The 144179-nt window shown below is 39.5% G+C and overlaps 8 protein-coding genes, 2 long non-coding RNA genes and 1 other non-coding gene across 18 annotated transcripts; 4 read left to right on the top strand and 7 right to left on the bottom strand.

The window, feature by feature from the left end:
- Positions 1-4559: 4559 nt before the first annotated feature.
- On the top strand, positions 4560-36468 carry erc2 (ELKS/RAB6-interacting/CAST family member 2). The gene is given in 19 exon segments (XM_053315520.1): positions 4560-5234; positions 14537-14971; positions 15298-15372; positions 18622-18777; positions 19693-19860; positions 20451-20618; positions 21624-21761; positions 22492-22632; positions 22931-23071; positions 26367-26584; positions 30107-30229; positions 32035-32046; positions 32444-32561; positions 32644-32804; positions 34016-34163; positions 35075-35190; positions 35249-35540; positions 35585-35722; positions 36442-36468. Coding segments are annotated over 19 exon segments (3450 nt in total).
- A 6050-nt stretch (positions 36469-42518) lies between these two features.
- LOC128355989 (protein disulfide isomerase Creld1) lies at positions 42519-45397 on the bottom strand. Its single transcript, XM_053316401.1, has 6 exons — positions 45200-45397; positions 44132-44312; positions 43958-44041; positions 43335-43430; positions 43065-43205; positions 42519-42968 (listed from the first exon to the last, which is right to left on the bottom strand). The coding sequence occupies exons 1-6, from the start codon at positions 45206-45208 to the stop codon at positions 42748-42750; spliced, it is 732 nt and encodes a 243-aa protein (XP_053172376.1). The 5' UTR covers positions 45209-45397; the 3' UTR covers positions 42519-42747.
- A 129-nt stretch (positions 45398-45526) lies between these two features.
- On the bottom strand, positions 45527-52522 carry il17rc (interleukin 17 receptor C). Its single transcript, XM_053316400.1, has 16 exons — positions 52377-52522; positions 52187-52342; positions 51547-51865; positions 51034-51256; positions 50256-50359; positions 50060-50165; positions 49913-49954; positions 49698-49816; positions 48508-48564; positions 48351-48399; positions 48011-48243; positions 47633-47686; positions 47488-47539; positions 47266-47361; positions 46934-46972; positions 45527-46838 (listed from the first exon to the last, which is right to left on the bottom strand). The coding sequence occupies exons 3-16, from the start codon at positions 51652-51654 to the stop codon at positions 46291-46293; spliced, it is 1830 nt and encodes a 609-aa protein (XP_053172375.1). The 5' UTR covers positions 51655-51865; positions 52187-52342; positions 52377-52522; the 3' UTR covers positions 45527-46290.
- Positions 52523-53721: 1199 nt separating this feature from the next.
- On the bottom strand, positions 53722-69155 carry LOC128355985 (inter-alpha-trypsin inhibitor heavy chain H3-like). 6 transcript variants are annotated; one of them, XM_053316391.1, is made up of 27 exons: positions 68996-69155; positions 67622-67782; positions 67359-67463; positions 66829-66991; positions 66609-66719; positions 65949-66077; positions 65711-65827; positions 65328-65496; positions 65131-65241; positions 64815-64996; positions 64504-64683; positions 64281-64402; positions 62606-62820; positions 61003-61026; positions 60433-60459; positions 59865-59885; positions 58082-58105; positions 57513-57539; positions 57211-57231; positions 56503-56538; positions 56317-56352; positions 56092-56211; positions 55251-55358; positions 54884-55049; positions 54327-54475; positions 54087-54171; positions 53722-53939 (listed from the first exon to the last, which is right to left on the bottom strand). In XM_053316391.1, exons 1-27 carry the CDS (start codon positions 69065-69067, stop codon positions 53825-53827), a joined length of 2796 nt encoding a protein of 931 aa, XP_053172366.1. In that variant the 5' UTR covers positions 69068-69155; the 3' UTR covers positions 53722-53824. The 6 variants fall into 6 exon arrangements, with proteins under 6 accessions (XP_053172366.1, XP_053172370.1, XP_053172367.1 ...); XM_053316395.1 differs by lacking the exon at positions 56092-56211; XM_053316392.1 differs by lacking the exons at positions 58082-58105; positions 59865-59885.
- On the top strand, positions 67789-82788 carry LOC128355990 (uncharacterized). Its single transcript, XR_008321149.1, has 2 exons — positions 67789-68843; positions 82173-82788. It is a non-coding gene; the product is annotated as an uncharacterized LOC128355990 (long non-coding RNA).
- Positions 82789-85102: 2314 nt separating this feature from the next.
- wnk2 (WNK lysine deficient protein kinase 2) lies at positions 85103-107356 on the bottom strand. The gene is made up of 29 exons (XM_053315423.1): positions 106673-107356; positions 102324-102496; positions 101691-101911; positions 100503-100660; positions 99634-99722; positions 99196-99415; positions 98117-98384; positions 97495-97797; positions 95890-95993; positions 94976-95019; positions 94675-94792; positions 94074-94496; positions 93277-93906; positions 92885-92934; positions 92618-92780; positions 92420-92536; positions 92149-92319; positions 91950-91992; positions 91686-91847; positions 90661-91535; positions 90075-90132; positions 89883-89947; positions 89181-89770; positions 88843-89075; positions 88501-88725; positions 88248-88346; positions 87397-87441; positions 86929-87251; positions 85103-85761 (listed from the first exon to the last, which is right to left on the bottom strand). Exons 1-29 carry the CDS (start codon positions 107342-107344, stop codon positions 85465-85467), a joined length of 6939 nt encoding a protein of 2312 aa, XP_053171398.1. The 5' UTR covers positions 107345-107356; the 3' UTR covers positions 85103-85464.
- Positions 107357-113246: 5890 nt separating this feature from the next.
- ninj1 (ninjurin 1) lies at positions 113247-121939 on the top strand. Of its 3 annotated transcripts, none has more exons than XM_053315327.1 (3): positions 113247-113540; positions 119893-120130; positions 120987-121939. In XM_053315327.1, the coding sequence occupies exons 1-3, from the start codon at positions 113484-113486 to the stop codon at positions 121043-121045; spliced, it is 354 nt and encodes a 117-aa protein (XP_053171302.1). In that variant the 5' UTR covers positions 113247-113483; the 3' UTR covers positions 121046-121939. The 3 variants fall into 3 exon arrangements, with proteins under 3 accessions (XP_053171302.1, XP_053171301.1, XP_053171303.1); XM_053315326.1 differs by having other exon boundaries at positions 120903-121939; XM_053315328.1 differs by lacking the exon at positions 113247-113540 and adding an exon at positions 114018-114090 and having other exon boundaries at positions 120903-121939.
- Positions 121940-122695: 756 nt separating this feature from the next.
- Positions 122696-122823, bottom strand: LOC128356334 (U6atac minor spliceosomal RNA). The gene has a single exon (XR_008321183.1). It is a non-coding gene; the product is annotated as a U6atac minor spliceosomal RNA (small nuclear RNA).
- Positions 122824-123507: 684 nt separating this feature from the next.
- Positions 123508-128017, bottom strand: card19 (caspase recruitment domain family, member 19). The gene is made up of 6 exons (XM_053315325.1): positions 127984-128017; positions 127410-127549; positions 126588-126744; positions 126391-126453; positions 125919-125984; positions 123508-124104 (listed from the first exon to the last, which is right to left on the bottom strand). The coding sequence occupies exons 1-6, from the start codon at positions 127988-127990 to the stop codon at positions 123995-123997; spliced, it is 543 nt and encodes a 180-aa protein (XP_053171300.1). The 5' UTR covers positions 127991-128017; the 3' UTR covers positions 123508-123994.
- Positions 128018-129860: 1843 nt separating this feature from the next.
- bicd2 (bicaudal D homolog 2 (Drosophila)) lies at positions 129861-141675 on the bottom strand. Its single transcript, XM_053315324.1, has 8 exons — positions 141196-141675; positions 136771-136983; positions 135959-136111; positions 135102-135566; positions 133514-134518; positions 133203-133354; positions 132405-132636; positions 129861-131206 (listed from the first exon to the last, which is right to left on the bottom strand). Exons 1-8 carry the CDS (start codon positions 141433-141435, stop codon positions 131204-131206), a joined length of 2463 nt encoding a protein of 820 aa, XP_053171299.1. The 5' UTR covers positions 141436-141675; the 3' UTR covers positions 129861-131203.
- A 1383-nt stretch (positions 141676-143058) lies between these two features.
- Positions 143059-143823, top strand: LOC128356152 (uncharacterized). Its single transcript, XR_008321156.1, has 4 exons — positions 143059-143137; positions 143283-143351; positions 143500-143550; positions 143798-143823. It is a non-coding gene; the product is annotated as an uncharacterized LOC128356152 (long non-coding RNA).
- Positions 143824-144179: the final 356 nt, after the last annotated feature.

The following is a 144179-nucleotide window of genomic DNA, read 5'->3' as shown; positions in this document are numbered from 1 at the left end:
CCAATGAGATCTCAATTGCACGGTCGTGCTTCCTGTGCTGCATCAAAATGTAATTCAGCCTATTACACCATTAGGACACTTATTTTAATGGGCCCCAGAGGTTTATTTGATAAAAGATAAACATCTGTCCAGACACTTTTCATTCAGAAGCCATTTCTAATAGCTGTGAGCAGGACTGTCGTTGAACATTGGTATTTGGTGGACGGGTGAACAGGCCACTTGGAGTAACATTAACATTTTCTCATTTAATCAGCCAACCATTGAAGTCAGTGGGAAGCATGGGGGGCGTTTAGGCTCTGTAGTAGAATACGTGATGAGGAGGTTGCATGTGTTGCTCAAGTGGCACTGCTGCACTGTACTGAAAGGGTTGGTGCTTCTTATCTTTTCATGTGAAATGTCTCTATTGTCAACCCATATTGAAGGCTATTTATAGAAAATTGTCCTCTTTTGTCTGCCTTAGACATGGCTCTGACCTCAAAAGCACATTATCACAAGCAAAAAGCCCTGGTTCAAACTGGTTGTCTCCTTCACGACAGTTAAGAATAAAATGCCTGCATGTTGGCTTTCAAAATGTCATGATCGCCTTATAGAAAACAGTCTCCCTGACCCCACAGTTACTCAGCCCTGCCTGTGGTGAAAAACGTTGTTTCAGAACATCTGTATCCTCTTCGCTGTTTCCGCACCACTGCTCAGTGAATTACCAGTGATAATTTCTCCCGTGGCCCTGTACTTGTATTTTACAAGAGGTTTTCTGGTCCTGATAACATTGATTGTTGTTGTGCTGTTGAGAAATGAATGGAAGGGACAGCAAGACCAGAAGGTGCAAAAATCTCTACGCAAAAGCCAGTATTTGATTTTAAAGTAAACTATTATATCTTACAGAAGAATTCTGGTTGGACTGATTATAGAATGTGGTAAAAACAAGTTCTATAAGACATTTTATGTCTCTTCCTGCAGGTTTGTTGCAGATCTTTTTGTAAAGTCAACAGCAGACTGTGAGGGTGGGTGGTGGGTTATTTCTCAGTTGGCATGCCTCGTGGTACAATATTATCACTGTTTCTGCAATAATATGATATTCTCTTATTGCATTTGGATCGTTTTCCTGTGCCTGTCACCCTCAGCAATGTGCTCTGGCACTGAGTAGATCTTGCTGATGTGGGGATGAAATCAGCTAGTCAATACCACTAAGACATCGGAAGTAATGAACAGTTAGAAGAAGAATGAAAGGATTGGAGTAATGACATTTTGAGACATAAAATGACTTTCAAAGCTTTCCAGATTTCATATTCAACTTTGGTGATTAATCCACAAGACATTTTAAAAATTGCTCACACTGTACACTTCAACTTCTTAAATCAATGCTCCACAGTACCAGGCAATCAATCTGTAAAATATGAGACTGTGTTCATGTGATCAGAGTGTGAACCAGTGGGGGTGACAGAAAAACAGAGGGACCTTATCACACAATAGAGAATTGCAGTTAAGATATTATTTAGGACTGTTAGAGGAGCAGGTTCTGTGTGTCATATGTGTGGTCATAGTCTGTAGTGTTAAACAAACATCATGTATCCTTTCTGGCAGTGCAGTTTTCCTCTGTTATTGCTTTGATTCTTTTTTTTTTCTTTTAAAAAGAAAATATTTCTGGTATATGTGCATTTGTTAGATACAGCACCAGTCAAATGTTTGGACACACTTTCTCATTCAAGGGAATGGGAAGGTGTGTCGAAACGTTCGACTGGTACTGTAGCTGACAGTAAAGATTAGCAGGAAACATGGGCAGCAAGGGGAAATTATGTGCTACAGACGTCTTTAGCCACAATTTAAGCAGGGATATCATGGTCACATGGACCTACAGCACAGCACAGTTGGCATAATTATGTCACATCACAGTAGTGGTACCAGCAATTTCAAGTTAAAGCTTGTATTTCACAATAACAAGTGAGTCATACAAAGTTTAATACCAGTCAGCAGGTGATAGCAGTCGCACAGTTTACACATTTTCAAAGTAACATAAAGCAACTTAAAGTGATACAAAAAGACACATCATGACACTGTACGCCACACACAGAGAAACTGCATTATCAGAGAGGAAGTAACTGAAAGATGCTTCAGGATATTTCGATTGACACTGCAAATCACAATCTGGCCTCGAAAATGACCACTGCGTTGAATCATCGACAAAAAACAAATATTATGAGCCACAAAAAACTAGATGTACTGCAGGGTTGTTATACTTTATAATAAGGTGCTCTAGTTGTTTTGTCTGCTCACCACATTAACTAACCAGACTTGACAGACCTGCTGTAGCAAGCTGACCACTATAGATAAGAGCAGATGTGTTCGTTGTTCATGAGTTTCTCTGCATTTGTAAAATTTGTATTTAATTTTCCTCTGTCTCTCAAATGAACAGAAGAAAATAAGGGTATGAATGCAAAATCTTTAGACTGTCCAAGCCTTTAAATAGATCCTGGTTGATTTGTTCTGCCGTTTTATAGTTACACATTGCCATCCCATTCCTAGACACCTGTTACTTGATATAACTAACAGAGATGACAGTGTCCTTTCTGACCTCCTCTGGCAGGCTGCAGAGATTGTCTCTGGCTCAGTGTTTCCTCACAGATAATGTCTGAGAGTTCCTGTCATCCCAAATCTTACTGAATTTCATACACAGAAGAGACCTGCTCTGTGTCATGAGTTGTCATTTTATCTGTCCCTCAAGGAAAAAAAATAAAAGCATATGCATCTAGTTAAAAATAAAAAACAAACAAACTTGGGAGTGGTTGCAAAGATAGCTCCTATAAACGTTTTGTCAGTATCTACATTTGGCATTTCACCTTGCAGAAACTTATGCCACCGTTTATGTCAGACGACCGAGGTGCTTTATCTCTGTTAGCCCAGGCACTGTCACCATGGCAACTGGGTCTGAGCAGCAAGTGTCAACGAAGGAGAGAAAGTACCATAGTTCACTTTGATGGCAGTCTTCTTTTTTCTTCTCACAGACAGTCCAATATTATTCATCACCAGACAACTTGTGACACAAACAACTTCAACATCAGTGTCTCCGCCTTCAACATTTATAGTTTTCTCTCTTTTTTACATGAAAAATTGATCTACCATGGTTTAATAATGGTACTGTCATTACCTGTGATATATTGAATATATTTCCTAGTCAGTGAGCAGGATGTGCAGTATTTTAAAATGTCTGAATTTCCCATTTTTATTAAAATTGACTCACAAATTTTGCTTAAATGTTCATTCTGTTATGTGTTTATCTGTTATGTTTAACTCATTAAGCTTATCAATTTTTTGGAATTGTATATAATATAATTGTTTGACTTGGTGCACACTAAACAACTATATATTTGGAACAAAAAAAAACAGTATAATTAAAACAGTACAAACATCTGCTCAAACCAGAACTCTGCACAGTTATAATGTGAATAACATAACATCAGTGGTTGTAAAGTCACAACAAGTCCCTGGTTTATTTTGATTTGTATGTTTCATGCAGAGGATTACTTTATGCTGTGTGCCGGTCTTAATGTGTTAGCTGTATTTCATAACTGATTTTTATTGCAATAAGTTGAAGATATTGTATTGATTGTTTTGCCTGCTGCAACACAGTGTCTATAGTACACTTCGAGTACTATAGCAGCAGCGCACACACTGTTGTGTTTCTGCGTATTTGTGACATGTTCTAATCTTTCACTTTGTTCCTAACACTTTTCAATAAACCCTGTATCCAAACATTAGTGTGTTTGCCACAGAATATAAAAGAAGAGGTAGTTAACATGACACTTACATGAACTGAACTTTGAACTAAATGCTACTGCAAAAACTAGTGTTTGAATGGTAAAACCTCAGCCTGCATGTTTTTCACAGGATTTTTGTTTTTGTTTAGCATTTTGTTCTGCGTTTCAGTATTACTCAATGGATATCATTATTTACTCTGATATACAGCACAATCTATCAGAAAAGACTAATGTGAAATAAGATATATTCTATCCAGTCTTTTAATTAGTCTGTTATTTAGCTGATGCACTTCGTGGTTGTAAGGCTGAACAGTCTGTCCTGACTGTATCAGCAGCATTAATGGGATTTAGATAAATATTGGCCAGTGGGAAATCTGGGATGATGCTGGGAATTCATTGATGCTGTGGGCTGTTTGAAATACTAGCCACATAAAATGTGACAGTTTGTTGCTGATGTTGACTCCTACAGTCTTCAAGTGAACAGATCTATTTGCTTCTTCATCCAAACGGTAACAACACGCAGGGAAAATCTGTTTGTTTTACACAGCTCAATTTCTCAAGGGTGTGTACTGTACTATTTTATAAAGTTTGAAGTGTTTTTCTGTGCCTTTCATCTGACACATACAACCTGTTGTTATTCATCTAACAGGTGCTTCTCTCCTGTTTTCCCAGATCTGACTTTGATGTGGTCCATCTATTAAGGCATGAAATAAGTCACCCATGTGTGGTTCAGAGAGTCAGTGCAGTCTCATTTCTGTGTGCCCCCGTTAAGGACCCTCTGGTGGCTACACCGCCGATTCACAGGACATGTACGGCAGTGCCAGAGCTGTAGGCCATATAGAGAGCAGCCCCGCACGGTCCCCGCGCCTGCCAAGGTCCCCCAGACTGGGCCATCGGAGGGCCAACAGTGGGGGCGGGGGTGGTGCGGGGGGCAAGACGCTCTCCATGGAGAACATCCAGTCCCTCAACGCTGCCTATGCCACCTCGGGGCCCATGTACCTGAGTGACCATGAGGGCGTGGGCTCAACTGCCACCTACCCAAAAGGCACTATGACTCTGGGTCGTGCCACCAGCCGGGCCATGTACGGGGGCCGCGTCACAGCTATGGGCAGCAGTCCCAACATTGCTTCAGTGGGGCTGCCCCATGCTGACCTTCTGTCTTACAGTGACCTGGGCTCCCTCTCCATGCTGCACCACCACCACCACCACCAGGGGGTGCCCTCCGCTCTGCTGAGGCAGGCAGTGCGGGGCAGTGGGGGGGAGCTGCTGGAGATGCAGGCCCAGCTCAGGGATATGCAGAGGGAGAATGAGCTGCTGCGCAGGGAGCTTGACCTGAAAGACAGTAAGTTGGGATCTTCCACCAACAGCATAAAGAGCTTCTGGAGTCCTGAGCTGAAGAAGGAGAGGATAATGAGGAAGGAAGAGGCAGCACGCACATCAATCCTTAAAGAGCAGATGAGAGTCACTCATGAGGAGAACCAGGTGAGAGTGGTCCTTTCAGCTTTCATAATCCAGTCATTACTGCAGTAAATTGTAGTTGCAGTTGCTGCTAGTCTGTTGTCTTTCTATTTTTTCCAAGTATTGTCTTTTTTATGCGTCTGTCTCCGCTTTTACCATTCTCTTTTCTGCAAAAGACCATTGTCATCCTCAGTCTGAGATCTCAAAGAAATATTGCATTCAGTCATGTTTTTCAGTCGCTGTGGAAACCTTTCTGGAAAGAGTTCTTTGTGTACATAAATATTTAACACGGACATGGAGTACTCCTTAAAATCAATGTCAGAGAGACCACTTGACCCACAGGAAATACAATACCGTATAATCTAGTTTTCAACAATCTAGTTTTTGACATCTGAACTGATCTACTGAAGTAATTTGTTCAGCATACTGTATGTTTTAAATTCTCAGCTGTAAACATTATGTGCCTTGTAGTGTATGAAACCATTGAATACAGAAGCTTTTTAACACAAAGCAGGCCAAAGCACCGATTTATTTTATTTTCAAAGCTTATTATCAGATCAGTCCCGGAGTATGAGATGTCATGAGGTTTTTCTGCTTGCTTCAATGTAGAGGTGTAGTCATGGCCCAGTTAAATCAGTTTGTGACAAGAGTAGGCACAAAGCCCAGAGACAAATGCCAAGGACACTTAAACACTCTCTGTTTGTCTTTGTCTCTCTCTCTGTCTCTCTTCTTTCCGACCATCTATCCTGTACTCACTCTGACTTTGATCATCTCTCTCTGTCTACCTCTATTCATCTAGCTTTCACTGTCTTCAAATATGGTGTAGATGCTCATATGTTTATTTTCTCTTTGACTAAATCCAGAAAAATACCAAACCACAGCTTCTTTATTCCTCACTACACCATGTGCATATTTTCTTATTTATTAATTTAATGTTATACACTCTTGAGATACTGTAGATGTCAGTTGAACATAATTTACTACACTTGCAAGCCTTAAGTGATTTTGCAGTCAATATGGTAAAATGCTGTGTCACCCTAATTTAGGCAATATTTATGTTTTCCTTGCTAAAGGATTACATTCTCCTCTAGAGGAGATTGGAAGGAAATCGCTACCTGAAATGCAGCACAGTTTAATTTTTCAGCTTGCAAGTAAAAGTGCATGACATATCGAGGTCTTGTGGAATAGTTCAGCGTATTGCTTGGCTGGTCAGATTGAGCTCTACAGTGGTTTTCTTTTCTTTCTTTTTGAGGCAGGCATGATGCAGCAAATTGAACGACCCCTCAAGCAATGTAAAAGCTGAATTTTGCCAGCTGGTTGTGGTCTTTGTGCCAGTCTGTCTACATTTCTGTCTCTCTGCTTGAGTGATGTTCAGTGATGTCAGACATCGAGCAGCCAGTAGACCGCTCATTACTCAGAGAGGCGGACACTGTCACTCCACCCTTCAAGGTCATAGCAGGATACCATTAGTGTGACCCTCATATTAGACCTGTCTGTGTGCATGTCTGCTTGCATTTGTGCAAAGGAATATCCCCTTTTAGAACAAATAGTATCTAGCTCAACTGCTTTCACTGGAGTTTAAAGAGACTACTGTGAGTGTTGAGCTCTCTGCCTGACAATCGTATGGTTTTACCTGCTGGCGATCCCCAATGGGGAGCCAGAGGGACTTTGATTATTTCATATCTTTATGATTGATGAAAATGTATAGGAACAATGTTTTGGAAGAGAATGTGCCTGTTCAAGCTAAACCAGCACTGTCACTTATTGGTCTGTGCTATTAGATACTCGGTGTGGATCCTTGTACATATTTTTAGCTTGCCTTCATACACTGTAGGAGTTGAACTTGTCCAGCAGAATATGAAAGTTGTACAGTGTGGGCTTTCAGGCCTTTGTGCTCCATACAAAGAGCCTACTTTTTTTATCCTCAGCCTTGTCCATCAGTGTTAGCCCTGACTCTGCACCGAATGATATTTATATCTCTCCTGGTAGGGTTAATTAATGAAGAATGCTGGCTAATAAAAGGCAGATGCGCCTTGTTACTATAATTGGCCTTTTCTATCTTGATTTCTGGCCTGTGAGGCGTCCTTACATAAGTGTGTACTTACGGTGCAGTGGTTTGGTCACACCCATCGGGCTTGTTGAGAGGTTGACTGAGGAGCAAATTGTCTAATTAATAATGGAGTAATTTCAGGCCAATCATTACATCTGTCTTGTGGCAGCCTTTACAATTCTACCAGGTGCCTCAGGCTTCTATTAGCTTGAGCAAATACCATGTATTATTTATTTTGTGAAAAATAAGATATGGGAATATTGAAAATAAGAAAACTGTTCAAGCATTAGAGTTAATCTTTCATCTGTTTTGTATAGCAGATTCCACATTAAGTGAAATACCAAACACAGCCTGAAGAGCTTTAATCAAGACAGTCAATGGCCATGGCTAGAGGTATGATTAGCCCAGGACCTTTTTTTAGACACTTTGTAATGTACTATGCAACTGGCACAGGCTGTTATCATTTTGAAATTTTGAAGAATTTTTTGTTGTGTTGAAGCTGGACAAGGGCTGCTGGAGGCAAGTGTGTGAGCTAGAGCGTACCATATCAGACTGAGTCATGACCACTGCTGCTAAGCCACCCAGTCAGCCCTCATCAAGGCAATCGCCAAAATGGAGGCTGAGTCTACCATATCACACTGCTCTGTCTGTGCATGGATTTCATCCCTCAGACATGACATGCTTTTTTATTCTTTACTCTAAGCTGCCGATTGTTACATGTGGCTGAGCAGTCCAAGGAATGAACATGTGAGCAGAGTGGGAGTGAGTTAATTGTATGTCAGGAACGGTGATGAAATAGATAATGCGCTAAGTAGTGTGTGTGTGTGTGTGTGTGTGTGTGAAATGTGTGCATTTTCAATTAGAGGTCACTTTTTTGTAGTTGTGCCAACTACTAATGTATGTGCAGATGCTTGTCATCACCTCCAGTCTGTATAGTGTGTGGGAGAGGTATAGTCACACTTCATTTGCACATATGATTCATAGATGATGATGCCGCAGGTGTGCACTGTTCACAATGAGCATTAGGCAGTTGAGTTGACATTTAGCTCTGTTCAGTGGGTGGCAAACAAGTTCACAGCAGTCAAATATATGTGATCAACAAAGGTATTGATGTTTTCAGCTATGTCACGACACAGTGAGCTATGTGGACACAGGAAATATCATGTGAATAATCACAACCATGGATTTTTCCTTGGGAAGCCACCTCCCATCTGAGCACATAAGATGGCTGCTACCTCCTCCAGAGGAAAAATGAGAAATGAAAAGTCTCCCTCCTGATTTCATCTCAACAAGATGACAAGAAATGCAGAGAAGCAGGGAGACATTTACAGAGCACAAGGCTGGTAAGATTGAGATGAATATGCAGGAATGATGGAGGAAAGAATTTTGAGGAAAACACATTTTGCTTATTGTTTGCAGTACTAAATTCCACATAAATGTATGTGTGAGCTCAGTTAGGATCATCGTCCCTATTGTTCCTCTGCTTCTCATGTTGTAAAGCTCCTAGTGACAATCCGTCTCAGCTTTAGGAAGCTCACAGTCAATGTGGATAGAATGTAGCTTGAACCAAATGCTGTTTACCCCGAACATTGCTTTGACTCATCACCCACATGAGAATAGTTTTGTCATTTGAAAGGCTTTAATTTGGTGGCATTTCTGTAGATGGAACTAAGCCATTATATTTATTTGAATGGTTTATTGATTGCCTGCACTACCAGTGCAGGCACTACCAGTGCAGGCAATGCACTGACTGTTTTCATGCATAGAGAAATTATACATCTTCACCTCATCATTAGCCAGATGATGTGTATCACTTTAGAGTATGTAGCTTCTTCAAGGAAGATAAAAATTCAATTCTTAATAAACAAGAGGTGCTGTAAGTTGTTGTGGATATGTCAGTGCCTAATGGTTGTTACAGTAGTATACTATGTTATATAGGTTGAAATCCCAGTGCAGCAATTAAAAATATTAAAGAAAAAATGTCTTGGTTACTGGTGGGTCTAGGAAAAAATATAATGGACTTTAATCTGGCCGGGGACTTTTGCAGGTAGTTTTTTTTAATTGGCTTATTTATATAGCACTTCAAACAGTGCTTTCAATAAAAGAAAATCAATAAAATAAACTAAAATAAGATTTTAAAAATAAAATACAAATAGACAAAAATAATAATAGACCAGACATACATGTAGTAAGTACAAGTTGTATATTGCGGGCGTGCAGATGGTCGGGTGGTTAGAGCACATGCGACATATGCAACTGACCCTGGTTCAAATCCCAGCCAGAGGTCCTTTGCTGCATGTCACACTCCCATGTTTCCTGTCTGTCTACTGTTGAATAAAGGTATCTATGCTGAAAAGAATCTTTTTTTTAAAAAGTTGTATATTGTTGTATAATACAAATACAACAAGGATACATATCAGGAATACAGGAATAATAGAGACCCAAGAATTTAACCCAGAGGAACTCTGGACAGCTCTTCACTGTGACACACCCAGTTAATTAAAGGAAGACTAAGGACTGGCACCAGCTTTATCATACTGAATAATAATCTGAGGTGTTGCAGCTGCTCCTAATATCTGCTCAGTCATGTCATCTTTTCTTCAGAAATAAAAGATATTATAAATGATGTTCTGGATACTTGGTGAGCACTTAAAAGTACCGTGAAGTATTCAGATTCAGTACAATATTACTCTTGTGGGCTGCCCTGAATCTCTCAGCTTTCTGCATTCTGCATTCACATCCTTCTCTAACTTTCTTTAGCTGAGGGGAGATGAAGAAATGCAGTGTTTTCTGGCATGACTGTGGGTGTAATTGTGTATTGTCAGCCATCACGACATACAACATACAGATTAGGAATGTAGTGAGCAGTAGGCTGCTCTGACTCAGTACTTCGGAGCTTTCCATCTGTCGATTGCAAACACCCACTCTTATTAACACACACTCACATGTACAGTAAACCACACATATAGCCTATCTGCTTGTGCCAGTGCCAACTGGTAAAAGAGCTGAATGTTGCCAGCTTTGATCATCAATTGTAGTACAGAGTAGCAGAGTTATTATGCTAACAGTGTTAATTTCTGATTAACAACAATTAGATGGATTTCCATGAAATTTTGTAAAGATGATTATTGTTTTGAGACGATATATCCTAATGACTCTTTTATTTAAAGTGAAATATCTCTATTGACCAGATTCGTGTGAAATTTAGAACATACATTAATGCAGGAAAAATTTAACAAGTTTGGTGATCTCCTGACTTTTCATCTACAATAACGTAACCATCAAGTCAACATTGTAATTTGTCCAATATTTTAATTAATGATATTAAGTTAACTTAATATTAAGTTCGGTTTTTCTGATGTTTTATGATAAAATGTGAATTAATTACTTAAAAATCATACAATGTGATTTTCTGGATTTTGTTTTAGATTCCGTCACTCACAGTTGAAGAGTACCTATTAAAAACCTACCTAAAAATTACAGACTTCTACATGCTTTGTAAGTGGGAAAACCTGCAAAATCAGCAGTGTATCAAATACTTGTCCTTCCCACTGTATATGTGCAAATATCCTGCGTGCAAGCAGACATAGCTTTTGGTATTTCTAAGCTTTTTAGAGTTGGTGGAGGATAGTAGAATCCTTCTCCTTCTTGTCTTTCTATATTGTAGCTCTCAGAAGGATTTTGTGTTTCTGCACAAAAGGATTTATGACACCTAGTTACCCTAGGCTGCCCCAGGTGTCAGTTATGGAGGAAGTACTGTAGCTCAACATCTCTCTCCTCTGTAAAAAAACCCAAAAAACCTCCGGTCGCTCGTTTTCAGGATATCCAGCGAAAGAGAAGTCTTCTCTTGGGGCAGGGTGACCACAATGCCAATATCCGCTGAGTCATGACTGACTGACAGGAACTAGTACAGCTCTGCTATTAATGAGTGGAAGTTCCAAGAAAGCGCATTATTGATCAGGGCAGAGAAAGAGAGTACCTAGGAGAACAGGAGGGGGAGCAGTGTCAGCTGAGATAGCCGAGAGGGAAGATGTGAGGAGAGAAAATCAGGGTGAAAAAAAGTTTTGGTTTAACCTGTTAAATGTTGCTCTGGGCCATATTAATTGGATCTTGTACAAGCACGGAGCAGCAGCCAATATTTGCAGTTTACACTGCATGGTCATAACTCATAAAGGACACAATTTTTTCCACAATAATCTAGCAGTATAGAACACAGCTTTTTATGATTAAGAAGGAGCATTTGAGGCAAATTTGTTTACATTGTGGAAAATAATTATTTTATGAAGAATTATTCCACAGCTATGGGGATGAAGGGTGTTCTTGTTGGATTGAAACGTTATTTGTTTGTCCATAAAATGTTCAATCCTTTCTTTATTGTAAAATCTCTTTGCATTTCAAGTGCTGACAGTGAGCATGTGAATTAGTTGACATCTTGTGTACATAAATGAATGGACAATCAGTCTGTCAGTGTGAAATAGAAAATGGGAAAAGCACATGGTGGTTTCTGTTGCTGGACCACATGGCAATGAGTCGTATAAGTGTGACCAAAACTGTTGAAGATGGCAGCAGGCCTGCTGTCAACAGAAAATGCATCAGATCCTTATGCTAACAGAAACACTGCCCCCTGGTGGTTGGAAGAACACATGCTCCACTGTTCTGTACTTAGGAAGTGGAAGGAAGGAAAGTGGATTTAGTTTTCTGCTTTTGTAATTGCCTTTTAGTCATGTCTGAGCCTGCTAACAGCATTAATACAATGTTTTTTATCATGCTGTGTCAATAGTGTTAATAAATTAGAACTGCAGCTAATGATTATTTTCATTAATTTGGTCTACAGTACAAAAGGCCTATCACAGTGTCCTAAAGCCCAAGTGACATCTAAGACAGCAGCAAATATTAACATTTGAGCTGTAACCAGATAATGTTTTGCATGTTTGTTTAAGAAGTTATGTACATGATCAATCAGTTACAAAAATGGCTGCTGATTCATTTTCTGTAAAATTCAACAAATTTGTCAGATCCATAATATAACTGATTTATAACTGATAAATTAAACATCACTACAGTGACATTAATACTGTATCTCATCTCATCGCATCATTATCTAATTACTACCACTGCTACTATTATTATTTGTACTACCGCAATTACTATCAATGCTACTACAACTAATGATAATAATAATAAGAACAATAATAATTTTTAGACCATCTACTCTAATATCAGTTCATGTAAACCATGGCAGCTAATTGGAGTCATTTTTGAAGCCATTTCAAATCTTTTCTTCATGTCTTTCCAGAAAGGTCAACTCAATAAAGCCATATTTTGTCTGTAGGAATATTGTGAATATGATATACTGACAGCTGGACGGACTGATGGGTGGCTGTCATTTTAAACCCTGGCTGGTTCGTGTTGATCATCCGTCTCTGTTGCATCATGCTCTGACGCTCTGTTTTTACCATACATCTGTTTTTCTGTTCATTCTGCCCATGCTCTGCAGCTGCTGGATGCCAGGAGAACCAAGGTTTGTCCCTATGTTTGCACCACCTGTCGCGTGCACAACATAGAGTCACCTTTCAGTGTGGCGTGTATTTTCAGACACCTGACAAACCCTTTGCACTGTACAACCTCCTCTCTCCTATGAATCTCCTCTGAAAGTGAAATATTTCCAGCTGTTCATCCTGCCTCCTTGTCCTGTGAACCCTCATATCTCTAGTTTTATATTTATGTGTTCCCCTATAAGCATTGTTAAGTTATAGAGAGTGATTAATTTGTTTAAATATGTCACTAAAAATGTGTGTGGTGTTCCATCCCTCTGTAGTATCACAAACCCTACAATGTCAGAGTGCCTGTAAATGATTTTGATTTCAATCTAAGAATCTGTTCCCACCCCTCTAAACACTGTTTGGGCCATTTCCTGGAAAAAAATTTTTTATCGGAAGATATCAGCTGGGAAAAAAATGTAATAGGTGAGACAAAGCCTGAGTCAGTTTGTGACGAAAAACTCAGCCATAACATTGATCCCCCAAAACCCAGAACCAACACACCTATACATATCACATACAGTATACAGCTTAATAGTGTGTATTTTTATTCTTTTTTTGGCAGTGGTGGAGTGTAATAAAGTACATTTATTCATTTAAGTACTGTACTTGAGTACAATTTTCGAGGTGCTTGTACTTTACTTTAGTATTTCTGTTTTAGGCTACTTTGCACTTTTACTCCTCCACATTTCAGCGGGAAATAATTTACTTTTTTCACCACTTCATTTATTCAAAGCTAGTTACAAGCTGCTTTTCTGATTATTTTGCTGCCAACACTCCTGTATTTTTACTTAAGTAAGATTTTCATGCGATTTCACTTGTAATGGAGTATTTTTTCATTGTGGTATTGCTACTTTTATGTAAAATATCTCAGTGCTTCTTGCACCAATGCGTTTTGGACACACACAGATGCACAAAAACACACACAACCATATGGCAATATGCTGAACTTAAAGTATGGATACTATAGGTTCTGTCATAGTATCTAACTGTCCATGTCTACCAATGGATAATGCTTATTCAAATAATCATGAGCAAATAGTATTTTCCTATATTGTATTCGATTAGCTTGCAGACCACTTTTCCTTGTAACTGGAAGCCACCTCTGAGGTTTGAAATCCAATATCTGTTCCTCTCAGGCTGAGTCAGAGAGTGTCGACCTCTGCAGCACTGCAGGAAATCATCGGGGTTGTTGTCTGCTTTAATTAGAAAATTAATAACTTCCATTAGTTATGCTCATGTCTATAAAAACTGAGCAACCTTTTACACAATAATAAATTAAGCAGGTTTGTGTATATATTCTCTGGTTAATGTGATTCCAAATGAATCTAACTCAACTCCTGTCCCAGAGCACAGTTGTTGTTTTTTTTTTAAATCAGAATGAACAGAAAAAAATCTTGCACACTTTCTTTTGACATCAGTTGCTTACAGCGTGTTTACTTCTAAAGATATCTGAAGGTAAGTCACTTGTTCTCTATGTTTGACTTACTGCAAGTGCTACACTGTTAAAGCATTCTCCACAGAACCGTCTACAACAGCATTTCAGGAATGTATATTTTTTTCTGTGCTTACCCTCAGTTGTATTATTATCATGACACACTTTGCATTGTGTATTTATTCCAAAGCAAAATTCCAACAATTTCTTTGTCTTTGTGTTTGTTTGTGTGTGTGTGTGTGTGTGTGTGTGTGTGTGTGTGTGTGTGTGTGTGTGTGTGTTTACATCTGAACTTCATCAGCATCTCCAGATGACCATCCAGGCTCTCCAGGATGAGCTGCGTACACAGCGAGACCTAAACCACCTGCTGCAGCAGGAGAGTGGCAACCGCTCTGGTTCAGATCACTTCACCACCATTGAGCTGACAGAGGAGAACTTCCGTCGACTGCAGGCCGAACATGACAGGCAGGCCAAGGAGCTTTTCTTGTTGAGAAAAACCTTGGAGGAGATGGAGCTGAGAATCGAGACCCAGAAACAGACATTGGGTGCCAGAGATGAGTCCATTAAGAAGCTGCTGGAGATGCTGCAGAGCAAAGGGCTGCCCCCAGGGCCTGGCAGGGTGTCTGAGGAGGAGGAGCAGGAGAGAAACAGGCGCATTGCCGAGGCAGAGGCCCAGCTTGGACACCTGGAGGTCATTCTGGATCAAAAGGAGAAGGAAAACATCCATCTGCGAGAGGTATGCTATCACTACGATTAATATTAATATATGTGATTCACTCTGAGTTAAAACTGTTTTTTTATCTTGTCATCACTAGAGGGCACTGAACGTCACATAATCAATATTGTCTAGTCTGCTGCTGCTGAAAGTTTCACACATGTATTGTAACATGTAAACAGCTGAGTTGTGGGAAAGACAAACTTTTTAGATGCAGTAAAACTTTGCTCTTTTTTTAAGATTGTTTTTGTTTTTTCTATAGTCTGTTTTAATCTAAATGCTCTGCTTTAGGTAGAGAATACATATTATTGTATTTGGTCCACATAATGTTATGTAATTTCTGTAAGGAGCTGCACAGGAGAAATCAGCTGCATCAGGATCCAAGCAAAACCAAGGCCCTCCAGACCATCATAGAGATGAAAGTAAGAACCTGACTCATAATATGCAACCTGACTGTAACTTCATGCATCAGTTGCCACCAGATACAATATCTTCAAATTATTATTCTTCTCCTCTAACTGTGACTGGTTCAAACAATGGTGGAAGTTATGTATAAATGTTGGCTACCATTTAATGCAGGTGGATTCACAAGATTTTGACATCACAAGATCAAGTTATGTGCTTGTGTCCAAACCACCGGCATCAGCATCCTATAATGATTGTTGTGTGATCTTGTGATCTTGCAAATCCAGCTGCCTCTAAAGGTAAGACAGTGATAGATGCTGAAAGACAGATAAGACAGATGGTTTATCCAATCACCTGCCAAGTATTTTTTGAAAGCACCTGCTTTTCCAAACAGTTTCCAAGGGCGCAGAGCGCCCCTCCCTGTGTCAAGCTGTGAGAACACTGAACAGGCTGCTGGTTAAACAGCTGCATATTTCACTGCCAAGTATGCTGGGGAAATAACCAGTGTCACATTACAATATGGAAATTGTGATATATATCCTGTTTTTATCTAAAAGTGGGAACAGAACAATTATAATATATTAATATTTTCATTACATTTATGGTGATGATTTATGTATTACAACATTTTACCTAATAATGTTATAATTAGTTAATTCATAGTGTATTATTAGCGTTTTCACACTTTTAAAGTACATTCATTTTTTAAATAATTGTTGTTTTAATATACTTTCTATATTGAATAATAACATTATCACTTTAGGACCTTTATGAAATGTGCATATGCATGGTCTAAGGCAGTTCACAGAATAAGAACAAATTCTGGTAAGAAGACATTGATGAATCCCCAGATTTGTAAAACTATTACACAAACTTTTTAAGCACAGATTTTTGTGTTTGTGAATGAGGCCCATTGACATTTACAGGCCTTGTATTATTTTGACTGCTGCTTGTCTAAACCGAGGCCTACGCTGATGTGTATTCTCCTCAATCTATTGTTGCTATTGTGATCCTCGGCAGCTGAGTCAATAGTCAACACTCTGACACATCTATCTACCCTTCTCTCTCGCACAGACATGCAGACACACAGTGTATCTGCTCACAAAGCAGTTGTGTAAACATTCACAAGAATCAATAGTACTGTTCAACTTTTAAGCTAAAGCTTAAGCTAAACTGAAGAGGCATCCAAACTGTAACACACTGATTTCATGACAAGCATTATATGTATATATATATATATATATATATATATATATATATATATTTATATATATATATATATATATATATATATATAATCTCAATCACTTTTGTGCAGATGAGCATTGCTTAAACATGCCAAGCTACATTTTATGTTTTGTTATTATTCTAAAAACACTGATTATGCCAGTCTGAATTACAGAGAAATGTGTGAAATGATGCATAAGATGTCTAGAATTTTGTATTTGATGTAGTATGATTGTGCATTGCTATAAAATGGCATCTTGGATTTGAATAATTCAGTTCAAAGTTCAGTGAAGTACTAGAACAAGCCAAAAAAGAATATGTTTGCAATGTTTTTTGTAACTTGAATTAAATAGACATTTCAATATTTGAGCAAACATACATAAAACATTAGAAAATATTTAAGAAGACAGACATGCAGTTTTAGAGACCCCACCCAACACTATCAGATGAACTCAGTTCAAATTAACATTTTACATACATCCATATTCAAGACCAATGCAGCTGTATAATGCAGATGCAAAAAAAATGTAAAATGCAAATAGGCTCATATTCCTTTTCTGTGGGTAAAAAATGTCAGTGTAGATAAACACTTGTTGTATGGCAGCTGGATCTGGCAGTAGAGAAATCAAGGCCATCCAGCAACTGAACCACTGTAGACACCACCAGCCTCACTGCAGAGGCTTGACATCACTTCCTCAAAATAAATCATGACATCATTGCTGAGCTGACACAGCCCCTCTCACTCGGCTAGATCGGTTCTGTGCAGGCCCCAGCCTCCCCCCAGTGCAGTCATGTGACATCTGGGCTCTGGGATCCTGTTGATTTACATACAGAGAGAGTGAGGGAAGACTCGCCTCTTATTGTGCTGTGCAGGAAGACCCTGCATCTCTCCCCTCTTCTCTCTCCCTGCTTGTGCTGTATTGATGCTGATGGAAGCACGAATAATGTTCCCTCCCTTCCTCCCCTACATCCCTACCGCCCTCTCCTCCTCACTCACCAGAGACAGTTCACAGCGTATAGCCTGCCTGCTGCTACCATGGAAACAGGTGTGGTTGTTTATGACAGTGAGAGGCCAGTATGCAGGAAGATAGAGCGAAAGAGAGGCACACAGTGGCAGGAAAGAGAGATAAAGAGCAAGATTTACTGACCAAGTCGATGTACCAGATTACATGTGGATGGAATAAAATCTCTCTCTTTTGAAGGTATGATGTCTTGTATCTATTGCAGATAACGTTAGTTTCATTGATGTTCGTCTCGTAACATGGAGACGGAGGTGAGATGCAGAGGCAGGGCGAAGTGCATGTACATGTGCAGTGCTCATGCATCTATGTTAACCCCACCAGATCCATCTCGGGCAGTCTGTCATTCCTCATTACAAAACGTTACCCATGTTCCTCTGCAGTGGGCTAAGACTGACCCTGCTAACGGCCAGAAGTTCATAAGTTCAGAGCCACTAGGAGGAACAAGGGAGAGACACAAAAAGAGAGAAAGACAGGAAGGAACAAGGTTGCTCTATGCTCTGCTGGAGAGGGAGATGGACCATGGCTAATCTTAAAGACGTTGTATTATTTATTTAAAAAGCCGTGAAGCTAAAGCTGCACTCACAGTCGCAGTCCTGACACTGGATTCTGCATTGATCTGCAAGCAACTACGGCAAAAGCTACAGCTTGTTACTTTTTGTTCCTTTTTACTCTACACGTTTCTCTCCGGTGCAGACTGATCTCTGCATGCTGGATGTGTGCTCAATATTTCCCAATGGTGATTAATCCTCTGAGCCACTGCAAGGAGCTGGGTAGAAAGCTTCTGATTTCACCGACAGATACTGCAGTTGCTCTCAGCCACACGAAAGAGCTTCTTCCAGTCTCTCTTTATCTCGCAATATCTCTCTCTTTTTCTTTTTTTCCTCACTCTCTCTGTCTTATAGTCTTTCTAAATCTCCTCTGTCTTTCCTGGACTCTGTCTCCAGTTTAGGTTTATTTAACTTGTGGACATGCTAGTCTGGGTTTTGAGGTGTGTCTCCTCTGCATGTTTTTGTGCAGGACACCAAAATTGCCTCTCTGGAACGCAACATTCGAGATCTGGAGGATGAGATCCAAATGCTCAAGGCAAACGGCTTATTGAACACAGAGGACCGAGAGGAGGAGATCAAACAGATGGAGGTCTACAAGAACCACTCTAAGTTTATGAAGACCAAGGTAGATACCGTCTCCACTATGCATGCACTTGTAGAAATACAGATCCTGTGAGACTACAGCCAAAAAACAGACAGAATTGAGTTGTTCGCAGTAAAGACAGACCTGTGCTGAGAGCAGAATACTGAATGAAGTTGGTGTGTTGTTTAATTAAGCTTCTTTAGCATTTAGTGTCATCAGCAAAGTGTCTCGCTGACAGTTATCTGAGAGTGTGCTGTTTTTTAAGAGGAGCACATCCTCAAGAATACCAAAAAGCTAAATCAGCAAATGCATTCTGTACGCATTTGAAAGTACTCAACGTTTCTTACTTAATTACATATAAAAGCTGATGACTTCAGAATTCTGCTGCCAACAGTCAACTATGAAGTACATTATGTTCAAAGAGTGTATGCCTACCTAGAATGTCAGAGTGACCGCTGTGTTTTCAACAAGCTGAATTCACCTGCTTTAGATGTTAGAGCTCTCCATGATGACATAACTTATTTTTGGTAGCTGTTACAGCCTCACTGTCAACCCTCCAGCATACATAGCTACATTAAATCTGCGTCAAGGTGTATGCACCCCCTTCTCTCTGTGGGGCTCAAATCTCTCTCTGAAGCTTTGACTCTGTGTTTACATAGTGCTCCTCGTATTAGTTAACCAAGCGCAGACCAGCCACAGTTTTGTTATTCTATTTTTAGACCTCTTTTCATCAATCATGAATAGAGATGATGTATAATATATGAAGAATGCAGGGGAGTCAGTCCCAAATGCATTTTTAATGAGAGAAAAGCGTGTTGATGAAAAGAGTGTAAAAGCTGCACTGACTAGCCCACTGTTCAGTTGAAAGAGGTTTCACATGCAGACATACAGTTATGGTTAAATGTTACACTGCTCATTTAAGGAGTTGGATGTCTCTTCTGTGTCATGTTACTGCAGATTGACCAGCTGAAGCAGGAGTTATCAAAGAAGGAGTCAGAGTTGCTGGCTCTGCAGACAAAACTAGAGACCCTCAACAACCAGAACTCAGACTGCAAACAGCATATCGAGGTGCTCAAAGAGTCTCTCACTGCCAAGGAGCAACGTGCTGCCATCCTGCAAACAGAGGTAATGAAAAGCCGTTAACTAGTGTGTACACACACAGTAAATCAACCTAACAATGCACCGCTTCTCAAACATTTTCATCCTTCTCGCCAAATTGAGCAAATAATAGGCTTGCCCTGGGCCCAAGTCTATTGCTGCAAATCATCTCAGCACTTTATTTGCTTTGGGACCTCAAACTAACTGAACTGTGACTCAGTTCCCTACCAAAGAAACAGTATGCAGTGTACTTTCAGAGTACATCTAATAAATATCAAAAACAATAAAAGATTTTATCTAACACTGTAAATAAGTAACTGTGGCAGCATTGCGGTTACATATTACCGTAATGCACTAACTGTGGATCACCAGCTCAGTAATAAATACTTTTTTTGTATTGCATGTTGATTAAGTTAAAATGAATAAATACTCAAGCACTTTCAATGAATACTGATTTCTTGCAGAAAATTTTCAAATAAGCCACTTTTGTGGTATCCCTATCAGTTTTTGCTAATGTAGTTGTGTCTATAGAGCTTTTTGCTAAAATCCTTTAATTTTCAGAGTAGGTTGACTAAGTGGATATTCTCTAAGATGTTTTTGGCTGTTTCATGCTTCAGGTGGATGCTCTACGTCTGCGTCTAGAAGAGAAAGAGTCCTTCCTTAACAAGAAAACCAAGCAGCTGCAGGACTTGACGGAGGAGAAGGGTACTCTTGCTGGAGAAATCAGGGACATGAAGGACATGTTGGAGGTCAAAGAAAGAAAGATCAATGTCCTGCAGAAAAAGGTAAGAATCACAATTGAAGAAAATCGGACCATTTGAAAGGCGCATGAAGGAAGGAAAATGTCCAAACCATTCACAAACTACGATTGTTATTGTGCATTTTGTATGTATGTATGTGTGTATGTATGTATGTATGTATGTGTATACCCAACTATGTTGAGTCAGTGGAGGTCTATGTAGGTGTACTCCAGATGTAGTATGAAAATGATGAGGAGAACGAGATGTTCTGTCTGAGTCTTGTGTCCCAGACTAAACCAGTCGCTCTCTGAAAATACAAAGCAGAGTGGTTACTCTCTCCATTAAGAGTGAGAGAGTCTCTGTTGCTCTCAGGGGGAAAGTTTCCATAGAAAGACAAGCAAGAAGATATTTCTGCCTCACTGGCTTTAGTGTGTGTGTGCTATAAATACTTACAGAGTGTTACTCTCTCTCTCACCCTGACCTGCTCGCCCATTCCCTTTCCTTTTTTTCTCCTCTTTTGTTTTGTCACACCTCCTCTCCCTCATCTTTCCACTTTCATCTCCCTCTTTGTCATCTCTCTTGATTTAAAAATACGTATGTTTCCCCTGATGCGTTTTTTTTTGTTTGTTTGTTTTGTCTCTCTGTTGTGTCAATCATTTGCTGAACATACGCTAAATTAAAATCACTGCACATATTATACTGTCTCTAAATAGTTTGTTCATGTTCTTCTGCAAATTCTTATTTACATTTATATTCCATTGTACTCTTCACTCTTCTTCTCCAACCTCTTAATAGTCAAACCGTTTTTCATGCATTCCTACCTGCAGAAGCAATAAAAAATGCTCCCCAGTACATTTAAAACTATGAAAACGATGTTTTTTTTATGTAGCGGGTAATAATCTTCAAAGACTTTTGTAATCTCCAAGGTTTGCTGTTACACCAACTTTAAATGCTGTTGTGGTTTTTGAGATCACGCTACTTACCAGTTTTTCTCTGCTTTTTCTCTCCCCTGTGCCACCACCATCCTCCTGGTCTCTTCCTCGCTCGCAGATTGAGAACCTGCAAGAACAGCTGCGGGACAAAGACAAGCAGCTGGGGAACCTGAAAGACAGGGTCAAGTCTCTGCAGACCGACTCCAGTAACACAGACACTGCCCTGGCCACACTGGAGGAGGCACTGTCGGAGAAGGTACAGGACTGCAGACAGCTGAAGAGTGTCATGTAGACAGCTGCTGCAGGATTTGATCAGTTTTACTCTTTGGGAATCAAATCCGTATGAGCAAAGCTTTCTGCTCCACTGACACAAATTAAGTTTAATTTAGGAATGCAAACTATTCATGACATTTCTTATGGCTAAAAAATATGAGCATGTACCATATTTCGGTAAATAATTCATAAGCTAAAGCAAAAGTTGCATTTGATGTGATCATTTTGGTTCCTGCTCCAGTTCATTTTTCCATGTCAGTCATCTTTAATTCCTGTTGTTAATCTCACATGTGGTTTGTTACTTTATATGTTAAGATTTTCACAGAAATAGAATTACCTTTTTTGTTTTCTAATTATGACGAAATAAAGTGTAAGGATTTTTTTTTTAAGAGCAATATGCAAAACATACACCTGGGGATATTCCTGCTTTGTGTGTACATGTGATGTGTTGTAATGATCCAAGTAATCATGTAAATACCTAAGAGTTGCTTTTAAAATTTAAAGTTACACTTCAGTGCAAGTACAAGTAAGATGCTTGATAAATGTGCGTTATAGTTAAACTTGGCAAGTTTTTGACTCCTAAACTTGCTCTATAGAGCTTTTTATGTGTAATTCTCTGAGGTTTGCTAAATATGGGCCCTGATTATTCAGTCATTCAAGACACTTTTAACTGTGTGTGTGTGTGTGTGTGTGTGTGTGTGTGTGTGTGTTAGGAGAGGATTATAGAACGTTTAAAGGACCAAAGGGAGAGGGAAGACAGAGAACGCCTGGAAGAAGTGGAGTCCTATAAGAAGGAGAACAAGGATCTCAAGGAGAAAGTCAACAGCCTGCAGATAGAGTTAACAGATAAAGAGGTCAGTGAGTGTGTATGGAACAAAGAGATTTTTTTGTGTGTGTAAGGGTGTCCACATGATTGCATATCGTACATATGATGTTCCTTGATGTTTCTCTGCTGTGTTGTACTGAGCATGCCCAGAACTTCTTTGTTTGTACTGAACAGATTATATTGTATCTGCTCCTTTCAGTAGGTCTTTATGTGACCTTTAAGCTGCCATATGTGGCACTGTGCGCCTAGATAGACCTCCTGCCACTGTGTTTGGCTTGTCTGCTTTGAACCTGTGCCCACTGTCTGTGCCGTCTGTCCACCTGCAGTCCAGTCTCATCGATCTCAAGGAGCATGCTTCATCCCTGGCGTCTTCTGGCCTTAAGAAAGATTCAAAGCTCAAGTCACTGGAGATTGCCATCGAGCAGAAAAAAGAGGAGTGTAGTAAGTTGGAGACGCAGTTGCAGAAGGTAGGTGTTCGTCACAGTGCAGAAACACTCATACAGTATAAGCCCCATTCAATGTGCTGCTTTGATTTAGAGTCTATGAAACAGGTCATTACTAATTTAACTCAATTTAATATTTAGATGTACAGTTGTAAGTGTCAACTGTAACATCAGGAAGAGTTCAGAAAGCCATTCATTAACAAATAATTGACAAGATTATATATAACAATCAGCTGTTAGTTACGATGGACGATTTCTGTTTGTAGCTTTTACCCTTTGTCATACTAGACATCCTTTTTATTAACAGTGGTGTTGCAGTTTCTCTAGGACAAATCTGAAGTCCTTTGTCAGGGCAAAAAATAAAAAAGTTCAGCCAAAGCTAACAGGATGCCACAGTAGTCTGTCACAAATACATATTCATACATATTTACATTTATTGAAAGAATTTTGCCACAACAAGGTCCAGGTCTGTTCTGGAGCATTTGATATCACACAGTCTACATCTAAATAAAACTAACCCTAAACTGGGCAATCCAGAAAGCTGGATGAACACAGACGTGACGTACACAGATGATGAATTTCCACAGATGATTTCAAGAAGTTCATAAAATGGCCTATTTCCAATTAAATTTTCTCTAATGTAGATTCAGTTTTGGCCAGACTGTGGAGCACTTTTCTGCTCTGTATGAGATCTGAAGAATTGTTCCTCATCATTTGCACTGAACAGTAGATAAGAAGTCAGAGCCGTGTGTCCACTGTGAAGAATTAGCTCACTGTGAGTCCAGGGACCACTGGAATGGAGACTACTAAGTTGTTATAGACGGTGAAAAAAATGTGAATTATCCCTCATGTTCTAAAACTAAAAAGAGTTTGATACTGTTTGAGTGTGTTTTTGCCACTCATATATTCCTACTTCTCAGTCCTTGTACTTGTGTTATTTTCATGGAGGTTAAAAATGAATAGTTCTGAATAATAAATAGTCACTTCCTCAACAGAACACTCTGTGCCATTCAACACATATACAATATACACCAAGGTGAAAACCTGTGATCCCTCATTAATCTAATTCCATGTTTGAAAAAAAGCAGGAATTCTGTTAATATCACTGTAACCCAAATTGAACCAGGAATGTGAAGCTGCCTTATATAAGGACAGTTAATTAGGATAATGGCTACCATCATGCTTCCTTTCCTATAACAGGCTGCACTGCTTTGTTAGGCCGCTGCAGGGAGCAGGCAGTCCATTAAACCCTCCCTCTGCCTCCTCCCTTTCCATAATCCACAGACTATCCCTGTGTCTGTCCCTCTGCATTTGTCTGTGTTTTGTCACCGTTAACCTGTAACAACATGTGAGACTATGTTACTGCTCTGTCAAACATGCATTGTAACATGTCTGAACCTGCTGTTCTTTCTGACTCAAACTAAATCCTAACAGTTTACTCTCCTGGGTTTCCAACCCTTCCCCTCCCACCTCCTCCTCCTCCTCCTCCTCCTCCTCCTCAACCCCTCTGTTTGCAATATAGCAAGCTGAGCAGCTTTTCAGTCAGATGAACAATCCTGTAAGTTCTTTTCTTGAGCTCTCTGAAGCACATATTGAAAGCATGAGGACACTGATAACTCTTTGACCTATGCTATACTGTACTGACATAATGAGCTTTATACTGCACTCAGTGCTGTGCTACATACTCATTCTGCAGCTGTTCTCTTTGTGTTTGTGACACCAGCAGTGAAACTAGAGCTACAGATACAATATTTATCAGTTGGACTTGAAATATGCTCAATATACAACATGTCTTTTTATTAACAATTTAAGGAGGCTGTATAGTTGGTTTATCTATCATAAGTTTGTTTAACTACAGTATGATATAGATGATCCACATTTGAGAAAAGGGACAACTGGACATCCTTGAGATTATAGAGCATGTGATGCAAGTATACATGGGAAATGCAATTTTAGATTGTAGTTTCTATGGTCCAAATCCTAAGAAAAATCAGCAAATACAGTATGTTGCTTAAACTGATGATAGATCAATATAAAAAGAAATCAGGAAAACAAAATAATGGAAATACATACAAAAGCCATCATAAAATGGAGCTCCTTCCACTTCCAAATGCATTGATAAACTCCATTAATAGTATAACGTAATTATGAAAATATTTTAACCCACAGGGTCCAGTAAAATTCTCTTTTTTAATTCTTCCACATTCATTAGTAAATCTAAAATTATCTTATTCTATAATCTAATAATTGAAAATAACCTTCTACAAGGTCAACCCTAACCTTGCTCCTCATGCTTAAAATATGAAGCTGGTAGCCGACAGATTGACTCCATTCTTTCGACTGACAATTGCAAAGACTGTGCAGCTTCACTGGGTTTGCATGATATGGTCCGAACTTGTTGCATGTTGTCACTGTCAGTGTTGCCACGCTTCTCTTCTGTCTCCGTGTGGTGCAGTTAGCTGAGGTATCGGCCGTGGTTGGAGATCACTGCAGTGTTTTGGTGGATGCTCTTCCTTGGCTCTGTACAACTCTTGCACTCTTGCGACCTGTGTTGACTTGTGTGGCTGTATATTGTCTTGAGGGTGATGTGTAACGCTGATGTAATTCATGGAGAGTTACAAACTATTGCAGTAATAGTGAGATGAGTCCATATTGACTGAGCTGTTAGCACCCTGATTAGTTTGTGACAGATAACCAATGAGACAAAATCATGAGTTAGCATCTTATGGTCACTGATTTGTTACTATTGTTTGCCTTACAAACACTAGACACACAAAAACAGACAAACACAGTACATTTTATTCTGTATACACACCAAGTGTGCAAAGTGACTGGGAGTCTCTGAGAGCCCTTAAATGGAGCTAAATAATAGCTTTGTTAAACCTAATGAGCCAGCAGCAGTAATGATGCCCTTGTCCACAACTTTTTAAGTCAAGTCAAATCAATTTTATTTGTAAAGCCAAATATCACACATCAAACATTTGCCTCAGGGGGCTTTACAGTCTGTACATCCCCCATCCTTAGACCCTTGATTCAAATAAGGAAAAGCCCTTAAAAAACCCTTAAATGAAGAAAAATGTACACTGCTTTATTCATTTGGGAAAAGAACGAGTAAGCAAGGGGAGTAATTAACATAAGACACTGATGGACTGCAATGTACTGTATGTGTCTCTTTCATGAGCAGTAAAACACTCTGTGCTGCACTGCATGGTTATGTTGACATGACGTTAACTGAGTGTATCTCCGGGTGTGTGCACATGTGCATGTCTGCGTGTGTTTGCTTGTGTGTGCTTTTTTTACCCTGGCGTGGATGCAGAAGGCCCACGAAGTGGAGCAGCAGTCAGGCTCCAGAGGGAACCCGGAGTATGTGGACCGAGTGAAGCTGCTCGAGAAGGAGGTGAATTACTATAAGGACGAGACCAACAAGGCTCAGACAGAGGTGGAGAGACTCCTGGACATCCTGCGAGAGGTGGAGACCGAAAAGAATGACAAAGACAAGAAGATTGCTGAGTTGGAAAGGTAACTAACTCTGACTGTGTAGAGAAGCGATATTAGCAGACTTATTCAAAGACATCTTACCTTCAGTTTATCCTCTGCTTATATATTGTCTACCACTGATAAAGTCATATAGAAATAGCAATTATATCTTCATGCTCTTTCAGCAAAATTGTTAAATTATTTCATGTATTCATCTGTTATGTGTATGTCTGTTTTGTCCAAAGCAACTTACAATATATACACTCAAACTCCATGGGAAGAAGAGCTAGATGTCATCAAAATGTGCAAGTTGTTTAGGCGTTGGTTCACCAAAATGACCACAAAAAGCCTCTATTTTTTCAATTACCACTAGTGTGTAAGATTTGTCTTTTTAACAAAACTCCACTCACTTCCATGCAGAATGTAATTTGGAATTTGGGTGAACTGACCCTTTAATGTCATTGTCTGAAACAGTACAGTACGTTACTGTTCGTCTAGTGAGGCTATGAGCTTTATATTCTCACCTGTTACACCCTGTCAACTAGGGGTGTGACAATACACTCAGCTCACGAGACGAGACACGATATTGAATTCACGAGATTTTAACTATATTTTTAAGAAAACTTCAATGAGGAATAATATGACTGTTCTTTTATTTGAAATTCACAAAATGGAAATAATGCAGATGCATTTTGAAATGTTTTAACTAATCATCTTGTAATCAATCACTTCAGTTCTACTTTCTAAATATATAATTATCATATGCGGTATGCAGCACTGTAAAAGGTTTCCCCATGTAGATAGATATTTTATAGATAGATAATTTTGGTATTTATGGAAATAACAACCATAAATACAAAAGTTAGATACAATCACAAATACCAAAAAAGTAAATGATAAAGAGTAGAAACAATTCTTATATATAAATTAAATAAAGAATCCAATTATCACAAATTATAACATATTGCTTATAAAAAAACCGAAATTAAAGTAAATTGCACAAATCCTGAATCACACACATACACAAGTAGAACAACATGTAAATTGTGTTATAATTTGGTAGTGTGACTCATTTTATTTTTCTGCATCATTCGGCTTCCATAGCTCAGCTAGATTCCCTGCTCCTCCTACCTCAGGCTCTCAGTGTAGAGACCTGAGGCCAACTTACTGCTGCTCCTCTCCTCATCTCATACTTCTGACTGAGATTTTCTCAGCAGGTAGAAGCTGCAACAAGGTTAATGATCCACACGTGACATTATAAAAAGAAGACATGACCTGCAAATGAGGGATAGAAAACCATTTTGTTTGTTTTTTGGTGCACCCCTTAATTATAGTTTTGAGAGACAAAATTCACTTTGACAAGAAATATCGTCACATTTTAGTCTTGCAAGATCTCGTCACATCCCTACTGTCAACATTAAAGATCCCTATGGTGTGTGCTGCATATTTTAAGTGAGCTTTCATTTGCCTTCGTATATACAGTATGTACAGTATGTAACAGAACTGAGTACACCTCTGTGCAATATCACTAAAATGGTCAATGATTCAAAATTGTATCATCTTACAATATCTGTAGTATTTTTAGTTTGAAGTGTAGGGTATTTTATCTTATTTATAATTTAAAAACAAGATAGACTGAAAATACAGTCTTCAAAATACAACCTCAATGCAATAAAAGTGAGTACACCTGTGAACACGGAAGCAAAAATGATTATTGTGACTTCTAATTCAGACCAGTTGCCTAAACAAGGTTATAAAGGAACTTGTGAACACCACACATTTCTCACTTTGGGCCTGTGGGTGTCTCATATAACATGGCTACACACAATAAGAAATTGCCTGAACAAGTAAGAAACCAGATTGTGAGATATCATGAAGATGGGAGAGAGTAAAAGATCATAAACAGGCTACTGAACAGAAGCCAAAACACAGCTGCAGCAGTGATTAGGAGGCACAGGAGGACCCATACTAGCTATAACAGTAAACAAAGCGACCATCATTGAAAAATTACAGCATGCACACTTTACTATCTACAAAACTTTGCATTGAAAAACTGACAGGCAAGTGCTTCTGACGTGGCACAAGGATTATTTGTGAAAATTGGTGTTTCAGTGACTGCTCAGACAGTGCAAAGAACATTGTATGAAGTCAAAAAACAACTCATAAAATGGCACAAAATATCAAGAAAGCTTTGCCAAAGAACATGATAAGAAGCCTGATGAATACTGGCAGCACATTCTTTGGTCAGATGAAACCAAAATAAATTTCTTAAGATCAGATGGAGTCCAGCATGTTTGTCTTGGACTTGGCCAGGACTACCACAGTGACTCCATAGTGACAGCTGCGAAACATGGAGGTGGGAGTGTGTTGATCTGTGGCCATATGAGTGTAAAATGTGTTAAAGAGATGACATTTACAGATGGCACAATGACTATAAGTTTATATCACAAAATACGGAATGAAAAGATGTCTCAAGAAGGCTGGCAGGAGAGACATTTTCCAACATGACAATGATCCCAAACACACAAATCCCTCCAGCGAAGAGCAGTTTAAAATAAGTATCTATGAAGAAAAGCATAACATCTCTCCATGCCCAGGAGGATGAAATCTGCCATCAAAAATAGAAGCTAGATGCAAAATATAAAAAAATTAAAAAAGAAGTCTCACTGAGTCTCACTGATGAAGGGTGTTCTGACTTTTGTTGCAGGTCATTCTTAAATATGAACCTTTCATTACAGTTTGTTTAGCATTAATAATAACAATACAACAACAATTGTAATTATGTAACATTTTAGTGATATTGACCAGGGGTGTACTCACTTTTGCTATATCATATACTCATTTTCATGTTTTTATGTACGTGTGTGTTATGTAAGTGTGTCATCATAAAGGTCTTTCAGCACCTTCTTCTGCACTGGATCCAGTCATGGCCTTGTGTCATGAACTCAGAAACACACCTTTCAGTGGACGTTAGTCAGAGCTGCATGTTGAGATACACCAGAAGCCTCTCTGTAAGTTGTGATATTAGAGCACAGAGGTCCTCTCAGTCACCCCCTTAATGTAAGAGGCCAAAATGATATCAGTTAATGGATCACATTAATATGGCTGGTGGCCTCATCAGCTCTTGGCCCACCTCACTGCAAGCAGCTTTTTGCTTTAGTTCAACTGATGTCTTTCTGGAGGAGACTGTTGTTGCCCACCTGGACAGGATTTAAACTGATGAGACAAAGTTTGGTTGGACATTTATAGAGACTTAGTGTTCAAACCAGCAATATTTTCCGTTCCTAAGCTGTGATAAGGCCAATTTAGTTTAAGTGTCACGCTAATTTGTTAGTGGTGTTTGATTAATTGAGTGTTCTTGTCCTTCTTTGCCACTGTTTCTGTCCTGTTCCTCTTTCTATATTCCGTCTCATGCCCACCTGTCCCTTTCTTTACCCTCTGCAATTCATCACTTTCAACCTCGGTCTTGAACCTCCTTCATTTCCTTTCTCGAATCCGATTCTGTGTTTTCAATCTCTTCTCCGTCCTCCTTGCAACTCTTTCTCTGTTATGCCCCCCCCCCCCCCCACCTCCTCACATCAGCCCCCCCTCCTCTGCCCCTCGCCCCACCCCTCGTCCCGGCGGCAGAGCTCCCCCTGACCCGCTCCCTTCTGTGTCCGCTGCCCCCCAACAGATAGGGGGCATGGTGTGGGATTTCCTGGGAAAGTGAGTGCTCTGCCCTGGCACTTCAGCTCGGCTGCGTGGTTAAAGTCTCCGACTGCGACTGCTGCAACAGCATCTGGTTTCACCTGTGTGCCTGGGTCTGCCCGCTGTTTATAAAGGATTCACAGATCCTTGTATCAGAGTGACGGGCTCTGTTTATTCATTTCTGTACCCGTCAACATGATACGAAGATCCCTGGATTCATGTTTGCTTTTATTTCTTTTAGCATGTGTTTGCTTTGTGGTTAATTGTATGCATAGCTGCCATGAGTTTTGATCAAGCTGTGTGAGTATGTGACTGTGTGATTGTGAGTTTGTGCTGCATGTTTATTTAGTCAAACAGCATGTGGCAAGCCTCATTAATATCTTTCTATCTCTACATTGACTTTTTATGTATGACTCTCAATATTAAAATTCTATATGAAGTACAAACCTTAAACTTTAAGGTTTGTACTTCTGCCAGCTTGTGAGTACAAAATAATTTTTGCAATATATGTCCAGACAGGCATATATGCTTTGGTGTTACTTTAATCCCCTGAAGATTAGATGTTACTTTAGACTGTGTTTCCTATTGTGGCCTGTTTCTATAACAATGCATGGTAAAGTCACAAAATAAGACCAATCACACCAAGGACCAACCAAATTTCACAGTTTTCATGGAGCACATATTTGCATACATCTCAAATTTGCACTTGTATAAATATTAATAATTTTGTGAATGTTAAACTTGGTGTGATTTAACCTACAGCTCTTGCTTCTTTCATCCAGTTTAGTTGACTGTACTGTACCTGCTATCCTTCCATGGTGTCTTTTTTTTAAAGTATCTTAGTGCACATATGCACACTTGCACACATGCAGACACACACAGATACACCTTTTTGTGTAATTTTGTGATGTCGGCTGTTTTTTTGTTATGTAATATGTATACGTCTGTAGAGCTGAGGCCTCTTCCTGCCATGAGCATGCTTCCCTGCTCATTCCAGCCACCCATCTGCTCGCCTCACCCTACGACCCCCTCTCCGCTCCTCTGTAACTCTCTGTCGTCTTTCATCCCAGTAACATCAACTGACAACCCCTCTCTTCTCAAGCGGTCTCTCCCGGTGCCCACCTCCCTGCTCTTCCTCCTGACCTAAACCTGTCCCACCCCACCTTGCCTAGCTTGCTCTAACAGGTACTAAGGGAAATGATCAGCTTAGTGGCCTGCATGAATAGAGCTGCTGTGCTCCAGGTCTACACGCGCTCAGTGAGTGAGGTGCTGTAGTAGGTAGGGTCAGGACTGAAACTTTGGTCCTGAAGTGTGTCAAGTTCAGTCGGGTCTCTTCTGTCTGACCAACCCTGCATCCATAACTGATTATCTCACTAGCTCACTCCCTCTTCTTGCCCTACTTGGTCAAACCACTGTTGGCTTCCCCTCTTTTGCTCGGCATTCACACCTTTCTTCCTTGTTCCTTCTTCTTTTGCACCGGCTGATTTTTGCCTGTCTGACTGCATGTCTGCCTCTCCCAGGCTTGGCAGTGGATGCACATGGTTCCATGTTTTTTAGAGGAGGTGCATCCTGCATTAGCAGATCAGCTGCTGTCACAGGCACCTTTGTAAACTCCCATGTTGTTTGACAATGAACACACTGATCTCCTCTGGGTCCTCTGTATTGTTTTCTTGTGGTTGTTTATTTAAGTTCTGGTTCTAATGTCTCTCTTTTTTTTTTTTTTTTTACTTTTTCCTGTGTGTCCTCTCGTCTCCTGCTTCCAATGTGTCTCCCACTTGTCCTGTCATCCCTTTTCTTCTACCTTTTCCTTTCCCTATCTGCAGTCTAGCTCCCAGGTAAGTAGTGCCCCTGCCCCCCATCACGCCCCCATCTCTACCTATCCCCATGCCTACTCTGGTGCATAAACTTGTGAGTCATTTCATCTCTTCCTAACATGAAGCTATCAATTCATCTGTGATGCTCATAACATGTTGCTCTCATGATTGGTAACATTTTGAAACTAGATGAATTCAAAATGCACCTGACATGATTGTCCATTACACTGTGTTTGTTCTATTTGTTTATGTTTCATGTTTTTTGTGTTGTGGTACATGAGTATATCATGTACACTCTGGTCATGTCTATTAACCTTTTTATATGACATTGTTACTGTAAGTTTCTTGATAGATAAAGGGTATGGTAATTAGAGAAGTGGGATTTAAAATGATAACTTCAATACTTGTGGTTTTACAGACAAGGAGGAAAAGACCAGATTAAAAAGGGTACAAACATCAAACTGGGACCCCAGGGGGACAAGAAGGGCTTAGGACAGGACCTTCGTAAGGACGGCTCCATGGAGAGTGGCCACCACGTAAAGGTGTGGTTTTATTCCTGTGAAACTATATCGTCTGATATAGTTAAATACTTTTATTAATGAAACTTGTGCCTTTCAGTTGGAGGAGCTGATGAATACACTGGAGAGGACGAGACAAGAACTAGATGCCACCAAGCAGCGTCTCTCCTCCACACAGCAGTCTCTGCAGGAGAGGGACACCCACCTCACTAACATGAGACAAGAGCGCCGGAAACAGCTGGAGGAGATATTGGAGATGAAGTTAGTGTTATGATATTTGATGTTAAAAGTACATTTTCACTTCTCTTAATGTGTCTCTAGTAAGGATTCATTTGTTGTCTAGAAGCAGTGATACTGTATTTCGCCTTAATCAAATCCACCAAAAGCTTTGAAATGAATGAGATGAGAAATAGAGCACGCTTCATTTCATACCAAAACAGCTTGTCTGAATTGAAGTTGCATCGTCAATTACACTTTCATAGTTTGCTTGTTAGTACATGTATCTGATCAGGTATACTCATTTCTCAGAGGATGTGTTACCAACTAAGGAAATAGTTTGACATTTTGGTACATGAGCTTTTTTGGCAGTAACTTCCTGGAGTCTTGTCATCACCGTGGGGTTGTCAGGCAACCAGCAGAGAGTCCAGAAAGTCACTGTGCCTGGCCAAGAAATAGTCCAGCACATAAAAAAACACAACTAATCATTTTCTCTTTGGTTTTTGCTTAAACCTTTGCCTTTGCTTTGAGTCTGTCAGGCTAAGATGGCTGCTAGTCTAACAATACCAGACAATCAAAGATGTCTGCAGTCTAAAACAAACCATTAACAAACCCACGCCATACTGGACACAATGCTCTCCCCCCATTCCCCTCCTAGTGCATGTCATCGCTTTAATATGGGACGCCCTAAAGCCTTTGGATTGGTTCTGCAATGCAGGTTTTTTTTCTAATCCCTTATTGTTTCCACCTAGTTTTAACAACAAAACCTCAGAGATTGCTCTCACCATCTATGAGCAAAACATTTAGAGACTGACCTGTGAGTCTAACAGGCTGCAGGCTGTGCTGTATCATCATATTAAATGTATAGACGTGAGAGTGTTATCAGTCTTCTTAATGATCTAACTTTCAGCAAGAGCACAAATAAGACGAGCGTCAAACTATTTCTTTAAGTCTCAGTGAGAACTGAGCATTAGTGATGTAGTCTGAGTTGTGAAGCTAATTTCCTTTAGAGGAGAACAAAGCAGTCTTATTTTTGAGTGACTTGATTTGAGTCTTTGATCATCATCTGACTCCTTTGAAGCTGGATTCTGGCCATCAGTAGTTTTAGTTGCACTCAGACAACGTTTGACATTGATGCAGTTAAATTGAACTGATGCTGTTTGATTTTCAGTTCTTTAGTAAAAAACCTTTTTATTTAATGTTCTTTCTATTTTATAGAATACATTAGCTGATGCCATAATGTTCTTCTTTTTCAGACAACAAGCTCTGCTGGCAGCCATCAGTGAGAAAGATGCTAATATTGCATTGCTGGAACTGTCTGCCTCCAATAAAAAGAAGACCCAAGAGGAAGTGCTGTCCCTCAGGAGGGAGCGGGACAAACTGCTGCACCAGCTCAGTCAACACGTTAGTACAGTGAAATGCCAAGGGAAATTCTCTCTGCACTGTAGCTGGTTGCCAAGGCAACATTAATCAAAATGAAAAATATAGCTGCACAAGGCAGCTAGCCATTTCGTTTTGCAGTATGAGTCAGAGCTGTTTTTTTCTGAGGAAAATATGACCATTAATAACAATTAATTTTTTGCTATCATAGTGCGTTTGAATTAGCTGAGGGACCATCTGTCTAATTCATAGGTCTAATAATGTAATATTTAGGTTGTGATTATCAGGGAAAATGTTTTTGCTTAAAAGTTAAGTCCCTCACTGAGTCACAAGTCTGACGTAAGTCCGCAATATGGCCTCTTTGTATTTCATAGTTGCACCTATGACCTATACATCTGTTAAAGCTAACACACACTGCTAATTAATATTTAATATGACACTTAAAGTTTGACATTTTGGGAAATGTGCTAGTTTGCTGAAGGAAAAAAACAAATAACAATAAAAAACAGACTGTCTAGTTTACTTATAATATGAGTCCATGGTGTGGAGGGGCTGTCTAAAACCCATCCTAGGCACTCTAATAGTGAGTTAAATTGTTACATGCATGATGCTAATTTTCTGTCTTGCTTAGATTGGAGCAGATCAATATCACTCATATCTTTATGCTAAATAAGAAGACTAGGATGGCTACATCACTAAAGGCAATTAACTGAGACTCCAGTAAATTGCAGTGACTGCATTACATGCAATGTACATGTTCCTTCTTTCTGTCCACCCATTTATATATTCTTTAAATATGTGCTTGTACTGCTACTGCACCTTCTGCTATGCTGGCTGACTGTCGTATATTTAATCATTCTATAGGTGTAATGCTCATGAGAGACCTGCGTATGTTCTCTCTGATTCCTGCACTGACCAGTTTCTTCTTCCTACAGACACAAAGCAGGATGAAACTGATAGCTGACAACTACGAAGATGAGCAGTACCATCCACATGGTCCACACCACGCCCAGCCTCAGCCTCCGCACCCTCAGCCTCAGACACAGCCCCAGTACCCCCACCCTCAACATACCCAGCAGCCTCCTTATCCACATGCCCCACATACACAGCACCCACAACACCCACAACACCCACAACACCCACAGCACCCCCAACATCCACAACACCAACAACCTCCCCCACAGCACCCTCATCCACAACAGCCACAACCGCAGTACCCTCACCCTCCTCATCCACAGCACCCCCAGCAGCACCCGCAGCACCCCCAGCCACCCCCCCAGCACCAACAGCACCCACGCCCGCCACAGCCTCAGCATCCTCACCAACAGCACCCGCAGCATCCCCCACAGCACCCACATGGACACGCCCCACCGCAGCACCCTCACCCTCAGCACCCACATGGCCCTCCCCAACAAGGACCACACCCCCAACATCCACATCCCCAGCATCCTCAGCACCCACAACACCCACAACACCCACAACACCCGCACCACGCCCAGCATCCACGTCACCCGTCGCCCCACCATCGTGGAGGGCCTGCCCGAGGACCCCCACATGCTGGTCACCGCCCCTCCCCAGACCAGGTCAGATGTCAGTGTTAATAAATATCATCTGTGTTGTTTCAGTGGTTAACTCAGTGGTCTTGACTAAATAATCTGAAACATTTCAAAGTTTTAACGTTGTTTACTAATTAATTAAAATTGCAATGTAATGTAAACGTCAAAATATCATGGATAAACATTATCACAATAATCATCAAAGTGTGCTGACATACTAATTCACACCATGAATTTTACTTAACAGTGATCAGATTATTACAGCTTTATTAAACTCTATAAGGACTCACATCAAAGATAATTTGCTCTCTGGGAGACAAACTACAGTATATAATGGAGACACCTTTAAAAAAAACACTCAAATATGTTTTTGTCAGTTCAGTTTTGTTGATCAAGGAAATAATCGACAGATTAATTAAACACATAGTTTGTTGTAGTTTAGATATGTACAATAGTGCGTATTCACATCATCATGTTGCTTAAATGCAAAGCCACATACACAAAATATACTCCTGTAAAATCTTTGCCCACTGCTGTAACAATGTGGCAATAACATCCTGAAGCTCATACACCAGCTTTCAGTTTGTACATTAATCCTTTCTCTGAAGCTTGCCTCAAAACATGCTAATTTTCCTATCATGCTGCCTGCTGTGCCAGTGATGTCTTTTGATCAGCGCTGACTCCAGTTTCTGTCTACTTTCCTCTGTGCATGTCTCTGCTGCTGGCCTGTAACACTTCAACAACAGGATGATGAAGAGGGCATATGGGCATAATCCTTGCTGTAACAACCAAAGCTCTAATATTGTTTTGAGGGGTGAGATTTGAGACTTTTTCCACTTTATAGTTCTTAACTTCCTTTTTTTTGCTTGTAGTTTCTTCAGTAAATTTTATGATTTTTATGATTTATTCAGATGATTCAGTCACTACTGGAGGAGCACAGCCATGCCATGATGTTGAAACACTACAACTACCAGACCAAACATTTATTACCTCCACTCAATCAACACTCAGCAGTGGGACCTTTGTTTTTCCAGGGAAGATGAGAGGGCACTGAGGTGTGCAGGTCAGGCAGAGAGACTGACAGCTGAGCAGGTAATAACACATATTGAACAATTGTGCACTAAGAATAATGCATTTAGTTATTTTGTTTTAAAAACATTTAAAAACTGCATCTTACAGCATGATGTTCTTTACTTTCTGCTCCAGGTGATGTGGGACCTCTCCTTTGTGTAAAAAGGAGCAGGCGTCCTCTACTTCCTCCATACAGGACCACAAATACAGGACAGAGATGGACTGAAAGAGACAGATGTTGATGTTGATGTTGACGGAGAGACAGATGTGCTCTGTGTCCATTTCTCACTCAAACAGGAGCACGGTCAAGATGGCGGCCCTGCATATCTCTGCCACAGAGGTCTCACAGAGGTCACCTCACCTGTCCGTCACCTGCTGAACGCTCCACCTCTTCAGGCCAACGATGCCCTCTTGGTCCTCCCAGCAGAGATCTCATGAGTGTCTCACCCCTGCCAGCCCAGTATTTTTTTTCTTCATCCTTCTGCCCCCGATTGGCTCAAGATCATGGTCGTCTTACTGTCTGTTTCACCTACCTGACTGACTCCTCTGGCTCTGGTTGTCTCTCCCGCCTGACTCACTGCCCTGCTGACCCGCCTGGTGACATCTGACCCCTCTACCTGGCTATCATGACCTTGTGTGCAGAGTCTCTTATGTTGTTTATTACCTAATTGTGTTGATTAGATATATTTATCTTTTGTGGCACACAGTGACCTCTTTTTTTACCTTTATACATGTCCCACCCACCATCCCTTTCTAGAGAAGCTCATGTTCAGCATTTCTAAAAGTGGTGTCCTTTTACTTGCTTACCCCCCCAAAACCACACAAAGTCTAGCATGTTCCAGATTTGAGTGGCTTTATGTTTTCTGCTTTTTTTGTTTGTTTGTTTATTTTTTTGGCAAAAGAAAGAGCTTTGAGCTGACTGAGCATGCCTTTAGCCTTGCCTGCAGCATCTGGGATTTCCTTGGCGGCATGAGCAGGGCCCTCCAGTTCCTGGGCTTGTTTTGGCCTTAAGGCTGTTGTTGCCATCAATGTTTCTCTTCATGTTACCTCATTTAAACAGAAGTAGTCAAAAAAAAAAATCAATCTATGCAGATGTCAATGTAGAGTGAATACATTTTTTTTATTTACCATCTGTTATTGTTAGTCAAATTGTAATCAACCGTCCAATTAGTGCGGCCAAGAGAGTGGTCAGAAAATATTCATCAGTCAGATTATTTTGAGTTTCCGAGACTATGCACCTATGCACCTCCTCCGTGTTGCAGGAATTTTTACTAATGGTGCTTCTGCTGGTGCTCAAACTAAACGGTGTCAGAAGATCTGATCAAGAGCATCTTTTTGTCCTTTTACAGTAGACGGACTCAATCTTACAACGGGCTTCATAAACAACTGTAAAAGACTGCTTTGTACATAAAATGTAACAAGGAGCTTTGTGAGTGACGATCACTACAAGACCCACACAGAGGTGATATCCCTCTACGGATACTGCTACTATAAATACCATAATAGATGTGAAGTGGAGGCGGTCAGTAGATATTTTTCCTGCAGGTCTATTTGTGCCATTGACACAGTCTGTGATCTACAGTATGCTCCTGCTCCCCCTCCCTTGTAATTCTCCTCTTCCAGCAGTAGTCTGTGTGACCTCCCCAAACATAGTGACTTGTTTTCTCCTTCTCAACAAGGTGGCCTGTGCCTAATAAAAAAAAACTGTACACATATATGATAGATATGCATATATTATACATATAGAGAGAAATCTATAGAGTGTGTCTATACGTGGTCAGAAAATCGTTTCAAACTGATGAGATAATCTATGTTTTTTCTTCGTGGTTATTTTTCTAACTGGCTGGAGGTCAGAGAAATGTCGTTGAGTGGTGTGATTTTCCTCTGATTTGTACATTGTGAGAAAACCCCTCAGCAGCGAGATAACATTCCCTGTCTGAAAATACAGGACAGCCCAAGAAAATAAAAACAAAGAGCTTATGGAAAATAGAGACGCGTATCCAAGTCTATCTAGAAGTCTAATAATATTATACATTCCTTTCTTATTGTGAAAATATTTGTTGACACTCAGTTGAAGACCACTTGGCCTGTGGTGGCAACTTAGAACAGAATGAATGGGAAAAAAATATATATATATGTATATTTTGCAGCTCACATAAGTAGCAATGAGATTATGTCTGCTGCACATAGCAGTCAGGAATTTGCACTTGTGAGTGAGGACTATCACTATCAACATCCAAGTGGAGGTTTGAGTGACTCTGTCGGGATGCATTTCTTTCGCGTGTTTGTCGTTGTCGTCTCGTAAACAGAAGTGGTGACGTATGTGACCGTGACAGCTGATTAAGTAGAAAAACCAACACACATTGTTACAGTATAGTGGAAAACAATTAGACTGTTACTAAAACCCCTCTTCCTCTCCCTCCCCTCATGGTGCCTGTGTGACTCCCTTATATGGTGAAGTGTTGATTGTTGTATATAAATGTCCCCCATCGTCCCACGTTCCACAAACTGAGGTGATCCATGTGTCATCTTTGTCTGCTTCTTCCCACATGAACCTTACAGCTCCTGTTACTGACCAAGAATTGCCAGATTGTGTGAAACCATGGTGTTTGTGTTTACAAATCTCCTGATTTGGATTTTTTTAAAGAAAAAAAGAAATGAAGGGAAGACAATGCAAACAGACAGAGGAGCAAAAATCCTCTCACTTCACCATCAGGGGAGCGGAGTGCGATTCCTCCATTTTCAGGTCCATATCTACTGAATACTTGAAGTAGGGGGTTCTCCTACCATGAAATAGCATATATGATTTACATGGTAGAAAACATGGAACATTTCAATTGTGCCCATGCATGCTTTTTACATAATGTGCCAACTGAAAGTGATGATGTAAGGATAATCTCCTGTTCTCTATGCAGAGCGATTTCTCAACCGTTGTGTTGAAAGGTTTGGGAGACACAGAGGCTTAGAGGCTGGGGCTGGTTTCCTGGGCTTAGATGTACTTTACTTATCGTGGTTGTGAATGACTGACACCATGCTCGCTTGTGAGGCGGAATCAAGAAGTCAAGTTCATATCTGTGTCTAGAAGCAGCCGCATAGAAAGGCGAAACTTGAGGTGAAAGGCCTGCAGATTCACCAGTAATATTCAAGGGCCTTCAAAAAAAAGTATAAAACGCCTAAACCACATTTTCACTTTATTGTTGTATACAGGTTGTTTTTCTTTTATTGTCTGTTGCTGAAAACTTTGGATCAAACAAATCACTGTGACCAATGCCAGAAACATTTTTTGTTTGACAGAACAAATATTACGTTTACTTTTTTTATTCATTTTTTGTATTTAAGTTAGCTTTATATTTTCTATTGTTTCAGCTTATTGAATATACCAGTTTGAGACTGTACTATTTGTATAAGTAAATGTTTTGAGCTGTACAGTAAAGACCTAGGAACAAGTTAAATGTGAGTGTCCAGCATGCTGAATGATTTACTTGTGTGAACGTGACCTAATTTCCCATGAAGCATCATTCCTCATACATTAATTGCATCCGCATCGTGCATTGTGACGGTGTGATGTTGTGTTTGAGAGTGATGTGTGTCTCACTTACTGTGTCCCCTTAGTAGACAGCCTGTGCAGTTTTGTGAGAATGCAGCATGTTTTTTGGGTTGCTGGTGTAAATGTATTCAGAAAAGCGAGATATGTGTGTGTGTGTGTGTGTGTGTGTCTGTGTGTGTGTATGTGAGAGGGAGAGAGAGAGAGCTTGTGTGTATGTGCACAGTTGCATTTCTTGTTTTATGGCTGTGTGTGTTTGTTTGTTTGTATGTGCGTGTTACAAATGCATATGAGGAAAATCTATTTAAAAAAAACTTTATCAGAGGAAGTCCCCAGAAAAAAAAGTGAGACTGAGTAAAAGTTTTGAATGACGCATGGATACTCTGTAATGTTTTCTGTTTTTTAACCTAGGAGGCTGTCCTCAGTGCCCCAGTTTGCTATTGTATGTGCTGTAATCAGAATATTACTATTGAGTGTTGGCCAGCTTGTTTATATCCATCAAATAAAGGTGACTTTCTTTCTGTCTCTGTATGTGTTTGTTTTTCTTAATATATTGTTAAACTGCTAACCTAAACAAGCCCTACCCCAGACTTGTCACTCCATAGTGCCCCCCCCCCCCCCCCAAGAGTTAAAGAAAGAAGGAAGACCATGGTAATTCAGAGCTGATGTCACCCCAGTGGCAAATACCTGGCTGCTATGCTTACAATTACTGCAGCCGTGTGACGATCCGGACCCCCATGAGGATGTCTCCCCTCAGTGGTTCGAAGAGCCCCAGTGCAGCTCCAGTGAGCCGCCAGCCCACCCATGGTGTTAAGTATAGTTCAGATTTTGTGTGTGTAGTTGTGGAGAGAGAGAGATGGGTGGTCACTGACTCCCATCTGATTCCTACGTGGTCTGGCGTCCTCTCTCATCAGGTGCCATGCTCTCTTTGATCCTCCTGCCGATCAGCTGTGACCCATTATCAATCAATCACTCCTGCCAAACAAATGGGCAGGAAGTGACCTCTCACAACAGACAACCAAGACCACCCAGCTCTGCTCAAACCAATAAACCGAAAGGAAAGAAAAACCCCAAACCTATCCATAACAATATTGTAGCAACTCTGCAGTAATGTTCTGTTATAATGTCAATTGTTCTGTGAGTTAATGAGATGTTTGGGATTGAATGAGTGAGTAGGGGGCGGGGTGAGAGTATGACAGGGATGGGGGCTGTGTGAGTGCGCGTGCATGTGCGTATATGTGAGCTTGAGGAATGAGAGCTGAGGGCACAGTTGGAATTACGGCTAACTTTATGTTTTTGGTTGTTTTGGCGTGGTTACGGCTGACAGTAACCTGTACTGTTACAGCAATAAATGGAGTTTTGCTGAATAACACTTCGTCATCCTTTCAACACGTCCTGGCGGATGCTACAATATGTTAATATTAATATTAATATTACTCTTAGTAGCTAAATTCAATACTGTCTACCACTAACAGCCTAATATTAACTTTTTACACATATTAAATGTATAATAGGATATTGTTGCAAACAGGCACACTGGTATAGAAATGCATGTTTAATATATGCTCCAATATCATATTCACATTATTTGCATTTTTTTAACCTCTTCTTAACCTTTTTTACCTCAACATATACTCTCACATGTTTGCTTTGACTATGTCAAAAGCTATAATATACAAAAAATATACAATAATACATTGTGTCTGTTTGCTGATTGTGTGCTTGACTGATTATGAATGCTTCTTATTCTCAGGTCTCAACCTCAAGGAGACTAAGTCATTTTAAAAAGAATAATCTAGCATTAATAATTGTAAAATGATAATAGAATAATCTTGAGTATAAAGTACAATACAGGGCATATAGTATTGTCTAGCATTTTTGTTGCTTTTTGTGCATGGCTTTTTATAATGTGTTTATTGTCTATGTCCCGCTTGCTTGTGGTCTGCTAGCTTGTTAGTTGTGTCTGGTGTAATCAGTTTTGTTGATGTTGGTGTTGCTGCTTAATGTTGCTTTAATGTGCATTGTCCCTGATTTCTAAACCTTTAAATGAAATAAATAGTATTTATTTCAGTGTTAAGAAATACATCAATGTGCACATGGAGAAAAGGGGTTACAACATCAAAAATGTTTTTGCAGTACAAATACAGTGTGATTGATACAGTATAAACATGAAATATGCCCACACACAGACATACCAATGTATAAATTAATGCTGTAAATTCTCTGCGTAACACCTGCAAAGAGATCCCCTTCTCAAAGCGACAGGGACAAAGTCCTCAGTCCTTGTTCAAATATAAGATTGCATTAAAAAGTTGAGCTGCAGTTAATCTGAGGCTTTAGCAGTCTGAGTTTGCCAGATAAAGTGTCTATCTTCCGAAACATCAAAGTTTTTAGTGTGAAATCCTCTTTTTAGTGCTTCCACAGACAGTGCTGAGCTTTAACGTCCCCTTAAGAAGCTGTCTAACAAACGGTCTCCTCTGTCAGAGAGCCAGTACCCCGCCATGGCTGCCACTGCACCCATGAACAGAGATGTATAGACCATATCTCCTTTAGCAGCCATTGTGGCCAGAGCACAAAGCACCACGCCAAAGAACATCTGCTGCAGAACCTCTACCTCTTCATCCTGGATATCCTCAAACAGACCCTTTTCCTGGACACCTGCAGAAGGAGATGCACATTTGAATAGTTGCAGTAGGTTTACCATATGTGTTGACATGTTAATGTGTGTCTGTGATGAGATGAGACGTCACTCACTAGGCAGCTGCTTCTTTACACAAACACTTTCCTTGCGGATAAATCCTTCAGCACAGTTGCAGGAGAAAGAGCCTTCAGTGTTGGTACAAATCTCATTCAGACCATGACAGGCGAGTACCCTGTCACTGCATTCATCTACATCTGAGAAAATAAAGACATACTCTATGCTGTAATCTCTCCAGAGATTTGTAGATTGCTGCTGCTCCTCAGAAGCACATAATGAATTCATGCAGGTGAGATAATTAAAAAGATTTTCTTAGATGCAATTACCCAAGCACTTGGACCCTGTCAGTCTGTACCCAGGGGCACACTTTCTGCAGCGTACCGGACCATTACCCATACAGCCCACACAGGCTGGGTCACAGTCTGTGAAAAGAATGAAAGTGTAATATCTTCATTTACAGACTGCACTGCACTCCTAAAACACTGCATACAATATGACATCAGGTCAGACAGGTAGAAATGTTTAACATGGAGCTACCCCATTGTGCACAGTACAAGACCAGTATTGGACTGGGCAGGTTGCACTATGAAGCTGTATGAAAACATAAATCAGTCCAGAAATGATTGATGGAAAATTAATGGAAAACATAATTTAATAATTGATGTATTGTTAAAGATATATATCAAGTAAAAATGTATTCTCTGTTTCCAAATTGTGAAATATGAAGAATTCCTGCTTCTTACTGTTTGATATCACAAAATAACTGAGTTATGGACTGTTGGTAAGACAAAACAAGTTGTTTGGTATACTGTGCCTCGAATATTGTGATTTGCATTTTTCACTCATTTCTGACATTTTCGTTAGTTTATTTAGTTATTCAGTTCATTTTTTAAGTTAATCAATTTCACTTCTATATTGTTTTTTTTTAGACCATGACTAAACCACTAACCTCTGCACTCGAAGGAGCCCTCTGTATTAAAGCAGTAACTGCTGGTAGGACACTTAGCCAGCTCAGTGCCGCACTCATCAATGTCTGAAACACATGAAAACACATATATTCAATAATTAGTCTGTCTATTGCCATCCATACCCCATGATTTCCACAAACCTCTGCATACAGTACCTACACAGATGTTATAATGAAGCATCCATCCTGCTCTGCATTCCACACACTTGTCATTTTCTGGGCCTAAACACTTTCTGCAGGCATCTGGACAGCTGTGCACCTGAACAGCCAACAGACAACACAGCCAAACAGCCGGCAGCAGGTCCCTGTGAAGCATCCTCACCCCCATCTGTCCAAGCTGGTCCAGAAGATAAAGCTGTTTATCTCTTTCCACAATATCACATTCAGGTTTGTTAAATGACGCTTGGAAGTATAATAATGATTTTTTTTTTAAATAAAAAAAAAGCTCTCAAAATATAGTTTAGTATATCTCATTATCTCTTATTTTAGCAATTAAGGCTCAAAGATGAGATTTGAGGTCTGAGTCTGGGGTCTGTTTGTGGCACATTTTGTTTTACTGGAGGAAGTCCGATAAGATGAATGTAACAGTATAATTTCTATAAGCTGAATAAATGTTGGATGTATAATAATAATAATAATAATAATAATAATAATACAAATAATACAAATAATAATAATAATGCATTTTATTTAAAGGCTCCTTTCAAAGCACTCAAGGACACATTACAAGACACACATAATACTACAACAGTACATCAAACAATATAAATCAGGTAACATTGATGTGGAAGTGTGTGCAATTATGTAAACCTATTGATATTGTGAAGAAATTTGTTACATTTCTTTGTATGAAAAGTGCCATGTAAATACAGTCTGATTGGTTGATTGATTAATTGATTGATTAATGGATTGATTTGTCCATTTCTGCCCAAGCATTGGTTCAAACAGCCTTTAGTTCATGGTGAAAAATCAATGTCATGTCCATAAATATAGCCTGATGACACAAGTGTAGACCTTCTTTATAATATAGGGAGCTTTTTTATTAAGGGGACTCACTTTGATATTTTCTTTATAATATTTCTATCATTTTTATCCTGTTTTATTGTTTATTGTCTTAACTAACTAACTTTAATGTACTGTCTGAGCATTAAATGGCCTATAGGCTAATTTAGAAAATGTCCGTCACATTCATAATAAATAACACATAACAAAACATGAACTCACAGTCAACATAACAGCAATTCAAGTGGACCTTGACATGAAGTCCTCCTCCTCTGTGTGCGTCTGCTAAGTGTGAACAGTCACGGTCTTTAAAGTTGAACAAGAGGTGGTACACAGCTGAGAAACTCTGTCACGCTTCTCTCCGACTTAAACCCGAACACCCCGAGCGGGCGGAGCATGCAGCAGCCCTTACACACCGCCCCACCGGTATGTAATGATATTCTTATCAAGTGCCTCTGCGTGTGCATAAACTGACACCGATTTATACCAATGAGATCCATCCATCCTGCACTTAGAGCCCGCCAATCACAATCCGAGAAACGCCAGACACAAAAATAAGTCTCTTTATTTAGACGGTGTTGAGAGCCTTAGTGTACATGGATATAATTAGCTTGCAGGGCTTGAGGTTAAATATTTTGTAGCCCAAAGTGTCAGTCTGGTCATATTCTACATTTTTCTTACATTCAACAAACCCCATGAAAAGCAAACAATGAATGGAACCTACAATGCCAACAAGTAGGCAATTGCACAATATAGCTTATTTATTTTAAGCCATATCACTTCATTGTTCTCCAAAAAACATCATACATGAGCCACACTGTTGCACTGGTTGATATGTTCTTTCATTACATTAAGAATCATACACCATCTTAGTGTTGTAAATATTCAAGAGTGCCCATAATAGTCCCTGCTTGACAAAGACACAATTCAATCCTGGCTGAGTACAGTCCCCAGATGCTTTAGAAAATGATTGAATGTGTTCAGTAGTAATGAGCAGGTTTTGTGCTGATACCTCCATAAATATTGAGAAACAGAAAAACATATTGCTTATTTTGGTCTTGTCATGGGATTTGTTGACAGTAATATAGATTAAGGCCAGTGTTATTCTATAAATTGTCTCTTCTTTATCATATCCACCATCTGCAAGAACACGTTCTTCATGTGCACCGAGCAACAATCATTTTTCAGTGTGACATTTTTGGATATTTTAAAGGCATTGTCTCCAAGTTTGTGTCAACAAAATATTTACAGGGCAATGCTTCTCTGTTAGTTTGGTCCTTCTTTAGTCTCCATCCTTCAGAGGCAACCCATTTCTACACTGTCCATGTCTGTCTACCTGATCCCCTCCCTTTTCTCCCCACACTTAAGTCAGACAGGAGAGCCTTTGTTTGGGAGGGAAACTGGAACAGAGGAAGCCCCTGAAGAAGCTTTGGTAGTCTCTTGAGAGGTTGCACAGCGAAGGAGTCAAATTTCACCAGGAGAAAACGTTCACCAGCCCTGCCCAGCTGATTGTCCGCTTGGATGAGGCTCAGGGAGGCCGTGAACACATCAGAGTAAGGGGACAATTCCTGAGGGAGATCATTGTCTACCTCTATGTGCTGATGAGTCCATTCCTCTGCTCTCTCCAAGGCTTTGCGGGTCAATACGAGCACAACTCTGCCACCAAGACTGTTTAGCTTCGGCAGCTGGGAGTGCAGCCACGGCAGAGGCCCCAGGGCACACTGCTCATTCCTGCTCCACTGGTCCACAGATACACTGAAGCCCTGGTTAGAGAGCAGAGTGCCGAGCTCACATACAGACTCTGAAACACTATAATCCACATCTGGGGGGCTCAGCAGCACCACATAACCCTTCCTGCCAACTTCAGAGTAGAAAAGAGGAAAAAACAAGGAGATGACTGTCAGAGAGTTGACTTGTTCCATCATTATTTTTTGGTAAAAGTAGATAAAAACTCACCCTCTACAAACCCTCTATGATGCCAGCTCCACACCCATCCTGCAAAAGTCAGGAAGCTTTTAGTCATTTTAGTGCCATAAATAATTAATTCCTCAAATTGTATGTGGACAAAATGTGTGCATCAGTTCATAAGTGTGCATATTTTATTGTATGAAAGATTCCCAGATCCAATAAACAGCATTTAGTCTTTGAGGCAAATAAAAAGAGTCTTCGTGGGAAGCGCCTGAGAAAATGCACACAACTGGACAATGTTGGTGTTGGTTACAAAAGACACTGCTCTGTCTCCTAAGAAACTGTTGGTTGTGGAATTATTACATATTTGCGACACTTACTCTTGACAAAGTCACGAAGAAAATAATAGAGGAGTGCGGTCAAGCAAGCCGGAAGCACCACAGCGACAACCAGGAGACTCCAGCGCCACCTGCCAGCTGCAGAGACAAAACAAAGTCACACTTTGTCAAAACTCAAATGTACTCATAGGTACTGAATATATAATATAATATAATACCCAAACCAACACCAGTTTCTGTAATTATAAAATGTGTCAGACTCACTGTCTTTATAACATATTGGACCTAGCTTAGGTCCATTTCCCTCTACTTTCACCTGCACAAATGGACAAACATGAATGAGTTATTTAGTTTATTTATGTCAGAGTGAATGCTGTGACTTACTGGAGAACAGTTAAATAAACTTTACCATCACACATGGTGAGAGCTCAAGGTCGATGTCTTCAAAGACTTCTGTTTTCTCCTGAAGATGACACAATTGTAAATATTTTTAATTTCTTAAATGCTGTGCAACCTGAGATGGTTCAGACCCATACAATCTTCATGGATATACAAAATGTGCCAGGTTACAAATTGGGGGAATGAAGATACAAGTTTGCACAATACATTTAAAATATTTCCACTTACAGTCATACAAAATAGCACATATATATGGTTATGTCAGAGAGTGTGCAGTAAGGTGATTTCCCCAACTTTAAAGCTACTTAAAGGGGAATCAAAGAGAAAATGGGATGGTAATGTATTTAAATTAACCAAATGAGAGGTTTAAGTTTGGGTATTGTCTTACCCAGAGTCCCTTGGTGTTTTGCTTCCATGTGCTATTTTCCAGCTGTTGTCTAAAACCCTTTATCTCACTGCAGTGTTCCTTTGTTAGGTCTGCAGGCCAGTGACAGGGCCACACTTCACCCTTCAGACGGCAGGGGGCAGACAGGTTCCACAACAGCATTGTACCTTCATTATTCATTTGACCCTTGCTCACAGACAGAGACACGTTCTGCCACATGTTCTCTTCAAATTTACCTAGAAGACACAAAGAAAATGTAAGAACAAAAAAGCCAAAACACACAAACTTCACCCTGAAAAATTAGACCAAAAAACAAAAACAAAAAAACCTTAAACCTTCTCACCTGCAAAGGGGCAACTTTTAATGCGCTGATGACCATCCTCACGCCATGCCTATTACACATATACACACACGTCAGTTATTTAAATCGTCAGTTATTATAGTACAAATCACTAATAATACATTGGTGAAACCTGATTGTGATATTTAAATAATAATACCTGTAGACACATGCACGGCGTCACAGAGTACAGTGGGATGGTCATCCTGTTCAATACCTAAAGTAACAGTTAAAATGGTTTTAATGAGAGTTACCAGTGGAGGAAAGAAATGAAGTATCCTATATTTACAATTCCACTTTATATTTCAATTCTATGCTACTTCATATTTTTCCCCCACTACATTTTAGAGGGAAACATTGTACTCTTTACTGCATTATACTTAAATACAGCTTCTGTTGCATTGACTGATTGAGATTAAACAAACAATACTTCAGTTTACATTTTCCTTTGTCTATCAGTCTCTCCTTAAACAATAGTCAGGTGTCTACATAAACATTGACACAAGATTGACACAAGATTACTGAACACTGGAAGATCCCTTCATAATGCGCTTTCATTGTAAGTAATACAAAGGTGAATTAAAAAGTGTGTTTGACGCTATTATGAACCTTCAGCTGTCTTTTTTTATTTCATTGTTACTATGCTTCCATTGCAGTTGAACAGGAAAACACTGTCAACTGTGAAAGATATAAAGATATCTACTTTATTTAAATACCTCAGAGAGCTGAGAGGGCTTATCATCACATGAATTTTCTGTTTTTTGCTCAAAATAAGGGTACTTAGGGTAACCCTAACCCTCTTCTGTGGTCAGTATGTACCAGGGTTATTATAGTTTTTAATTTTCATTAGTTTTTATTTTATTTATTTTTTTCAGTTTGTTTGTTTTATTTCAGTTTAATTTTGGTTAGTTCAACAACAGATTAAGTAGTTTTATTTTAGTTTTTATTTAGTTTTAGTTTTAGTCTTAGTTTTAGTTTTCCAGGTATTAGAAGAAGTCAAACTGAACAGGACAGTAAAAAGGGAGAAAACAAAACGATAACAATTAAGAAGCTGATTTTATCCGCAATTCAGTTTAGTTTTAGTTAGTTCAGTTTTGCATTGTTTCGTTTTTTAAAACTATAATTTGTATTTATTTCAGTTAACTAAATTATTTTGTTCACTGCTAGTTTTAGTTTTGGTCTCAGTTTTAGTTAACTATAATAACCCTGGTGTGTACAGGATGAATGATTACATAAAGAAAATTAAATGACTAAACTTTTACATGTAATAGTGTTTTTGAATTGTTGTGTTGCTTCTTTAACTTGAGTAACAGATCTCTGAGAGAAACACAAACTTCTTACAACACAGACCTGACATCTTCCTTTGTCCTCATACTGGGCACACACAGAGTGCAAGCTCAGGTTTCTTCCAGCAAACTGTAGCTCCACTTGATTCATGTCGTAGTTAATAACATGGATGAGTGTGGGCACTGAAAGGAGAAAAAGAAAAACTGATTTGTTCCCTCTGAAGACAAACATACATAAGATACAAAAAGCAATGGATGTCTTTAATGGGGATAATTTACCATAACACTCTTCAGTGTGTTTCTGCTGTTGCTGGGAGCACACTGAGAACAGACAGGCATATGTGTCAGTAACTGTTGCCATGCTTGTTGTGAGCAGTGGTGCAGTGAGTTTCAAAAGGTGCTTTGTAGTTAAACAATAAACTTTACCTTCTTCATGAGAAGGCGCCACAACTTCTTTTGACAAATTTGATGAATAAACAAACAGTTGACTGCCGAAGTATACTCCTGCTGGCTTATTTATCACCATGGACACCTGTAGACATCATACACACACACATACGGCTTATCACACAAGTTGACTGGAAGTGAGCATGTATCTTTAACAGTACAGAGTCTAGAGTACCTGTGCCAGGTTTGACTGCGTAAGAGCTGCATGATTAACCGTAAACTCCACCCTCTTGCACTGGGACATGGTTGGCGCTGCTTGGTAACAGATTGTGACAGATACTGTTGCAACACAGAAAGGAGAGGGCTTAGAACACACCAAAACTAATACAACTGAACTGTAAAGGGCACTTTAAACTCTTAATCCAGAATTTAAAGAACACACAGGTGTTTTTTTTCTGTTTAACTATGAGCTGAGGAACCTTCATACTACAAATTCATATTCTGTATTGCCAAAAGCATACCATCACTTTTTACTGATTTTTCATTTTCCAGGCAGCCACTGGTATTCATTCACAGTAAAAATGTTAGCCTGTGTTTAACTGTTTGTTCAACTTGATTGATTAAGATGTGTAGTAAAGCTACAAATCTTATTTCTACTTGTGGCCTCAAAGGAAACAACATTTACACAAATACAACAAACTACTGTTAACTGTATTCTCGTTTGTTGTTTTCCAGTAATGATTTCTCAACATCCCAGGACATGCTCTTCAGTAGCTGACTGTTGCTCAAAACAGATTCCTCCGTGTTGCTAAGTAACAATAATTTCACAATGACAGATGAGTAAGTGTTGTCTATTACAAGCATATCTCTCCAGTTTGATTCTTGGAAATTAATCCAGTAGCTGCCTGGATGGCAAAAACTGTAGTAAAGCTGATTAATTGGATTGGTTATTGGATTCAAACATACAAAATTTAAAAAAATGACAGTGGGCTTCACACAACCTCCATTGTCACCTTTTGGATTACTGTAATCCTCCTCATCATTCCCAGAGTGGTCTTCACTCTCTATTTTGTTATCTGGATGGATGTAGAGCTCTGTGTCTATCACCAGACATAATGTACATTCTGCTAATTCCTTGCAGCAAAGTTTGAATTTTGGCCTCAGGTTTTGGACATCGACAGCATCGTGAGGGTCTGGCATTAGCACCTCATCCCACAGGGTGCATTCAGAGAGACCCTAATAGAAGGCACAAATTTAAACAGAAAACAGAAATAAACATTTATTGAATATGTGCCAGAACAGCAGATATTTGCTGTTCAAAGGCCTATATTGTGATAAGTGTACAGACAACATCCCTACTTCTGGCAGATGGCTATGACTATTTGTTTGCTTTTAATTAAATGTTTGAGAATAAAACACTGTATCAGTGAAAAAGGAAATTAAAACGTCAGAGCAGGCTGCCTCAGTACTAAAAGGAAATTAAAATCTGTCAACAGAATGTATGTATGTCATGTACTGTACACTACCTGTGTGCAAGTTACATCGTCGCCATCATAGTCAGTTATTTCCAAACCACAGGTCGGCATGCAAAGGGTCAGAAAAAGGCACCAACTGAGCCATCCAGGAGGAAACATTTTGTCAGGCAACGCTAAGATTTGGGGCCTTCAGCATTTTTCTACAAATATTTTTCTCCAGGTGACATGAGAACCCTGTTTATCAAGTCAAACAGGGATTAAACTTGATGATAACCTGCCAGGAACCGCACTCTGGCATGTCAATTAAAACAACCTGTTGTTGTCAGAGCACAGCACTGGATGTTGCCTGGGTTTCAATGTTGTTTTTGGCCTGGGGAAGAAGAGAGATTAAATATATATACATAAATATATAAATATAATTGACTTGGATAAAACTTCAAACTTTAAGAAAAAATAGCTCCAATATCTTATTGTGTTCAAAACTTTGATTTTTAAAATTCAAAAATCTTTTAATAGACACATTATCTGGGAACTAAATAGAGTCTCCTTAAAACACTTCCAGCACTGAGGAAGCAAACAATAATACAACATAAAACATAAATACAACATAAATACAACACTACAAATGATCAATCATAATAATCAAATTATACCATAATCTCATTTATCATTTATTGTCTAGGTGATTTACCGTGTTTAGTAATCCGTTTTAAAGTAATCCAGTCTGAACAGTGTATATCCTCTCCATTGAGCCCTACACTTAGTGTTACAACAAGTGTTTCAGTCATGTGAAACTTGCACTATACAACACGTCACTGTCCTGACTAAGAAGTCCCTCCCTCTCTCTCTCACTCCCTCTCCATTATCGTGTTAAAATGGACACAATCCTCCAGAAACTTCCTGCTCTGAATTCCTCATCACAGTGTAACCAACACGACCTACAGGGGCAAAGTCTATGACTATTGTTTATTAATCAAAACCGGACTCCACCTTTAACACTGGGTTAAAAAATAACTCTAGAGACAGAAATGCCTTTTTTTTAACACAGTTATCATTTTCTATGGCTATTTTATTAAATGTGTTAACAATAAGGTACACATTCTTAGGGTTAGAATTACTGTTAGGGTTAAGATTTCCTGTCAATGTCAACTGTGCCTTGAAAAACAGGTTCCCGCCTCCATTCATGAGAATCCACATACCTTTGACCTGCCCTAGCAATGCAATTGCTTGAGAGAGAGATGAAACACAATGACACACATCTCACACAGTGGGCCAACTGGTTTGACCACATAATGCTGAGCTCAATGCAAAACCTATTTCTTTCAATTACTGTTGGGGAATGTGTTAAAAAACAAGCACCTATTTGTGTACTTTGTAAACTGAGCTCTCTTTGTTAAAGTAAAGAGGAAACAGCATATTTACTTAAGCACTGTATATACTGGGAGTGTGACTGTGAGGCAACTTTTCCATTTTTTATGAGAATGTATACATTTGCTCTGCTACATAAACTTCAGAGGGTAATATTTCACTCCACAACATACAGCTGATAGCAGTAGTAACAAGCTATTTGTTGATCTTTGTTTAAACCATCAGTAAATAAACAGTAAGTAAAGCAGACAGAGCTAGCACTACTTAAGTATAAACTCCTTACATAAAATGTTATTAGAATTATTAGAATATAATTAACACTTATATTCTTTATGTTTATTTAAGTTCTGAATTCAGCATCTTTTACTGCTTTTTTGTTGTTAAGTAATAAGTGATCTGCATATTTACTTGATTAAGGATTTGAAGAGTTTCTTCACAATTGTTCTGTTGCAATTGTAAGAGTCCTTGGTAGATAGTTTTTTGCCATTTCTGCTAAAACCTATACTTTTACCGAAGTCTGTTGCACTGAAGTCATGATTGATTCACTGTATTAAACACTGTTTACTTTTCTTTTAGCAGCTGAATCCCCGATGATGTGCTTACATAGTCGTGTACAAGTATAACAATGCTTTTTGAAAACTATGTTTTATTTACATGATTTTATCATTTTTGATATCAACGATATATAAAGTGATGAATGAATGCCCATTATTAACAACATGTTGGATGGCAGGCTGATGTCATCATGTGAAGCAGAGTCATTAATAGATTTGTTTGCAAACAAAACCAAACAGGAATACTAACTGAATATTTGTTTAGGTAACTATTAACTTATTAACTTCATACAAGAAAACCAAAGAGCTGGGAAACAATTTATTTGTTTAGGTTAGTAACAGGTGAATGAGATTTCAGAGAATGTTTTTTTATCTGATCTTTTCAAGTAGATCAACATTTTTCCCAGTTAAAGTTCTGCAACAATGAAATCATCCAGCGGTCTCTGTAGGGCAGACTCAGCAGACATGAGCCAGCAACCCAGTCTCGGGGCTGTCACAATACTGTAGTCAGCAACATCAGATCTATAAAAGATAGACATAACTGATCATATATCTTTATGTTTTACAGTATTAATAATAATAATCATAATCATAATGATGATAATATATAATAATATTCTCAAACAGCTGCTGCAGCTCCACAAAATGATAATACAGGATAAAATGTACCTGGTAACATCAATCTCCTGGTCTCTGATCTTAAGTTTTGTTGAGGGAGTTTGCTGCACCTCCTCATAAATTGCTGGCTTTAGAGCTGGACACACAGATAACAAACAATATAACAGTATAACAATCAACCACTACAACTAGGTGCAAACACGGATTCCATATATTGTTGATCAGATATGAAATCATACAAGTAATGCAATCCATGAACAGTGTACAGGCTTGAACACATACTCCACCCACCTAAAATTCCTTCAGCGTTGCTGTCTGACGGCTTCAATCTTAAAACAGGCCAGAGAAATTTTCTCCCATTTTTCTCATGAAGTAAGATGACCATGCGCGTGTCTCCAGCTGTGACATCTATTTCTTGATCCCGCCTGATCACTGTCACACTAGAGAAATATGCACCACATTTTAACTTCCCTTTTGGACTCTTTTTTTTAAAATGTAGGAATGTGTAAAAATGAAATTCACAGTCACTGTGAGAGTAAATTAATGTCATTATTATACCTATTATCACCTATATTAAGAAAAGGTCAACTCTGCCCTTTCTTATCCCTAATTCTTATTGTTCAAACGTTTAATTGAAACAAATGTATGTCTGTTCCTTAATTGGACACTTCAGTACTCCATGTTTGGTCTGATGGCACACCAGACGGAAACTTCTCTAATGTGACCTTAGGTCAAATATGGAATCTGACAATGCCCTTCCTTAATTTTCACCCCTGCATCTCAGAGAGCCTGACCCCATCACTCATTATCATCTAAGCATATTTCCTGCCATTACAATGCAAAATCACCTTCCAACTGTGATGAGATCTATCCCTGTGTGATGCCTCACTCCACCTAAGTCTTTCACAGTGATTCTATGGGTGTCAACATCAATAGACGTGAAAATGTCAAGATGGATGACAATCCTTTTGAAGCCTCCGTTGTCCTTTTGAAGCTTTCCATTCACAATCAGCTCTGGAGCAAAAGAGAGGCAACTTAACACCACAGTTCAAACTGGAGGATAAATTTAGGCTGATACACACTGGGTGAATGACACAAAGATTTTGAAGAGAAAGTATGACGAAATATTCTCATAACACATGGAAAGCAAAAAGGCAAAATACTGATTAGGCTGTTTAAAGGTGTAGTGATGGCACAAAGAGGAACATTACTGACCCCCACTGGGATGGTGAAGTAGTTTAAGGCGGACATCTCCCTTGATATCAAAACATAGTGGAAGAGACTGATTCTCGGTTTTAATCAAAAACCTGTGGAGAAAAGGAACTAAAGAAGAACATAGAGACAGGTTAAGTCACAAAACAGATGAAAACACTTCTTTCAGCTACAATTCAACCAAACTGAAGATGCATCAGATCAAAACTATAATGAATATTCAGTCCAAATCTCGGATTTCATATGGTGGTAATCAGTAAACATCAACTTTCATGATATAGGCTTAAAACGGATCTGGTGTTTTAATTTGACCATTTAAGTTATTGTTTATGTTTGCATTGTGATATTTAAAACGAAACTCACCAACTAACTAGTAATTACTTATATGAGGGGAATCAGGACAGAGAGAAACGTAGTCTAGTACTGTATATGTGTCATGAACTAATGCTATAATGGCTGACAAAGTAAAAAAAAACTGATCAAAAAGCTGGTATATTGCAAAAGGTTTCTTTCATTCCACAAAGCTTCCATGATGAAGACACAGTGGTAACAGTAAAAGAAGTTACTTTTAAATAAAGTAACCTGCATGAAGCCTTTTACAGTGGTGCACAAAATACTTTACACTTACTGTATGTGAATACATTATGTGTGCATTATATGATGTCTGTTTAGTCAGGCTTTATTTTAAGAATTTTACATGCTTACATGATAAGGAAAAGCCAACTTATATTTTTACATTGTAATGGCCTACTAAACTTTTTGCATTATTTTGTAACTTTTTCTTATGCAACAGAATTCTATCTATTTCTACCATGAATAATATACTGCATGTGCAATACTCTACCAGGTGTTTTTTGCTCCTCGCCAGCTCCTCGCTCAATAGTACGCATGACTTTCAACAAAGAATAATCCGTAGGATCATCATAACCAATGTCATAGGAAGGCTGAGGAACTAAAAATAAATCTACACAAATCCATACACACATACATTCATTTTAGTGAATTACACCAACAGAATGTATCCATCTATTTCTACCATGAATAATATACTGTATGTGCAATACTTTACCAGGTATTCTTGGCCGACTATTTCGCATTGCTCCGCCTGTAGGATCATAACCAATGTCAAGGGAGGGCTTCTTGGTTAAAACAACACAAATCCATACACACATACATTAATTTTAGTGAATTACACCAACAGAATGTATCTATCTATTTCTACCATGAATAATATACTGTATGTGCAATACTCTACCAGGTCTCATTAGCCGACTAGTTGGCATTGCTCCGTCTGTAGGATCATAACCAATGTCAAGGGAGGGCTTCTTGGTTAAAACAACACAAATCCATACACACATACATTCATTTTAGTGATTTAATTGACTTTACATGAATTAACAGCCATATTCTGACACCTGAGCTCAACTTCAAAACAAACCACTAAACACGTTACCTGAATCTTCACCACAGGCTGAATCTAACACAGAAACTAATGTTTGTTTATGTCTTAACTAAACAACCAACAACAACTAAAAATGCTTTTAAAATGTGGTTGAAATTTGAAGGGACCAAGAAGTCTTTCTGGTGGAAATTAAGATTCAATAGCACTTTGTGATTTTTCAAGTACTCAATAAACATGATATGGAGGCTTTTTCTTTTTTTGTCTCAGTTGCCTCATTCATTTCAGTCTAAACAGATATTCCACCTGTTGGAATTTATTTTTCATTTTGTAGTTGATTTTGATATTTCATGTCTATATTTTTGTAGACATGCTGCTAATATATTAATCTATAACTGATTATCTTTCATTGTATTATGAAGCAGATGCAAGAACGTTCTATTGATTTTTCAGAGATCAGGTGTTGGCATGCACTCACTGCTTTTTAGTTGACTGTGGGTGATTGGTACCATAATTATACAATTAGAAGGACAGATCAGAATCAGAAAAACAAAAAATGTTTACCTAGATCCATTCTAGTCTGACCTGGAAAATTAAAAGTCACATTTAATGATTTAACATTTGTTATTATCTAACATTTGTATATTGTGATCTTTTTGTAAAAATATAAATTGGTCACAACTATAGCTACCGTAAAATGCAGAAGGAGAGCTTTGCCCTCAGGCTCAGTTTCCTCTTTGCCAGTAGGTATAGTAATGTTATGTATAGTAGGACAAACTGTTCTCTGTCTTCTTGGCACAACTGCTAAGAAGAATTTGTAGTATAATCATATCAGAACAGTGTAGATGTAAACATAATCTACGTACCATTGCCACCTGGAGGACCAGCACTCCCTACAAGAGAAAGAGAAAGGCATGAAATACAGTTACAGATACAGTTGTTAATTTGTATAGAAATAATTAACTGTAATGCCCCAAGGTGTGTCTCTTTGAGTTTTTATGTTATTTTTTGGTTGTGATTTGCATTGATCTGATTAGTCTTTTTAAGCCCTGTATTTATATAATAAAATAAGATTTTAAAATATGACTGCAAGAAATGTACACCACATAGAAGTGTAATACATTTTTGAAACTTTTAATGTTTTTTAAATTCAATTTAGAATAATTTATAACCATTACACACTTCCTGCATATGCATATCATGCAAACAAGGCAATTTGTTATGTCCTGTGTGTATGTCCTTTGTCATAAATACATTTGTTAAATGACCTTTACCTGAGCCACGTTTCTAACAACTTGGGTGTCTCAGGAAATGTGAGTAAGGAATTGTTTTATGCTATTACAACTCTACAGACAACAAAATGGAAGCCTCAATTTAGAGGTAGGACTGGAGGACAGATCAGAATTGGCACAAGACAAAAACAAAAAATGTTTACCTGCAAGTCCTATTCTTCTCGGAGCTGGAAAATTAAAAGTCACATTTAAATATTAAACATTTGTTATTATATGACACATATATATTGTGTTTTTTTTTGTAAAACTATAAATTGGTCACAACTATAGCTACTCTAAAATGCAGAAATACACAGAAGAAGCCTCTAAATGACCTCCAGTAACTACAATTATCAAGTTACTGCAGTCTTAGCTGGAGAGGCCTTACTGTTCTTAAGGTTATTCTGTTCAAAAGATGTGGACGGTCAAATATGTGTTGTGCACTTGTGGGGTTGGTAGTCATACACTTCAGAATTGGTTATCCTTACGTAAAAAAAAATGGAGGCAACCTTAGAAAATGTATTTAAAAAGTTTAATTTCATTTCAAATGTAAATGAATCCAACCCCAAAGAGAATGTGACAAGCCTCTCCAACTGAGACTTTTTGTCACTGGCAAAGCTAACAACATGTTGTAGTGTAACTAAAAAGAAAAGTCTAAAAAAAAAACTAAATCTAAACCATAACTTTCTCCTCATGCTGGGTCCAGACCCGGACCCGGACCTGTTGAGGACTGTTAAATGTTGCCCGAGCGTTTCTATTTTAATGGGCACAGTTTCTCCAACTATTATGGTAAAAACGGAACCCAAAGACCACTGTGCATAGCCAATCTTCTCACATGACACTGATCAGGCAATCAAATCCGTGCATTCGGACACGCGGAGAGACTCAACTGTCAGTGAGATACACACAGAGAAAACAGTTAATATGTGTTGAGCAGTGTTGGGGAAGTTACTCAAGAAATGTAATATATTACACATTACTCGTTACTTGTTTAAAAAGTAATGAGTTACGTTACTTAATTACTCCCTATGGAAAGTAATTACACTACTAGTTACATTACTTTTGTGTTACTCCTTAGCAATGCCTGTGATGTCGTGCAAAAACAAATATCAACAGATAAAATAATGGTTAGGATTAGGCATCTGGAGTGAGGGTTAGAGTAAGAATATCAGGGTAAGCCAATCAGAGGCAGATCAACCCCATTCTGCCATGTCTATGCCATACATGCAGAGGAGCCACTAATATCAATATGTAATACATTTATGAATCAAAAACATTGACTGATTTTCTGTTGGGGTGTTTTCTCAATATAATGTAAAATGTATTGTATTATGAAGAACGAGAAGAAACTGTACTCATGAGGGAGCACCACATAAAATAAATGTAGTCATATCAGAATCATGCAGATGTGTACAGAATCTCATATCTGGCATTAGAATCAGCTGCTATTAAAAACAGAGAGATGATATAAAATGAAGGTGCTCATTTTAAAACACTGATTATGTGTGAATTAGCTTGTACTGTTGGGTCTTAACAGCATGTCTGTACCCAGAGCAGCTTCATCATTCTACTTTCTATTCTATAACAATCGTTTGGTACCATAGCACCAAACAATGTATTATTAATTATTAGTTCAATTAACAATTGTTGATTAATTAACTGCATTTTATACATATATGTTTATGTCCAACTGATACTAAATTAGTGTTTACAAGAATAGAAAGAAGTATTAAATATCAATACTTTGTTTTTTCACATTGGTGTTGCTCACTTGAAGAGGTTTTAGCAGTTCTCCTCGGTTGAAGCATACTTAGTTTCAGGAAATGTGAGTAAGGAATAGTTTTATGCTATTACAACTCTACAGACAACAAAATGGAAGCCTCAAGTTTGAGGTAGGACTGGAGGACAGATCAGAATTGGCATAAGACAAAAACAAAAAATGTTTACCTGCACCCATTGTAATGTGATCTGGAAAATTAAAAGTCACATTTAATGATTTAACATTTGTTACTATCTAACATTTGCATATTGTGGTTTTTTTGTAAAAATATAAATTGGTCACAACTATAGCTACCATAAAATGCAGAAATACACAGTAGAAGCCTCTAAATGACCTCCAGTAACTATAATTACCAAGTTACTGCAGTCTTAGCTGGTATTACACAAGTGCTTTGCATTCATGAAAAAAAGAAAATATGAGATTAGAATTTTGAATCTCCTAATAAAAAAGAAAACTAGTTCAAAATGTTGACACATGTATTTGTGATAGTGGGAAAACTATATAAAAGACAGTTTCATTGTGAGTACATTTGGGTTGAATAAAGGATTTAATGTAATAGAGATCAACTTGCAAAGGACAGCTTTGCCCTCAGGCTCAGTTTCCTCTTTGCCAGTAGGTATAGTAATGTTATGTATAGTAGGACAAACTGTTCTCTGTCTTCTTGGCACAACTGCTAAGAAGAATTTGTAGTATAATCATGTCAGAACAGTGTAGATGTAAACATAATCTACGTACCATAGCCACCTGGAAGACCAGCACTCCCTACAAGAGAAAGAGAAAGGCATGAAATACAGTTACAGATACAGTTGTTAATTTGTATAGAAATAATTAACTGTAATGCCCCAAGGTGTGTCTCTTTGAGTTTTTATGTTATTTTTTGGTTGTGATTTGCATTGATCTGATTAGTCTTTTTAAGCCCTGTATTTATATAATAAAATAAGATTTTAAAATATGACTGAAAAGAAATGAACACCACATAGAAGTGTAATACATTTTTGAAACTTTTAATGTTTTTTAAATTCAATTTAGAATAATTTATAACCATTACACACTTCCTGCATATGCATATCATGCAAACAAGGCAATTTGTTATGTCCTGTGTGTATGTCCTTTGTCATAAATACATTTGTTAAATGACCTTTACCTGAGCCACGTTTCTACCAACTTGGGTGTCTCAGGAAATGTGAGTAAGGAATTGTTTTATGCTATTACAACTCTACAGACAACAAAATGGAAGCCTCAAGTTTGAGGTAGGACTGGAGGACAGATCAGAATTGGCACAAGACAAAAACAAAAAATGTTTACCTGTAAGTCCTATTCTTCTCGGACCTGGAAAATTAAAAGTCACATTTAAATATTAAACATTTGTTATTATATGACACATATATATTGTGTTTTTTTTGTAAAACTATAAATTGGTCACAACTATAGCTACTCTAAAATGCAGAAATACACAGAAGAAGCCTCTAAATGACCTCCAGTAACTACAATTATCAAGTTACTGCAGTCTTAGCTGGAGAGGCCTTACTGTTCTTAAGGTTATTCTGTTCAAAAGATGTGGACGGTCAAATATGTGTTGTGCACTTGTGGGGTTGGTAGTCATACACTTCAGAATTGGTTATCCTTACGTAAAAAAAAATGGAGGCAACCTTAGAAAATGTATTTAAAAAGTTTAATTTCATTTCAAATGTAAATGAATCCAACCCCAAAGAGAATGTGACAAGCCTCTCCAACTGAGACTTTTTGTCACTGGCAAAGCTAACAACATGTTGTAGTGTAACTAAAAAGAAAAGTCTAAAAAAAAAACTAAATCTAAACCATAACTTTCTCCTCATGCTGGGTCCAGACCCGGACCCGGACCTCTTGAGGACTGTTAAATGTTGCCCGAGCGTTTCTATTTTAATGGGCACAGTTTCTCCAACTATTACGGTAAAAACGGAACCCAAAGACCACTGTGCATAGCCAATCTTCTCACATGACACTAATCAGGCAATCAAATCTGTGCATTCGGACACGCGGAGAGACTCAACTGTCAGTGAGATACACACAGAGAAAACAGTTAATATGTGTTGAGCAGTGTTGGGGAAGTTACTCAAGAAATGTAATATATTACACATTACTCGTTACTTGTTTAAAAAGTAATGAGTTACGTTACTTAATTACTCCCTATGGAAAGTAATTACACTACTAGTTACATTACTTTTGTGTTACTCCTTAGCAATGCCTGTGATGTCGTGCAAAAACAAATATCAACAGATAAAATAATGGTTAGGATTAGGCATCTGGAGTGAGGGTTAGAGTAAGAATATCAGGGTAAGCCAATCAGAGGCAGATCAACCCCATTCTGCCATGTCTATGCCATACATGCAGAGGAGCCACTAATATCAATATGTAATACATTTATGAATCAAAAACATTGACTGATTTTCTGTTGGGGTGTTTTCTCAATATAATGTAAAATGTATTGTATTATGAAGAACGAGAAGAAACTGTACTCATGAGGGAGCACCACATAAAATAAATGTAGTCATATCAGAATCATGCAGATGTGTACAGAATCGCATATCTGGCATTAGAATCAGCTGCTATTAAAAACAGAAAGATGATATAAAATGAAGGTGCTCATTTTAAAACACTGATTAAGTGTGAATTAGCTTGTACTGTTGGGTCTTAACAGCATGTCTGTACCCAGAGCAGCTTCATCATTCTACTTTCTATTCTATAACAATCGTTTGGTACCATAGCACCAAACAATGTATTATTAATTATTAGTTCAATTAACAATTGTTGATTAATTAACTGCATTTTATACATATATGTTTATGTCCAACTGATACTAAATTAGTGTTTACCAGAATAGAAAGTATTAAATATCAATACTTTGTTTTTTCACATTGGTGTTGCTCACTTGAAGAGGTTTTAGCAGTTCTCCTCGGTTGAAGCATACTTAGTTGTTCTATTCCTTGTTGTTGACCTTCCTTCGGTTTATGAAGCACCTCTGTGTTCTCCCCTGGAGGCTTTGTGACCACCATGGATGTGAGTGGGGTCACAAAGCTGTACTTGAAGGACAGCGCCAAGGCTTCTTTTCTCACCTCCTCCTCCTCTGCTCCAGATAATTGCAGCCTGTTCAATAATATATCAATATCACAATGTACTAACAATGTACTATCAGAGCACTGCTACCCATCACATCAACATCACATCTTTTGGTTGTATCGACACGGTCCACTTCACACAGTGGAGTCCACATGTTCTACATAGAATGGAGGATGTTACTCTATAATTTGACAATTGCAGTGGATTGCTGTACACTACTTATGTAGATACACTTTGGTGGAAAAAGTAGTCAGATCATTTACTTAAAGGTTTCATATGTAGAAACCAGACATTCCTTCTCAATAACGACATCAAAAGCTTGTATGCTCTTGAGCTTGCGCATTGCGTGAGACTATTGCAGGTAATGGTCCCTCCCTGCGATGGCAGGGCCTGCGAGAGACACTGGCACTGACCACTCGCTGTGGTCAGTGCCATCCGACACTTCAAATGTTACCTCGGGGGCCTCCACTTCACAGTCAGGACTGACCACTTGCAATGGCTAATGGCCTTCAAATATATATATATATTTATATATATGTATATATATATATATATTTATTTATTTATCAATGTGAATAGCTTATTAAGAGTTACATATAGAACCTTTAAGTAAAAGTAAAACTTCAATGTTGAGAATAGTCTATTATAAGTTTAAAGTCCTGCATTTAAAATCCCCTCTCAGTAAAAGTACTTAAGAAGTATACAGAAGTATTAGAAGTATTATCAGCTAAATTTACTTGAAGTATTTAAAGTGAAAGTACTTGTTTTGCAGAATATCCTCTATGATTGATTTATTAAATAAATGTGAAGTACACTATTAGTACTGATGCATCAGTGTGTAAACAGCATGTTACTCTTTTAGCTGATTGAGGTGGAGCTAGTTTCAACCACGTTACATATAGTTAGCTAATTTTGTCCAGTGGTTCCCAAGCTGGGAGTTGGAACCCTCCAAAGGGTCACAAAATGAAACAAAGTCTGTTTGTCTAATCTAATCTTTGTCTAATTCATAATGATGATGATGATGATTATCATTATTATTATTATTATTATTATTATTATTATTATTATTATCATTATTGCAATGAAACCATGTGACAAGACATCTGAGACATGATAAGGAGACTCAACTGATTTTTTGGTAAGGGATCACAGGACAAAGTTGGGAGCTACTGGTTTAATATTTAACAATGTAGGGTAATTTATATGCTGAATTATTTCATGTAAAATTTCAACCAGGAAAATTGTTACCTATTAGTAAGTAACTTTAGCTGTTGAATAAATGAAATGAAATAAAAAGTAAAATATTTTCCTCTAAAATGTAGTGGAAGAATAGGTATCTCATAATGCACGTGAGTATTTGAGAAAATGTATTTACAGTACACTACTTGATTACATTCCGCATTTGTAAATAAATGATCATTTGAAACAGATATTGTATAATATATACAATAATGACTTGAACTTTAAAGTTTTGACATCAAACTTACTGTTTATCCAGGAGCTGTTTGACTGTGAGGTAGGCCCAGACCCTCTGGATATGGCTATCAGAAACTGTTCCAGTGGATTCCACAGTGGTGTTCGTCTCAGAAAACGTCAGCCTTCTTTTACTCTAGCATTGCACAAATTATTCATGACTATGTACACAGGGACAGTGTATCACAAACCTTTTCAGAACATTACAGCTGATGTGCAGTGACAAAGGATCCTCACCGAAATAGCCACAACTTGTGGAGAAAAGGTGTCAATGTCATTGTGAAGGATCTGACCAGCCACCACAATCTCAGAGCCATTATAATACTGGCTGAAGTTAGTCTGGGTTAGATTGGTCCCACCAGTATAGATCATTGTCACATCGGTTAGCAGAGGAGTGGCCACCTCTTCATAGAAACCCTGTTGACATACAGACACAATCAATGTTTAATCTCTCCACAGCCAACCTTGATCCATTTATGCAAATTAAGTCAATCACATGGTTTAAAAAATATTTATATTGTGAGGCAAGTGCAAGTGATTAAAAATACCGTCAGCTGCAAATCAGCATCAGAGTCCTGATAAATCCTTCGTGCTGCACCATTGTTCTGTAGTGACATCTTCTCGAGGAACTCAAAATTTACATCAAAACCAAAACCAAGACAGTAGAGTGGGAATTTTTCTGCTATGGCCTCCTTTACATTTGATAGTATTTGTCTGAGATTTGTCACCCCTGCAATGACACAAGTTGAGGTTGGCCTGTTGAGCTAAAACATTCGCTTATATGATTTATTTGATTTATATGTTGTGATAAGTTATTGCTGGTATTTCTGCAATTGTATATATGCATGTGCGTTTTATTGTAACCTGCGGTTGGATCTCCATCAGTCAGAAGTATAAGGATAGATGCTGCACCCTCTCTGGGATGTACATTCAGCATGTGTGCTCCTTGCAGCACTGCCCCATTAATGTCAGTAGCTGAGGTGGGGGAAAGAAAAAACTTACTTCAATTATGCTGTCAAATGTCCAAATCTTTTACCACAATAATCAGTGAAAAACCTCACATCCTCCACTTTGAATATTCCGTGCAAAATCCTTGGCGCTATCCACGTTTTTCTTGCTGGCCTGAACAAGTTCTCGTTTCCAGTGAAAAATGTTGCCATCAAAAGTGATAAGGCCAAAGTAGTCATCTTCTGCCAGGTCATTCAAGATGCGGATTAATGCTGTTCGGGTCTGAGCAAAAACATTATTCACTCTTTAGAACTTTTATTCAAGTTTTCAGTTTATTTAAAAAAATAAACTATTAAATTATATATAGATCATGACATCTTAATTAAATTGTCTTTAAATGTAAATTATGGTCATCATAAACAAACTGAAAACAATTAAACATGATATTGTATACAGTAGCAATCTGCCATAAACTCACATCAATCAAATACTGTACCTGTTCTATTTTTTTGCCGTTCATGGAGCCACTTTTATCAATAAGAAAGACAAAATTCTTTGGTATGCGGGAAAGACTTGATGGAGCAAAGTGATGAACAAAATATCCATCTGACGTCTTGGAAGGAGTTAGAAGAAAGTTTGATAGTTAGAAAAGAGTTTTTTTTTGGGTTTTTTTTGCGTTAACAGATATTTATGTGCCATTAGACCATTCAAAGTTGAATTAACTCTTGCTGTACCTGGATGTCCCCAATTGAGGCGTCCCTGTTGACATCATAAACAATAACCAGATCTCCATTCATACCCTCCTCTCCACAGTGGTCACATGTTTTTTGTTGATCCTCCGTTGGGTAGAAATATACCCATGCCTGGAAATGGGATGAACTGTTATAGTCTCTTCATAGACATTGAAATCAGTGAAGGGGTTTTGTAGTAGATTCAGCTTTATTTAAGTACCAGTACAGAGAAATGTACACCAGTACAACCAAAGTATTTCTACAGTTTACATATACACAGTAGATAAATATGAATAATGATCATCAGTTGGACATCTATGTAAATAAGTTATATCAACATTTACTTTTTAAAAAAACATTTTATGCATATGCTTATAGTTTGTTTATTTTAAATCGTTTGTGTCTGCATATCCATGTTCAATGCTGGATTTAATTTGTGTTTTTGCTTTTTGCTTTTCTTTGAGTGTTGTGAATGATTGCATGTGTGTTACGTGTAGTATATGACAGAATAAAACCAAAACAAATCGCAATATGAACAAACAACACAAAGGAATGTATAAAACAAATTGATCTAATTTTGAAAATAAGTATGAAATGAGTATGTACATACAGTTTAACAGTTGAATAGCCATTGAGTTAAACGCTTATTGCTTCAAGATTTACCTGTTTGTCTGTATGTGTTTTGGTGATAGCATTAGCCAGGGCATTGGTACTTAGTCCTCCTTTAACCTCCAGGAAACTTATGCCAGCTTTCTCATGAATGTACACATCGACCTGGCATTGAGAATAAAATGAAATGGCTAAAAGCTCTGACAGTGGTGGATTACTAACACCAATGTTAGCCTCAATAATCACTGAGTAGATGCCAACAGGAAAGACGCACCTTGAAGTCTTTGACAGGCTGCATGGGTCGAGCATGGATTTGCAGCTCATACTTGCCAAGCCTGCGCTTCAGCAGTTCCTCATAAGTGAGTTCAAAGGTCACCTTTTTGTGAGCAGCCACAGTCACAGAGGTCTTGAATTCCTCAAGGGTCCTCCCTACAGAGCTGCAACAGAGTCAGAAATCATTGCATTAAAGGAGTGGTTCCCAACTTCCCACCCTTCTCGGCTTGTGATCCCTTAATGACACAATGTTTATTGTGACCCCTTATCACAGGTCCGGGCCTTAGTGAAAGACTGATTTTTCTTTCTAAGAACATTTCAAGGACAATTAGATGCATGGAGATATTATCCTGTGTTTCATGAGAAAAAAAGAAAAAATTGAAACATACTTTTGAATAACAGAAAATGTTGTCTCATTTTGATCCCTTTAATCATCCACCATACTGAAGGACCACAGCCTTGTCCATGCAACACAACATAAAAAACACCTGCATAAGTTTTGGCAACAAAGTGATCCATTGATCTGTATACCTCACAAGGCCAGCGCTTTGGCCACGGGACACAGCCTCAGAGTACTGCTGCTGGGCCTGCTCCTTAGTTTTCACAACACCGTCATACACCTGGCCATCTATAAACCTAAAGAAGACAGAGGAAAAATCTGTTTATACACAAATTCTTGAGCAGCCAATGATGTATTTGGTTGATGTTTCAGTATTTAATTCTTTATGTGTAGATCATTTCTGTTTTTTTTGTTTTTTGTTGTTGTTTGTTTGTTTGTTTCTTTTAACACTCACATTCTGAATTTGCTGATGAAGGCGTTTTTGGGAATTCGGACTTGAAATTCTATTTCCTTTGACTCGTCCATACGATTGGCCACGCGGCTTGTGATGACAGTGGTGGCATAACGACTGTTCACTGTAGAGTTGATGTGGAAGCTGTAGATGTCCCAGTCGTCCTGAGCAAATACAAGAGGCACATTTCACAATTTAAAAAAGAGACTTGGTTGAAATCTCTGGCTAACAACCAGCTGACCAAAGATCAGATGATGGTGAAAAACAAAGAGTTGGTGGGTGGCAAATGCGAAATCTCATTGGTTTAACTTCAGAAACACCCAGTTCTCTTTATTTTTCACCCAGTGTTCACATATTGCATATGACTTTGCACATACGTAAACACCCACAGCCTACTTTCATGGCATAAACATGCGCACACACAAACTTGTTTTTTGTTTTAGGAGGACATGACATTGATTTACATTCATCCCCCTAACCTTAACCCCAATCTTAACCTCAAACCCACTCTTAACTCAAACATTTTCGTCACAGGAACCACACACACAGAGGTTTTTTAAGTTACTTTTGGGGTATTTACATGTGTGCATTCACATAGATTTCCTGGAGGCTTACTTTAACAATAACCACTACTTGCCTAACCCTAATCCTTACCCTAACCTTAACCTAACCGTAATCTCAACCCAAAAAACGCTGTTTAGCAATATTTGGACATGGTCTCTAATTGCACCAGACTGATGGATGTCCATGGAAGTGACTTAAGTTATAGCCACACACACATACACACACACACGTTTGTCTTTATATCCTTGTGAGAACACTTATTGGCATTATGCATTCCCTCGCGCTTTACCATCACAACTTAATGCCTAAACCCATCCTTAAACTGAACCTAAATCAAATTAAAACCAAGTCTAACCCTCATATTGCTCTTTGAAGTTTTGAGGACTGGCCAAAACGTCCTCACAAATGTCATCACAATGCTCGTTTTCAGCTGAAATTGGTTCTCTCAAAGATAAAAAGACAATTATGTATGCACACAAACACAGACACACACACACACACACAGAAAAACAACAATTACAGGTAGACAGCCAGCAGGTCCTTAAACTCGTGCTTCGTGATGCTTATCAAAGAGGCAGAGTTCAGTGTGATGCAACTGAGAGAAAGATATTTTGACATACATAACAAAACCTCAAACACAAGAATAACATATCAGTTAACTGTTCAACACAGTAAAATGTCAAATTGCTCGTTATGGTCTTATGTCCCACACAGGATGAGGAGCATTAGTAAGTAAAATATCAGATACTGTATACAGTAGACTCACTTTCTTTGCAATGATGTTGCTCTGTGGTCAAGGTTTAGTGACCTTACCTTGTTTGGTTGTGTGGTAACAAAAGCCAACAGCAGCCCAAAGAGGGTGATTTGCACCACAGCTCTCTCCATGATGGCTCCCACCAGAGTGAAACTCTGGCAGCTGAAACCGTCTTTTAAACTGACACAGACAGAGGCAGAATTAATGGGTGCACCGTTTTCTAAAGGGCAGGGAACTCTCTCTCTCTCTCTCTCTCTCTCTCTTTCTCTCTCTCCCTCTCCTCTTTAAACAAACCTCTCACTTGTATACGTGCACAAACACACACAAAGCACACACACTTTCACACACATTTTGTATGTTTCTCCTCTATCAGGAACCACACAGCTAACAGAAATGACTAGATGAAAGGTCAGAAATTCAAATCAAACTTTACAAAGTTTTACTCTTGACTTTGGCCTGCCCACTTTGAGAGCTTTTCAACCAATATTGGTTTCAAGTGAACAATATTCAATGTAGGAAAAAGCTTTTGTGAAAGAGTACTTCTGATCAGGTTAGGATTAGGTGGGAGGCGGGGGTGGGGGTGGTACAGCAGGCAAAAGCAATCATACACGTAGCTTTCATTGCAAGCATCAAATAGATCTAAGACAGGAGTCACTGTGTAAAGCAGGATGAAAATAGCTGCGATGTTATACAGAGAGAGGAAAAACCTCGACATGTCATGGAAGATATTCTGCCTTTCAAACAAATATTCAATTTAAATCAAAATAGGGTCACACTGTGCAAACATGGAAGCGGATGTGACGCCCATGCCTGTTGTGGCTGTTGGGCTGGTTGTCTGTCTTTTTTGTATTGCAGATTCCCAGCAGGAGGTGTTGGGTCGTCGTTAGTTGCTGGGAACACAGGTCCCGGTGTTCCCAGCACTATAAGAGCACACTTCACTAGCTCTGGAATGAGAGTGAGAGAGGACAAAGGGGGAACTCTGCTCTCTACTCTCCACGCTCCTTATTTTTGCTTATTTGTTTATTTGCTTCTGTTTCCACCTTACAACACCACTCGCTATTTTGACAAGCATGCATACACACGAACATTACTGATTTACTGACTGCCACACCTCATACCATTCTTTGATATGTTGGTTTTGGGTTAGTCAAAATAAATTATGATTTCCTTGCTTTAATTTCTTGTGTCATCTCCCATTATTTGTTGTGGTTTTGAGTCGGCCATGACAAATTGGGGGCTCATCGAAGTTTGGGTTAGATGTTTTGTTTGGGATATCCAGACGAAGGCATATGACCACATTCTACGCTACTTCTTTTGGCCTCAGCTGAAAAAGGATGTGTCAGAGTACATAAGGTCTTGCCACACCTGTCAAATAAATGGCAAACCAAACCAGGTTATTAAGCCTGCCCCCTTGCACCCAATACCTGCCGTTGGTGAGCCTTTTGAGCATGTTATCATTGACTGTGTTGGACCTCTGCCTCCTTCTAGGTCTGGAGCTAAGTATCTACTTACTGTCATGTGTCAAGCCACCAGGTATCCAGCTGCGTATCCCCTGCGGTCAATCACAACCAGGTCTGTGGTTAGAGCACTCTCACAATTTATTTCCATCTTTGGCATACCCAGGGTTGTCCAAAGTGATCAGGGTTCAAACTTTTCTTCACATTTGTTTGCTCAAGTGTTAAAACAGCTTCAGGTTAAGCACTCTCAGTCGTCAGCCTATCATGCACAAAGCCAGGGGGCACTGGAGAGTTTTCATCAGACGCTGAAGTCACTGCTGCATGCATTTTGCACTGAGTTGGGCACGGATTGGGGAGGTAACCCTAGGAGAGTACTGGTTTTAGTCGCAATGACTTGGTGTTTGCACATTCTGTTCATGGTCCGTTGGCAGTATTGAGGGACAATTTTAAGAGTAGTGAACCTCCACAAAACCTGATTGACCATGTGAATTTGTTCAGGCATAGGCTGTATGTTTCAGGGGAACTGGCAAAAGAGAAGCTGGCTAAAGCTCAGGGGAAGATGAAGTATATTTATGATCAACGGGCTGAGCGGCGTCAATTCAGTCCTGGCAATCAAGTGCTGGCACTTCTACTAATTGTTGGTTCACCTTTTCAGGCCAGGTTCACAGGTCCTCACACAGTGCTGAAGCAGATCTCAGAGGAGAACTATTTTGTTTCTACTCCAGAGCGAAGGAATAACTCACAGCTTTGCCATGTCAATTTGTTGAAGCCGTACTACTCGCATGTTGTTGAACCAAATCTCTATTTAGAAGATGTAGTTATTAACAGTGACAGCTGGACCAGTCATGTCTTGCACATTCATCAGTTATTTGAATATTTGGCTGTGGCAAACCTGACCGTTAATCTAGCAAAATGCGAAATAGCTCGTGCAACAGTAACATATCTCAGACATGTTGTGGGACAGGGCCAGGTCAGGCCAGTGCAGGCAAAGGTGTTGGTTGTGGAGAAATTTTCCACACCAACAACAAAAGAGCTAATGCGGTTCTTAGGAATGGTAGGGTACTACCGCAGGTTCTGTAAGAACTTTTCTTCTGTGGTTGCCCCCCTCACTGATTTGTTAAAAACCAGTGTCAAATATGTGTGGCACCCTATCTGTCAGCAGGCTTTCCAGAACGTTAAGTATGGCGTCATTTCAGTGCCAAAATCCGCGCGCATAAAGACCACTCTCTGCGCGCTCGCCGTCACTCTCTGCATGCTCACAGTCTCTGCGTACACGCTCGGGCTCATTCTCTGCGCGCCGCGGCCACTCTCTGCGCACCTGCTGTCACTCAGCCTTCTACTCGCTCGCCTTTGCTGAGTTTTGGCACAAAGGGGACGGGCATTGAATAGACGGCCCCGCAACCCTCCCTCCTTTCTGATTGGTCACTACTGTCTCCAGGTCAGAGCCAATCCGAGGCAGAGTAGGGCGGGTCATCATTGCGGTTGGCAGCAGAATTTGATTGCGGATCGAGATGTCTAGGCGGTGGGCTAAGGGGAGATTACGTGCAGTGTTGCCAACTTGGCGACTTTCTCGCTAAATCTGGCGACTTTCCAAACACTCATAGCGACTTTTTTCCTCAAAAGCGACTAGCGACAAATCTAGCGACTTTTTCTGGTGTTATTGGAGACTCTGAAGTGGAAGCACATATCGTTACTGTCCTCAACGAGTAGTGGGTGCTGCCGTGAGCCCCTCCCCTGTCCCAAAGCACTCACAGGTGGTCAGGTTCACAGTAGCCTCACACAGCTGCAGTCAGAGCAGAGAGGAGACCCACACCCCAAACCCCTCCGCATCCACCCTGCATAACAGTCTTTTGATTCAATTTGATATTCTAACATTTAACAATACAGAACAAAATTGATTTACATTTAATACAAACAAGCCAAGAATCAACATAAGAAAGCTCATTTGTAGTTCTTAACATATTTAGGGTTTTTTAACTCACTTTTTGTCTCTCCCAAGATGTTATTTCTCTCTCCTACAGCGTCCATTACAATAACATGCAAATGGTAATTATGCAAATTAGGCGATGACGTCATTTAGCGACTTCTAGCGGCTTTTAGGCCAGCCAATAGCTACTTTCCTTACTGAGGAGTTGGCAACACTGATTACGTGTATTTAGACGATCCCCACCGAGGGAGGACCTAATTTTCTGTGTACATCTTAATTTTTCAACAAATCAAACAAAAATTGTTGGCACTCTTACCTCTTTCACATTTTTTGTTTATCGGTAACTTTGTCTGAGTTATCGGTTCTGGCAAACCGAGCGGGCAGCTATGCTCGGGGTCCGACATGCATGACGTCATTGCAGTTATTGTCTAATGACAATAAATAAAATAATAAATATATAAATATATATTTATTTATGTATTATGTGTGTGCGTTCATTAATTGTCCTTTTAAATAAGTTAACTGTGAACCTCAACTTCAGGAACCTGCTGTTATTCCAGCTAACTGTGGCTACCACAGAGACTGCTACAGCCACTTCACCAACGTCACAAACATAAAACGAGCCTAGAGAAGATTTGAAAAGGCACCTTTATTTCACAAAGAGGCAAGGTGTCCGATAAGAAAAGAATAGTCATGTCAATGTGAATCTTGACCTTCAGCTGTGAATCTGTGAAGAAAAAGAATAGAAATTAGCATGAAAACACAATGACATTATGCACATTACATTTGAGAACCAAACTTTGTCTTTAACTCATATGACATAAGTTTATTACACTGTTTATTAGAATTATGTGGGGGACAAAAAAAATCAGATATACAACAACAATAACAACTTTCTTGCTGGATGTTCCTGGTGTTTCCCCCTGAGCCCCCTGCAGCACATAAATGTTAGCCTCTAACAGGTCTGCCGAGCCGGCCGCTCCCCCTCTGCCCTTGGTGGAAGACAAATGTGCATGGTCTGCATGCATTCTCTGGATGTGACACTGTGAGCGCTATACATGGGGTGGGGAAAACCAAAGCTTATAAAAAGCTAATTTCCCAGAGACAATACATCACCCTGTTTAGAGAACTAGGAACAGGTTTCTCTCCATCCCCAGAGTTCTGCAAGGCAGTGGAGGAGCATGATAAGGTAAACAATGTTAAGCACTTAAAACAAAGGATCAACCAATAATCAGCATGGCCGATATTTGGCATTTTTATGGTAATCGGCATCGGCCGTTTTTTCCACCGATAACCGATACACTAAGTTTATTTGGAAACCATAGACTGTATATAAGAAATGGACGTAACATCCGTGACGTCACCCATTGGTTTTTGGACTGCTGCTCGGAAGCCAATAGTATCGAATCTGGGCGGCGCCATCTTGAAAATTTCAGGTGCATGCTGGGAAAAAAAGAACACGGATTCTACTTATATGGGCATGAGGCGGGACCATGGCAGGAAGTGTGGGCGGGACAATGGGCGGGACGGGGAGGTTTACGAGCCTATGGCTGTGAGGGCTGGATCTCTATACAGTTCACTGATAGAGATCCATTCAACTCAGCACGCTTGTATCTATCTTGATGTCTATGCTGCCTACCCGACCCACCGCAACCCACACACCGAAAATGGAGGGAAAATCACAATTCGAGGTAAACTCGTAAACTTTACAGCCAAGTGTTAAAGTAGCTTAGTAATGTGACATACCTAATTGCATGCATGTATATAATCATCAAATATTAAGAGAGGAGTAACGTTAGTTACGTGTGTAATGCTAATGTTAACTGTTGCCTGTATTGACGTGCTGGCTGTCAGAGCTAACGTTAGCACACGTAGAAAATAGCTTATTGAACTAACGTTATCATTCTGTGTTTTTAACTGTTATCATATACTGTTAAGGGCAGTTGGTACACACCAAGTAACATTACTTCAGTAAGGATATTTTTTGCAAGTGTTGTTCATTTCATTGTCAAAAACAACAGATCTATTGGAATTATTTCTTTATCTTTCAGGAAAAAAATATCACTGCTACCACTATGGCATGTGGACCTGCTAAAGGAAGGCGAAGTGAGTATTATTTACTTGTTAGTTAGTTACTTAGATAGTTACTTGTATAACTAACTAACTAACAATAACTTAACTACTTATATATAATTCAAGGGAATAATGTATTTATAGATAAATTAACTGTGTGGAGCTAATGTATTAAAAGTTATTTCCTCTTTGTCTTTATAGTTTATAATCTGATACATTTCTCTTTATAATGTTTTTTCTCCATCCAGTGAATGTTTGGATAATTGGTGACAGCTACGTCCGGCGTGGGGCTGAGAGAGCTGCAGAGACCATGGGGGACAACCTTGGTCACGACAACCTGCTCGTCCAGTGGTTCGCCTGGGGTGGCCTGAGGTGGAAAAGCCTTGTCCCTTTTTTCCGCAGGTCCCTACAAGGAAGAGCAGTGCCGGACGTCCTCCTCATCCACTGCGGCTGTTGGAAACGCGCTCCTTTGGCTCTTATGCAGCTGTCTCTCTCTGCCTGAAGTCACCACTCTTGGCTGTGTAACAATGTCCTGCCTACAGCGCCCACTGATTGGCTGCACAGCACAACTGACAGCCAATCAACTGCAGCTTCTAGATGCAGCGCCACAGAGAAGAGAGGACTGCTCCACGAAGCAGCAGTGCGGTGTTTGAAGGCAAGCCTTGCCCGTGCACACATTGGGCCCTAGGGGTGCTTGAGCCCCTTTTTGCCTCGTATTAAAAAGTGCCCTCTGTGTGTGTTTTTTTTTGTTTTTTTTAAAAATAACATTAATAAATTCCGGAGGTACAAAAACTCCACGGTATTCTACCGTACCCATGTCCTTGTAATACAGGTTGTTGTGTGTGTTGAGCCTGCTGCTCCTCTGTCCGTTGCGGCTCCGCTCGGTCACAGAGCCGCCAGAGGAGGAGAGAGAGAGAGAGAGCGGCGAGTGAGTGAGAGGGAGAGAAGCAGTTGAGGAGACGTGACAGTGGAGCAACTTGAACCTGTGAGTTATGGTCTAACTAGTTAATAACTAACTAGGTAATATTTCAGAAAAACGCTCTATTTTTGTCAATGTGTCAACGTCTATTTTTGCCGGACGTGGGAGCACGGCGCATCAATTCAGCACAGTGTACCAAATACAAAATAAAACACTGGGTTAATTTTCAAAATAAAATGCACCGTGTTTACGGCGGATCATATTTCCCTCACTAAGGTACAGGTCTGAGGTTTAGATATAACGTTTATTGTGACTTTGCTATGTATGGGCTAACAAAAAAGTAATAATAATAATAATAACATAGTAATTTCAGCATTCTTGGATATAAGCTGTAGGTTATCTGTGTTTGAAATATTACCATCTGTATTTAAACTTGATTCATGTTGATTATGCCTGCAGCAGAATGCCAAAAGAAGAATGGATACAGAGAAGGAAGGAGAAGGAGCGCCAGGAAGCAGCTAAGGGTAGCAGGCCTCTCAATGCATGGCTAAAATCTAGTACGAGCACCAGAATTGAAGAAAGAGCACAGACCTCAGAAAGTGTTACACCTGAAAGAGAGGAGGAGAGTGTAGAATGAACACCTGAGAGAGAGGAGGAGAGTGTAGAAGGAACACCTGAGAGAAAAGAGGCTGTAGATGCAACTCCTGACACAGAGGAAGCCATAGAAATTCTGGTAAATGTTGGGGAGGAAGAGTCCCCAGGAAGGGAAGCAGATGATACTACTGCTGACCATAGATGAGGGTGAAGTTGAAGGAGCTACAAGTAATGTAGGAGAAGAGGTCTTATCGAATATTGCACTCTTAAAGTATCCTACAGATCCTGCCCACCAACAAGCTTTTGATCTAAAATGTAATGCCAGCTATGTCAAAATGTGTGTTGATAGAGGACCATGTCAACTTGTACTCAGATGTACCAAAAATGCAGATGGACGATCATTTCAAAGAAACTGGTATAACACTAGGCCCTGGTTGGAATACTCACCAGACAAGGATGGCATGTTCTGCTTCAGCTGTCGTCTTACAGCAAGTCTGATTGGAGAGTGGCTGGGTTAAACAACTGGAGAAAAGGGCTTGAAAAACTACAAGAGCATGCAAACTCAGAGACCCACTTAACAAGCATGGTGCGATGGAACACTTTCAAAAAGAGCGCATTACAAGCAGCTCTTGATGTATCAGACATTCAAGGCAAGGCGATGAGAGAGCGAGAGAAACAAAGAAGCAGGGAAATTTTGACTAGACTGATTGACATAATTGTATATCTCACACGACAGGGAAAGGTTCTCAAGGGTGATGACGAGTCTTCTGCAAGCTCAAACCAGGGCAACTTCCTTGAACTTGTGAAAGTGTTCAGCCAATATGATAGTGTTCTCAAGCTACATTTAGATAGTGTAAAAGAGAAGAAAGTTGGTAAGAAAAAGAGTTGGGTTTCATTACTCTCAAACAGGATACGATGGCGCTGCCAATATGAGTGGTCAGTACAAAGGACTGCAACCTGGAGAACGTGTCATTCAACTACAGAAGCTCTCTGACACACGCTGGGCATGTAGGGAGAAAGCCCTGAAGGCCCTCAACAAGGTGATGGATGCTGTGGTGAAGGTCCTCACTGATCTGACAGTCCAAGAGCCTCCAGATACTGCTGCTGGTGATGCAAGAATGTACCTTAATGCCATCGACTTTGAGTTCTTACTGTGCCTTGCAATAGCCACACCAGTTTTTGATGTCACTGCACTTGCCTCTGATGCACTGCAGAACGAGGGCATTGACCTGTCCACGGCATATAGTGTTGTTGGAGGAGTGATGGATACCTTGTCCAATCTGAGAACAGAAGAACAGTTTTCCAAACTGTTCAAGAATGCCACAGAAAAGGCAGAGGCTTCTGGGATCAGCATCTCCACAGTCCCCCCGGGAAAGAAAAGGCAGAGGAAGGTTCCTGCAAAGTATAAACACAGTTCTACTGAAGCCACAGAGAGCCACTCCTTCAAATCAGTAGAGTACTACAGAGTGAAGATGTACTATCCATTCCTTGATGTTCTTTCTCAGGAACTACATAGGAGATTGAAGGGAGATGGGAAGACACAGTCCTTCAAAGTACTCAGTGCACTCCACAGTTTGACGAAGGCCAGCAACTGGGTAGGTAAAGATGCCATGGTTCGTGACTCTACTGAAGCTATTCACACGCTGTGTGAATTCTATGGAGGAGAAGAAGAGAAGCTGAAGACAGAGCTCAGAGTTTTCCATGCTTCTTTCCAAGACACACTGAAGGGGATCTTAAGAACGCTAAGAGACAACAGTGGACATGACATCTTCCCAGCACTGGAGGAAATGAGAATATATGCCACGATTCCAGTGTCCACTGCAACAGTAGAGAGGTCTTTCTCCAAGCTAAAGCTGGTGAAAAACTCACTCAGAAGCCTAAAAAAAACACCCATGAAAATTAAATTTTTTTTTCTTATTTCTTAATTTAAATTTTTATTATATATCGGTGACAGATAGTTGCTGTACAGACGTGACTTTTATTTCTCCTTACAAATGAATGAATGCGCTCGCAACTCTCACCGGAACCGGCTTCATAACATCCCGTCTTTATTGATGTCCGGCATGAAAATGAAGGCGGAAACTTAGTTCCGGCCCGTTGACTGTCAACATGACAAAGCATTTATGGTGCGCGAGAGCTGTTCAACAGCACCACACACAGACTGAACAGCGCCACACACAGACTACTAGCCCCCTACTTTGCCTACAGACAGCTTATTGAGTGTGCGACCCTTGTGGGTGAGTTAACCATGAGTTTATCTAAAAAAAGAAAATTTTCAGAAGAAAATAGAGAATTTAATCCTGCTTGGACAGATTCATTTGCCTTCACTGCCAACAACGCTGGCTTACCTGTGTGCTTGATATGTGGTGAGAATTTATCAAACAACAAAAAAAGTAACAGACATTTTCAAAGCAAGCACTCAGCATTTGGACAAAAATATCAAACTGAAGATGAGCGAAAGAGAGCAATTTCAGAACTGCTACGGAAAGTTGAGCTGAGCAAACACACTTTCAAGAAGTGGATGACCGCTCCAAATTCAACCACAGCTGCTAGTTTTGTGGCAGCTCAGGAGATTGTAAGGAGGGGGAAACCGTCCACAGACGGAGAATACATGAAAGAGTCATTTATAAAAATATCAGAGCATCTATTCTCCGACTTCAAAAACAAAGAAGAAATTGTTCAGAAAATTAGAGATATGCCTCTCTCTGCAAAGACCGTCAAGGACCGGACCATTAAAATGGCAACAAACATCACCAGTAAGCAAATTGATTGATTGACATAAATTCAGCTCAAGCATATTCAATTGCCTGTGATGAGTCAAGTGATGTCAACGATATTGAGCAGACAGCACTGTTATGCAGATATGTGAACTCTGATGGGCCGCAGGAAGAACTGATTGAACTTATACCACTAAAGGGCCAAACACGGGGACAGGACATTTGTGAGGCTGTTGTGAATTGTCTCAAAGCCAAAGAAATAAACACCACTCACCTGGTGTCCGTGTCTACTGATGGGGCACCCAGTATGAGAGGAGCACAGAAGGGCTTTGTGAATTTACTTCAAAAGTCACTGGATCGAGAGCTGATGACGTTTCACTGCATCTTGCACCAAGAAGCACTGTGCGCTCAAACATTCCCCCCCGAGTGTGTGGAAGTGATGAACCTCGTTATTAAAATAGTGAACAAAATAACTGCAAACGGATTAAACCACCGAGAGTTTCGTTCATTATTAGAGGAAGTCGACAGCGCATATTCAGATCTCCTGCTGCACAACAGAGTCCGGTGGCTGTCAAGGGGAGACGTGCTGAAACGCTTGGCTGCTTGTCTGGGACATGTTAAAACCATCTTGGGCAACAAAGGCCTCAGCTATCCCGAACTGGGAGACCTCGATTGGCTGGGAAAATTTTATTTCATGGTGGATATGACAAGTCACTTAAACAGGCTGAATAAGAATCTCCAGGGAAAGGGAAGCACAGCCCTGCAGATGCTGGAGGATGTTTTGGCGTTTGAGCGCAAAATGACAGTGTTTGCCAGAGATGTAGAGAGAGGTACACTCTCTCACTTCCCCACCCTGAGAGAGTTCAAAGAAGAAAATAATCACATAAATTATGATTATTTACATCGTGCAATTATTTCAATGCAAAAGAAAAAATGTAAATGTTCATTCGCTATTGGGAGATCTAGGGCAGGAAAGGGTGCACTCCTCCTGTTTTTGACCCCAATAGACACCGTCTGCTATCAGTGGTCTCATGCCCCCTTTACCCACATCATTTTCTTGGTTTTCTTCATTGGTGTGTCATCGTCTCTGTCTTTTCTTCCTCTCTTTCATCTCTGTTCGTCATGTTGTTAGTTGGAGTCACCTGCAAACTCACTGATTCACTCCCTGAAGTGGTCGGCTGCCCCTCCTGTAGTTGTACAATGTAACTTCAAGGACATGAATGTTTGGTGTCACAGCTGTGGAAACAAGAGTGTGACTCCACTTAGCCTGTCTGCTTTCTTGTTTTCCAATTGAATGTGCCCCACAGGGATGAATGTGTGACCGTGCAAGTGTTTCTCCTTGTGAGTCTGACTGCACACTAGCACACAAGTGTGTCCCAGAATATCACGTGTACACATGCCATAGCAGCAATATCCCCTGGTTGTAGAGGATTATGTAAAACTGTGCTGCAACCTGTTAAAATGTTTTGTCCTGAGTCAGAATACAGCTTGCTAAGCGGCAAAATGTGGGCACTGCATCATTTTTAAAGCTCTCGAGTGGGAGGTCTAGAATTTTTAATTGAGGCCAGGCTAAGATCTAAAGATTACAAACCTTTACAGCACTTTGGTAAAGAGACTCAGGTTTCACCTATAAGGATTCTGACCTAACTTTGACTTACAGCAGGTTGTCTCTCCTTTGCAGTGCGAGTGTGGTGATAGGAGCTCCCAAGGCAACACAAACCAGGTCAATGTTAAAGAAGGAGGTTCTGTCTTCTACTGTTCATGGAGACTCATCAGATTGTCACACAATTAAGTTTGATACTGAAGGTAAGCCTTATGACTAACACAAATACAGATGAGGGCAAAATTAATGGTACCCTTGCATTTCATTAAATAAATTAATGATTTATGTTTCATAAGAGAAAAAGCAAACATTGAAACATACTTTTGAATAACAGAAATATGTTGTCTCATTTTGATCCCTTTAATCATCCACCATACTGAAGGACCACAGCCTTGTCCATGCAACACAACATAAAAAACACCTGCATAAGTTCTGGCAACAAACTGATCCATTGACCTGTATACCTCACAAGGCCAGCGCTTTCGCCACGGGACACAGCCTCAGAATACTGCTGCTGGGCCTGCTCCTTAGTTTTCACAACACCGTCCATCTATAAACCTAAAGAAGACAGAGGAAAAGTCTGTTTATACACGAATTCTTGAGCAGTCAATGATGTATTTGCTTGATGTTTCAGTATTTAATTCTTTATGTGTAGATCATTTCTGTGTTCTTTTCTTTTTTGTTGTTTGATTGTTTGTTTGTTTGTTTTAACACTCACATTCTGAATTTGCTGATGAAGGCGTTTTCTGACTTGAAATTCTATTTCCTTTGACTCGTCCATACGGCTTGTGATGACAGTGGTGGCATAACGACTGTTCACTGTAGAGTTGATGTGGAAGCTGTAGATGTCCCAGTCGTCCTGAGCAAATACAAGAGGCACATTTCACAATTTAAAGTATTTTTTTGCCTTTAATGGACAGGTTAGTAGAGATAGACAGGAAACAGGAGGCAGAGAGAGGGGGAATGACATGCAGGATAAGACCGCTCGGTGCGGGATTCGAAACGGGGTCGCCTGCAGCAAGGACTGTAGCCTCTACACATGGGGCGGGTGCTCTACCCGCTGAGCTATGCTCAACCCATATTTCACAATTTAAAAAAGAGACTTGGTTGAAATCACTGGCTAACAACCAGCTGACCAAAGATCAGATGATGGTGAAAAACAAAGAGTTGGTGGGTGGCAAATGCGAAATCTCATTGGTTTAACTTCAGAAACACCCAATTCTCTGACTTACATTCATCCCCCTAACCCTAGCCTTAACCCCAATCTTAACCTTAAACTTAGTCTTAACTCTAAAAAACTTTTCATCACAGGAACCACACACACAGAGGTTTTTTAAGTTACTTTTGGGGTATTTACATGTGTGCATTCACATTGATTTCCTGGAGGCGTACCTTAACAATAACCACTACTTGCCTAACCCTAATCCTTACCCTAACCTTAACCTAACCGTAATCTCAACACTGACCCAAAAAACACTGTTTAGCAATATTTGGACATGGTCGATAATTGCACCAGACTGATGGACGTCCATGAAAGTGACTTAAGTTATAGCCACACACACACACATACACGCATTCCCTCACACTTTACCATCACAATTTAATGCCTAAACCCACCCCTAATCCTAAACTGAACCTAAATCAAATTAAAACCAAGTCTTGACCCTCATATTGCTATTTTTGAGAACTGGCCAAAACGTCCTCACAAATGTCATAACAATGCTCGTTTTCAGCTGAAATTGGTTCTCTCAAAGATAGAAAGACAATCGTCCATGCACACGTGCGCACACACACAGAAAAACTACAATTACAGGTAGACAGCCAGCAGGTCCTTAAACCTGTGCTTCGTGACACTTATCAAAGAGGAATAATTTAGCGTGTTGCAACAGAGAGAAAGATATTGTGACATACATAACAAAACCTCAAATACAAGAATAACATATCAGTTTCAACACAGTAAAATTTCTTTTGTGGTAAAATATCACATGCAATAGAAAAGGAACAATGGAGGCAACTCATTATGGTCTTATGTCCCACACAGGATGAGGAGCATTAGTAAGTAAAATATCAGATACTGTATTCAATAGACTCAGTTTCTTTGCAATGATGTTGCTCTGTGGTCAAGGTTTAATGACCGTACCTTATTTTGTTGCATGGTGGCAAAAGCCAACAGCAGCCCAAAGAGGGTGATTTGCACCACAGTTCTCTCCATGATGGCTCCCACCAGAGTGAAACTCTGGCAGCTGAAACCGTCTTTTAAACTCAGACAGACGGGCAGAATTAATGGGTGCACCGTTTTCTAAAGGGCAGGGAACTCTCTCTCTCTCTTTCTCACTCTCTCTCCTCTTTAAACAAACCTCTCACTTGTATACATGCACAAACACACACAAAGCACACACACTTTCACACAAATTTTGTATGTTTCTCCTCTATCAGGAACCACACAGCTAACAGGATTTACTGGATGAAAGGTCAGAAATTCAAATCAAACTTTACAAAGTTTTACTCTTGACTTTGGCCTGCGCAGTTCAAAGCTTTTCAACCAACATTGGTTTCAAGTGATAGATATGATACATATTCAACATTCAATGTGGGGAAAAAACAAGTACATGAACTCACAGTGTCAAGCGAAAATGAATTTATTCGTTCTGTCTTCAAGTATGTACAGCTTTTGTGAAAGAGTACTTCTGATCAGGTCAGGAAGGTAGGGGTGGGGGTGGTACAGCAGGCAAAAGCAATCATACACGTAGCTTTCATTGCAAGCATCAAATAGATCTAAGACAGGAGTTACTGTGTAAAGCAGGATGAAAATAGCTGCGATGTTATACAGAGAGAGGAAAAACATCGACATGTCATGGAAGATATTCTGCCTTTAAACAAATATTCAATTTATATCAAAATAGGGTCACACTGTGCAGACATGGAAGGGGAACTCCACTCATTTTACACATGTTCAATCCAGGAGTACTACTCAGTCTGTGAAAACTATTTTTTAATGCCTTCTGAAGAAATTTTGAAAAAATAACCTTAAAGAAATTTAGTTCCCAGTGTTTCTGGAGCTTGATCAATGCTAGGGACTAAAACGGAGTGGGCCTCTGCATTTTGACCTTTCTTTTCTTAATCTGTCACCAAACTGTATGGAAGTGCTACACTAAATTAGTAGGGTACCCCTTTAATTATAACAGGAAATTGAAGATGCTACAGTACAAGTTGGGATTCACAGAGAAATCAAGACAACTCTTTTGTTCATGTCAGTCAGCTGTCAACACATGCTGCAAACATAATTGGAAGAAATGTCTGACTCACCATACTATTTCTTGACTAAAATCATTGATATGTTTCTCCAGAATTCATCATGAAAGCAAAAGTGTTGTCTTTGAGGTTGTACTATCAAAACAAGTGAAACTGTGATGGTGTGATATTTGTTGTAGATCTTTGAATTAAGTCAGCCATAATACATACAATTTGCTGTATGAGCCAAATGACATTTCCAGCATCTAATAAACACAGCTTAGAAAAACCTATGCATTATACAAATAACATGTCAAACAGTTGTTGCTTTTCAATAATTCACATTCTTTGTGCGTCTCTTACGTCACCATGTCGTCAACATTTACCAAACAACCAACCACACAGTAATCTCTTAAAACCAACAAAGGCAACAATATGTAAAGCTACAGACTGCATTAGTAGAGGTATGGGATGATTATGATTTTGACTCATATGTTGAGTCCTTCAGCCCTCCTTTTCGTGTGGTTTCAATGCCGGTTTGTTAACAACATCCTCCTGAAACTCACCACATCGACCTGTGCACATTCAGAATAACAGTGTATTCATGCAGGCTGTGGTGCAGATGGTGGAGCAATCTCATAAGAAAATGACTTCAGTGAACAAGGAAAAACCTACAGTAAATGTATACTGTATAATATAACATTTTGATTTTTTTGGATTTTTGTTACAATCTGTGGTCTCTAGGCAATTGAATCGAAAGCAACTGGACTTGTTATAATCTATGAAGACAATTGGCCTCTTATCCACGGGGTTTCATCAGTTCTTGCATTACTGACCAGTCTGAGCTAGTCTGACTAACTGGTGGAGAAACCCAGGTATTTAACCTCTTTGGAGGTGTTCACAAGGCCAGGCAAGTGGTTGTTAGTGCTCCAGGGTATGGCTTGGGTAATGCTCCATTCGACAGTTGTTGGAGTCATGAGAGGCCAACACAAGAACTGATGAAGCCCCATGGATAAGAGGCGAAATGACTTCATAGACGTATAACAAGTCCAATTGCTTTCGATTCAATTGCTCAGAGATAACTATCATCTGGACGAATGAGAACATTCACAGACACAATCTGTGATATTTTATGTACTGCGATATAATCAGATTATAGTGTTTAATTATGTTTTCTTGCTATTCATTATTCAAATCACATAATTAACCTTTGAAGGTGAAAGCATAAATAGAACAACTAGTGTCTGCTTTGAATCTAAATGTTTTTCTTCAGAAAACTGAAACTGCAATTCAAGGCACTCTCACAGGTGTTTTTTTCCACCTGAAGATAAAGTTCAAGTTCATTCAAATCTCTTAAGGATATTTCAAGCGCTTGTGCTGGAAGCATTTCATCATCAATGAGGAATGAAACCTATCCTTCGACTAAGAGAGCAGAGTAAAGCAACCGGTCCTAGTGACCAGGATGTCAAGTCTTCACAGTGACGGCATGATGGTGGCTAATAAGGTGTTGCATTAAGACACATAACTGCAGCACCAACCTATGGATTATCTAATGTTATCTGTACAAACACACGAGCTATGTACAGACTAACAAGAATTCATATATACACACGGCAGCTTATATATAGGAGTGATATGAGCAACACAAATGTTAACTATTTATATAAACACTGCATGGATGAACAGTACATTATGTACATTCAATGAGAGGTAAGATTCATACATAAGCAGTGACAAAAATCAGCATTTTAAAGCCTGAATGGGCTAATTATACATCTTTTGTATGTACTACTACCATTACACTGCACTCGAGGATAATGTACTGTAATATAGATATGAGGTATGTTGATGCAAATGAAACAAATAACATAAAATTCATTAACAGAGACGAGTATGTACATATGGTTAAATACATGCTGGTTAAATATATACAGTATATGCACATAAGATTGACCACAATGAGATTTGTTTTTGGTAACAGAGTTGGAAGACAAAATGCTACTAAGGTTAGAGAGTCCTCGCTTTGGGGTGGGGTGGCTGATATGATGGAGCTGGAATGGGGCTGGGAGCATCCTGGGCTAATGGCACAGCAGGAAAGGCAAAGACTCCTGAAGGAAAGGGGAAGAGCAACCCAGGCCAGTTGTTAATGGAGAGAGGTGAGGACAAGGCCCTGAAACGAGCAGGAGAGTGATAACTGGGATGGGGTCCTGTGGAAGGGCTGTTCATCATTGTTGAGGCAGAGCTGTCAGGCCACATCAGAGGAAAACTGCAGCCTTCTGAACCTGTGGCTATCCATGATGATACCTAAAGAATTGTATAATGGAAGAGATATCTAACTTTACGACAATATAAAATACATATATGCAACACACCCAATTAGCATATTACGGTAATTACACAAAGGTCTAGTATTGAAATCAAACAGTTGTGAGTATGTGCTAATATATATTAAGAGGTTCATCTCACGACAGATTGGCAGAGGGTGAAATTAATTCTGTGTGTATTGTATGTGTTTTTGCTGACTGTTCTCATGTTCTCATTCTAATCTGGGGGTCAGGGCCCTAACAGAAAGTTGCAAAATACATTTTAGATGTCCAGAGAAGATTAATGGAGGAGGGAAACAGGAAAAAGTGCTGTATTTCTGCCACATAATGGTATGCGTATATACTACACTGTCCCCAGATCTCAGATTTTTAGCCCTGCTTTGGCTCTTCGGATGCAATGTTGGTCTGTTTGACTATCAGTAGGTAAGTCTGATGCTTTGGACCAGACTGAATGAAATTTTGTACAAGAGTTTCCTTAGAGTACTACATCAGGTAATCCCCTGACCTCTTCTGTAACCCTGCCATCAGGTCAAGATATTAAATATGGACGGATCTCCATCGATCGGCACAAAATTTGCTATGGACATTCATGGTACCCAGAGGGTAAACCCTACTGATGTTGGTTCACATTCATGGTTTCAATTGAAATGCCTTCAATAATATTTCTAACTACTGATTGATTGCAAGAAATTTGGTGCACACATTAATTTCCCTCTCAGGATAAACTGTTAAAGTACTGCTGTTTCTAAGAAAAGCCTCACAAAGTCTGGCATGGCTGTTGAGTCTTATTTTTGTTCTCTTAGAAATTACTGGCTAATTTTACTTCTTCAGGACTATTGAAATAAAAAAAGAGTAAGAAATTACTCCCTGGTTGAACTGGCCATTTTATTTAATTCTAGTCAATCTTAAAAATCTTAAAGCCTATTGTTTTGTCCTGATCTGGAATCTCTGCAAGGATGAATACTGCAGATATATGCAAAACTATGGAAAACTGTTGGAATGAATTGATATGCATTTAATTATTTACAACATTGTGTCTTTTTTAATCAATCCACTGCACATTTTTTAAAAATCAGATTATTTAGGATATGTTTCCATGATCCTGCTGTGCCATAAACATTATTCATAGTTTTAAAACAAAACTCACATCTGCAGCAGTAGCAAGTTGCCCATGTGTTCGAGGCACCATCTGATCCCAAAGCTGCTGTCCACTGATACTCAGAGAGTTAGTTCGCGGTCTGTGGGTGACTATAAGAACCTCCTGGGCCCAGTCATCCATCAGCCGTTGCAAGTCTTCCGGCAGATTGATTTCATTGACACTCATGGATGAACCAGTGTTGGTTCCTCTCTTATTGTTGCTGTTATTGGCTTGAGCTTGGGCCAGTCCAATAACTGACTGATGAGGAGGAGGTGTGGCACCACTGGGTGGCTGCTGTGATTGATTGAAAGCCCCTGGTCCAGCTCCAGACCCTGAAATTGACACACAGACACACACAGACACACACACACAAACAAACACACACACACACACACACACACACACACCATGTTTATTAAACTAGTGTAAACAACAGGATTTTGAATAATTAAAGTGAGACAAAGTAAATCTCCATACTGTGGCCGCGCTCTTTGCCAAGACATAGTCGCTTTAGTGTTGCCCCTATGAGAAAAAGCAGACTTTACACAAAATGTCATTCCTATTAGCAGGTAATAATGTGTAATAACAGTATGCAATGCAAAACAAAGCTGCTGATAGTGAAACAAATCAAAGAAACAAACTAAAATCAAATTTACAACAGATAAACAAAGTAATAGAAAGATCATGCAGGTTGCCCTGATGAGGGCCATAGCAGAGTGCAGTGTGATGTGATGGTGAAGTACAGCAGAGAGGAAGACAGGGAGACAGAGATAAGAAAGAGGAGAGAGAGGATTAAAAAAATGACAAATTTAGTAGAGTGCATCTGGCCATGCAGACGTTCATTGCTTGGTACTACAAAGTGGATCTCAATAAATATATATAAACCAGGGTGGATAAATAACACAAAACATTGGTAGAGCGGAGATGAACCATTACTATTAAGCTGAATCTTGCTTATCCAAACCTCAGACTTCTGAAACAATGTACTCTTGGTGTTCTTTCTTTTGTTGACAGATAATTCTATTGCATGTGTACATTTCTGAATCAGATTTGGAATAGGGTTTTAAAATAAGCTTTAATTTTAACACATTTAATCATCAGCACATTCCAGTCTTAAGTGGTTTGAATAAACAACAATATCTTTCAGTGCAAGAAAAAATACAAAACATAAAGACAAGCGATAGTGACACGGCAAGGAGAGTCAACGAGGAGCAGCGCTGTGGAACAATTTGGCAAAGATATAAATAGATATCAATGAGCTAAAAGTAGAGAAACACAAATATGGAAAACAAAAAGTGAAGCTATGAGGGAAGAGATTTGATACAAACAGATAGACAAAGACACAGGCCCACTGAGAAATCTAGCTCGTGGCTTGCTACTCGACTTATAGGTCACTCTCTCAGATGGTTGAGGGTAATTAGACCAGCCTGTAGAGTACAGCCAAAGAGGGAAGAAGACACAGGAGTAAGAAGAGCACATATTGAAATACCAAACTCTATTTAACACCGCTGACAAGTGTATTCATTGTCTCGTGCAGGTCTATCCAAGCTATTGGATTCTATTGTGTGTTGTGGGGTTCACCTTGTCCAGGTGTAGCTTGCGTGCCGGTGCCGTCTCCATGAAGCCCAGCGTAAATATTATCAGAGGACAAGGAGCCCTTGAGGGAACAGGGCTGAGTCTGCACAGGCTCTGAGGTTGAGCTGGGAAGGTGGCTGGTGCATGAACGTGCCCTGCCATGAGTGGGGAAAGACCCTTTGGCTGGAGACCCATTTAAACTCACTGCAGGCTCACTTGTGCCTGTAGCTGCTAAGAGAAATACAAGCAGATGGATACAAACACACAAACAAACATGAGAATAACATACTCTTTACTCTTGCTGTAGATATTCAACTGCTATACTGAAGATTCTGAACTGGTTCTCACTGGATCTGCTGGAGTCACTAGTTTTAGTTTTGACATTTCTAAATTGTTGAACCAGAGGACTGAGAAGTTTGCCAGGCTTCAACCTGTGCTTGCTGGACCTCTTTCTACGACCTGCAGGTGGTGCAATGTGTGAGAGGCCCAGGGCAGGAGGAGGGGCTTTGCCAAGCCGGCGATATAGCAGCTCCACTTCCCCCCGCTGATGTGCCTGCAGCTCAGAGATCTCCCTCAAGTGTCTGAAGGGATGGAAGAAATATACTGGTCACTTACAACCTAAATGATAAAACATTTTCATGTAAAGACCATGATAAGACAAAAAGTAAACAAAGTGCAATTCTTACTTCTCCCTGAGTCTCTGTAGTTCTTTCTTCATGTCCGAGTCCTCCATCTCTGAATCATTATCACTGCTGGCATAGGCCGAGCCATGCACCCCTCCATGCCTACTTGGAGAGTCAGAGCTCTGTACACTGCTGCTGCGCCCCGAACGACGGAGGAAGGCAACTGCCCTCTTCATGAGATCACTTCCTCTACGCTCAGAGCGAGTATGTTGAGACGGGGTGGCAGGAGCCAGCTTTGCTGGGCTGCTCTCAGCTCCAGAGTCAGAGGAAAGGAAACGAGCATGGACGGTGATGTCCACAGGGACAGAATTTGAGGTGAGAGCACGAGGCAGGGAGCCCCGCTTGGCTGTGGAAGGGGGTGTATCCAGGTAGAAATCAGGTGGGGCAGAGTAGCGGCTGCAACGTGTCCTCTGTGTAATGTCATCTTCAGTACTAATCACAGAGAAACGGCCAATTGTGGTGGAGGCTGCCATGGCCTCCACCTGAATATGGTCCCCACTGTAACCTGCAGGGTGCGCTGGTGAGGCAGCGCTGCTCCAGCTCCTTTGCTTCACATCGCGTCTGTTGGCCACTTCAGGAGGAACAGAGATTATCTGCCAAAAAGCAAAGAATAGGTCATAACAAATGCAGTTGAACTAATATGAAAGACAATTAGACTTTATTCCAGTTTGCCCTTAAATGTGAAGAAAACATTCCTCTTTGTACCTTGAATCGGCCTCTTGTCCCAGAGCAGGAAGCAGAGTGAGGAACGTGCCTTCTTGACAGGGTAGCTGCAGGAACATTTTAACAACTGTGAACACTATGGCACGGCAGTAATGAACTAACAGTCACACATATATTTAGTCAGAAGTTAATAATGCCAGTCTTGTTAGATTGATTAGAGAGTGCTGCACTTACCACACACAGCTGAGTCACTGAGGGTGCTCAAACTATCCATTCTCTCTGGAATTTGAGGCTAAATTAGATGACAGGATAAGAGATGAACAAAATAAGAGAAAGGAAAAGTCTTTAACATAATCCATTAACTGTTTACATTACTTTTAATATTTCTTTAAAGGGTTGTGATTGCTGATAACACACACACACACACACACACACACACACACACACACACACACACAGTTACTAAACTATTTGGAATGTATTCAAGAATATATCGACATCATATAACAAAATATTTGGAATAAATTGTACTGTAGAATTCAGACATATATCTGAATATAAAGTACATACATTGTATAAATACAATTTATAGCAAGATATCGCAATAATATGGTATATGTGAGGTTCCTCTCCATACATGCAAGTAGATAATTCTAATATATTGCATTATGTTGTGATCAATTTATACAGATCTTTTACACACTAACGCTCAGCAACAAGTAAATACAAATTATTAACATTTTCTACTCTTGTTTGGTTTGTGTACATCAGTAATGCATTTAAAAAGTTACTACTTAGGCTTATTGTTTAGTGTACTGACCAGCTGTTCTCCTGCCCTGTAGCGTCCCTCCCCCATAGGCCCTGGGGTCGTGTTTCCTGACCCTCCTGTGGCACTGTCTGGACCAGGAGGAGACTGAATGTACTCAGTGCCAGAGCCTGGTGTCTCTGCAGCACTGCCTGATGGATACATGGGAGCATATTCCTGGTAGAGCAAGTTCCTCAGTTTCTCATCTAGGGTTTTTATGGTGCTGTCCACAAAGCCCCCTCGGCTCAGCCGTCCTTCACCATCTGATTCACCAGGCCCTGCACCGTGCTGGGAGGGCGCTGGGCTCTGGGGTAGTGAGGACACTTTGTTCCCTCCAACGCTGGAAAAAGGCTGGTGGAGCACCACAGGCTGCTGAGGGCGTTCGCTCCGCGCTGCAGAGGCGTAAGAGACAGACAGAGGCTCTTTGGTTGAACTTGCTTCCTGGAGTGGAAGAGGAGTGAGGGGAGATCCGCCCTGTGAACAGCTCACATCCAGAGACAGGGGCATGACCAGAGGGCAGCAGGGCACTTCCTCCGCTATAGAAACAGGACATGTAAAGTCTGCCATCTGCTGAGCGGCATGGGTTGGGGAGATGGAGCCCAAAGGGGATCCCTGTGACTCATTCATTTGGAAAGAGGTATGTGGGGATGACGGAGGCAAAGTTTGAGCTCTGGCTGGCTGGGCTTGATGTACACTGGGCTGTAACGAGCTGCCAACAGGCTCCACTGATGTTACAGACTGAAGGGTTGGGGGAGCAGACACAGGGGGAGACAGAGTGGCCAAGAGTGTAAGAGGGTCTGTGTTGGACATGATTGGAGGGCTACAGAATCCATACACGTCATAGGTGAAACCTCCACTTCCACCAGACATTGTAGAGGATGACCCATCTTCTGTGGGAGAAAAAAATGAAGATGACTTTCAACAATTGCCCATAATAGGTGTACTGTAGGATGTTTTCCTTCAGTTGCCACAAGATAGTGCTATTGCTCCATGAAGCAGTCAGATTTTATGCTGAAATTGCTTAGCAGAAACAAAGTCACCTCTTGATACAGATGGCCTTGCAGTGCCACTGTCAGCAGGCTGGGTGGTGGTTGAACTCCCAGGAGACTGTGTAGTTGTGCCATCAGACGGGGTCTCCTGGCTGGATGTGGGAGTCTCTTCTACAGGGCAGATTATGAACCATCTCTTTCCTGTATGAAGAACTGCAAACAAATATTTCAAACAATTAAAAAATGTGTGCTTCAAAGTAAATACTGTATGACTAACATTCAATGTATAAAGCTTGGATTTATTAACCATTTTACCATTCTGCTGATAGACAGGCTGAGGTGCTCCAGGCTGTGGACTCTATAGAAAGACAGACAGATGTGAGCTAAGTCAATATGATACGTATTTTGCTACTCTGCATTTATTTCTCTCTGTCCATGTCTATGAGTATGACATGTCTATATCTATTTACAAAATGTGATATGTATTAGTGAATCATTGCTAACCCCTTCTTACCTCTCCTAATGGCCCTTCGAAAATTTGGCATTGCTGGGGACTACAACTCAAGGTGGACATCCTCTCACCCTCAACGTCTTCATTCAGCATGTCTTCAGCTTTATCCACAATATCCTTTAACTGGTCAATGAAGACCTCTTTCTCTAATGGTAGGATGAAGCCATTCTCTACCTGTAGCCATACAGTTTTAATGATGTTAAACAATACCACAAGAGAAAATCATGTGGAAGCACAAATATAACCAACAGATAAAGTCTATGGTTGAACTGACCATGTAAGTGGCAATTTCCTCTGGAGCATCTCCATCCAGATCAAATTTGAATGTCACCATTTTGTGATTGTGAGTCTCCAGCTGACATTCAACCATTTTATCACCTGTGTTGCAAACCTTTGGGGCAGGGATCACACTTTAGAATCAAGAGTATTTTAAGAATGTGTTAACTTTGTCATAAATGATAATGTGACTCACGTTGAGCATACTCAGTTTGGGTTTGCTAGTCTTTTCTTGCCGAGAGCGCGTACGGGCAGACTTGCGATGGTGTTTCCTGGGTTTTCCATCCCCTTTTCCTCCACTAGCCAAGCTGTCATAGCCGTCACTTGTTTCCTTACCAGATGCCACATCAGAGTTAAGACTAAAAAGAAAAGTTAAAAATATTATTGTAGTGACCTGCTTGTAGTTTCATTACTCACAATTACAAAGACATGTGCTATAAAGCAGTATAAAATGGACACACACCTGTCATAGGCATGGCTGGGTAATGATACTGGTTTCTCCTGAGCCACATCCTGAAGATAGAAAAATAGGCAGGTGGAAAACAGTTCGAACTTCTTGGAAAAGTTCACTGCAGGGCTATATAACATAATATAGGATTAATGTTAATGTGTGCCTAGTTTTTGACATTGAAGATAATTTTAGTGATAAACAGACTGGTGTAAAAATGAGGTGATCACATGAATGTGATGTTACTATAAGCTGATAGACTCATTTAGTTTGCATTCAATTTTTCTTGGTAAGACCCCAGGGATGCAGAGAAAATGTTCAATAAACAAAGTTTTCAAGAATGCGCATATACAATAGAGCTAAATATTTCAGGATGACATATGCTCTCACTTTGTCTTTATCCCTACCTCTACACAGGGCTCTTGCTGTAGGGTGCTAAATGCAGATGTTGTCTCAAGGTTTTGCTGAGTTGTGGCCAGGCTGGCACACTCAGACATTGAGACTGCTGTCTGGATGCCAGCAGGATGCAGAGCCGGAGCTGGGACTGAAACTGCGACAGGAGCTGATGCAAGAGCAGGGCCTGCAGCTTGAGCTTGGGCTGGCAGCATCACAGAGATTGGGGCAGAGACCAAAACTGGGACTGACAGTTGGGGATTACCAACGAGTAAAGAAGCATCTGAGTTTGTAGATGAGACTTTTGGAAGTTCAAAAGTGGAACCTGATGCAGAGACTGGTGCTTGAACATGAGCCGACACAGAGACTGGAACAAGAGTTGAAGCTGGAGTTGACACCAGGCCCGATGCTTGCTTTTGTGCTAGGGCTAAAGCTGGAGTTTGTGCTGGGGCTTGAGTTTCAACTTGCACAGTAGCCGAGACGGAGACTGGGGCTGAGGCTAGAACTGTATGAGCTACAGTTCCAGGTGCAGTAGTTTCTGTATTCACTCCACTTCCCCAGAGAGGAACTGCAGGTAGGACAGGGTGAACTGCAGCCAAAAGCTGAACATCTCCCAAATTCCCCTGTGGAGCAATCGTCTGTACCTGGGGAAAAAATAGCACATTTGTTCATTAGTTTACACAAACATTGTTCACTTCTAAATCTCCTAATGCATGCCCTGCATGCATTGCATCAAAGGTTTAGACACAATGCCAACTTTAGTATTACCAATGACCCAACTATTACAGTGAGAACTGAGTCAAATATTCACCTGGACAGGCTGCTCAGCCAGTTCCTGCTCAGGGTGGGGGGCAGGGTATGGGGTGGGTTGTACCTGGGAGAGAGGTAAGGGATGGGTAGAATGGAAGCTAACAATGTTTGGCTGAGAGGTGGTTGGGCCGCCCTGCTGCTGTGGCACAGTAAAAGACATGGCCATGGCAAGAAGTGGAGCAGGTAGTGCCACACTGGGCATGTGTTGAGGTGTGGACAGAGGGGTCTGAGGTGTGCCAAGAGAAGGCATGGAGGGCAAGGCAGCATGAGGAATTAGAGGAAGGGTGGGATGGTGGGGTGACGGTGAGTAGTACGAGCTAGATAAAGGAGGGACACTGCTGCTGTAGGCAGATGGCAGAGGAACTGGGGAGAAGGGAGGGGGCTTGTGGCCCCCTGTTTGACCAACAGGATGGGGTGGGGGAAACTGGGAAAGAAAGGGGAAAATGATATAAAACGAACAAAGACAACCAGTCTATAGAAATCGATCACACAGGCCCTTTATGTATTACTCAACCCTATAACCTACATTAAAGTTTGCAGGGTGTTTAAACCAAACTCTGTCTCTACCGTTTGTTTGATCCTGTCTTTCTAAAATAACGCACCTGTGTGCTGATCTGCAGAGGCAGGAGTGGAGGAGGAGCACTGGAGACTGACTGTGGAAAACTGGTAGATAAGTCAGGAGGACTCAGGTGAGGTGAAGGCTGGTCAGCAGATAACAGCTAAGGAAGGAAATCAAACATAATTATTTTAAACTTTCACTGTGATGTGAACGCAGACTAATTCAGAATTAAACTGTCAATACAATCTGCCCTAAAAACTCCACTTGTGTTAAAGTGAGCTGCATGGCTGGTGAGTCAATTGTTTTGTGTGGTTTGTGGTGTTTGACCACAGTAAGATAGAAGAAATGATGGCTCTACCTGGTGCAGGACAGCTGGTTGGACATGGCACTAAAAGAAGGACACACACACACACACACACACACACACACACACACACACACATACACACACACTTTACATTTATATATATATAAATGGTGAAGCATTAAAAAAAGGACATCAGATGCACTTATGGATACTGGTGTCACCAAATTACACATTACTTTATTTTTGGTTGACTTAGCATAATTTATAGAAGAACTCCACTGCTTTCACACTTCAAAGTCAGTTTACAAGTCTTTGGGAATACTACTGTATATGTAAACAGATATGACGTTTTTGCCTTCAGAGATAGTTGCCCTCATGCAAAGTCTGATCAATTGCATTGGTTGGGGCTGAAGACTACATGTTTGAAGATGAAAAGAAAACTGAGACTGTGGAGTTAGAAAGACGTGAGGTTACTCGACCTCTATAGAACGCTCCTCATCCCTCCTTGAGGCTACAAACAGAACACTCCCAAATCTGTGCAATTGAGTTAAACAAGTTGAGTTGCACAGTGGGTAATGTAGACAAGAGAGATGAATAGAATAAAAAGGACAATATCTCTAGTTCTGCTGCATCAATTTTGATCCTTTGTTATCCATCTTAAGTCTGTGCAGTGCTAAATTAGTGGAATAGTCTTATAGAAGCTGACATTAAATGCCCACTATAGAATTAGCAATTTTGGATGCTAAGAGGACATAGACCAGCTTTTAAGCATTCAGCCAGTCACATTAGATCATCCAACAATCCAAAGAGACATATATGTAAGTGACTTTGTCAGACAGTTCTACATGGGCTGCAGTATATTACTTGTTAAGTTTTCCAGTCAAATTCTGTTTTCCCTGTGTCTCACTACGGCTGTTGCCAGGGCCTGTCGCAGTTGGGTGCATGCAGTACCTGCTCCTGGATGGGCTGGGCAGTAAGCTGCGTCTGTAGCGTTGCTGCAGCTGGGAAGCTCTGTGCTGTCTGTCTACTTGGGTGCGCAGTAGAGGCTGGCGTAGCTGGAGCAGAAACTGTCTGTCAGACACACATAAATGACACCACATTTACTGGAAAATGTAGTATGACTCATGATGTAACAAAAGCTTATGTTTTTATTTTTGCTGCGACAAAATCAAGCTCAAGATTAAAATGATCAAAGCAGGGGTAGTCAGAGTAGAGAGGGATACTTTTTAGTGGTTGCCAAGGTTCCATAATCAAAACTGAAACGGAAAAGGGAAGTTTCAGTATTAATCTATTGTTAGCCACCCATAATTTTTAATGCCATACACTGGGCTAGCACATTGATTTTGTGCGTTATTACCAGAAGTAAAACCTTGTGGATTAAGCAGGAGCAGAAGCTGGTTGTTGCATTTTGCAATGATCATGGAAAGGCTAGAGGAGAGAAGCAGCTGGCAGGATCATAAAAATACAGCAGGCTGCTGCTATGGCAGTATTTAGCCTACATGAAACCTCCTTCTCTAACCTACCAGTGGATCTGGTCTGCCTTTGTTGTCATGTGGTGACAACAGCAGCTTCCTGTCCGGATTTGGGCTCGAGATGAGAGGAACATCCATGCTCTTGTCTATGTGCTCTGCTACTGAGGAGCTAGTTCCCCCATACTCACAGTCGTGCATGGGACAGATGCCTCCCCTCTCTGAGAGGGAAGGGGAACTTGTTCTGCGGCTGACAATGTGATGCAGACAGTGGTTAAGAAGGGTGAGATCTCCACCTTCATAAAAACTCCTTCGGAGCAGAACAGGGGAAGGATGTGAAGGTGATGTCACCAGGCTTGAATAACTATTCGATGATGACAAAGAGGAAGAGGGTGAAGTCAAAAGGGAAGGTAGAGTGACTGAAGGAGACCGTGCCTGACGAGGAGATGGGGATGAGCCTGGCTTAGAGCCCGGAGTAAACACGTGGGGGCATGTAGAGAAAGAGCATACACGTGTGTGTCCCAAAGATCTGCCTCCCTTTGTCCTGCCCCTCAGGAGGAGAGACATGCATGCCTTGCAGTGGCGGTGGGGCTGTGGATTGCGTGGGACACTCAGGCGGAGCTCTGAGGGATGTTGCAAATTTGGGAGAAGAAGAGAGGAATTTAAATGACTTGCTGAGTCATGATGATGATGAAAGTGCTGATGGTGGGCCAATAGAGGAGATGGCATTGAACGATTCTGAGCAGAGTCAGAGGATAGGTTGTCTGTGGCATGCATTAGGTTCTCTGTGCTATTTGTTGAAGTCAAATGCTGTGAGTTACACAGACAGGGGCTTGGATTCATTATGGTAGTGAGAGAGTGGGTCCTACATCGTAACATCTCAACCAGGGAGGTGCTTCCACGCCTAAAACACACAGAGTTCTCCTCAGTGACGAGCAGGTTGTCTTGGCCTACAAAGGGATCACTGTAGTGACGCTGATATATCATTCCCCCCCAAAAAAAGGTAAATAAACATTTTGTTATTTCAGAAAAACAAGAAAACTGAAAATTTTAAGAAAGACAACAGAAGAAAAATAATTGTATGCACTCACTGTTTGAGACTGATAAGACCCCTGGTGCAGTTGTGCTGCAGGTTGTTGACAGGCCCCAGGATGCAGCTGACCTGTGTTTTGTTGGTAGGCTCCCTGGTGTAATTGCGTGGATGCATGAGTGTAGACGTCATGTGAGGCCTGTGCTGTGGCTTGCTGGTAGGCGCCCTGGTGCAGCTGAGGTTCTGGAGGACTGTAGACCATCTGAGCTGTGGAAATGGGCTCTGGAAGGGACTGGTAGGAGCCGTTTTGCTGATTGTTTAGATCGTCTAATTGCATGGTGGAGCTCACTCCACCGTCAGCTGTAATAATAGAGTGTATAAAACATTAGAATTCAACCCAATGCCCTTTGCAGGAAGGACAAACAGTGGGGAAGGACAGGAGGGAAAGAAGGAGGCAGTGAAGTAGTGTCTCATTAAAATTGAAAAGATGGGTGATGATGCCTCATTGCTGACTAATAGGTGTTATTCACATGCTGTAGTCCCTTTGCTCTATATCTTTCTTACATTCACAAAAAAATTGAACCATTCACCTTGGTGAAATCTGACAAAGGTAGGATTTAATGCTTTGGTTAAATGACATATGATATGTTCATATGTGCTTCTAATTGCTGATTCTCACATGTGGTAGATGTGGTAGTGGGCACGGTACAGATCAGGGTCTGCTGCTCCACCTCCTGGTCTTCATAATCTGTTGTTGCTAATGTAGTTCCCTGTGGTACACCAGTGCCAGGCACCTGCAGAAGGTTTGGCTGTGTCTTCTTCACAGCTACCTCACCATTTCCTGATGAGACAGTCCGCTCCCTCCTCCATTTGATGAGAGCTACACGGTCCCGGATTGACTTCCCAACTACCTTCACATCACAATCCAGGAAAAAACCTGACTCCACCTACAAGGCACAGGAAAGATGCTTGATTACCCAATAATTCAATAAATCTATATTACATTCTCCCCATAGAACTGCCATTTCCTAGACCCATAAGTTCGCATGAAAGAGCAAAGATAAACTGATCATTTGCTCTAGCTTCAATCAATACAGTACATGACTCAAGCCTATCATCACAGACATGACCACTGACCATCACAAGTAATTAAATTAGTGGGAGTTACTGCCCCGCTTGGGGCAGTAACTCCCACTAATTTACATAGTAGATTACATAGTAGATTAAATAGAGAGACATAGTAGATTAAATAGAGAGATAACCCACAACTGGGTGTCTGGATATAATAAAACAACCAATGAGGGGAAGGCATCTCTGCTACCTCATCATGTATTATTGTGCATATATCGTGGCAAATTATCACAAGCAAAAAAAAAAGTTGTGTTCAAATCACCATCCATTGGATTTGTTTTATCAATGAGAATCAACTACACAAAGCTGATGTACTGTTGCTATGGTTACCTGCAGTTTAATATTCCTTGTGTACTGATTTAGAGCTATTTTTGACATCTGCTTGCCAGTCAGGATCAGGCAACATAAGCAGGCAGCTTGACCAGTAAACAAAAGCTATGGTTGAACAAGAGCAGAAACATCCAAACCAGTAAAAAAAAAAGAGGATAATTTCATTGGAAAACCTAATAAGCCTGGTTTTGGGCCACTGTAAAAAACAATACTAACTTAACTACTAAGTTAACACCAAATGGTCTAGTAATATTCACCAAATTCAACCATTCTTTCAGGAACTGAATATTTTTTTACCATTTCTTGGGCAACAACCTCTGGGACCTCGTTGACCAAGTCAAAGGTAAATTCAATAGCACCAGTGTCCTTGTACTTTCCCTTCAGCTTTTTAGGATCCTCGACCCACAGTTTTAGTGCGATGGACACTTTTTCCCCATCATCTTCTTCATTGAGCTCCACCCTCACGCCTGTATCCTCTGCAAAGAATGCGTGATTCAGGAGGTCCTTGATGGAGTACCTGCAGGAAATACACAAAACACCAACTACTGACCCCCACAAAGGTCACCTCAGCAGTAAAACAATGCTGCACAACACACAGACACTGTGTTGAAGCTAAATACTGGTATTAACGTCATACTGCAGGAACAGAAACAAGCGTTAAAGTAAGGATCAACCACTACCTACATGCCACATGCATCATTAACCAAAAACACTGTCCATGCCTGGCCTACTTACCTTTCCTCGCATCTGTGACAGATACACTCTCCAATTATCTCCTTAATTTCTGGGTCGCTTACTTTACTGTAGCTGGCAGGTTTCACCCCCTGGCAAACAAAAATGCAAAACAAGGCAGCAAGAACACATCACACCAAGTCAGATGCTCAGAAAAAGCAGCCTTTTCCATATGGATGTTATATACCGAATGTTTGGTACAATACACAAGTAAATATGTTTTGAACAGTTATGTGCTAGTAAATATGTTTTTTATCAAAATGATATATGAAATAACCTCATAATATGCTATATGTAGTTATGATAGAAATGCTCTCACATAATTTGTTGTGCTGTATTAACTGAAATATGAAGGGAATCGTTGGGGAACTTTGATGTGAACTTCCATGTGAGGATTGTTTCTTTAATTGTCTTATTTGTTTCATCAATGTGCACCTTCTGCCTGCTATGTACTCACATGGAATTGTGTTTGTGTAACTGAAAGTACACATATTGGAGGTGTATAAATAAAAGATGTTAAACAATAAAACTTTGAGCGAGACTATGTAACTTTTGACAGAGAAAATATACATTCTTCTTCTTGCAAATGAAAACTTGAATTCATAGGAAACATAATATTCTGCTGCTTAATTCAGCCTAACTTGCTCTGGTATGACCAGTAGCTCACGGTGGCTAATGCTAGCTAATGTTAGCAAACTTTAGGTAAATATTTCTGCATAATGCCAATGGCTGTGTTTTGGCTGCTGCTTAATCATAAGATATAATAGATAAGAAGGAATGTGTGGTAGAAAATCCTGAGAGTCCATAAATGTTTTTAATTCTATCTGTAGAACAGATATAGCAGAGTTTAACAGCTCTGAATGTGAACTCACACTCGTGACTTTGCGGTAGATCTGAGCAGCATTTTGACACTCAGAGTAGGGGTACTCTGAAGTGGCCATTTCCAGCATACACATCCCAAAGGCATAGACATCCACAGACTCATCATAGTGCTCCTCATACATCTCTGGGGCCATGAACTCTGGAGTGCCTGGAGAATTAATTCAAGACAGGGTGATACATTTTAAACTCATGAGTGGTTATCAGTGTTTCATCCAATTTCAGTGGGATCAATACCAGTGTCAAGGACTGAAATCCAACACAGCTGCTAAGTCACAATGCCGGGATGGATAAGTTGAATTTTTAAATAACTTGCATGACAGACAAGAGGGATGAAATGGAAAGTAAAAATGTAACATAATAAAATGAGGCTACTTTTTAACCAAATTTCAGATGATATTTGATTATTCCTTAAAGCTATTTTTGTGAGCTGTTGGACCAAACTATAGTTTTCTTCAAGTGGAAATCATGCAGATTTTTTTTAAACATTTTGTTGGCATAGACACCTTTATTTGGCAGTAGACTGACAGGAAACATGGGAGAGAGAGGGGGGTGCGACTTGCAGTAAAGGACCTCCGATCGGGATTCGAACCAGGGTCGGCTGAGTATACGGCATGCCCTTTAAACCACTCGACCACCTGCGCGCCACCATGCTGATTTTTAATGAGATACCAAGATTGTGCACCTGGACGGCAAGGCTGTCTATAAAATTGAATAAAATAACACACAGTAATAGCCCGACACAGATAAGACCCACAGTAAGGTTAAACCCATGGGAAGATGTTCTTTGGTAAGCTGAAAGAGGCTTATTTCAGATAATCAAGTCTGGTGGTGAGTCTGTGTCCGCTGAGTAAAGGAATTTTTTTATGTTTATGGCTTCAAAGACCTAGGTGTCATTTATAGATTGTGTACACATGGTGTAATACCTTCTGTGTTTTCCCTTATTCATTCTCAAATTATCACCACTGAAACACATGTTCTATCTATTGTATTTTCACTGTATCTTTTTATTAGCAATATTATCAAGTGGGGTATATTTTCCATCTTATGTACATGTTTTTGTAGTGATTTTATGTTTTTCTTAAATGAAGCATGTCATTTCTTTTGTTGAAAGCAGTTGGAGCTGAATTGTTTTGTAAAGTAAAAGTGCTATACAAATAAAGTTAAAACTGATGACTAACCTATGACGCTTTTAGCGAAGGAGGCCCTCTTCAGGGTTGCTAAGCCCAGGTCTCCTATCTTGACAGAGCCTGTGGGACCGGTGATGAAGATGTTGTCACATTTGAGGTCTCTGTGGATGATTGGAGGAGTCCTTGTGTGGAGGAAGTGGAGGCCTTTGAGAATCTGTCTGCACCAGCTCCTCAGAACTTTAGGCTTCATCACTTTAAAGCGCTTCAGATACCTGTGGGAAAGTAAAAAATACCAAAAACTCCATTACATTTTGAACAAGAAGAACAATCTATAATCACAATCACTACAAGCACTCTTTAAAAAAATATCTTTGATTTGCTAAATAATACAGCAGTCTCTACACAGTCTCATATTAGCTCCAATGTAATGATGGTGTCATTCAATTGGTAAGAAACTTGATGTGGACTGTCTGTCAGTCATTAATGTTAAGTTGTTTTAAACTGACTATTAGAAGCTGCAATAAGACACTAAAATCTCCATATAATGATCAGTGAGTGTAAATTAAATTCCATTAAGAATCAAAGGTGTAAAATGGTATACATGAGCTGAGATGAGGGGCCTATCAAGATATCTTTCCATAAAAAAGATCATTATAGAAAAAGTTTTTTTCATATAAAACTCACGTTTTTAGGGTCCCTGAGGTCATTAGCTCTGTCACCAGAACAATGCACTTCTTCCCTTTCACCGGGGACTCCCAAAAGTCATAAAATCGCACAATGTTGGGATGCTGAAGAGCTTTTAACATCTCTGCCTCCTCTTTGAACCTCTGCCTCTCAGCTTTGGACAGTTTTCGTTCCTTGGGAAAATGGGGAAAGACAATTAGTCTTTAAACATAAAAGGATAATACAAGAGATACAATCATTTTTCAACCGTATTTAAATCATCTGATGTGGCTTCAGGAGCAAAGCTCTGCCAGAATTACCTGCGGTTCATGTTTAGAGTGAACACAACCTTGGCATTTTGAGTGGGCAAACATGGGGGTCTGACCCATTTTACTCTTTTTTTTTTTTTTAAATCGCCACTGTGTATAAAACATGCAACATATGTTGCATGTCTATTTCAGGAACAGACATATCTGTCATGAAAGATCTTTTTTAAAACTGCATTTTTAATTTGTAAGTGTGAAACATGCTGTTTGTAAATAATGGAACAGAAATGGACAATGAGGAGTATGTTACTGCAAGCTGGAAATAAACTGCATTCTATTAGCAAGTTCAAACATCAAGAATAACTACTATATATGATGTAGCTAAACAATGCTTCAGAGTTAAAATCTTATATCTTTGTACATAGAAGATACAGGTCAATAAAATGCAGGACAAACAGGTTCAAGAACAGTTTTTACCCGAGAGCAATAGTGTCGCTGAATGCATTGAAGGCTTGAAAAAAAATAGTTTGACTGTGCAATAATCTGGTTGACTGTGCAATAACTTGAATGGCATGTTGTATGTCAAGTGTGTCCTTGGTATGAATATATATATATATATATATATATATATATATATATTTTTATCCTATCATTAATGCTTTTATTTTGCACTTTCATAATCACAATAAAGATCTATTCTATTCTATTCTATTTTATTTGGGTACACAAGCCTGAGTGAATCCGTAAATACTGGATCAATATTTTGGGCCGTGGCCTTCTCTGAACTGTTGTATAAATAGTAAAACAGCTGACAGTGAACATCTTCTACATTTCTGTTTATCTCCAGTCAGCATGGCAGATACAACCAAGACCACCCTGACCACGGCAAACACTACATTTCATGACCTTCAGATTTTTGCTTTTGGTTTCTTAATATACATATATTATTATCAGAACGATGATGGTGCATTTGGTTTTTCAATTGTCCAGGATGCACAGTAAACTACTGTACATCTCTTGGCATTGATTACTGACTGATGCTGGGTAATCATATTTCATTTACAGCCCATAGTGACCCACTCTATGCAGTGTGCAGCCTGATGCATCTTGGATTACATGCAGCATTGTGAAGAATACGCCTCCTATCTTTGTAGTGCGGATTCTTATTAAGAACAAAGAAATTACACTCTGCTTCATTGTCTATACTGTCAAATCTTCTTGGTTTCTGTACAGATTATTAAAGATTTTTAGCAGTGAGGAGATTTAAGCAGGGTGTGGCACTTACAACACAGAATCTGCTTTACTGAGACGTAATTTTGCACACAAAAGGCTGTGTAAAAAAATACATTAGCAGCACTGATACTTGTTTAATAGTGCGTGGAATGATAAGGACGCAGCATGCAACTAATGGAAATATAGAATTCTCGTTTGCCGTGTATAAAATACAACACATCTTACACACTGTCCTTAGCTGAACCCACCCTTTCCCTCTCTCCTTTTTTCTCTCTCTCTCTCTCTTGCTGCAGAGGGCTGCATCAGCAGGATTCACTCTCCAGACACATCTGTGTGGTAATACCACAGGGGTATAAATTTATGTTTAGTATTCAAGCACTGGGCGATCAAACAAGACAAATAGTAATGTGGAACTGTGAGACGCAGAATTCAAACTGGTTGAGTAGTTTAGCATTTTACTAAATCATGTTGAGTAATCTGCTAATTTTGAGTAAACAACTTGCTCAGCAGATGTTTGATCATCATTTAGTGGATAAATAAGTAACAAGACTAGCAGTCTGGTCTGATCAACACCAGGCAACAGCTCCTCTTCCAGGCTGATTTATATCTCTCTAAGAGGGTCTACAGTATAGCACTACAGTGTGTTTTCTGCTGTCTCATTCTCACACTTGCACATAATACCACACAGAGCACACAGACAGTAAAGGCACAATATTTTTGAATATTTAAGGCTTTTGTGAGCAAGGCACGTGGACACAGAGGCTCTAAAGGGCAAGGCCTCACCTCCAGGGACAGAATGGTTGAATCATCACTAGATCTCCTTCAGAGCCTGCTCAGACGCCACACAGACACAAATACATACTACTGTATACACTTGACAAAAAACATAGCTGTCTCCATAGGTGTCTCCTCCATTACACATACAAATTATACTGTCTCCCTTTGAACTGCACTTAATAATGTAGTGTGTAGATATGCCATCAATAGTTGGTTTCTCTCTTGACAGATGACAAGAAATACTAAAACTCGCACTTTAGGCACCTAATGAAGACTTGAAAAACTGAATTTGAATGAATTACTACTCAATATGAGAAATATTCAATGCAAGTGACAAAAATAGAGAACCGAGGCTTAATCCTGGGATGTAACCAGGAGACAATGCATTAATTACTCCCTTGCCTGCACATTCAATTGGGGGCTGGCATTGTGGACTTCTAGAAGGATGGAATGACATCCAAATGAACCTCATTAAATGTATATAAGAGTGCTAACATTTACGAAACAGAGCAGAAGCCAATCTTCATTTCCATGCCTTGCCTTACAGAAAACAAGACGTGCTGTTGCCAATATAGGAGTACATAAGCACAATGTAATAGTGATTTTATTTGACTGAACCTGATTGAGTTGAATTAGCCTGACAGGGTGAATCTGGATTCTGCAAGAGTAGCAAGTATAAAAAACAATCAGCTCTGCTCAATCTGAGGCTGTACTGAATCTATAAAGTCACTCTGCAGAGCTGTGCCTGAAATCACAAGCGTTATTGTCATTATGACAATTGAATGTAGATTAAAAGTTCATAAAAGGATGCTGAGGTGATGACTTTTGGAATCCAAGCATCTGCACCTGCCCACAGTATATTCTATCTGAAAACAGATGGCTATGCCCCTATTTTATCGGAGACTATTACTTCATGAATTGTTTAATTTAAATTTTTATGTCAGCTTTAATTTAATTTAGTGTTCTCAGGTATTTGCTCTGGACAGACTGCAAAAGCTTTACACATTTTGAGCCCTGAAAGGGCATCCACTGCAGGTCTGTCTACAGGCTAATCTGCATATCACATGGACAGCATTTAAACTGATCATTAGATTACCACATACACAGATTAGTGATACAGCAAGCTGCCACTGTTATGACAGTGTTGTTACTCCTGCTATATCCTTGTTTAAAATTCTAAACAGTCACCAATCACCTTGTGCATTCAGTTCACCTGATGAGACAGTGCACATGGGTAATACTTGCTGTGTTGTGCAAGTTCAATTTAATTCAAATTTTAGTGTATATGGCTGACTTCTTATGGGTTTTTGTAAACTACATTGAAACCTAATATACCTGAATCTTTTCTGTTTTTTTAATAGGTTTAGAGCCCATAGAAGGTGAATAACTCCTGGGTGACACACAACTTTGCGATGAGAACATGTAGGTATAAAGCACAGCACATAAATTAAAGCACAACATACAATATGACAGACAATCTCTTCAATCCACCCTGTAACAACAATGTTTCCTTACTTGCTTCACTGGTGAGAGCAATCATCACACAGAGTGAGATGCAGGACGACGTAACTGAAATGCCTGTAACTGGTGACTGAATGATCAATTTTACCCTGAAGCTGAGATGTTAGTCATAACGTGTCTGAAAGTAAATCCTTAAATGCATGACTGAACCTACTGTGGAGAAAAATGCCCTGAATAGCTATGACAATAACAGCCTACACATAATAGATGGACAAAATCCATATTCACTCCTGGATATATTCATTTAGGAAGGTTATTCATTTGTAAAGTGCAACAGACTGTTGATACATGATATTTCACCTTTGAGTTTTATGGAAATGATTTGGTACAAAAACCTACAAGTAAATGATCACATCACTATTATTAGACCTATCTAATTATTTCAACTTCAGATGAATGAAGTTACAGTGTAATTGAACCAGTGCTCTGTTTGCTGGAGACCCATCCAGTAACACAGCAGCACACTGGGCAGGTGTTTGCTAAACAAGCCAACCACAAACAATACCATAGATCCTTGATAACAGGTTTATTATTGGATGATTAATGTTGGACTTGAGTGATCAATGAACCCACCTGGAGTTCACACCATGCCACTTCGACCCAAGTATCGGTGTCAAGACCTTTATAGACCGTCTTAAATGAGCCTCTGCCCAGCTCAATGTCAAACTTGAGGAAGCGCCCCCCGGGTGAGGTGGACACAGCCTTCATTCCGGGCTCCTCTTCGTTCTCGTCACTTCCTGCTTTACCTGTGACATCGGAGGGCACAGCCTCTACCTTGGGCTCGGCGTCGCTCTTGTCTATCTTATCCTCGTCGGCAATCACGCTCTCTGCGGCGCTGTCCTTCACCTCAACCTGGCTCTTCGTGCTTGAACCCTCCTGGAGGCCCAGGCGGGTTCCTTGCAGAACACGGGTCCGACTCCGACCGACGATCGTGCGCAGGTCGATGTTGACCACCGGGATGCTGTTGACACACTCGTGCGGCTCCAGTGACTGCTCCTCGGAGTCTGACACCCACAAACTTCGCCGGATGAACCTTTGGCGGACCAGCCCCCTGTAGTCTGTGGAGGGGTACGCGCTAGGGTCACTGGCTCCCCGCAGGGCTGCGTTTTGTATGTTGACATTGTGGTCTGCCCCGTTCTCATAAATAGGCCTAAAGGCATTTGCATTAATGTCCGAGTCTAAATTAGGTGCTGAGGAAAATGTGGATCCCAGTGGCGGATCTTTGCTCGACTCCGCCGAATCCATCCCCGGTAAATTGTTAAACTACCGGCGACATTGCGTAAGTAAGATGATGAGCATGCTCCTCTCCCCGTGGTGGGAGAGTTTGCTGCCTACCTGCAACACTCGCATGCAATGACGCAGTTCGTCAGCTGAGGATATTTGGCCTTATGCCTCGGATGTGTTTAGGACACAGAGCATCCCCACACAATATCCCGCTCGGAGGAGGAGGGATGCATTGCTCCTTGCAACTTCGAGCCCCCGGTCCACCTTGCTGCAGTACAACACAGAGCTATTCAAGTTAAACCTGATGTCATTGCCAGTTCAAGCTATGACCTCACGAAAACAATTTCCTCCACACTGGATAAGATCCCCGCTCCAACACATAAAATCTGTCTGCAGACAAATCAATGGCCTACAGTAAACGGGCCAGGATGTTTCAGGCACACACTAATCCATCCAAAGACACATCATGGGACGACAAAGTGCGCAGCAGTCTTCCTCTGTAAACACCGATCGGCTCCGCGCTCTGATTGATGCAAATAAATAGCCGGTGTTCCGGGTGTTAATCTGAATCAGCTCCTGTGACCTCAGCATTTCTGCATCGCTCCTTTAACTATCCGTACGGACTTCTGTCTCCACGGTGATGTCCTGAAGCGGAAGACAGGATGGACAGACGCGTTTATCGGATTATGTTCACTGCGGCACCGTTTCCATCAGGTTTGGATGGAGCAGGTAGTTCCCAGCACATCTCTTCCTCGTCCGGGTGAGACGGCTGTTCCTCCTCCTAAATGTAATCTCTGTGAGAGCTGGAAAACTCGAATATTTCAGGGCACAACCCACGCCCCTAGCAACAAACACGTATCCAATAACTAGGCACGCTTTTAGGCGGCACCCTCAGCCTCCCCTGACACAGGCTGTGTGGACCACACCACTGTCCGCCCTCACGGTGATGCGGTGAACTTCCAATGGGAAGATGTCTAAAGCTTACCAACCAAAACAGACGCTGTGAATTATGGGCTACCGGATAAGACGCACCGGAGCCCATCTTAACAGCTATTATACTCATCCACATGGGCCCCGTGCAGGGAGGCTGAGGGATGAGACTCTATTAGAAATATAAGCTGCTTTCTCCACCAAAATAAAATATCTCCCACAAACAAATAGGAACTATCATCTGTGTTTCCTCTCTTTCTGTTTTAGAATTATTCTAAAACTATTCCCGGGTTGTTTCCTCCACCTGATAATTTTTTTCTCACTTCCCTATGAAACTCGTTTTTCATTGTAGGTGTTGCATATTGATACCTGTTCTATGTCAATATCAGAGAGCAGAATAAAAGAAATAGAGAAACAATTAGAATATATAAGACACAAAAAAACATCAGGGCAAATCTTATTATTATAAAAACAACATCCACCAAAACAGTCCATATACAAATCAGGAAGTATAAGCAGGGTTAGGAAGGTTACTTTGGAAATGTAATAGTTACAGATAAAAAACGATCTAAAATGTAATAAGTAATGTAACTATTTCAATTACATAATCAAAGTAATGTAACTTATTACATTTGATTAGTTTTTGGTTACTGATATGATTTATAAGGGAGACCATTTCTTTTAAAGTATGATTTATCTCTCATTTGAAAATGTATTCATTAGTTCATGTAGATTTTGGAATATAAAATAAAGATATGTTATGAAAAAAGTCTGGGATGGGCTTAATTGCTACCGTGACACCATTTAAGCCCATGTGTGCTTAAAAACAGCCCACGTCATTATTTATTTACAAACTACAAAAAATATTGTTTTTTAAGAATTAAAAACAGCAATATATGTATTCAGTAACATGTTAAATATTAAAAAATGAGGAAAAAACTCTCCTGATCAAAATCTTAAATGTCTGACTTCAGATGTAACATCCTTTGTAATCATCAACATTTTAACTGTAAATTAATCACACATTTTTTCTCAGTAACTGTAACGGATAAGTTACATTTATTTTGTAATTAGCACCATTACATGTAACTAGTTACCCCCCAACACTGGTCATAAGTAATATTTATGCAGTGTTGGGGAAGCGTAGCTAAAGAAAAAAAGCTGACATTTTTGGTCAACATACTGTAGGTTCACCATAGACATGTTGGGTAATCTATAGACATGTTGGGTAATATAGAGAAAATGAAAATCCTTCCCCACTACTCACTTGTAAATCGGAAACGTAAATCAGTCAACAAAAAATGTAATAAAAATACAAAGAGGTAGACATATTCTAGATCGGTGTGACTTGAACAACAATGTTGGCATGCCATGACATGATTCATGCCTTTTTTCAAAGAGAGTTCTGGAACATAATAATGGTAAAATAAAATGTATATTATATAGGTCTCTCTTTTATAAAAAATATTTAATGTTATTGGCCAAAATTGTAGTTTGTAAATTGAGTAGTTAAACTACAAAAAATGACCCAAAAAGTAGTTTAAATACTAGCACAAAATATGAATGTAGTTTAACTACCAGTAAGTTACAGCAAATTGTAGTTAAGCTATGTAGTTCAACTACATGTAGTTGAAGTGTCCTCAACACTGGATATATGCACACCTTTTATAATGCTTTTCTTACTGGATTTGTGACTTGCACTGGATTTATATCATATCCCATCACATTAGACAAAGGTTTCATCTAAAGCTTTACATAGAAATGAAATTAAGTACAAATTTTGTTTTCTAATTCAAATGATAATATTTGCTTGCAGTGCAATTAATAGTAAAAGTGATGATTAGATATATTACATGTGCTTAGAAGCATTAATACCTTAGTTATGGAGACAGTGCTGCAGGGTAAAGTAGGGTGAGTATTATACTTTTAACTTTGTATCAGTGACGAAAGTGGAAACATTTATAAAATAAACAGTTTAAGCTGTTTTTAGGATTCTGGCACACAATTCAGAGATGGAGCAGGCCACACTTGACATTTTCTGTCCTGAGAAATCAGAAAAAGGCTTCTTTTTCTCCAAAAGGACAAATGTAAAAGGGACAGTTTCAATTCTATGGGGTCAAACTTGAGGGACAAAACCTACTCAGATCACCAGGGAAACAGTGGAAATAATAGACGTAATTTGTGGGTTTAGGCCATGGGTGACCTCTTTACAATGTAAAACCATGAATGTGACAGTAAAAGTGGTGTCTTGCAAATGGCCAGATGTATTTTATTGGGTAAAACCTTTCAGTGAGTAAGCTGCTGTTGCTTGTTTCAATAATTGTGCTTAAAATACACATCATCTTTAAGGATATGATTTGTGGGAGAAACGAAATATAGTGCGTTTTCCACACATGCTTTCTTGCTAAAGTGTAAGATTTAAAAATAAAATGGACGCTTGTCCATCAGATTCAGAAACAGGTTTACTGCCAAGTAGGTTTGCACATACAAGGAATTTGCCTTGTTGTTGTGGTATTAAAGGTCTGATTTACCGAAATACTTTGATTTATCTTTGGTGTAAAGGTGAAGCTCATAATCATGTCAGAATTCACTAGAATTTATCCTACAATATTCCCCATGTAGTAATCAATTTATTTAGTTCTGTAAAATCCTGTTACTTTTGATGTTGCTCAAAGTTGGATCAACAATGCCTGCTGTGTCAGTTTGAGTTGTGTTACATGGTGTATATCCTACAACAAATCTGGGTTCAGTCAAAGTATGACCAATGGTGGAAAGAAACAAAGTACATTTACTCAGACACTGTACTTAAGTACAATTTTGAGGTACTTGTACTTTACTTGAGTATTTGTTTTAAAATACAACACATTGTTCAAGATGAAATCTCTCTAGCTTTTTACATCTTACAAAAAGCAGTGTGTAGTCGTGGTCTAATTTCAGATGTCTATGAGTTGTAAAAACTCACCACCAAATAGCAATTTTTTCCCCCTTTAAACTTCTCATTTCAATAATTGTTATAATGATCCAATATATCACCAAAAATCAAAGATTAGAGAACAGTCTAAAAGCAGATTTTTGTATCAGAACTTTGTTTTTTTTTCTTTTCACGCCCCCATGAATCATCTCATGACCCCTCTGGTGACCCTTCGGAGGGGCTGATCCCTAGATTGGGCTAAACTAACTAAAAAGTTCAAACTAGCTCCACCTCCAGTAGCTACAACATGCTGCTTACACGCTGATGCATCAGTATTAATAATTTAATGTTGTCGTATATAGAAAGATATCAGTCAGAGGGATGTCACGAGTAATTTCTTCCGCATTTTAACTAAGTTTATGCTGCTGCTAGGGGAGACCAGGTAAAGTTGTAACACAGGACGGTTGTAACACCTCAAATTGCTCCAATCAGAAACAAGCTCAGTTAGATTGTCTTCTTGTCCTCAAAAAAGGAGCCAAATCTGCAGCACTCAGGAGAATTTATCTACAAAAGTGTGTTTTTGAGGTAAAAATTTTGATTTTTGTATCAGATGTATTTTTTGGATACTGTCATGAGATCAAATATCTAAGAATTCAAACAGTTACTACTGAATTCACTGTTTTGTAAGCTAAAAATAGAAATGGTTAACATGTGTCTAGTCAGCAGTCAAGCTCTATGGCATGAGGGAGAAACATGACTGGTGACACAGGGACAGTTGTAACGCCTTGTTACAACTGTCCCTGTGTCATGCAGTGTACTCACTTTTTGATGCACAAAAGCTAACCTTAGTTATCATAACATCAGCTAAATAATAACATCACCATAGCTAGCCAAATGGGCATGGTGAAATGTGATTGGTTGATGCTTCACTGTGTCTTATTACTTATTACTAGCTTATTACTAGCTTAGGCTGGCTTATTTGTACACATGCAGCAAAAAGTGTCAGGCGTCAGAAGCATAGCTCCATGTTGCTGGCTTCCATTCACAATGAATTGTAGCCTGTCGCCTTGCAGCCAGTAGTGTGAATGCCTTCACTAGCCATGTTTCTTTTAGTTTAATTTATATCTTTAAAAACCTAAATGCCCATATAAACTAGATTATATGCTTGTTGTAATTATTAAAAAGTTGTTAAGAGATGTTGCGTGATAATAGTCAGTTTAAACACTTGTTTGCTTACAGCATGCCAAATATCAGAAAGAGGAAGGCAGACAGGGGAGTCCCACTTCCTGTGCTGGAGAGGGCTTCAGATGAAGTGAAGCAGGGAAAGACAGTCAGGGCAGCGGCCAAATCAAGTGACCCTGTACTGCTTTCATAAGAATGCTGAGTAATATTTACCCTTTTGGATATTGTTGATTAATTATTTATTTCTTAATTATGTAGCCTTGCAGACATGTTACAACTGTCCCTGGCATGTGTTACAACTGTCTCTGTACACTGGGACGGTTGTAACATTGGAGTCACTGTCTTTAGATGCATTTTGAAACCTGAATATATTTCTTAAAAGCACTTTCATACATTGTTTCTGTAGTTGACACATTAAAGTTTTTAATATAGCAAATTGGCTGTTCTAGTGTAGACGGTTTCTGATTTATTGGGAAACTTGCTAAAAGTGTTACAACCGTACTTGGTCTCCCCTACTTCTGCTTTTTACTTTAAGCAGAGTTGTTAATGAATTACTTTTACTTTTAATGGAGTACCTGTCTGTGCTGCGTTGATACTTTTAATTAGGTATGTAAAAATCTGATTGTGACAAAGTCACGAGATAACAAGCTTGTTTTGGTAGCATCTCCAGACATCCCAACCTCCTATAATACGTTTTTGCAGGTTGGCATGATTTACATCTCCTATTTCCAAAGTTTTCAGTCTCCAGCGTGTAATATCGTGTTAATCCGCAGAGTGGCAGTACAGAGTCATGTAGTGGCTGTTAATGAGCAGCTACGCCTACAGCGGCTAAACTAAGGCAAAGCGAAACCACTGCTTGGTCAGTCGTCTACATATAGATTTCAACAGGATTGTGGGAAACAAGCCAGTAAACAGTGTAGCAGGGACCTTGCCTTGGCCGAACTTTTCCCCCAGATGGCATAGTACAGGGGGCGGTACTCTGCAGCTATTCTGCCCACTCCTATCGTCACAGCAGCCTTAAACACTGTTGTGTGCCTTTTTAGCCCGCCGACACAGGCTGGACCACCGACCCTTGGAGCCCACGCTGCCCATGACTGACCTTCACGCGATATACTGCAGTTATTAACACCATAAAAGATGGCTACGGAAAATTATGAGATGGCCGGTGATGCTGAGCCTAACGGGGAGGCTGAGGTAAGGCGGCTCTAATGTTACCGGTGTTCCGGCGCCTCTCACAAAGGACGGTCACGGTTCATAGCTTCATGTTCAGTTACGTTAAGCTCACATTGACACAATGTCCCGGTCAGGTTCTGTGAACATATCCCGGTCCGAGCTACGTGAGACTCGTCGCTAACTCAGGAAATAAATGAGGGGTTTCTATCCTCTTCCTCTTCATCCTTCTGCTGTCTGGCGTTACCCAACAAAACCAAAGGAATGTCTCTGCTGAGCTCTTGTAGCTAATGAGACCGGTTAGCTGAGATTAGCTCATTTCATCTGCTAATTTAACAGTTTTACTTATTCCCAAAGTAACCTGTTAGCGAGGAGACCGTCTGCTACTGTCGAGGGTCGGCTAACACACAATGGCAGATGATACAGACTATGTGGTGACCAATCATTACTCAGTGAAGATATTCAAGTGGATCAACTCGGCAAAGTTACCCAATCCAATATGGATTTTACAAATGGTTTACACATTGAGGAATGCTAAAGCCAGCTTTAAATCGCCACTCTTTAACTCTGTCTGGTAGGTTATTATACAAATGTAGTGCATGCATAGCACAAGTGCAATGTAATTATAGCTATCAGTCATTCAGTCATTCAAACTTGTATTTAAATTGCACTTGTCTAACAAATTAAATGCAATTTAAAGTGCTTTGCAAGCTAGTGATAAAACGTGGGATGTTAAAAATGAATTTAAGAGACCGATATACATTAACATAACTAAAAAGCAAAAAAAAAAAAAAAAATGAATGAAAATGAAAGAAAGAATGTTAAATACACACAAAATAGATTTTAATCAGTAAAATGTTAATGAAGAATGAATAAATAATTGTGATCATAAATAAACTAGTACATAATAATAAAGCATTGATGAGTTTTAGTTATTATATAGTTAATTATAAATATATAATTAATTATTTACAATCTACAAAAATGTTCAGCTTTTGTTGACATCGCTAGAAAGGTGATAATTCTACGTTATGTTTATTACTGAGGTCGTACTAAGTGGTGGTGGCATGCTGGGGTGCATTATTATTATTATTATTATTATTATTATTATTATTATTATTATATTGACATGGGTTCATAATATTGTGCCCTCCTCGTGTATGTTAATGGGGTGGACAAAATATTCGGTTGTTGCATTGCACAGGTGTAGCCTACCTAATGAAGAGGCCAGTGAATATGTATTATATAGTTAAGGTATTCACTGAACTATATTATATTGTAATTAGAAGTTATATAGTATTATATAGTTAAGTAGTAGTTATATTCTCTAAACTATATTTTATAGTATTATAGATTATAGTATTATATAGTTATGTAATTATATTCTCTGAACTATATTTTATAGTATTATAGATTATATAGTATTGTATACTAGTGATGTAATTATATTCTCTGCACTATATGATTTGGAAGAGAGTGACTGCAGCTTCAACAGTGTTAGCCTTTACGTTTTTTGTTGAATCTGCTTCGCGCTTTTTTTCATGTCTGCCATATGAGAAACGTCTGAGTAGTTGACGTTTTGTAACATCAGCTGATAAAACGCGCAGTACCGTACATTTTACAAGTCAAGCAGCTCATTTGACCATTGTTAAGTTAGAGCCGGGGGTATATTCTGAACCAGTCAGCCTGAAACTTGTTTTCGCACGGCTGCTTCACTGTAGTAATATTACTACCTGTCTGAGGATTAACGTTATTAATGTTGACATCTCTGGCGCTGCTGTTTGAGGCCTTTCAGGCTACGTTGTTTTTCTTTCTGAGCCTGTTCCGCTTCAGATGATGAAGATTAACGTTTTAGCGAGCGGTCCATGTTTGTTTGCCTTCAAGTTAATATCACTGTAAGCTTGACTGTAGACGCAAGTGGGATATACAGCAGCAGAGGGGTGGCGGTCTGCAGGTGTGTTCAGGGTCGAAGTCGGACAATCGGACGTGGCGGTTCCGACCTTCCACAGAATCTGAAAATTCAGTGGAAGGTTGTTCCAGCGGATCTGGGGCTGAAAGCAGAATTACCAAATGTTTTTATTCTGCTTTGTGTAACAGCTAAATGGTGGAAAAAAGGTAATTCAGAATTTTCTGCTGCTTCAGACATTTTTCCACCCTGACAAGAATACAATTATCTGAAAAAACAATGAATACCGTGGTCATATTGATATCAATCAGCAACTTAAGTCTGTTCCTAAACAATGGCCAGGGGTCCAAATGAAAATTGCCATATGTTTTTTTTATAATCATTCCTCCTGTTCAAAATTCAAAGCCCTCCTTTTGTGCAAAAATGTACTTAAAGTTTATTTGAAGATAATGTCATGCTTTGGCTGTCCAAATTAGTAAAATCTTCCAAAGTTACTGTGCTTTTATGGCCCCTCCATGTTTTCTTCCAGTGAACAGGAAAGCACTGTCTGTCCAGAGACAAAGAAGGAATGTTTTACACAAAAGACTGTAATTATGGAATTTGACTCATATATGGCTTCTTTTTTTTTCTCAGAATAAGGACTGGATTTTGTCTCCTGTCAATTACATTGTAAGCTCAGTGGGAGCAAATCCTTTAGATCTCAATGTGAACAAGGGGAATGATAACAGACAGTAAAACCTGTTTCAGTTTTCATTTTGGCACCTGGCTGTTGTTTTAAGGCATATTTAAGAATGTGAATCCTACAGATCTTAAAGTTCTTAAATTATTACAAGTCATTACAACTTTTACTTTATCTCATCATGGTTGGTAGCAAGCATCTCCCGAAAGTGAATAGATAAATATGGCAGTGATGTACAGTATATCAACTCATAAATACATCATGTAGTATACAGTAGGAATTTAATTCTCTCCGTCAGACAAAAACGTGTAAGTGGCAACAATCATGTTACAGACAGTTCCTCATTAAGCTTTACAGGCCAACAGCAGCAACAGAACTCAAGGTTTCTAAGAAGTCATGGAAGAACTTCTTCCCCAGGACCTTAAAAATAGATGAAAAAGATCTCAGAAAGCAGAACTCAAAGAGGAAGAAGATGAAGTGGATAGAAGGATATTACAAAAAACATGAAGATGCTCATCATGTGGTCTACCACTAAACCATCTTTTTCCTCTGTCGCATGGCAGGTTTTCAGCAGTGGCACACAGAGTTTAACCTAATTCAGCCAGCCAACCTAAATTCCACTGCCGCTTGCACTAGACTAAACATAGTTTTCTGTGATGTAATGTTTAAGCATGTGTTTAAATGAGGTCTTGAGCACATGCTGATTTCACCTCTGAGAAAAACAAGAGAAATGGTTTGCAGTTCCACAAAAAGGAAGGAAATCTTAGCATTGCAAGACATCTGTCTGGGTAGATAAGTTCTGCTTCCTTTGACTCTCCAAAATATTCCATACAGTATGTATTTCATGTTTTTGTTTATTTATCTAGAAAATGATATTGAATAGCTTATCTATGAGTGTGTGAGGTTGCTAAGTATTGTACGTGTGCTTTGACACGTAATAGATGTGTCTGTAGACTGTGGTCTTTGTGTGTGGTGAAGTGTCTTTCACTTACGTTTTCCATTGTATTTGGGTGGAGGCCTTTTTTGTCATCCTGTGTTTCAAATATATGACCTCGTCAGCTAAAAAGGATGTGGCTTGTCAAATTTTTAGATGCTTTTACTGAAACAAGCTCAGTGACATGTAGGTTGTGTGTGTTCCTGTTTGAATTCAGCTGCTGAACACTTTCACTTCCTTAATATGTTTCACATAAAAAGCTAGAAAACATTCTGATTGCACAAATCTGGACTAATTTTTTACAATCATACTGAACACTTCCCATTCTAGGTACCCACATCACCACAGAGTTTGCACATACAGTTGTTTTATAGAGTTGGGTTTAAGTGAAGTTCAAACATCTGAACCCAAAAAGTGATTTAAACACGTACTCCTCACATTCACACTGCAGATACATACTGAGTAATTTCCCCACAAAGTCATTTTAATTTCATACTTCTTGTTGTTACATTTGTGTTTATTTTGAAATAAGTTGTGTCATAATTTTAATTTCTGTTGGACTGTTAGCTTTGATGGAAAAATATCCCTGTTTGTGCTGATACACCTCTGTAATATGTGGGAATTTAAGATCCTGCAAAAAAAGTTTGTACATATCAAGCTATGAATTTCCTGTGAAGGTGAAACATACATTCCAGCCAGCATTCATTCATAACAAAAAACAATTTAATAGCAGAAGAGTAGTTTCATTTTCTTAAACATGAAGTCATTTTTTAAATTCCACATTTTCGCAAATTTCAGGATGGGGATTTTCAAAAAACAGGATGTTAGAAGGTGTATTTGCAGCATGAATGTTATTGTGAGGAAAGAGTTTTGTTTTCTGTCATGGAAACCATCTGATGATAAACGCATCAAGTGTATTGAAGTGCTGCTGAGTTCCCAACTAGAATAAGTGGATTTAAAGATACTTGAGAGATTATTTTAAAAAGTCATAGAGTCTGATATCTGATATCTACAATCATGGATGAATTAACATGAATGTCAGTGTGGAAGTCATCCACTGCTTGAAGCTGAAAATGGATGTATGGTAATACGGTGTTTTTCCCACAGAATTTTGAGGGGCTATGGTGGTAGGTTCTCAGTCTGACCCTCTAGGGGGGTCCAGGGGCATGCTCCACCATAAGACAATTTTGTACATTTTTGTGCATGCTCCCCCAGAAGAAAATCTTGTACATTTTTAAGTCAAATGCATCATTGTGGTGCACTCGGAGAGCAAAATTAAGAGGTTATTTCGTACCTATACTTATGAACATATTAAATACTGTTTCAGTAAATATCTTTTTCTACATTGTGTTTCTTCTAATGACTAAACAAACTGTTTTTGCTGATTAATAAAAGACTCAACTTCCAGATGACGTAGACGTGGAGTTGATTTATTTTACAGATGGAAATGAAGATTTCTCATTAAGACTTTTTAAAACTGAACCAACTACAGCAGCATAATGCTGCTGCTGTGTTTTAAACGGCACACAGGTGTTTCATATTCAGAGGTTTGAGGCTGAGCTGCAGGGTTGAGTGGAGGTGTGTGGGGAAGTTTATTTGTGCTGTTGAACGTAACTGCTGTAAAACAACCATAAAATAACGTTTTATTGATCTGAATTACTGGCTTCCTTACTATCAGCGCTCTCTCTCTTCATTCACTCTCTAGGTTGCTCGACCACAGCTGCTAATAACAGCGTCCTGTAGCCGCTTACTGAGGAACTGCCTATTCATTGTCCTGACCTTTTATAGTGAACAGCGAGATGAAGTAAAGTAGTAGTATTCCTGCATTGAACAGACTCTCTGAGAGCAGAGGAGAGCAACATGACGAGAAGTGACAGCATACAGCAGCAGAGGCTAACGTTAGCTGCTCCTCTCCTCTGTCTCAGTGGGGCGGAGCTGAACCCTGAGTGCAGCAAAGTCAGAGACGGTGGGAAATTGTCACAATTTAATTCAGTAATTCAACAATATAATCCATACAAAAGAAGATAACGTCTCGTCCGATATATCTCGTTTGAAAATATGTTGATATATCTTAACTCAAATCAAATCAAATGTATTTATAAAGCAGATTTAAAACAACAGCCGTTGACCAAAGTGCTATACAATCAATAACATAAAAACAACACAGCAAGAACACAAACTGGTGGAAACAGGCAGAAATGACAATTCTCATACTGAGTTAAAAGCCAAAGAATAAAAATGTGTTTTAAGCGATTTTAAAAAAATGCAGTGAGGTGGACAGTCTGACATGCAGAGGCAGCTCGTTCCAGAGTTTGGGGGTATAACTGAAAAAGCCCGGTCTGCCCTGAGCTTTAGCCTGGATCTGGGCACAACTAAAAGCGACTGGTAAGCAGACCTGAGAGCACGTAGAGGTACATGTGCCACTAAAAGATCTGACAAGTAAGATGGAGCTAGCTCATTTAATGATTTTAAACTAAAGTTAAAATTTAAAAATCAATCCTAAAATGTACACATACAATTTTACACTGCAGCTGCACACGACCTGAGGGACCTCCACTTTCTCTCTGACGAGACGTCACATTAAAAAAAAACCTGCTCATACCGCAGGAACGGTATGAAGGAAAATTTTAGTGGTTTTGAAACTGTGACTTTTTCATACCGTGGTATACCTTGAAACTGGTAACCGGCCCATGCCTAATACCGTGTACAGACATGTTTAGCTCACTGTGAGACTGTGGCGGCACAAATTAGAGTATGGCAGGCCGCTACAGTCTATATAATTAATGGGAAACACTGTAATAATATCACATTGTCAGTCATCACTTATATGTCATGATGTGAGCGTTTTGTTTTTCAGGCGCCGTTGCGAGGCAATGGGAGGAGGCCTCAGAGACCTCTGAACATGAACCATTATGCCAACAAGAAGAGCGCAGCAGAGAGCATGCTGGATGTGGCTCTACTGATGGCTAATGCTTCACAGTTGAAAGCGGTGCTGGGGCAAGGACCAAGCTTCTCTTTCTACGTGCCCCTCATCACTCTAATTAGCATCTCCCTCATCCTGCAAATCATAGTGGGAGTTATGCTCATTTTTATAGGTAAGAGTGATGTTAGTACCCTGGTGGTTTTCAAACCTTTTTTTGTTAAAAAATCATTAAAAATTATTTGGAAAAAAAGTTGGTTTTCTGCAGCTTCTCAGTTTTACAGTTTTCGTGGATTTACACTGTCATATACAACCAAGACTTCAGTTTAGCTTAAATTTTTTCATAAGCTCAAAATTTTTACTTACTTGAGCTCATGAATCTGAACCATACTATTTTAAATAGACTCTATACAAATGTCTCATGAATAATGTATTGGATTGGTGAATTGGAAGAACTGAGCCTCTCAGTACAGTTTGTCTTCTTGGAGAGTTGCGTGCTGTCTGCTCCACAGCCCCAGTATCTTATCCAAACAGAGAGCACTACTGTAATAGAGAGCAGAGTTTAGTCACAAACAGGAAGAGACTCCTTTCATTGCCTCTGCCATCAGCTGTTTCTAATTTTAAAAAACACTCTTGACCACCAGGAATTTATATTATGTCATAGGAGTTTTACCAAAAATGCAGAACTTAACCTCGCCTAAAAAATAAGGTCCTCATATCTTTTTGAGAACAGCGAGGCATGTAATGTCGATATGAATGAGCAAGTTAATTATTCACCTGAGGGCGATACTGTCAGATGTCATTAATTTATATCATGTGTTCAGTAATGATTGCCTCAATGCTAATCTGACAGGAAACTCTGCATTGCTCCCTCGTGTGGGTAGTGACGGTCATTCCAGTTAAGAAAGCAAAACTCAGTGTGTGTTGTTTTCATGATTTCTTTCCAGTTAAGTGGAACCTGAATGATGAAAGCACGCACTATAAGCTGAACATCTTGGAGAACACCGCCACTGCCTTTGTCTTTGTCATAGTCGTGGTCAACGTCTTCATCACAGCCTTCGGTGTCCAGCAGCCTCCCCAAAGTGCTTGAACCAAACCCTTCTTCATGATGCCTGATGATCACCTCAGTCAGAATGGACCGCTGTGTGACTTTTTGCACACATGGACAAGACATTCATTCACTAAAGGCTCTTGAAAAATATGCAGGTGCATTTGTTCTGTAATTCGACCTACCAGGCTGGAGGAGACCAGACACTCCCTAAGAATCAAATGACATTGTCTGCTCTGTAAGAGTTGAATGGATGAGCCTAATGTTGTCTTTTCATGTATGTGTGTTAGAGGTTTTCTTTCTCCAACTATGCCTTTGAACAACTTATTAATGTTCAGTTTTTATTTCATTCGGCAATTACCTCCTATCATGCTCAGGTTACTGATGCAAATAACTTAACATATCAGGAGAAATACTGTGTCAGTCACCCCAAAAAATCTGTATCTCAGCTTAAGCCAAATGTATTCTTACATATTGTTTAGAAAAAAGTAAGCAATGACCCAGCTTTACCCCAAAACTGAATTTTTCCCTACTCAGTGAGGTTTGCAGAGGCTTTCCTCTCTTTGCATGTCATCATCATACTGATTTACAATGAGTGTCACAATCATGGGTGTATGAGGAACCATCTTTGCCTCCTGCTGCACGAGATATTACATAGACATAATAGCTTTATCATTGCATCAATATACAGTTTACAATCTTTTAAACCTCACTCGATTGATGGAATGGACCTAAAGATTCAATTTCAAGTGCTATGTAAAGTCTAGTATGTGTATAAGTTGATTTGTATGTAATGCCTTTAAGTGTCTGTTCAATGAAGTATGTATAGTATAGTGTTCTGTTGTTATTTTTATGCTTTTTTTATGGCAGTTTTTCAAGGACAGAAACGTCTTCCACTATATACACACTGTGACTATCTTTTATAATAAAACCACAAAGTGAAAAAATGTCTTGCTTATTGATAATGCATATATCTTTATTGTCCAAAGATAAAATGTTTTGATTATACAAATAATGGCACTTCAAAATTCAAGGCATTTTACACAAGTACACAAAATGTAACTAGTTGTCAGGTTAACTTAAGTACAATGAACAACAACAACAAAGCCATGCACTGTAAAAATATGTTTAGGTGCTTCTGAAGATAAACCTCCATACCAGTTTAACAAAGCACCATTATGATAACTTATGATCAGAGGCTAAGTTATACATTTTAGTGAAATTGTTAAACAGCCTGAGAAAAACCATGTGAATGTTATACACCTGTTTCATTCTGGGGTAAATTAATTTACCACCTGACTTTTTATTTAAAATAGGTTTATCAGAATTTTTTTATCAACATACAGTTGGCAAAAAGGCACAATAAGAACAAAACAAATATCCACACAACTTAAAATACTAGATCTATCAATAATTGGGGGTGGACTTTATAAAGAGTTATATGTACTTTTTCTTTAGAACTGAGTTGACTGCTTGTGTGCAACAGAACCATGCATCCAGAAGTAGGCCAAACATTACAGAACAACAGGAAATAGAAAAGTTTTCATCCTGCTTGGCCCAGTGTAAGCAAAGGCACTGGAAACTATTCAGGCAAGCTTCCTGTCTTTAATGACATGGTGAAAACAATGAGTCTAGAGTAAAGTAAATAAAGCACGATACAGTTCAGTAAAGGTTAACATTGCCATGAGGGGGGGAAAAAATTGGTTAGAGATGCCACGAAGTAGGTGGCAGTGCCTTAACCGTATATGTGTTGCAGGCCACTAGGGCCAATTCCATCCTTGTCAAGGGGAGTGCTAACCTTCTCTCCTTTCATACAACACAGTACACTCCTACTACTGCGTCACTATATATACACCGACTACGACTGTAAGTTCCATTTATGGTGCAACTCTTCTACTCTAATCAATACCATACAAAACTACCGTATGTGTACTGTAAAATTAAAAAGAAGATTGATTCGCGGCATGAATACGATCATTATTCCGACATTTGTATGATTTTAGTTTGCTCGTAACGCTACCCATAATGCACCGCGCCGGCAGAGAGGGATATCATTGGTTGGGAACTCACTATAAACTATTATCTGAGGCATAAACATACAACCACAGCCTGATTTTATTGGCGTCAGTTCAAATGATAAGAGGTATTTAATGTGAAAATATGAGCCGTTCAATTTTAGTTTTGAGTCGCCAACACAAGCCAGACTGTTTGGTGATGTAGTTCCTGTTTAAACCACAAGATGGCGCCCATGGTCTACTATGAGCTCAGCCTAAAGGCGTGCAGCTCTTGGACAGTCCTTTATTGTTTCAACTTGATGTACATTGAAACGGAAAACAAAACGAACCTCTTCATTACCCAAAGTAATATACATGGTTCAGCACACTGAACAGAAACACATTGTTGTTTTTACTCAAATATAAAGATAGAAACTAAATCTGACTAGTCTTGATAACAAAGTGTAAGCAAGCACTGACAATCCAAGTGCTTTGTGCAATTAAGGGATATTATTATATGGCTGCAATATATACTGATCAACTAGCTATTATCCTGTTGTGATGTAAAAAGGCTAAACCTATGTAGTTACGAGTTACCTCCAACTGTTAATACTGAGTTATTTAAAATGCCTAATTTTGGGTTTTTCTTGATAAACTGGTTTGTAAAAGCTGCTTTCCACATCTGAAGATTGTAGTGAGAACAACTTGTTCAATCTCCTTGTTTGTAATTTTAATATGTTCATCCCTTGAGTTTATTCATCCCTTTAACCCAAATTAAATAGGCACAACATAAGAGGAAATACAAGCACTAAGTGACAAATGTAGCTCCAAATATGCCCCATCTTTCTCATTTTCTGATCACAAACAAAGTAATATATACAACTGTGTACAAAATTAGTATTGAGCCCATGAAAAGATATAGTGTGTTGTGCTTTGGTAAAAAATAATATTCATTAGAGAAGTTTTGCTGAAGCACCTGGTGCGAGGCAGTCTCGCCTTACTTCATGAGTCTTTCTTCGGTGTACCATATAAGAACCTCCTGAGCTTTTTTTTTCAAACCCAGACCAGCCATGCCGAGGGCCCGGCTGCCTCTTGTCAGTTTAGCTTCTGTAGAACAAAAACAGCTTCTTATTAACACTGAATCAGCAGCATAATGTGGACTCATGTTTTCAACAACACATATGCATGAGAGTTGATATACATACCTATTTAATGATAGTAATAATATCAGACTCTCTCAATTGCATGTTAAAGGTTGAATATGTAGAATATTTATTAAAAGCTATATATATTTTTTTTTAAATAATACAGCCACGGGGCGTTTTGAGGGGTACAGAATGAAAGTATTGCTTTTCCATAAAAAAAAATATTTAGTCTGAATTAATATTTTTAAAATTTTTTGATGGGTTCGACAATGACGTTCTGACACGTTCTGTGTACATTGTACCAGCCAATTAACGGCCGGAATTGCGGGTTGCCAGGGTTGTCTGTTGTTCCGGTGCAGCTACTGTAGGCTGGCACTGGGTGAAATGGAGTTGTAAACAAACACGGCCATGTTGGACTCACTAAAACCAGCGTTTTTTGCTCTCAAGTACAACTTTTCATCACAAAACTTCGAAGGTAAGACAGAATATCTGTTAGTCACTGTAAATAAGTGGTTGTTTACCTTTGTATGCTGCTGGTTCACTGAGTTTTTAGCGCAATAATAGTGGTACTGTTGAACTCGCCAGGGTCTTAGCCTTCATATGAGATGCTATTTGTTTGTGTACCATGAAGTATCAAAACGGTAGCAATGGAAATGTGGAGAGTGGGTTGACTTTCTGACGCTATTCGGATTTTGATATTTGATCATTAACCTCTTAACGCACGCTGTTCCGTTCACGGGACGGGACGGATGTTAGGAGGTAGCCACACGGTCTTCTGAATGTTTTAAACACCAACCCTTAAACATATATACTCATGCCGTACATTGTTGGAAAGCTTAGATTGTTCTGATTCATTCAAGACCACTCACGACTTATATGGTTGCTCACAGCCGTAATAGTATTACCGATTAGCTCGGCTAGCCACTCAGCTAAGTGAGAAAAGCTATAATGCCTACATACCTTCAAAGTCTTCCCTTTATCCACAACGATCATCTTATGACTCAGGACTTTCTGTACAGCTCGCCAAGTATCCATTCTTGTGAAATATGAAATCCGTTTTCATAAAACCGGAATATTTTCCTCAATATGTCCATGTATTTAGTCCAACTCGTAATGTAATAACACAAATAACAAACCATATACGGTCCGTTTACGTCATTTCCTGACCTGCGCGTCCATCTCAGAGTACACGTGACTAGATGTTTACGACCGTGAGCCTCTTCTGCTTCTGACGACACCACACACAAGCCAATCGGTGTTTAGGATTAGGCAGTACATGCAGAGCTGCTACTCCCACTTGCGTTACAATGTAATGTACCTCGGTGGTTTCAAGCAGAGACACAGCGAGGGTATGTTCGCTTCCTGTTTTCAAAATAAAAGCACCAACTCTATCGTTATGGTTTTCTTAATAATAAAAGGCAACGGGTGTTTTATTTTGTGAAAATGACAGGAAGTGCGTTACTCGCTACGGCTAACTTGAGTGGCTCCGAATTCGCAGGAACAAAACTTTAAGCAGATGTTATTTGGACAAATTAGCGTCACATTGTGGATCTAAAGGGCTACTTTCTCCCCTAAAAAGCTTAGACATGTGGATAAAGTGGTATATTTACAGAGTTAGAGCTAAAATAAAATCCGGCACCGGACCTGGCAACCCGACTGCTGGAATTACTTTTTGGTTGTTGCGACTACGATCTCGAGACATTAGATGGCGTTGTTCTGCTCATTCTACATATTCTACCTTTAAGTATGGTTTAAATAAAAAACCTTTCCACTCACCACTGTAGTAATAGAGTAAAGCCATTCCAACTGCAAAGCTGAAACAGCCCAGAAAGAAGAGGGGACCTGGAGAGAGGTAAATGCAAAACAATGTAAATAAATTCTCTGTTGTGTTTGTCAGCGCTACATAACTATCAGACACTTTTAGCCTGGATAGTTTTCATCACTGGCAATTAGTTGTTTGATTTAGAAGGTTATCACTGATTTCATTCATTCATTTCATTTCTTTATTCAGCAGTAGACAGACAGGAAACATGGGAGAGAGAGGGGCGTGTGACATGCCGCAAAGGACCTGCAGCCAGGACTCGAACCCGGGTCGGTTGCGCACGTGGCATGTGCTCCAACCAACCAACCAACCAACCAACCACCCGCCCAAGTATTTTTATTTGTTGTTGCAAAACATTTAACCTCCATCACTACAATCAAAATTGTTGACAATGCATAGGCTACATCTTTTACAGTAAAATTTTACCTCTGTCGTTCATAACATGTCTCTGTTGGCACACACGTGGATATGCGAGTGGATCTAAGGAATCTGGAGGCAAGACAGACAGGATTTGTGTGTGTAGAACATGCTATAATACAACTATATATGTGCATAATCCATTCTATAATCAGGAATAAATATCTCACTGGGATAATACATGATATATGCTTTTGGGGACTAACCTCTGAGGCGGAGTCGTGTGGGTAAGCTGTAGTATACCTCCTCTACATGCAGGTGAAGAGCTCTGTAAAATTCCTTGCATGCTTCCTCGCCTTTTCCCCGCAGGTGTGCCAGAAGCTCCCCCACTCGAACACTAGCAGGCACGTCCAAGTTTCTGAACTGGATAACAAAAACAGCAAATTTAACATAACAAATCGGATCCCCAAAAGGAAAATATATTTCCTGGGGTGATTACTGACAAAAAGGCTTGCATGCGGATGGTTTGCCAAGATCAGAATGAATACATTATTTTAGAAATCATTTTCATTGGTTCATATTAAAGTGTTTCTTCATGGTTTTCACACAACTGTATAGTTCTTAAATCTAGAACAGTGTTTGAATCATAGTGTGTGTGTGTGTGTGTGTGTGTGTGTGTGTGTGTGTGTGTGTGTGTGTGTGTGATGGGACGTTACTAAGTACATTTACTTAAATGCTGTTAAGACTAAATTTAAGGTACTTGCATATTATCCTTCTGATATTATCCTTGAAAACTGTGCTCATATTGTGCTATTTCATACTTTTTTTAAATATCTTTTACAATTCAGAGCTACTGTGCATCTTCCATCATTATGTTTATGTGACAGCTTACTTTTTACTTTTCAGTTTGAGATTTTACATAGAAAAACACATGAATGATGCTGCTTAGAAGTGAATACATAAATAAATACAGTAATAATAATAATCCAATAAGGAAATTTTGCTGCATGAATGACAATACATGCGACCAAGAAGACAGTGAAGCAGCGTGTGTGTTTGTGTGTGTGTGAGAGAGAGAGAGAACAGACCTTGGTGGCCTCCTTGTCTGACAGTATTTGTGGGTAGATTCTGTTGAGCTGCAGGATGAGTTTATCCACCAGCTCTGTGTCCAGTCTCCTCTCAGCTTTGAGGAAGGCGCTGTCCTCTATCAGCTGTTCAAGAAAACTGTCTGTCCACAGAGAAGTTTCACACAAAAAGTACATGTTAATTCTCAACACACTGTTTGATAACGACTAGCTTTTGCATACACATACAGGCTACTGAACGGAAATTTGACATGATCTCCTGCCTTTCGTTAAACTGTGGCAGGAGAAGAGTTTGAGGACATGGAGGATCGGTAATTTGCGGGGAGGGGACACTTTTAGGGGCATTTAACTTATGGTTAAAATGAGGTTGACAGCAAACTGAAAAGTAAGGGTCACTCTCCTCCAAACAGCGCTGTTAAGAAACTTTTGGGAAACGTCAAAGAAGATTTGCAATGAGGCGTGTCGTTGACAAAGCATTAGTGCTGTGGTTAAATGGACCCACTGGTTAAAATATTAAAAAAGAAAACTAACTACAGGGTTTAACAAGCGTTATTTTGAGTTAAAGAAAGACACGAACCTCCCATTGTGGAGTCCCTTCTGCTGCCCTTTGTTTAGACACTCCCACTGACGTCACCCCGCACAGGGCGTGGTTACGTCGCGTCTACGTCTTCAAACTGAAAAAAAAGTTAACTTGTTTTACCGGAAATGGAAGTTAATGTAGCAAAGCCTATTTCTTAGGAATGCTCTTTATCAACTCAATTAATCTCAGTAAAAGTCTTAGTGCAGTTTAAGGTAAAGACAATATAACGACATTCTAATGTAACAATTATTTGTGTTTTGTTGTTAATCTCAATTTAATTTGGTGTATTTCTAATATATATACAGTCATTAGGTAGGGGAGAGCGGGGTTGGTCGTCACATTCATCAGATCTAGAGGGTGTGGTTAAAAAGTTTTGGTACTGAAAGTTTCAGAATTTAGGTGAGATGTTACTTAAGAGGTAATTTCTGGAGTAAACTGCTTGACATTGAGGTGAGAGGACGTTTAGTGTTTTTCATGTGAAAATGTAAATATCCAACTCTTCAATGTTTCTCTTCTGGACTTTTTACAATTTTATAATAAAACAATCATTATCATTAAAAAGTATGAAGAGAGAGCGATAGTTAGGTAGGTCTTTTTCTTTTTTCTTTCTTCCTATTTTGTGTGATATATCTAGTTCTTTCTTTCTTTTAAGATAGCAAACTCCTTCAGATGTGAAACTCAGAGCAGTCAGAGAGATGAAAATTAACAACATTGTCATATAAGGACAAAAAAGGCACTTAATGGAATGATTTTTCCTGTTTATGTTCTCTTGGTGCAGGGGATGTGTTAGGTTGTTGTATTTCAATTAAACTAAACATATATTTTTAAAACAGTATACATGTTTTATTTTTCCCCATTAAAATAACACAGGGACAACCAATCCCATCGTAGGGATGGTTATCACAAGTGCACAAGACATATTTGACGGCCCATATCTTTTAAACAGAATCAGCTGAAGGAGAGTAAGACCACTCTATTCCTACCTGACACCATAGGCTTTCATTACAAATTAAAAGGGAATTTATTCAGTTTATGGTTTATGAGGAATTCAAAGGAAAGTAAAAAGTGTGACTACCAACCCCGTTCTCACCTACACCTGTGCAATATAATTCAATCCAATAAAACATTTGTTTTAAATTCTACTTTTTTAAGTTTATACATTTTCAGTTTTTGTTGACATTATCGAAAAGGTGATAATTTCAATTCAATTTATGTTTATTACTGAGGTCATACTAAGTGGTAGTGGCGTACTGAGGTACATTATGGTGTTCCTAATATTTTGCCCCCCTCATGTATGTTAATGGTGTGGACAAAATATTAGGAACACCATTCAGTATGATGCACCCCGGTACACCACCATCACCCACTATGACCTCAATAATAATCATGAAGCAGCATCATCACCTTCTTGACAATGTCAGCAAAAACTGAACATGTTCAAACTTCATAAATGTAGAACTTATAGCAGACCTGTTGATTGGATTTACTTAGATTGCACAAGTGTACCGAATGAAGTGGCCAGTGACTCTATATAATATACCTTTTGTCTGATTTCCCTAAATTATTCTGAGACCAACAATCAAGTTAATGTGCATTACTGTATAATTAAGAGTTTTCTTTACATTGTGTTCTGTTGTAAATACTGTAGGACTTAAGTTTCACTATAAATAAAGGTGCTGTAAGATTAAATGTATTATTTTAGAGTCCCATGTATAATCATATTTCAGTTTTACATAGTTTATTGTGTAAATAGTCATATTAAAAAATTACACATTTTATATAATTTGGGACATTTGTATGTACAATAATGCATGTGATGTTTAAAAATCTGAATGGTTTAACTACAAAAGAACAGACACCTCAGAACTGTGAAAGTTAGATTTATTTCTTCACCAACCATAACTGTTAGCATAGACAGTTGCCTGCAGTCATGAATCTTGCTAGTGTTTTACCACAGGTTCTTTCCTCCTGAAATTCGGATCACCCAACTCCACTCGTACTCCCTTATGAAACAAAGAGGATGATGACATCCTGCAGTCTGAACAGTGGCAAATAAATAGAAAAGCAGTTGTAGTAAAAACATACAAAAAAAATCACTTGGGACCAAGAATGTAAGCAACAATGAGTAAAATATTTTGACATAGCATAAACATGAAGTTTTAACCATGTTTGCAAATTGCACTTGCATAATAAAACACACAAAATGGCACTGCAGGTGTTTTGTTTGACAACAGTGAAATTTAGGACACAAAGGGTTTACAAAAATCTGTATTAAAACAATATTAAAAAACTCTCCTTCATGAATAAAGTTTATGAATACTATTAACATCTGACCTTAACTTAGAAATCCTTAAATACATTTTGTATCAATACTATTACAATTATTTGTAGCAAGCATAATTTGTAACAGCTCTTCCATGTCCACAAATCCCCAGTTATATAAAATCTAATTAAGACCCTGAATTTGAAGCTCCATATTTCAAGGACCATTCAATGAAAACAAAGTATTATATTATTTTGTCATGAGATAAGCAGGAGATACTGTTATCAAAAATCGTGCTTGTTTCTTTGGGCTGTCAGAATAACATCCCTCATCAAAGGCCAAAAAGAAAACAACTTAAGGCAGAAAAGCTCTTTTGTCTTTTGATTTCAAACAGTCAGTTCAAAGTTAAAAAGGACCGCTTTGAATTTTATGTTACTATGAAATAAATATGAATAAAATAGTCACTTGGAAATGACGTGAGGAATCTGACAGATAAACATGCACATCCAATACATATATACTGTAGTATAATATTTGAAACAATTAGAGTTTAGAAAGAGTGGAATCAGCTAAGAGCAAATAAGTAAAACAGAAAGTGCTCAGTCAGGATTACACAGGCAAAGATTAATCAGCAAAACACATCTTGATTCTTCCTATGATTCAGTAAGGATAGTGGTGTATACTGTTGGAAGACTGACAGACCGCAGAGGGCAGCTGATGCTTTGTGTTGCGTTTTATGCAGTCACATATCTGGACAAGACTGTAAAGAACTGTACGTGTTTGTTTTGGCACTCTAAAACAAGGCCCTTTGCAAATACTGTTGGGTATGTTCTTGTGTTAGCAATCACATGATTTGAAGCATGATTAGAGAGTTGAAGAAACCAGGAGAACAGGTGACTGCCATCCGTCACAGTCACTGACGAACCACCTTAAGGACACTTGACTTGGAGAGATTTACTGTGAATGGAAAGATAAAACAGAATCATTGAATTAAACTGATTGGTGATTGATTTCGTTTGCATTATAGTGATTAATGATTAATTGAGTTAATTAAACAGTTAGGAAAGTGAGATTTTGAGATATTTTGGACTACTGGGATAGAAAGAAAATTGCACTTCAAACTCAGATTACATATAAATTAAAAGTAATATTCGAGGTACACAGCATATTTACAACATTTCTGACCACTACTGCCCCTCAAATACATTTCAGACAAAGTTTCATATAACTTAAAATGTTTCAAGATCTGTTGAAATATAACATAATAAAATGGTAACAATAAAAAAATCGTATAAATTGGTGAAGAATAAAGAAAGATATCTCTGCACACATCAGTGACAGGTGCGTAGGAGGAAGGTGCAATCTAAAAATGAAAAAAAAAACTCTCTCCCTCAGTCTTGCTCAGACCTTCAGACAGCAATGCCTGATGAAGGTCTGAGCGACTGAAACACTGTTACTTATTAAAACTAAGAAGAGTGAGTGAGACAGTGTGCAGTTTGTTTTCATTTTTGGTATAAAAATGGTAAAAAAAATATATATTGTGGTCAGATCAGGCTCAGATCCTCTCAAATAAGTTTTCAGACTAGATGGCAAATGTTTTTTTCATATCTTTTTATCACTTGTAGATTTAGTAAGGCATCATTGACCCACATTGCTGTCTCCACCCACAAAACAACTCACATGTACATTAATCTGTCACAGAATTCACACATGGATGAAAGTTGGGTATTTCCCATGTCAAGTTATGCATGCTGACACTTAACAACTTAGAAAGAGATGCCGCCTAGAAGCAAATGTCAGTTTAATTAAATTTAGCGTGTAGGTTTCCAGTTTCATGTGGTTCTCAAGCCAAACATTTATGTAACTATTGCAGGCAAGGTAAGACTTGTACTCCATGTTTGGGAGATTTGTGCCAACTGAATAAATGCTGAGTGTTAATTTGCCCTGAAAATAACAGCAACTTAAACTCAAAAGCGTAATTTTTTTTTTTGATGGTAAAAAAAAAAAAAAGTTGGAAAGATGTAAGTATCCTAAAAAAGGATGCAGAAGATTTCAAAGGCTACAAGAAACCTTGTGAATCTCATTGCAGAAGAAAAAAGGGAACTCTTTTGCTTTGTGACTTTGAGGAGGCTCTGCAGGATTGCCACCGACTTACATGACGATTGGAAGAGGCCCCCTTGCCCTTTGTTTTGCCCTTGCCTCCTCCCGCTGAGGCACTGCTGCGGCGTGCCTGTTCATGATCAAACTCCAAATCCTCCAGGCGCTGGGTTAAAGCCAGTTTCTGCTGGATGGCCATACGTAACAGAGAATTCAGGGTCTTCTTTTCATCCTCGGCAGCAGCCAGTTGCCTCTGCATGTCATCCAGCTGGGTGACATACTCGTCGCACCTGAGAGAAAGAGACAGGAGAGGAAGAAGGAACGAGGGGAAAAAGGAAGAAATAAGAGATAAAAGCTATTTCCAGCAGATGGTGCAATTTGCCTTGAATTTCTACTCCTGTCACATGTTTTCTCCATTCCCCAGACAGCATTTTCCAGATGGGAGGATGAGGTCCCTGTTAGCTGACTCACAGAAGTATTACATCAGACAGCTCCCACAATGCTTTGTGTCTTTCTCACAAACATACACGCACACACACAGACAGACATTCACAGACAGACATTCACATAAAACATTTCAGCAGCTCTAAGAATTAACACTAAAATTGAATATTACATTTTTTAAGGAAAATGTGCTGAAAACTTACATTGAGAAAATATGTCCTGTCTTTTTGGCCTTTTTTTATCCCGTAATAGATGGTAAAATACTTGTCACACGTTGTGGTGACACGCACCACAACGTGTGACAAGTATTTGGACTGACACCTGGACTGCTTGACCACCAGGATGTTGCATAACGATTCATTAAATGTTTTTCAGAAGTGAAATGTGTATCATGGATGAAATATTGTCAAACCTTGTAGCAAACATGGCTCGAAGAGAGGAGAAAGTGGCAGCATCTTCTTTCAAAGCCTTGAGTTCATTGCGGAGTTTCATGATCGTCTCAGTCACCATGACCTTCTCGCTTTCATACTTACTCTTCAGGTTGGCCAGAGCAACCTCGGCAGTCTAAAGGGAACAAGATGTTACAGAGTTATCAATTTTCAATATCAATACAAACTCAGTTATATCTTGCTGAAGCCAGTTATTTCTTTCTGTTGTGCATAAGTAAAACGCCCTTCCTCTGAAAAGAAAAACATAAACAACAAACATGTACACAGTTCTGACCTGTTTGTTGGCCTTCAGCACAGCTCTGAGTGTGGCGATCTGTTCCCTTTTGGTGCTGAGCAGGGATTTAACTTTGAGAATTTCTTCCATGCAAGCCTCTTTGTCCTTGTCTGCTACTGCGCTCAGCTCCATATTGGCAAGTCTCTGGCGTGACAACTCCGTGGTGCGATCCACTGCCTGCTGTAGGTGGCGGATCTGGTCTCGGATGATAGCTACACTGTTATAGATGTTCATGGGTTCTGGGCGGTGCTCTAGGGCTGGAGCTGGAGTAACTGTGGTGCTACTGGAGTTTGACTTTCCAGGGTCAGTCTCACTGATCAGTCCATTAGTGAGGAGTACAGCAGAGTTTTGCTCCTTCCCTTCTTGCCCTCTTCTAATAATGGCCTTGCCTTCCTTGTAGTAGTCAAGCATGACACGGTTCGGAGTCTCATTGTTGCACATACATACATGGTTGTAGAGATTAGCCAGTTCCTCACTGAAAGCTATGAGCTCATCCTGCGCCAAATTAAGGCTGCCGAGTGACTCTCCTGCAGCCTCGCTGACCAGACGGAGCTCCTTTTCCAAACGAGCCACCTCCGCTTTGTCTGTTTGGCTAATCTTCTCCAGGGATGCTAAGTTTGACCTCAAGTCCTGGACGTCACTCTCCAGACGTGTTCTCTCATCTTCGTACTGTGTCCGACATTCCTCGTACTGTGCCTTCAGTGTCTTCAGTTCCTGCCTCAACTCCCCAGCTTCAGAAACAGCCACAGTGTATTTACACTGCAGGATCTCAGGTCCGTTGATGTCAAGCTCATAGTAGTCTCCGTCATCATGGCTGTCCCGGTCTTTCTCACTGTCAAGGGCAGACTGGCGCTCTTTACTGGCCTGGAGTTTCCTCATTGCGCTGAGGTTCTCAGTGAGCTTGTTGACGGTTTCCTTTTGTTCGGACACAGTCCCGTAGGCCTGTTCCAGCTGTTTCTGGATCTCCTGTAGGGAATTGATGAGGGCCACTTTCTCCCGCTCAACCTAAAGTAACAACAAATACATTTTGAGTCATTGGCCAACTTTGTAGCACATGGTCATAACAAACATGAGAAAATATTTTCTTTACATCCATTCAGCCAAGAGTAGACAGCACTGTGTTTTTATGAATATTCTGGTTCAATAAATACAAAAAGTTAGGAGCAGAGAATATAAAAGTGGTTGTGACTAAGGTCTTAAAGAAAAATCATATTTGAGGCACTGCAGTGATGCTTACTTGAGAATCTCTTTTTCATAAATATCTTAAAATAAATGTCTGTGATTAATATAGATGTTGTATTAAAACCTAAAGTTATACTTAATTTAGTTCAGTCACCATGAAGATGTTTATTTATCAGTGGTGTGTGACAGAATTAAACCTGGTGATGACCGAAAAGTGCAAGAAATAGCACATCACAGGAAAAACAGAGTTGCTGTTTGTTTCCAAGAATGAGAGTATCTCATATATCATTTTTCAACACAGTCCTTGGAACTGGGCTTGCAGAGTCGAGCAAAGTCAGAGAACCACAGGCCAGAGAAATCTACTTAAATCTACTCTTCAGCAGGTAATAATGCTTGATGGTCATACCTGTACAAGCTGCTGTTTAAGCTTCTGGATCTCAGAGATGTTGAGCTCACTCAGCAGGTCGTCTACCAGGCTAGGAGCCGGTTTGAAGTGCTCTCCTCTCTTGTTCACAGCAGCTCGGTTGTCCTCATCACCTTCACCTGCCTTAACCAAGCCATTCTCGAAGCCTCGGATTAGGTCGTCATTATCAGGCTCTGTGACGGTGGAAGGATCGTCGTGGAGTTTTAGGTTGTCGATGGAGATATTGAAAGAGCTGCTGTACACAGAGCCACCAATGGTCATGTAATGTGAGAGCTCTTTGCGCAGGGCGGCCTTCTGCTCACGCTCCGTTTTAATCGTCTCTAAGGCCTCCGTTAGCTGGCGCTCAGCGATCTCTCTGAGGCGCATGGCTTCCTCCAGCTGGCTGTGTAAACACTGGGAGTCCTCCTCCAAACGGCGGATCTCATGCTTTAGGCCTTCAAATTCCACCTATACAAATGATTTAAGAATATAAATAAGGCTGTGAATAATTTCATTCAATTAAGTAGTGTCCACTGTATTTCCTGTATTAAAATATTGTCAATGACCATATGACAATAGAGTAAAACCATGGGAGGTTGTTTGTTTTTTTGCACAATGCGCAATTCAGTATGTATAGTAGAATTTTTTTTTTAATTCCCATTTTAATAACAAAAACCTTCAAGATTATTTGGAGCAGGTTTTTCTTTTTGTAATATAGACCTTGTTGCTAACACAATGACTGTGGTTATATTAAAACAAAATGCAATCATGTGGGAAAATTGAGTCTTAAAAAAGTGTTTAACCAGGAACAAAAATCATCACGTTCAAGGTGTGTAAGGAAGTGTGTTTGTTTGTCGCACCTGGTTCTGTCTCAGCACAGACACTTGTTTCTGAAGAGAGATGTTCTCCTCTTCCAGCTCACTGCAGTCCTGCAGCAGACGAGCCTCCCGCACCTTGTACTCCCTGATGTCATCACGCAGCTGACCGCGCTGCAGCTCCACCATCTCTGAATTCTGCACACAGATGGAGAGGAGAAAAGAGAGGAATGGCGATATGTTAGGGCAGGCTGCATGCAAATAAACTAATTAAAATTAGTATTTACTGTCACTGATTGAGGACAACATCAACCAGGCAATGGAAGCTGCATCTTTGAAATTGTCCAGTCACTGTGAGTGAAATGAAGATCAGTATGTCAGCATGTTTCACATGCCACGAGGACAAGACTTTAGCAGGCGAACGTAATGACGACAGGAAGACATGGTCCACTTACCAATCCATGCTACAGACAACTCTGGCGGAAGACATCCTTTGTGCCACTCACAGTGGACCATTACATCATATTTCCTGCTGGGTTCACTGTGATCCTGCTTACTGACCCTCCCCCCACTACAAGCACCAACTCTTTCACAGCTCACCCCGACAACAAGTGGTGGCCTGGACTCATTCTCAACTTTTGCCAGCTTTACTCAACTTCTCTTCCATCTTAGTTTGATTGTAAATTGTGCCATTATTAAACAGGGTATTATCATGAGTATTCAAACACAAAAACCTTTATATATTCGGAGTGGCATGCTTGAAATAAGATCTTATGTAACATTTAGGTAGTTTTCAAATAAGCAAAAACTTAACATTGTATCCAAGCTTTTTACAATTTATATATTTGAATTATAACCTCTTTCATTTCCAGGACAATGGATGACAGGCGCTCATTTTCAGCTTGTGCACTGGTGATGGAGGCTTTTGACAGTCGAAGCTCATTCTGCAACTCCAGGACTTTCTGCTGGTAGAGAGCCTCCTTACTGGCGGACTCCAGGATCAGCGATTCTTCCCTGCTTTCCCCATCTAATGCCACCTTCCTGTGGGTTGAGTAAGCTTGCCCAAAGGCCTGAGGACAAACAGAAAGGACAAACTCCTTTGAACAAGGAATAAAAGCAAGACAAGATCTAAGAACCACAAGCAAGGCAAGAATAACCACTGGCAATAGATAAGCATCCTCTTACCCAAACAGTATTTATTCAAAAACACCAGAGGCCTCCTATTAACTGCATTTGTCAGCAGTGCCACTCTGGTGCTGCACTTATTGTCACTGTTATTTGATAATGTTTATAACACACACTAACAGAGCACAGAAATAGATAACTGCAACCACTGATTGCATTTGAATTGTGTAAATTTGAATTTGTCATACTCATGTGACACATATGAGCCAACTGGAGGCTGCTGCCATCCACAGTTCGGTCTGTTTTGGAAATCGGAGTCGAGAAAACGTACATTTTATTCTGAGTGGAAAGTTTAAAATATCAATATTTAGTAAGTGTCAAAGTTTTCTGTTCATATATTTTATTTTATATGTAAATGGGGTAAACAAACAAAAGCCAAAACTGTATAAGCTTCATAACGCCATAATTAATGGCAGAGCTGTGAGCTTTCATTAGATTGTATAAGTGTATCTGATCAAATGAATCTAAAAACATATTGTTCTAAAAGAAATTAAAAATAAACATTTACGTAATTTCTCATCATTTCTGAAACTACATATTGTGATTATCATTATGTTGCTATTCTATTAAACTGACTTCTACAAAGAGCTGCTGCTTTTTATATAATATTCTGCCATTTCGGACAAAAAATAACAAAAACAAAACTCCAGATAATGCTGGTCTGTTGGATAACACATTCACATGCAAGTACTGTTAGGTCCAATAAAGGTTTTTCCATACCAGAGAGGTGAGCAAGGCAAAGTCTAATGGAGGCGACTAATGGTTGTGACCACTAGTGAGCTTGTAAATGCAGTAATAAGTAGATACCAAGCAAAGTGTTTATGCTTAAAGTTGCTACATACTAAAAACATGTGTATTCCTTATTCTTACTGACCATGATCTCTAGACTCCTGTGACACTTTTATGAAGCAGCTGAAAACAACTTAGTGTTCTCATCTGTGTTTTAGATTTTTTGTGGTTGTTTATGTGTCTGTGTCCTATTTGTTTATTGGTGCTGTGACTTAAACCTTTACCAGCCCTGTGTTGTATGGTTGATATTTTTATTATTGCCTTTAATCATGTATTTTTCATTACGTGAAACACTTTGTATGTTTGTGTGTTTTTGTATCAGTGAAAGGCACAGAGTTTAAGAAGAAGGCTGTTTTCACATTCATCTGCTTAAGTTGATCTGTGCTCACCTGAAATCTAAGTTTAAGACATCTATGTATGGGCACCATTTTGTGACACACACACGACAGCTGCTGTAGTTGGGAAGCCAGTTGTGCTGCAGTTTGCAACTTACACAATTGTGTGAACTTGAAGCCCTCAGTGTAGAAACACTGAGAATCGACTTTTCAGTGAAGTAGAAAACATTGAATGTCCAGAAGTTAAACTTTTCAAACAAAAAAATATTTTGATTATTCAGGACTTTTTAAATGAGGGAGACGGAGTAGATTTGACTTTAAGATATGATTTTTCATCTAGGTAACTGAACTTTTTGGGAGGGAAATCCATTTAAGACACAAATTATCATTCAAAGCAGTGATTTTATACGTCCAGATGGGATCTTTAAGTTAACCATATTCACAGTCAGGACAACATCTTAACTGTTTAAACAGGTTGAACAAAGTTGATGTCAGACTGGCGACTTAAATGATTGCAGATATCCAGCCAACATGCACTGACACTGAGCCAGACTGGTGATGTAACAACTACTGTCCAAGAAAGTCCTGAAAACCCACCACAGAGCTGAAGCCCTCCTCCCCACCAACATCCAGCCCAATTCCCTCTCCCTGATTTTTCTCTAAGTTAAAAATAATATATGATATATGTGCAACAAGCAGTCATAATGTAAGCTCTACTAAAGAGGGAAGTAGCAGTCAGAATCATAAGATCATTAGATATACAGAGAACGAGTCATGTAGTGACTAGACTGATCTGTACCATGAATGATGTAATCTGGACAAAATGTATTAACGTCAACAGAAACCTGAGAATAGGTCAATGATCCACAGAAACTCATTCAGAGGAGCAAACTGACTTCAAATACAGTGTTACTGTCTTCTGTATCTTTGGGTTTTGGACTACACCTGGGTTACCTTTTATTCTTATAAAGTGTGAAATGTATTATTATTATTCTTTGACATTTCAGCGACAAATTACTTGCATCAAAAGGAATCATTAGTTGCAGCCCTGGATTTATTTGTTGGAAATTGTACTCCATCAACTTAGTTAAAGTTTCCAAATAAAGATGCCTTTTACAGCCAAGTGAGAGAGTAAATTCTGTCTTGTTCACTATTAACAGCAGTCACCTGTGTGCAATACTATGCATTATGCACCAGAAAGAAAGATTTGTTGTTGTTTACTGTAAATGACTAAGAATGCTGCTACCCTGGCTGAGTTGAAAGACAGTAAACATAAACCCAGTACACTAAATTATTAAGAGTGATGGTGGAGGCCTTGTCCATAACAAGTGGCAACCATGACTGCTGAATGCTGAAGCTAATGTGGAAGTATGTTAGGATGCACTTCCTCTAATGGCTGATGAGACGGTCTACAAGAAAATTCTGCTGAACAGATGGGAAAAACCCAACTTCTCCCTAGAATCACAGTCAAATTTCCCCACAAATTAGGAACATCAGCAGACATCATCTCTCCTATTAATGTCTATCTTTGTAGGATTTGAAAAAAAAGCATTTCTTTATTATGAAGATATTAAAGTTAGCTGCATGTTTAGTCTCAGCCTGTCGTATTGAGTTGTGCTGGTTGTTAGTTGCTGCTTCACCCATCTCACCTGAGGCCAAGGCCTTTCTGACGGTTCATATCATTTGAATAGTGTGCTGTATCTATTGACATTACAAAAGAAAAATAAAGAAACCTGGATATTAACTCAATTAATCGAATTATTCCGCACATGGATATAAGTTATGATAGATGTGAAGAGATTGGCTCTATAACAGAATTGCTTCAAGTCATAATACGGCTGATATATTGATCAGACAATATTATCAGCTGATATTTGCAGATATACTGGTATCAGCATATATGTTGTCCAATATGCACTGATTATTTTTATTTTATATTTATATTTGTTATATAAGCAGCATTATATATAACTGATCCTTTTTCTTAATTCAAGTTTAATATGTACATGTTTGTTTTTTATTCATAGTTATTTAAAATGATTAAATTCCCAGTGACATTAACTCTTCCTGTGTGTTTCTGAATATATTCTCTATATATAAGATTATCAGATGATATATAGATATCAGGATTTTTCTACCCCCTAACATTGGTATCAAAAATCCAGTATCAGTCAAGCCCTACTAGTAGCTTAATACAATGATGACAGATGAAAAAATCTTGGCCAAGTGAGCCACTGGAAGTGTCTTACACACTGAAAAGTCCTCCCAAAAATGATGGTGAGTAGAAACCTGTAGAAAGCAGATGCTACTGTTGTAGTTGTGGGTTTGAAGCATCAATCCAAGGAGCCAATTAGGAAATCAAGATAGGTGAAGTTATAAAAATACAGTGGAGGGATGGATGCACTTCTGACTGAATTTCACATAACAGCTGAACCATTCCTGTCTTATAATGCAGTCTGACCCTTTCTGACCCAATTACATGACAGATATAGGTTACTGGCCACTTAGACATGAACATTTGGCATGCTACTGAATCTGCAAATGTCTGAAGGCCTCAACTCAACATACCAAGAGCAAGTACGGGCAAGTGACCAGAAGGTTTTGTTTCCTTCAAAGTGAAGAAAAGATTAAACTAAGAAAAAAGGTGAAACGCATACGATGGTTTATCAAAACTGACTTCATTAACAACTCGTAAGACTTCCAACTGGTTACTTATACTTTGTAGCACTAAAATCTAGTTTGTTCTTCTTCTTAACTTTAAATAACTCAAAGCAGTGGCCGAGCTTTAAAGAAACAGGACCCAGTGACTGATAGTTAACATCATGGGTCTCATTATAGCTCTGACTGACACGTTCACAACCCTTGGAAAAGTCAGTGTTGACCATCGTTGCACCGTTACCGTCCAGCTAATTTTCTCATATCGGTACCAATCAACAACTGGCTGTGTGGCTTTTCTTTGGGACCTTAGGTTACCTCCTTCAGCTGGTCCAACTCCTGTCGGACCGTCTCGTACTCTGTCTCCAACTCATCAAATCGCTGCTTGAGCTGTTGTTTCTCCTCCAGCACCGCCAGCCCATACTCAGCAGCCTGGATCTTCTCCTGTGTCGTTTCTCGCAGCTCCCGATTGAGACGCTCTACCTCGGCTTGGAGCCACTGCGGCCCGGCCTCTGTCACCAGCACCGCCTCAGCACAGTCCCGCTCCTCCATAGACATCTTGGCGAGCCACCGACTCAACAACTATAACGGGACCCAGCCCTGGCTATAGCAGGACAAAAACCACCAAGACCGCAAATCACTGCCTTCTTTGTTTGAACCGCATTGTCGTGACTTAGACAACGTTGACAGCCCTCCTCCTCTTCCCGCCACAGACGTCGATGGTGGTCAACCGAGACGATACTTTTGTCATTCTTGTTAACTTTTCTCAGGGTCTCGTCGTGAAGCTGACAGAGGAAACTTGAGTTGAGATCATCGATAGGAAAAAGCTACCCCCTGCACTACATTCAAATCTCTGACGCTGGAAAGGGAAATGTAGTTTTAAGTGTGACGTCAGCATCTTACAACCAACGAACGGTAGCAGTCATATTGACTTCAAGTACCAGAATGCATTGCGGGATATTGGGCTGCAGCCAGATATACAGAGGACGTGAAAGCACTACTTCCATCTAGAGGTTTTATGGTGAAACTACAACTATAACCTCATTGGTTACAGGTACAGTTTGAGATTATGGCTGCAACCAATGATTATTTCATTACTGATTCAATTGTCCAATTTTTGGTTGTCTGAGTAGCCTAATTGTTTGGTCATCTGACAGAAAGAGGAAAATGCCCATGCAAAGTTCCCAGAGCCCAAGGGGATTTCTTCAGATGACCTTTGTCCAAAATGCAAAGATATTCAATGTAAAGCCATATAAACCATAGAAAATCAGGCTGAATGCATATTTGCTTAAAGTAACATGATTAATCAATTATCATAATTTTTATTTTTGGTCACTAGACTAATTGATTGACCGGTCGTATCAATTCTAGTAGGCACAGTGGTTTACATGTAAATAGAGCTACACCAACACTCCTACTCCCAAACTGACTGACACTAAATGAGTTTTTAAAAAGTTACAAGTATTCCTTTTCCTTGTTTACATCTGTATTGTATGTAAACATGGTGCAAATGCCAAAATCAAAAATGCTTTCTACATGATTGAACCTGAAAAAAAGAATATTGAAAGTTACCCTTGGTTTTACCCACTTCCTTTGAGCCTGTGACAGTCTGTGGTTTTAAAAGCTGCAAGACAGACTTAACGAATGTGAAAGCAAAACACTTTTTATCTGGGACTTTCCTCCTGTCTGTGAACAAAACTTGGCAGAGTGGTTTGACCAGCTTCAAGAAGCTGTCTTCTTTGTGTGTGTTTGACCTGTTGTTGCTACACCTGACAAGAGCAGAAAGCTGCAGCTGATCGTAAATGGTATGTATATCTTTGTTTCTGGGTCCCTGGGTCCACTTGTGTTTCTACTTGGTTCATTACTCTTTATTTTATAATTTTTTCTTTATTTCTCGATTACCCAACCCGCCACCACTACCGCTCTGTGTGTGTACGTGTGTATCTCACTGTCTCGTCCTATATGTGTTTATCCATTAAACCAACTGTGTTGATCTGTCACCACAAGGTCATGATAATGCTTCTTTTTCAGGAATATGGAAGGGACTTCACTTTTAACTTTTACCAGCACTGTATGTACACTTCAATGCCTGCATTAAAGGGTGGTGGCACACAATGTCAGGACAGAAATGTCCCTTTTTGTAGCTGATATTTAGTTGATTTGATCTATTTTTATGAACATTTTTCAGATAAATATTACCATTTTTATGCAATCTGCTTTGGACTGGGATGTGGAGTAGCGCTCTATAGGCCCTTTCGTTGTAAGTGGACATACAGTATATCATGCAAAATACTACTTTGATTGGACAATTCCTCTAGTCTAATTTATCAACCAATATATCTATCTATTTATTTATTTTGGGGATATTTTCAGTTTATAACAGAATGTTTCCATTGTATTTGCAGCTCTTGTACTTCCATTAGTTCTTTCTGTGGTTTTCACCATAATATTTGAGGTTTTTGGCATGACGTGTGGTAAGTTGAACTTTGTTTTAAAATAAACCACGTTAAGACATGTTTTACCTGTCCTTTCTACAAAATGTAGACCTGTCATTTCAGATGATCTCATAACCCTCATATTTTGTTTGACAGTGACAATGTAATTTGTTTTGTTCCCTCTTAGGCCTACCAGCCCATACAAAGAAATGCAAAGGCTGTCCATATGAGAGAGGAGGTAAATCATTTGGCTCTGATTTGTACCATAAATGTATAGTTAATTTACAACAGATTAATAATAACACAAATATTAATCACCAACAAATGACTCATGATTAATTTGTTATTATCTAAAAGCCTGTATATGATTTATAGCTGATTGATAATCTTATCGTGATTTGGTAAGTTACATTTTCCATTGATGTATACCATATGATTAAACAGTGTCCTTAAATTTTACATTGGACTCGTCTAATTCTCTTTAGATGTTTGCTGGGGATTTTGTTTTGCATTTTTCGTGGCCATAATAAACCTCAACTCATATCATGGTAAAGCCACATGACTTTTCAGCATGCAAGATATAAAAACACCTTTGGAAAATACTTTCTATGTTTACATGTTTACACATTGTACTTTTTTCCAGTCTATACGCTGTCCTATGGATGTGGAATCATAGTGTTTGCTCTTAGAGGAGCAAAACGGAAATACAGCTTTCTATGGTGGGTCGTGAACAAAAGTAGGTTCAATTTTGTCTTTGAAAGCAAAGTAATGGTCTGTGCCTGATCTAATAAGCCTATTTGTCTGTTTTGGACAGGACGCTGAGAGAGAGAAATCAATCCTGGTGGTAAAGGAAGTTTGCAAATACAG

Source organism: Scomber japonicus, chromosome 3 (assembly GCF_027409825.1).
Source record: "Scomber japonicus isolate fScoJap1 chromosome 3, fScoJap1.pri, whole genome shotgun sequence".
In the NCBI taxonomy this organism is placed as follows: domain Eukaryota; kingdom Metazoa; phylum Chordata; class Actinopteri; order Scombriformes; family Scombridae; genus Scomber; species Scomber japonicus.
The sequence above is the reverse complement of the archived record's forward strand: the minus strand, read 5'-3'. Positions and strand labels throughout refer to the sequence as shown.

Excerpts from the sequence above, each read along its gene's own strand:
- LOC128355985 (XM_053316391.1), bottom strand. The coding sequence starts at position 69,067 with ATGGAGAGAGCTGTGGTGCAAATCACCCTCTTTGGGCTGCTGTTGGCT. Across the intron at positions 66,720-66,828 it reads AGCCTGTCAAAGACTTCAAG|GTCGATGTGTACATTCATGA; the intron begins GTGCGTCTTTCC and ends TCTCAATGCCAG. Across the intron at positions 58,106-59,864 it reads TCACATTACAATGGGTGCAG|CTCCGAGAAGAATAGGACTT; the intron begins GTAAACATTTTT and ends TTAATTTTCCAG.
- bicd2 (XM_053315324.1), bottom strand. The coding sequence starts at position 141,435 with ATGTCTATGGAGGAGCGGGACTGTGCTGAGGCGGTGCTGGTGACAGAG. Across the intron at positions 135,567-135,958 it reads CTGTGCTGAGACAGAACCAG|GTGGAATTTGAAGGCCTAAA; the intron begins GTGCGACAAACA and ends TCATTTGTATAG. Across the intron at positions 134,519-135,101 it reads TTAAACAGCAGCTTGTACAG|GTTGAGCGGGAGAAAGTGGC; the intron begins GTATGACCATCA and ends TTGTTACTTTAG.
- LOC128355989 (XM_053316401.1), bottom strand. Across the intron at positions 44,042-44,131 it reads TCATTATAACATCTGTGTAG|ACATTGATGAGTGCGGCACT; the intron begins GTACTGTATGCA and ends CATGTGTTTCAG. Across the intron at positions 43,206-43,334 it reads GACAGGGTCCAAGTGCTTGG|ATGTAGATGAATGCAGTGAC; the intron begins GTAATTGCATCT and ends TTATTTTCTCAG.
- wnk2 (XM_053315423.1), bottom strand. The coding sequence starts at position 107,344 with ATGGATTCGGCGGAGTCGAGCAAAGATCCGCCACTGGGATCCACATTT. Across the intron at positions 99,416-99,633 it reads TGTCACAGATGCGAGGAAAG|GTACTCCATCAAGGACCTCC; the intron begins GTAAGTAGGCCA and ends TATTTCCTGCAG. Across the intron at positions 98,385-99,195 it reads AGGTTGTTGCCCAAGAAATG|GTGGAGTCAGGTTTTTTCCT; the intron begins GTAAAAAAATAT and ends TGTGCCTTGTAG.
- ninj1 (XM_053315326.1), top strand. The coding sequence starts at position 113,484 with ATGGCTACGGAAAATTATGAGATGGCCGGTGATGCTGAGCCTAACGGG. Across the intron at positions 113,541-119,892 it reads AGCCTAACGGGGAGGCTGAG|GCGCCGTTGCGAGGCAATGG; the intron begins GTAAGGCGGCTC and ends TTTGTTTTTCAG. Across the intron at positions 120,131-120,902 it reads AGTTATGCTCATTTTTATAG|TTAAGTGGAACCTGAATGAT; the intron begins GTAAGAGTGATG and ends ATTTCTTTCCAG.
- card19 (XM_053315325.1), bottom strand. Across the intron at positions 125,985-126,390 it reads ACATGTTATGAACGACAGAG|GTCCCCTCTTCTTTCTGGGC; the intron begins GTAAAATTTTAC and ends ACCTCTCTCCAG. Across the intron at positions 124,105-125,918 it reads TTTACTCTATTACTACAGTG|AAGCTAAACTGACAAGAGGC; the intron begins GTGAGTGGAAAG and ends TTTGTTCTACAG.
- il17rc (XM_053316400.1), bottom strand. The coding sequence starts at position 51,654 with ATGTTTCCTCCTGGATGGCTCAGTTGGTGCCTTTTTCTGACCCTTTGC. Across the intron at positions 49,817-49,912 it reads ACACACTGAAGAGTGTTATG|TGCCCACACTCATCCATGTT; the intron begins GTAAATTATCCC and ends TTCTCCTTTCAG. Across the intron at positions 47,687-48,010 it reads AAAACACCAAGGGACTCTGG|GAGAAAACAGAAGTCTTTGA; the intron begins GTAAGACAATAC and ends TGTCATCTTCAG.